This window comes from Arvicanthis niloticus, chromosome 2, assembly GCF_011762505.2.
Source record: "Arvicanthis niloticus isolate mArvNil1 chromosome 2, mArvNil1.pat.X, whole genome shotgun sequence".
NCBI lineage: Eukaryota > Metazoa > Chordata > Mammalia > Rodentia > Muridae > Arvicanthis > Arvicanthis niloticus.
Genome location: NC_047659.1, coordinates 89,938,580 through 90,055,679, shown reverse-complemented (window position 1 = coordinate 90,055,679; position 117,100 = coordinate 89,938,580). Strand labels below are relative to the sequence as shown.

General features: G+C 50.5%; 5 protein-coding genes across 17 annotated transcripts; 3 read left to right on the top strand and 2 right to left on the bottom strand.

Moving 5' to 3' along the window:
• The first annotated feature begins 8,126 nt into the window (after positions 1-8,126).
• On the top strand, positions 8,127-16,889 carry Ccdc9b (coiled-coil domain containing 9B). 2 transcript variants are annotated; one of them, XM_034495561.2, is made up of 11 exons: positions 8,127-8,288; positions 9,044-9,157; positions 9,452-9,559; positions 10,217-10,372; positions 10,449-10,577; positions 11,208-11,407; positions 11,655-11,710; positions 12,271-12,324; positions 12,411-12,504; positions 13,048-13,087; positions 13,171-16,889. In XM_034495561.2, exons 1-11 carry the CDS (start codon positions 8,277-8,279, stop codon positions 13,711-13,713), a joined length of 1,506 nt encoding a protein of 501 aa, XP_034351452.1. In that variant the 5' UTR covers positions 8,127-8,276; the 3' UTR covers positions 13,714-16,889. The 2 variants fall into 2 exon arrangements, with proteins under 2 accessions (XP_034351452.1, XP_076785604.1); XM_076929489.1 differs by lacking the exon at positions 8,127-8,288 and having other exon boundaries at positions 9,383-9,559.
• Positions 16,890-21,628: 4,739 nt separating this feature from the next.
• On the bottom strand, positions 21,629-24,774 carry Inafm2 (InaF motif containing 2). The gene has a single exon (XM_034496319.2). The coding sequence runs from the start codon at positions 24,417-24,419 to the stop codon at positions 23,961-23,963; it is 459 nt and encodes a 152-aa protein (XP_034352210.1). The 5' UTR covers positions 24,420-24,774; the 3' UTR covers positions 21,629-23,960.
• Positions 24,775-41,132: 16,358 nt separating this feature from the next.
• Plcb2 (phospholipase C beta 2) lies at positions 41,133-62,214 on the top strand. Of its 7 annotated transcripts, none has more exons than XM_076929484.1 (32): positions 41,135-41,512; positions 44,703-44,780; positions 45,375-45,443; positions 46,048-46,188; positions 46,322-46,401; positions 46,508-46,561; positions 46,664-46,739; positions 49,992-50,092; positions 50,248-50,414; positions 50,506-50,652; positions 50,814-50,971; positions 51,181-51,263; positions 51,524-51,608; positions 52,272-52,434; positions 52,501-52,616; positions 52,715-52,811; positions 54,211-54,295; positions 54,408-54,532; positions 55,083-55,237; positions 55,787-55,951; positions 56,463-56,562; positions 57,227-57,331; positions 57,480-57,574; positions 57,684-57,774; positions 57,986-58,030; positions 58,155-58,365; positions 58,443-58,608; positions 58,706-58,782; positions 58,868-58,963; positions 59,430-59,487; positions 60,048-60,134; positions 60,474-62,214. In XM_076929484.1, the coding sequence occupies exons 1-32, from the start codon at positions 41,429-41,431 to the stop codon at positions 60,675-60,677; spliced, it is 3,564 nt and encodes a 1,187-aa protein (XP_076785599.1). In that variant the 5' UTR covers positions 41,135-41,428; the 3' UTR covers positions 60,678-62,214. The 7 variants fall into 7 exon arrangements, 6 of the variants coding, with proteins under 6 accessions (XP_076785600.1, XP_076785602.1, XP_076785603.1 ...); XM_034495226.2 differs by having other exon boundaries at positions 41,136-41,512; positions 57,699-57,774; XM_076929485.1 differs by lacking the exons at positions 58,155-58,365; positions 58,443-58,608; positions 58,706-58,782; ... (2 more) ...; positions 60,048-60,134; positions 60,474-62,214 and having other exon boundaries at positions 41,133-41,512; positions 57,930-58,030.
• Positions 62,215-64,964: 2,750 nt separating this feature from the next.
• On the top strand, positions 64,965-70,711 carry Ankrd63 (ankyrin repeat domain 63). Its single transcript, XM_034495228.2, has one exon. It carries the CDS (start codon positions 66,326-66,328, stop codon positions 67,496-67,498), a length of 1,173 nt encoding a protein of 390 aa, XP_034351119.1. The 5' UTR covers positions 64,965-66,325; the 3' UTR covers positions 67,499-70,711.
• A 2,002-nt stretch (positions 70,712-72,713) lies between these two features.
• Pak6 (p21 (RAC1) activated kinase 6) lies at positions 72,714-106,067 on the bottom strand. 6 transcript variants are annotated; one of them, XR_013108756.1, is made up of 12 exons: positions 105,934-106,067; positions 105,068-105,151; positions 91,699-91,803; positions 80,424-80,632; positions 78,964-79,620; positions 75,843-76,340; positions 75,572-75,705; positions 75,149-75,275; positions 74,928-75,053; positions 74,219-74,353; positions 73,368-73,485; positions 73,058-73,198 (listed from the first exon to the last, which is right to left on the bottom strand). XR_013108756.1 is itself a non-coding variant. In XM_076929483.1 (11 exons), exons 4-11 carry the CDS (start codon positions 80,625-80,627, stop codon positions 73,031-73,033), a joined length of 2,049 nt encoding a protein of 682 aa, XP_076785598.1. In that variant the 5' UTR covers positions 80,628-80,632; positions 91,699-91,803; positions 105,068-105,151; positions 105,645-105,831; the 3' UTR covers positions 72,714-73,030. The 6 variants fall into 6 exon arrangements, 4 of the variants coding, with proteins under 4 accessions (XP_076785598.1, XP_034352469.1, XP_034352470.1 ...); XM_076929483.1 differs by lacking the exons at positions 73,368-73,485; positions 105,934-106,067 and adding an exon at positions 105,645-105,831 and having other exon boundaries at positions 72,714-73,198; XM_034496578.2 differs by lacking the exon at positions 73,368-73,485 and having other exon boundaries at positions 72,888-73,198.
• Between the last annotated feature and the right edge of the window lie 11,033 nt (positions 106,068-117,100).

Here is a 117,100-nt window from a genome sequence, read left to right as displayed (position 1 = left end):
TGGGCAGTGGAGAAAGAGGGAAGGAGAATAAGCAGTGGGGTTAGGTGTCATGGCTTCATGAAGCATACACATACCAAAACAACTTGCACAATTCAAATATGATATTCGTGGTTTATGGCGTGTCAATTTGACCTCAGTTAGATTCAAATATGATATTCATGGTTTATGGCATGTCAATTTGACCTCAGTTAGAATTGTAAAATAAAAGGCACCATGGCCACCATCAGAAAACAGGAAGAAAGCTTTGAGGAACAGGATGAGTCTTCCTTATCTCAGCGCTGCCAACCAAGAACAGCTCTAGGTGGTGTTGTTAATATACATACATACATACATCACTATGGGCATTTTGCCTGCATTTGTGTCTGTGCACCACATAAATGCCTGGTACCGCTGGAGGCCAGAAGAGGGCATCAGATTTTCTGGAACTGAAGTCACAGCTGATTATCAGCTGCCATATGGGTGCTGGGAATTGAACCCTGGTCATTTGGAAGAGCAGCCAGTGCTCTTAACTGCTAAGCCATCTCTCCAGACCTACAAGCTAGGAGGTATTACCCTCTCTTCTCTCTCTCTCTCTCTCTTTTTTAAATTTTGTCTAGATGTATTTATATTGCTCTATGTTTATAAATATTTTGCCTGTATGCATATAGGTATCTCACACACATGCCTTTTGGACCCTCTGGAACTGGGGTTACTCATGGTTGTGAGTCACCATAGGGGTGCTAGGAATGGAACCTGGGTTCTCTGCAAAAACACATCTCCTAATCACTAAGCCATCTCTCCAGATCCATTCTCATTTCTTTCAGAGGTAGGGCTTTGGTTTTTGAGATAGGGTCGCAACTCTCCCAGGCTGGTCTCAAATTTAGAGCAGCAGATAAACTCGATCCTTCTGTCCCCATCTCCTAAGCACTGGAATTGCAGGTGCACAGCACCACACCCAGCCAGTTTTGAGTTTGTTTTGTGCACGTGGGCATGAGTGCATATGTGTGTGCATGTGTGTGTTTTGAGACTTAGTCTTTCATAGCTGAGACTGACACTGGATTTCTGACCCCTGCCTCTATCCCCAGAGTGTTGGAGTTATAAGCATGCACTACCACATGAAGTTTTATCTCCCGTTCTTTGAGAGACTTATAAAGGAACATGGTTCAGAGATATTAAGAGATTGCCAGTGTGCAGTGGTCCTATTCAGGGCCCATACAGAGCCTGGGCTTTTCTTAGGTTGAATCATCTTCCTTTCAGAAAAGCACTTCCTTAAAGGGGGCGGGGGGAGCAGAGAGATAGCTCAGCGGTTAAAAGCACTGGCTGCTTTTTCAAAGGTCCTTAGTTCAATTCCTAGCAACTAACTACATGGTAGCTTACAACCATCTGTAATAAGATATGATGCTCTCTTCTGGCATGCAGGTGTACATGTAGGTAGAGCACTCATATACACAAAATAAATAAATGACTCTCTAAAAAATTTTAAAAATGTTTTGTGCATGTGGGCATGAGTGCATATGTGAGTACATATGTGTGTTTTGAGACTTAGTCTCTTATAGCTGAGACTGACATTAGATTTCTGATGGAGAGATGGCTCAGCTCAGTGGTTAAAAGTGGTTAAGAGCACTGCCTGTTCCTCCAAAGGTCCTGAGTTCAATTCCCAACAACCACATGGTGGCTCAGAACCATCTATAATGAGGATCGAATGCCCTCTTCTGGTGTGTCTGAAGACAGCTACAGTGTAATCACATTCATAAAAAAAAAATCTTTAAAAAACAAAACCAAACAAACAAACCCCTGCAGCCTACTTTGGAAACTCCTTTGGAAGTCTGCACAGAGGACTTTGGTTTATAAGTAGGAGGGAGCTAACGACTCTGCTCTGTTTACATTCATTGCCATTCTGAGGAGAGTGAGCCAGGGCAGAGGCAGCAGACAGGTAGAGCCCCAGAGGAGGTCTGCAAAGTGTGGTACCTGCAGAGCTCTCACGTTGTATCCATGCCGGGCAGATAGTACTTCCTATGCCCACCACCACCTGTGTTACCAGCCCTCCCCTTTCAGAAATCTTCCTGTTATCTTTAAGGGGGACTGACACTACACCTACCTCACTAGCAGCCTTGGCCAGGAGACTGAGGAAAGAGCTCTGTGTCCTCACAGACCCTCCTGGAAGGGAGGTGGGAACAGTGCTCTGGGCTGCAGATTGGAGGCCTCAGTTCTTTCTTTCTCTGGAGCCAAGCTCTGAGGCCCTGGCCCAGGGCAGGGAAGGCCAAAGTAGAGGTGCTGAGGGCTTTCGAAGAAGGCTAGAACTTTGCCTTGATGGGATAGACAGAGAAGATAAGACATTATCTTCTTATGGGTAGTCTGACCAGAGACCTTTGGGGGACAAGGAGGCTGGCAGAGCAGTGATGGGCACACTAGGGCCAATCCACAGCAGAGTTTCTGACTGTGGCCACAGTCCTAAGATGTTTAAGGCCAGCAGAGCTTCAGCCAAATATGCACCCCCTCCACCTTCAGCCCTGTGCCTCACAGAGAATAAATGGTCTCAAAATGCTTGGTTTAATGACAGAGGGCACCTTCCTGCCAGTGATCCCTGGGATGTGAGGAAGATATTTTTGTGGTGAGAAGCAGGGATTAGAACCGGGATCATCAGGAGAAGGAAGAGATGTAAGGGGATCTCAGAGGGCAGTGGGGGCCACACATGGGCTCTTTGGTTGATGAGGGCACACAATAGTCTCCCAATGCAGAATACCTGACAAAGATAGCCCACCCTAGACATGGGTTGGAGAAAGTGCTATAGGGCTATTAGTGCCATGGAGGAGGGAAAAGGCCTCGCCCACAGAGACATTTAAGCAGGTTGCTAACCTTGATCTTCCCAGAGATGCCAATAGCACCAGACCAGGCTCCTTCACAGATTTCAGAACTTGAGGAGATCATATGATGTCACAGGCATGAGACTCAGCAACCATAAGCTGTGGGTGCAATGTGTTACTGTACATCGCTGGCCTGTTTGACTTTCTAACCCATCATGCCTTGCTTCACAGTGGGCATCTGGCTGCTGGACACATCACCACATTTGGCTTTTGCATGATTGTACCTGGCTAGCTCCCACCCACACTTCAGCCTGCTCATGGGCTTCTGTCCTTGCCACCCTTCAAAACTGTGCCAAGCACCTCTATTTTGACTGGGTGTGGCCTCACCCACACCCCAGCCTGAGGTGGCAAGCCTCATGGTAGTTAGAGCCTCTGTAGTTTCTGCCCCTTGGCCTCTGCCCCTTTCTCCAGGCCTACATGAGGAATGCACTAGGGAGACACAGGCTAGCTCTTTCTGCTTCCATGAGGACTCCTGGCCCAAGACTTGGAAACTGTCCTGGCTCTGTGTCCATGGTGGTTCTTGGTTCCCTGAAGATTTCCCCTGCTCTCTCTTTCCCCAGATCCCCCAGGGCCTTGGCAGGCCCAGGCACCAGTCTCTGGTGTCTGGACACTGCCTTGAAATGCTCATCCCAGTTCCCTCAACTGACCTACCGGAGACTTTCTGGCTTCTACTTCCTATCCTGTCGCAGGGTCTCACCAGCCTTGCCTTGGAATCTTCAATGAAGCTCCTTGACTCCATCACTGCCGGAGGCTGCCCTCTAGTGACCTCCCAAGGCTGGCTGCTACCTTCCTAACCTGACATCCTCTTGCGAGCTACCTACCATTCATACTTAATCCCAGCACTAGAGAGTCAGAGGCAGGTGGGGTGGATTTCTGAGTTCCAGGGCAGCCTGGTCTACAGAGGGAGTTACAGAAAAGCCAGGGTTACACAGAGAAACCCTGTCTCAACACACACACACACACACACACACACACACACACGGGGGGGGGGGTGCGGGGAGGGGTTCACCATTGTTTCTCTGCCTCTTCCCATACAGGTCTTGCTTATGTGGTTAGGTGAAGCCTACAGTCAATGTTCTGCCAATGGTGTGTGATAGGCAGGCCCTGATGGAGGTGACATTCAGCCTCTATCAAAGGTGGCATTTGATAGGGGATGGAATGCAGGGTTCTGGGAGAACTCTGAGTCTCTGTCTCCACCATGAAGAACAGAGGCCCAATCCAAGGAGCCTTGGGGGCAGGGGGTCAGTCACACCTGGGTTCACCTCCCACTGCTAGGACTGGGGCTGTAGAACATACAGAGTGGGTATGTCTTCATAATGGGCCTTGTAGCCTGGGAAGTTGGGGACAGAGTGAGGTCACTGGCTGTAACACCCAGTCTGAGGACAGGCAGATCACCTGCTCCCTCCAGAAGCCACCCTGCTGTGGCATGCATGCTTTTGGTAAGGTGGGGCCTAGACTTTAGAACCTGCTCAGGACTGGTCCCTCCAGCTCGACTTCAGGTATTTTGAGGTTTCCATTCCAGGCCTAGGAATCAGGACACTTCATGAGACAGGAATGTCCACAGTAGGAGCGGGTGGTGTTGGGGTCAAGCAGAAAAGAATGTGTTTTGAGCTGCCTTCTTCCATCTGGAGAGTATCCACCCTAGTAGCTGGGCCTTCTCCAGCCTAACTTTTTCTATCTTCTTGAACATTTCCCCACCAGTGATGTCTAAGGGGTCAGCTCCAACAAAGAACCATCCTTGAGCACTGGGGTGGGAGCTGAGAACAGCCTGCTGGGATCTGCAGGCAGGTAAAGGACAGGATCTGTTTCCAGTAGCACCCAGTGCTGAGGTGGAGAGAAGGATATGGTCGGGGGGCCTGGAAAGGGAGCAGACACAGGGGATTGTCTGGAGTGGGTGGCAGACAGGAAAAAAGGTCCAGAAAAGATGCTAAAGGGGCACCTCAGGACATCCCTAGTACAAATGGCCCCTATACACTAGATGATTGCAATGTGCTCAGACCCCCAGACCTGACGCAGGCAGGCAGCCTTAGGCACTCCTTAAACAGAGGAGATGACTACCGCGAAGTTACCTGAGGCAAAAAGAAAACTGCTTGAACCTTACTCTGGCTACACACTGTTCCAAATATGGATGTTGCTAGGTGTTTGAACGTTATCATCATATGACTCACTGAGGAATGGCCACCTGGTTTTATAGAGTAAAGAGATAAGGGCCACTGCCTGTAAGGAGGAAGGACACTGGAACCCACCATCCCATCTGCCTCTGCACTACAGAGCCTGAGGAGTAAGACAAGGGCCAAACACTACACTCTGCCAACCAGCCTTCCACAGCAGCAGTGGGAACAGCTGGGACGTCCACAGTGACGGAAGTGGGAAGAGGGTCTGAGCAGTGCCACCTCTATGGACTTCCTCCTGGGCAGATCCCCCTGTTTCTCCCCACAGAGAAGCTTGGACCTACAGCTATCCTGTTCTTGAAGTTGGCTCCAACTGTATTTGTCCAGCTGCCACCAATAAAGTACATCTCATGTAGGCCCTAAAGGTGTGGTGGCCACCTGAGTTGGCAGGTGACTTGGGAAGGTGGGGGAGACACCTGGGAAGAGCAGTGATCCAAGCCCAGGCTAGGTCATCCTGCCCAACCCTAGTAGGAGAAAGAGAGAGCACAGAGAGAAGTCTCAATCAAACTCATTTTGGTGGAGCAGCTGTAATAAGAGGCCCTGGGACAGCAAGGCCACCACCCTGGCTTTTGTATTATCTGCAGCACAAACAGGTGAGGCAGCCCAAGTAAGAGACAATGCCTGTCTGGGCTCAGCAATAAAACAAAGCTTTTACCTCCGTGTAGTCTGACTGTTCTGATGGAGTGGGAAGGTGGGATTGAGCTAGCTGATAGGGAGGGTGACCCCACCCCCACTTCAATCAATAGCCAAGCTTTTGGAATGCTTCTGCCCCCTAGTGGTGACTCAGAGTAAAAGACCCCTGGTTTGGGAATATCTGACTGGAAAGTCTCATCTCCACTCCCCACCCCCACCCTCCACCCCCACGCCCCACCCTCCACCTCTGGATCCTTCGATATTCACCTGCGTTCTTCAGCTTGTGTGCATCTGAGTGGCCAGAAAGTCAGTCACAGCCTGTGCACAGGAACCCACAATGACATGGTGTAGTGCTGGCTCATCCTGCAGGCTGAGGCTCTATGGCCAGGCACGAGGTGTGTGTGTGGTGGGGAGCACTGGGCCAGGCCCTTGGGGGAAGCTCAGGGCACTTAGCATACCAACCTCTGCTCTCAGACAGCCTCTGCCCAGCGGGAAAGCAGACAGATAAATGGCGTTTTTCTGTGGAGAAAGTGGTAAAAGAATGTGGGGGCTGCTCAAGGGTGTGAGAAGCCGTGAGCAACACTCGGGGTTCAATCTTGACTGTGGGGTTGTTCCGGGTACATGGTCCTTCAGCCTGGTGGCTGGAAATTTTTTGCTTCTACATTCAGGTTATCTTCCTGTAGCTCTTCCAGATGGATGGGTCATCCTCTCTGCAGGGTGGCCAGATTTCTGCCTGTGCCTCCTGACCCCTCTGCTCTGACCCTGGCTGGGAATGGACAAAAACCTTGCCTCATCTCTGAGTTTGTCTACATCCCTCCTCCCTAAACCTGATCAAGGATAAAAATTATAAAGAGGGGGACAGCATTATGTCTCTCTCCTCTAGGACTGGGATCCTCTAGGACCTCCTAGCTGAAGGAAGCATGGCAGGGGTGGGTACAGTGGGAAGCTGGGGGCTTCTGGAGCTTTGTGGAATAGGGCTGACCTCAGCAGTATTTGTAAAGCAGGGTGCAGAGAAAGTGGAGGAAGTGTGTGCTTGTGTGTGCGTGTGCATATGTGTATGTGTGTATCTGTGTGTGCATGTGCACGTGTGCATGTGGGTGTGCATGTGTGTGTGTGTTCATGTGTGTATGTGCGTGCGTGTGTGCATGTGCGTGTGCATGTGTGTGTATGTGTGTATGTGCACGTGTGTATGTGTGTGCATGTGCATGTGTGTGTTCATGTGTGTGCGTGTGTGTGTATGTGTGTGTGAATGTGTACATGTGCGTGTGCATGTGTGTGTGTGTGTTCATGTGTGTGCATGTGTGTGTATGTGTGTGTGAATGTGTACATGTGCGTGTGCATGTGTGTGTGTGTGTATGTGCATGTGTGTATGTGTGTGTGTGTGTGTGTGTAGACAAAAGCGGGGAGGGAGACAGAGATCTAGGAGCTTGGATGCGTCACTGTTGCTGGGAAAGTAGACAAGAGTCTGAGTCAGTGGGAACATCCGGCAGGAAGGGAGGAGGGTACACAGTGGCATTTGCAAGCAGGATGGGAACTCTGGAGCTGCAGAGACGGGGTGTGGGGCCAGGGGCGGAGGCCTGGACAGCAGAGGGGCTGAGGAGAGTAGCTAGAGAACGGGGTGGGGGAGATCATGGCGAGGGAAAACATCTGAGGCCTGGTCAGTCAGGGACATAAGGAATGCCGGAGTTTGTGACGCTCGTGTCAAGGCCTGGAACTCAGGACCACATAAGAACTGAAGCTGACCTGGACACCCCTGAGCAGAGACTGGCCTCCGCTGTGTGAAGAACTAGGGAAGGGGTCTGTGTCCTTTCTTGGGATCAGAGAGTCTGCAAAGGTTATCCTGGGAGTGCAAGGCATGAAAGGACCCTGTGAGAGGATCCCAGGGGAAGAAGGCCATTGTTGACTGTTCCCAGTGGAAATGTTAAGGACCCCAGAGAAAGGCTCCTTTCAGCATGGTAGGGAGCTGGAAACCCAGAGAGTTAGGCCTCCAGGAGTAGCTATGATCGGAGTACAGAGAAAACCACATTCCAATTCAGGGACCAAATGATGGAGCATTTTAGGTCTGTGGTAGCGTGCAATGGCCCTGGGGAGGAGGTTTCTCACTCTTATCTAATGACTTAACCACGCTGACTGGACAGCCAGCAGGACAGCAGAGAAACGCTTGAGGGAGGGCTGTTTGTGGGTAGAACCTACATCTCTTGCCTTTTTCTACTAGTGGGAGGGATGAAGACCTGTGCACGCTGGTCAGCTATCCCATTTGCCTGCCAACACAGACAAGGGGTCTTACTGGAGCTCAGGACCACAGGTGAAAGTGGGCCCTGCGTGCCTAGATCTCCTGGGGGGGGGACACTGAGGCAGGGCAGGGAGAGGTGTTAGACTAGACCAGCCGGCTGCTGGTGCCCTGGTCCTCGCCCTCTGAGAGTGGAAGGGTGGGGGTGGCGGCTAGGCGTTCCTGGCTGGGAGCCCAGAGCACTCTTTTGTAATCACAACATGATCTCTTGTGCTGAGCAGCAAAGCTGAAGCCGGCAGGGAGAGGCCCGACAGGCCTGGCTCCTCCGGTGGCTCCAGCTTCCCTCCAGCTCTGGCTCCCGGGAGCTGTTTTGGAATTCTCTCAGCGCCTGGTATTTCCATGCATTTGGCTGTGAGTGGCACCTCCTCTTTGGCAGGGGGCTTCTAGAGGATGGGAGGGAGCTAAAGAGCTAAGCAGCCATATTCTGGGGACAGCTGGTGGCAGCTGGGCCTGGGAGGAAGAGAGCCATGGTGAGGCAGGTGGTGGGCTGGGCAAGGCACTGAGCAAAACACAGACCCCACAGCCAGACACAGAAGAACCTCAGATCTTATGCAGAGGCATGGCTTGCCCAGAGTAGCTCCCAGCTGGGGCTGTTTTGGACCTGCTGTTCTCCTGTCAGCCAGCAAGCAGCTCAGCTCTGGAGGGCTCACTGGGCCCATAGGAGTTGCTCTCTCCTTCAGACTGGGCACAGGCTTAGGGAGTGGGGTCCAGTGCCTGGGAGGCCAGAACCAAGCTAAAGCCTGCCTCTGTGTGTGCGGTTCTAGATTTGGGAGGCAAATAGTCTCCCCTCGACCTCCTGAATCCCCTGGCAGCTTCCCAGTCATGGCAGGTTCGGCTGCCAGAGCCATTTTTAACTCTCATTCCAGGCTGTGCTCACAGCAGAACCCCCTGGGGAGCCAGGGGGAGGGGCAGCCTGCTGCTGGGAGCAGAGGCCCTGGGTATGAAGCCCTGACCTGAGCCCCTCAAGAGGCAGACTGGCAGTCAGGCCTCACTGGCATGGGGCTTGGCCCTCTGTAGACCATCTTCCTGAGGAACTTCCTTCACCCTGTGTGCTGTAGCTTGGGCCTATAACCTGTTCCTTGTATTGGGTCCCCTGACTTCTACAGGGACCTCACAAAGCTGAGTCCATGATGCACAGGCACGAGGATAAAGATGCTGAGCTGGACCGTAGGATAGTTGCCCTGCGCAAGAAGAACCAGGCCTTACTACGAAGGTACCAGGTGAGTGTGTTGTACTGGCTGAGAGAGCTCCTGTGGCTGCTGTCCCTGGCCACCTTCAAAAGGCTGTTTACACAGTGGGTTCTCTTGGAGGGCTCTAGACCATGTCCCCAGGCTCTGGCCTAGGGTTTGGGTGGATAGTCTCTCACAGAGGCTCCGTCAGAGTCTTGGGCACTGGTGATGTGGTGCCTCTGCCCCCTGGTGTCCCGTTGGTGTTTCTCTGTGTAGGCCTGTCAGCATCTGTGTGTCTGTGATCCTGGGGGTCCATGGCCTTGCTGACCTCAGGCCCTCCCACAGGAGATAGAGGAAGATCGCCGGCAGGCGGAGCAGGGAGGCATGGCTGTGACCACTCCAGGGTTCCTCCAATCCGACAGCCTCACAGTCACCATCAGCCAGGTTCCTGGTGTAAGTCTCACCTTGGAGACAGGCAGGGTTGGGGCCTGGTTCATGCCTAGGGTGTTACAACTACCTCATTTTCTTCTAATTGCCTTTCTGGGTGCCTCTGAGTGACAGGCTTCCTCAACAACCAAGCTATTGCCATCTTCTCCAAAGGGCCACAAAGAAAAGGCTAAACAGAAACCTTTGTACAGACTTTCCCAGTCCTACAGCTCTGCACATATGCCATATGTGTCGAGTACAGCCTTCTTCTTACCCCAGACACCGAGGCCGAAACCCTGCAGAGAAGTCTGGGCTGAAATAAAACAAACAAACAAACAAAAACCAACAACAAAAAAACCCCAGTGTCTTAGAGATAAGGCCATATTGTCTGCATATTCTGGATTTTTTGACTCAGAGATGACAAGCCCGTATGGCATCTTAGGCTCCTCTGTTGGCTCTGAGCTCTGAATAACTAATACCATTGGCATGTAGACTCCAAGCTTTGCCATGGGCATTCCAGGGAGTCCTAGGGCTAGAACCCAAACCTAGGGAACCCCTCCACCTCCACCCCTAGCACCCAGCACCCAGCACCCAGCACCCAGCACCCAGCACCCAGCACCCAGCACCCAGGTTCTGCTCAGGGTTACTCATGAGGTCTGAGGACACAGGTGTCTTGATCTGCAGGAGAAGAGGGTGGTCAGCAGAAACTGGGCCAGGGCGCCCCTTTCACCTGGAGTGACTGCCACACTGACAGATGATGAAGATGCTGTAGACTCACGGGGAACTTTCAGCATGGGGGACCGGGTGGATCTCGCTGTCACCATGGAAAACAAAGCCAAGGTGAGCAGGTGAGGCTTCCAGACCTCAGGTCTCCTTCCCTTAGCTCAGTCATGATGCTTATCTATACCCTCTCCAGGCCAAACGGATAGTAAGTGAGAAACCCACAACCCAACCAAGGAGCCCACAGGCAAAGGGGACATCTGGAGGAGGCCGGGGCCGGAGTTCTCCCTTGCAGATGACTTTCAGCTCAGATTCAGCAGGGAAGGTACATCTTCAAGAAGGGTAGGGATACAATCTCCATTTGGAGTAGGCAGAGAAACTAAGTCAAATATGCCTCTTACCTGGGCAAACCTGGCCTAGGCACCACCTGTGAGAATTCTTACCTTCTTCCCCTTCTCTGGCCAATATCCACTTTGGGTGCACCTTGCAGTGAGAAATGATTAAGGCAGATATATTATCCAGCCATAATATGACCCATGACTCACCCCTATGGTGTCAGAGGGATGTGTAGGTGACTGGCTATGTGCCAGCTGTGACCTCTAGGTGGCAGCAGCCCCTTGTAATTGTTCTTGGTTTTGCTTACCACCTATGGGTGCCCCTTCTGTCTTTGGCTGGTCTATCCACACCAGGAACTCTAAGAGATGCCTCCTTTCACAGATAGGGACAGAATACACAGAGAGGTTAAATTACCTGTCTCAAAGTGAACCTGTTGGCAGTGAACAAGTGGATGCGTGCAAACTGTCCGTAGCAAGCACAGCATGCTGGGGAGGAGACAGACCTAATCATGTACTGGGAAGTGGAGACCTTGCGAGAGGAAGGGGCTCACGACTCTAGAACTCCGCTCAAATCTTCTCCCTACTTCTCCCCCACAATACTGAGTATCTTCCCTTTGCAGGGTGTTCTGGAGCCCCGGAGTCCAGGTGTGGTCCCAGGCCCACCTCCCCAACAGCTCTTGGGGGTGCCCCCAGAGGCCAGCTGGGACTACTCGAAGTGGAAACAGGAGAGAGAGCAGATTGACCTGGCCCGCCTTGCCCGGCACAGAAACCCACAGGGTGACTGGAGCCGCCCATGGGACCTGGACAAAGCCAAGCCCATGTGGGTGGCATGGCTGAGCAGCTTGCTGTGGTTGTGGGACTGGGGTAGGGCTAACTATGGGTGCCTCAAGGGAAAAGACTTGCCTGGGGCCCTGGTCCCACTGTTCTGTGTGCTCTTTCTTTCTTGGAACCACCAACTCTGTGCTACCCTGAGCTCTGGGGTTAGGGGAGACAATGTCTGGGTGGAGCCTGATGCAGCCTCTGCGACATTGCCACCAGTGACTAAAAGCCCTCCTCTGTCTACACAGGCCACAGAACTGCAACAAGCCTAGGGACAAGGACCTGGCCATGGGCAGCAGAAAGGGTGAGCAGATACCCACCTCATGTTCTTGTGCTTTGTTTTTTGAGAGTCTTAGCTCAGGTTGGCCCAGAACTCATGATAGCCCTGTCTCATCTAGGATCCCACTATCCTCTCTATTCATCAGAGATGAAAAGGAACATGGAGAGAGACTGTCCTTCTTTCCCCTCCCACACTACTTGACCTCTCTTGTGTTTTCTGAGCTACAGCTCAGGCTGGATTCAATGGGAGCCAAACTAGGACTTTCCTGATGCTGCTCCTCGCGGGGTAAAAGCCCTGTTGACCCTCCCTAGCTTGCTGTGGGAGGAGTCCTGTGAATTTCTGGTGATTTCCTTCTTCATACACAGAGCCTAGGGGCCAACGAGCTGGCCAGGTCATTTAGTTGGGTGTTGTAAACACAGACTAGGACTCCAGGCCACTTTTCTGTGAAGGTGGCTCGGGCTTCGGGAAGGTAGAACTCCTAAGGGAACGAATGGCCATCGGAAGCTTCCTGGTACTAGAAAGCTCTGGTTTCTGTTTTAGATCCTTTGGCACCTCCCATCCCCATTTGCGTTGTTTCCCTTTAGGTCCTAGGACCCACCAGAAGCCTCGGCACCCACCGTCATCCCTGGGTGGAAAATGTGAGTTGGGGGTGGGAAAGGAGCAGTATCGCTTCAGCTGGTGACGGCAGTTGTTACAGCCTTCTGTCCTCCACAATGCCTTGCAGGTCGGGGTGGACAATCTGGAAGACCCTCGGTGACACCTACCACCATAAGCAGCAAAGCCCAGGGGACGGAGAGACTAACTGGCAGGGCCCGAAGGTAACAGGTGACGGGGGACGGGGAGGCACGAAGAAATCAAGGCAGGTTTGTAGCTGTCCTAATTTCCTGGACTGGCCCAGGTCCCTCTGCTCCATCCCCAGGGCCCCTGATTCCTGGTTGCTTATTGCCTGCCACAGGTTAATGAGATACCAAGAAAGGCCACCAGCAGACGTGGTAGCAGTTAGAGCCTGGTGCCCAGAGGCTGTGGTAATTACAACAGCTCACTTCCCCTGGGATGGGAGGTGTGCCTTTCCCAGGCAGAGCATGCAGGAACATGCCTGGAGTCCCCACGGATCTCAGGGTGCAGCAGGCTTGGTCATAAACAGCAGCTGGGGACCTGGGATGGATGCTTATTGGAAATGGCTGGGCTTGAGAAGTAAGGTCCGGCTGGGAAGGGAGCATCCAGGAGCCTCCCTGGCTCCACTTTGAAACCACTGGGCTTTAGCTTCTCTCTGGGGCACACAGGCCACTAACTATGAAGTGGGTTACTTGAAGCAAGGTGGAGCCTGGAACAGGACCTGCTGTTTGCTTGTGTTTCTACAGGTATGACGTGAAAGAAGATGAGAAGCTGCAGAGCCAGGAGGTGGGTACTTAGGCATAGGCTAGGACAGGCTGGGGACAGAAGCTCCAAATTTACTAGCCACCTGGGCTATTCTTTTGCTTCAGGGAAACCAGAGCAACCCGAAGACTCCCAGTGCTGAGGAAGAGTGCGTACAGACTCGGAATGAAAGGGGGCCAGACAGACAAGAGACCATCCCTGCAACCAGTCCAATTCCAGCCTCCTCAGAGGGGCTAAAAGGAGAGTCAGGAACCTCTACAGCCAGTTTGTCCCCAGACTCCCCACAACATTCTGACTCGGCTCCCCTTGACCTCTCTGTGGGAGGAAGTAGCAGCCCCAATCCTGGAAAATGTACAAGTATACTCAGACCAAAGGCTGGGGCCCAGGAAAGTCCAGTGTCATGGCCAAATGGTTCTGAGCAGCAGACCCTGGGGTGCAATGACCACCAGCCTGGGCTGGAAGTCCACAGTGGCACTGAGTCACAGAGAGAAGCAGAGACCCCAGAGCTCAAAGTGAACAGGGCTGGTAAGGCTGGGGCACAGCAGAACCTGACACCAAGAAGCAGGCCCCCCAGAGGAACTGACACAAGGGCAAGGGGCACAAGTAAAAGAAGCAGGGCCGGTGGTCCTGGCCCTGCAGGAAGATGCTGAGTGAACCTCATGGGAGTTGGGGAGCTAGGCTGTGGAGGGGAGAACTCAGTCAAGAGTCTTCTGTGTGGTAGGAGTTACGGCTGTTAGTGGGAGTCTTGTACCTTCCCGGTTGAGCAATGTGGAAAAATTCCACAGGGACATCATGTGAGGGCCTCTTATGCATACCTCTCTCCACAGTGGGTTTGTACATGTAGGCAAGGTCCCTGGTGTATTTGCCAGGCTGGGATCTCTTGTTCAAGGCTGGTATCCCTGGCCTGGGCTTACTGTTACCTAGGCCATAAGCCTTTCCCACCAAGCAAGATTTGGAAAGACCCCAATACATGGGTCTCCTGGCTCCTTGTAGTTCGCCATTGCCAGGTCTCCCTCCCCAGTCACAAGCCTTCAGGCTCCTCAACTCAAGGCACTCTCAAAATTGGTATGGCCAGCCTAGCTCCTTTCTGATAACCATGCCTTTCATCCAGGTGACTCACAGTCCCTGTCTTCTAAGATGGCCAAACTGGGATTTCAACAGTTGCCTGAGGCCCAGAGAAAGTGATCTGGAGCTCAGGGCTAACAGAAACACACCCAGGAGTGAAAAAATAAAACCCAAGGCTTCTTGGGGGAAAGGGAGGCATGGGTGGGGTGGGGGAGGCTCTCTAACTGGGCTAGGATCCCAGCCAGGGAGAATGAGAGCTCACTTGCAGGTGCTGAACCTCCCTCCTCATATCCACATCAGACACCACGGGTGCCCTGAATAGACCTTGCAGCCCAGGGCCACTTCCTGCCCTCTCTTCCTTCTCCACTTCCCCTCACCAAGGCCATGCAAAAGCAAGCACACAGTCAGATAGAGGAAGATCAACCTCAGCTAAGTGCAACATCAGGATGTGTCTTTCTAACTCCATCCAGGCCCCTCCCACGAGGCCCACGTCTGGTGAATTATCCAGACTCTGCACAAGCTGTGGCTTCCTTTCAATACAACAAACATTTCCTGAGCATCCTCTCCCAGTAATTCAGCCAGTGGGCGAGGGTGACTCTGCCAGCAGGAGGGAGGGAAGAAACTCAGTCATCCGACAGCTCAAGGCTGAATGGCAAGTGCTGTTCTCATCTGTAGAAGCCTGGCAGCCCTGGGTAGGATGAGGGTAGGAGCCTGAAGAGACCCACCCTACCTCTGCTCCCCTTTTCTGATATGGCATGTGCCCTTTGCTCCTGAGCCCTTATCTTGGTGGCGCCATACAGCCCCCTTTCTCCCCTCCTCTCTAGGGGTAAGTGGGTCTTCCATAATCCTCTGAAGCTCTAGGGAAAGTCCTGCCATCTTATCTTTACACGCGAGGTCTGCAACTTGGGTTCCTGCCTTATTCTTCCTTCCTGCCTCTTGGTTCCATCTCTATTCCCTCTACTTAGGCAGGGGTGAATCTTCAGCAGGTCAGGCTGTTTAGAGAACTCTTCTCACGCTTTTGTGTGACGTGTGGTGCAGGTTGGACTCAGTGGGTCTGGGGAAAGTCTGAACATTTGCATTTCTAACCTGTCCCAGGTGAGGGAAACATGGCTGTTCCTTTTCCGCCTGAAGAACCCTTTGCAGAGTCAGGTTCTGGACTGTGTGAAGGGTTCAGGTTAGAGCAGACTCTAGATCTAAAGCAAGTTGTCCGCTCTGCAAGAACTGGGAGAGTGCTATCCCTGCCAAGTGGAAGAGGGTTCCTGGCTTCAGAGGCGCCTGCAGAAGATTGTTCGGGCAGTGGGTAGTGGAGTCTACTATGTAGTGCATCAAAAGGAAGCTGACTGAGAGGTGACAGGATGATGGGGCTGGGAGAGTCAGTGCAGTGGCTCAGAAGAAGTTCAGAAAGGAAAAAAAAATTCTGTACATACAAGATATGCCTGGGCCAGAGTGAAGAATCCAAATTTGCGTTTTCATTTTGCCTTTTGGTCTCAAGTATATTTTGACTTTGGAGTGTGACACAGGCCCTGGAGCTTATGACTCCTAAAGATGGGGCTAGAACAGAGCAGGTTCGGGCAGAGAGAACTCTTGAATCCAGATGTTGCAAAGAAATGGTTGTGATTAAGAAACTGAATTCTTGGCTGGGGGCGTAGGTTGGTAGAGCCCATTCTCAGTATACATGAACTTATAGGTTCAATGTCCAGAACATCCCAAGACAGACAGACAGACAGTGAGTGAGTCTGTCAGACAGACAGACAGACAGAGGAGATGAGGAGAAAGGAATCGAGGAGAAAAGGAGGGAGTGGGAAGAGGAAGGGAGACAGAAAAGAGAAAACTCACAATTCACCTCCCACTGGATGCTGCCAACTGTGCAATGTGATCCATCAAACAACACAGGGCAAGGCACATGTGACCACAGGTTGAGGATGTAAACATCTGGCAGGGTTCTGGTTCAGTCTTTAAAAATGAACTTAAATAGGAGAAGGAGCTGGTAAGGAGGACTGAGAGGATATGAGAGGACTGAGAGGGTTCTGAGGGAAGCTGTCCTGGGGATTGGTGAGAGCAGAAGCCAACATGGGACATCTTCAATACAGAAGCCTGCAACAACAGCAAGCTTTTCCTGAGAAAGGGGAGCTCTTCTCCAGGATAAGACACAGGGGACACCTCTCAGCTCTCTGACCAGGTTGTACCATACTGCTCTGTCAGAGTCAACTATGGAGCAGAAGAAACCCATGTCAGCCATTCCTCTTGAGGCTTCAAAGGGCCAGCCATGACTCTTCCTGGTTGCTTTGTTGAAAGGTCTGACCCAGAGTTTTTCCTTAGAAAACGCTCTTCCCTGCAACAAGCAGACATGACTAATCTTTAAAAGCAGGAGTCTTCATTAAACACAACTCTGGGAAACCAGATGCAGGGCTGGAAGGAACCAAGCAAGAAGGGTGCCCAGGAGGACCTGGCAGGGAGAGGACACCTGGAGATGAGGGTAGCGGAGAAATGGAGAGCATCCTGTCAGAAAGGTACACATTTAGATCCCAGGCACCAGGTAGAACAAAGCACACGTTGGCGTCTGAGACAATAAATACGAACTCTGCACCTCCCATCCACCTTGTTCAATGTTAACCTCTAAAGGCCTCAGTCTGCAGAATGGGGCTTGCTGCTCTGACCTTGGAGGGTTTCTGAGAACACTAGATACCTACACACAGTAGACACTCTGGGAACAGCAGCCTGGTGCTCTGAAAACATGTTGAATAAATGAAGTGGGCGTTGATATGAGGTCTTTAGCTGCTTGGTTTCTTTCTTTTATTTTAACTTTTCTTTTTATTGGGGATCAGCTCTCAGGGAAATGAGGGATGATGGCTCAAGCCATTCTGACAGCCCTTTGGGACAGACAGCTTCTTTTATTAACCCTGGACGTAGGGTGTCTAGTGGGGTGCCCTTGCTTTTATATGGAGTATTCTCTATCTTGTCTGGCTCTGTCATAGCCCTCTGAACCCCACAGCTGACTTTAGCTAGAAAGGCTTCTCTTTTCTTCTGTTTAAATACAAACAATCTCACAAATTCAGTGCCCAGTTTTTGTTTCATTGCCTTCCTCCAGAAGCCACCCCCACCCCCAGAGAGCTTCCTCTGTGTCTCCTGGAATTAGGTTCTGCCAAATGAGCAAATGACTGATTTCCTTATGGCCAGCCTCAGCTATTTAAAACAAGGTACACGTTTGGAAGGTCTTACCACTAGTTAACTTCAGACTTGATTCTGCTGTCAGGGACAAGAAGAGATGTCACTGGGCCTCAAAAACACCAAGAAATGGCAAAATTTTCCATATGACTGTCTTTTCTGAGGTTGAGGGCCAGTGAAGGTTGCTGAGAGGATAGAGATAAGCAACACTGCCCAGTGTCATTTATCAGTGGCCACAGACCCCACCAGCATCTCCTTCTAAGTCAGAGGCCTTTTCTAGGCTACTGAGTTAGGATAGATTGGGTGACTGTGGCTGCCTCACAGAGGCAAAATTTAGGGCTGAGAAAGGCATAGAGGAGAGAGCCAACAGAAAGCCCAGGCTGTGGCTGCTTTCTCTCAAGTCGGCTGCGCCTACGTCAGGGTTCTCATTAAGCAGCCACTTGACGCCAGGGAGGTGAAATAACACAGACCTGGCACCAGAAAGAACAAATGTGGCACCCGCTGCTCCTTTTAAGGACTGGCTGGAGAAGCAGCAGGCCCCAGGGCAGGAGGTGAGGCAAACACAGGAGCACCTTTGAGGCAGAGGGAGGAGCCTCTTAAGCCTACCTCCATCTTAACAAGCTCTCCAGGGTGAACTGTCAAAAATAATGGACAGTGCAGGCTTTTTCCTTTCCTTACAAACTCTGGAGACAGTGCTTTCTCTCCTCTGAACAGGGCAGCGGGCTCCGCTGAAGCAAAGGGGCCAAAAGTCACTGTGATAACCAGCTAACACCACAGAAAGAGTCCCCAAACTACAGAAATCAGGGAAAGGGGGGGCCAGTGGCTCTCCAGCTTCAGTGTGTATCAAAAATCACCTGGAAAGCTGTCTTTTGTTTTTTTGAGATGGTGTCTCTCTGTGCTAGAACTCACTCTGCAGACCAGGCTGACTGCAAACTTAAGAGATCTGCCTGCCTCTGTCTGGATTAAAGGAGCATGCCACCACCACACATCTGGAAAGCTGATTTTAAAGTGAAGGCCTGCTTCCACTTCCTGAGCCGGCTGCCCGGCTGGTCTGGGATGTGGCCCACAGAGTCACAGTTCTCCCAATTTCCCAGGTGATGCTGGTGCTGGTGCTGGTGCTGGTGCTGGTGCTGATGCTGGTGCTGATGCTGATGCTGTCAGGCTGGGAGTTAGTGTCTTGTTTACTGGCTTTCCCTTCACATTTCTTTCCATGCATCATTTCCCCCCAAAAGGATGTGTATTCCCTTGAGAATATATTACCTCATGTGTATGCACAGTCCTTTTATTCCCAAGGTAAAGCCTTTTCGCATCCATTACTTCCGTTCGCTCTCATGCCATTTGGTGGGCAGAACAGGAGGCCAAGCCTTTACCAATGCTACCAATGAGTTGTTTCTTACCTTCCTGCTCAGGGTCCCTTCTGAGAACATCCTGCCTCCACACCTAGGTCCTGGTCATGCATGAGCCGACTACAGCTCAGAGATGGGATCCTGTAACTTTTAAAAATATATAATTTTTTTTATGTGTGTGTCTGTGCACCACGTTTATAACTGGTGCCTGTGGAGGCCACAGGAGAGGGGGGACTCCTTGGTTGTTAGCCACCATGTGGGTGCTGGGTATTGAACTTGGATCTTCTGGAAGAGCAGCAAGTGCTCGTAACTGCTGAACCATCTCTGCAGCCCTGCTTCTGTGATTTGACACTGCCCAGCAGGCACCTAAGGGGACATGCAGCCTCTAGGATACAAGTAGGAGAAGCTTATAACGGCTACAAGCACGTAGAGAGAAGAGATATTTAAAAAGAAACCACTTCTGATTAACACAATTGCTTTTTTTTTTTTTTGACAAGTTTGTTTTGAGAGTTTTGAAGTCCACTTGGCTCAATGAATACCAAGTTAATGGTAATGGTTTGTGGAAAATATTCCTGAGGATATTAAATGGAATCTTGCTGTCGGTATAACTGAGGCTGTAATTAGGAAAATGGGGCTGTTTAGGATGGAGCCATGGGCACAGTGTGTGGTGATTTCCTGGTCCCCTTCCTGTAGCTTAACCAAGGCTTCAGAACTGTAAGACCACGTGGTTAGCAAAGGAGCTCATGACTGACCAGGTGACTCACGTGTGAGGGGGAGCGCTGCAGGCCTGGTTTGTTGTGACTGTGGACATCTTAACAGAGTCAGCGTGTGTGGCAGAGACAGGATTTGTTTGTTTATTTTTTGATGAACCATTGGAAGGAACAAAAACTCGTAACACAGGCTCTTTGCAGTAGAAAACCACAGGCTATGTTTGTGAGGGAAACAGATGTGACCAAAAGACTGTCAACAGTGCAGCTATTTTTGTAGACCCACATTAGTGCTGGGGCAGACAGGACAATGAATGGGTTGAAAAACCTATGCTGTACCCATGGATGACAGCCACGGACTTCTGGTTCCCAGATAAAACTGGAGGGCCAAACCCAGGCCTGTCAACACGGAAGGAAGAAATGGTTCAGCCGGGTCAGTGTGGCTATCGCTTCAATGAGATTGTGGGCTGTGTTCCATGCAGGCTCTGAGTGTGCCGTGACAGGGACACCATGATGACATGCTGATTTCTTCCAGCACGTTGACCACCCAGGTGATCAGCAGACTCTGAGGGCCCAGTGCTTTGTGCCAGGCACTAAGTTGGCACTGGTCATGAGAAGTGAGCAAAGCTACTGCACCCCTCTCCTCCCCAGAGGAGGCCAATTAAACAGGACAGCTGTGGCCCTTTTGTTACTGAATTGCAATTCCAGAAATACCTCCATTTTCTGCAGACAGGAAAGGGAGGGCAGTCATTACCCTTTTAAATAGCTGCAGTGGCCCTAAAGCCACCAACCTTTCAGTCTCCTTAGAGCAGCAAGTAGGAACAAGTCCATGTTCTGCCTTTAACACTTCAGACCAGGATATAAATACTTGACTACAGAACACACCAGCGTAGAATTCCCCAGTGAACACTGAAAAACAAGGTAGACGCAAAAGCTGCTCAAACCGAGGTACCATACTGTGTAGAAATATACAGCTGTCGATGGGGAAATAAAGCTTCAGAGAAACACTTCTTGTACCTGATCATCCATGGAGGACAGAGGAAGATACAAGCTATCCAAGGGGCTTCCTGACACTGTACCTTCAAAACTTCCTTCTTCTTTCCCTTTGGATTCAGGCTGCTAGAGAATGACCAGTGCTCTTAGTATAAGCAAACACAAAGGGGTTGTCCCAGTGCAGAGCAGGGAGAGGGAGAGATAACCAACCCCCTTGTACAGACCTTCTAGGCTGAAAAACACGGACAGTTTTGCTCCTTCCCAACATTTGCAAAGAAAGCTGTTCCGACGCCTGTTCCCATCCCATCAGGCCCGTTCTAATCAGCCAGCAGGCTCTCCGTGTACCTACTGCTGTCTTTGGCCAGTGTGGGAAGCTGTGTGCAGCTGTAGAAGCCACATGTCCCCATCTGTAGAAAGAGGGGCTGTGTCCAAAAGCCAACAAACTCACTCTCCTGCTCTGCTGCTGTACCAAGCCCTCTCACAGAAAGCCTTTGTGTAGGCTGAAGAGGGAAATAAAGGAAGGCGGGACTTTTCCCTTGCCTCCCTGCAGACTACAGGGTGAAGTAAAAGCACTGCGGCTACCCACTAACTGCTCTGGAGAAGTGCAGGCCACAGGGGGCTCCACCAACACTGGCTTCTTGTTCGGGATTTGTGCTGGGCTCCATTGTCTAGTAATGAGCTGAGCTCAGTTTCCTACCATGTATTTTTGCAGCACAACGAATCCCTTATATTTATGCTTTTCACCCACAGATCTTTTTTGTTTGCTTTAAGGGTAGGAAAAAACCCTTACCTTTGAAGCAACCTACACCTCTCAGAAGCTTGGCTCCAGGGGTGATAGGTTCTGACCTGGCAGTGCAGCCCCATGGCTTTGTCTTTCCCAGTGTCAGTACTCCCTGAGTAAGCAAGAGGCCAACAGTTTAAGGTGAGAGTGTGATGCCAGCAGGCAGCTGTCTTCACCTCAGACAGCTAAATGTTTTTGACTAAAATTTAATATTCACACATACTAGTTCTTTAGCTAATTGTCCACTTAATAAGGGTCCTGTAGAGTGGAACTTTTTTTGGCAAAAGCTGACGTTATTTTTCAACCAGCGGCTGACTTTCAACCAGCACCTGCCTGACTGAGCCGGATCCTGCCGCCCCTCTGTAATCTGTTCAGCAGCAGGCCCTGAGAACAGTAAGGCAATTGCCTTTTCCTCCCAAAACTATTCATCACACCAGCCTCCGCACCTGAGACCACCTCTACTCCTCCTTCACCGAGTCAGTAAGAGAAATGATCGACTTACACCAGCTTAGGCAGAGTTCTTAGAATGTATTTTTGTTCACCTGAAAAATAAAACTTTTAAAAAATATACAGGACTTTTAAAGTACAGGTATATCTTGAATGGCTGAATTATAAATAATGTCTCTGGTCATGTTCACAGCTAGGGCTGGAGAAAATGTCCCAATTCCAGTGAAGGCTTATAGAGTCAGGAGACCAGCTGGACCACAAGTGGTCTTGCTGAACTCTTTGATCCAAAGTGGATTTAAACAGTCCATAAAGCAGGGTCAGGAGGGGAAGAGGAATGGACTCCCAGACACTCTCCCACGAGTCCAGAGGATTCTTGGAATAAGAGATCAATTTACAAATTATTAAAATATAGGACTAAAAATTCACACCATAAATATAAATGACAGGCTATTATTGAAGATACAAAGTGGCATTTTAGGTTTCTTCCCCCCAGTCTCTCATCAAAAATTTAAAAAGTCCCCATGGGCCTCCTAATGACTTAAGTCCTCATCAGCTGTGAAGAAATCTCAGAGCCCAGACACCTTGGGGTGTTAGCAGCCTGCTGGGAGGCTGCCAGCTTAGTTGCTATTTTCTTGCCCAGGACAGGACATGGCTTAAATCAAGACTGTTGTCCTGTAAACCTGAATCAGAGCTAACTACAAGGTAGGCCAGAAAAGTGGATAGAGAGTTTCAGGACTAAGGTGGGCAAAGTTGCTGTTTTGTTTCTTTTTAAAATAGCTAATTTCCCAAAAAGGAAACACTAAAAGGTTTGATCTCTGTCATTACCCAACTCAATTGCCTAAAAGCAAGTGGCAGGAGGAAATGGAATCCAAACTGAAGAATAATTTGATGCCCCGAGCGTGTGCGCGAGCTCGCTCTCTCTCGATCTCTGTCTGTCTGTCTGTCTGTCTCTCTCCCTCCCTCTGTCTGTCTCTCTCTCTCTCTCTCTCTCTCTCTCTCTCTCTCTCTCTGTGTGTGTGTGTGTGTGTGTGTGTGTGTGTGTGTCCACCTCTAGAAAATCGTTGGCTGCATTTAAGTGGACGCTTATAGGGAATGAGAAAGAGAAGCTGCCAATTCACTCTTCCCATGGCTAGTCTCTTCACTGGCTATCTAAGCACACTCCTGAACTTGAATTCTACCTTCTGCTCTTACTCTATAAAGCAACTCAGAAGCACATCAAAGCTCTGGTTTTGCAACTGATTTGGTCCTAACGGCAATCTGCTGTGTTAGGCTCAGAAAATAGGAAATGCAAAAATGAGTAAGACGAGATCTAGAAGGGCAAGAAATTAAATAAGACAAGATCTGGAACCGATAAGATAGTTGAGGAGCCGGAAAAGGAATGAGAGAAAACACTTGCCAATCACTGTACTTAAAAAGGCTTGCTCTTCCTAAAGGAATTCTGTGAGGGAAGGGACTGATCTAAACACAGCAGCCTTACTCCTTCTCTCCATCGCCCCTGGCGTGGATCCAGAGACTCAGGCTACAACAGGAAGCCACTTTGGTGGGAGCACTAGGATGGGAACCGGAGGGGGATCAGCACATTCCCCACCCTCCCTAAACGGTTTCTATTGCTAAGGTTTTTCCACTGTCATGTTAGCGGTCTAAGAATGATTATACTCTTGTGTAAGAACGTCAGAAACTTATCTTCCTGAAACAGGAAGGGAACAGGTGAAAGAGTGGGTGATGGAAAAGAAAAAAGGCTGTGTTTGTGCCCTTCTGGCTAAGTGCAGTTTGAAGGCCAGCAAATAGCCCTTGCTGGACCCCACCATTCAGTAGCTACCCAGGCTGTGGGGAGATACATAGAATTCTATGTGATTATAGCATCTAGTGCATATGTCAACAACTATATACAGGGATCTATAAATTAAACGCATGTCTGGCCACTGCAACTAGGTTGACGTACCTGAGCTCCGCTACTTTTGGTGCTCTCTTCTTTGGGAGAGCCTCAGCTTATTAAAAAAGAGCCCCTACACAACTCCCTACCTTCCCCTGAGTCTTGGGGAGGGGGCACCCGAGTCACCCCCTGCGTTTAGGAAACACCAGAGCTAGCAGCACAGAAGGGCTGGGTGCTACGCTCTCCTCACCCTCCCCCCAGTTCCCCTTATGGCTCAGGGCCCTGGCGCAGCACGGTGCTGGGAAGATCAAACCCCGAGTCCCGGCGAATCGTGGTCCCTTGGCTGAAGATCCGGTTGTGCATTACCGGCTCCCGGGGCAAGCTGGCGGTTGCTGAGGTGTGTGGGGGCGTACGCTCGCGTAGGGGTCACTCCGGCGGGCTCCGGACCCGGTCCTGCTGCAAAGTCCTGCTTGGGGGATTGGGGGACGATGATTCCCGACCGTCCCCAACACGGAGAGATTCAACGACTCCGGGGCTCTTCGGCCGCTTCCTCTTCGTCCTCGTCCGGCCCCTGCGGCCGCTCGAGCGGCCCGGCCAGGGGGCTGTCTGCAGCGGGCTCCGGGGGCGCCGGCCTCGCCGCCTGCAGCGGGGGCGCGTCGCGTGGCGCCTCGCGGCGGGACGACCTGGTGGTGTTGGGCCCCGCCGCCGACACCGAAGTCCCAGACGGGCCGGTGGTGTTGGAGCCGCTGGGGGGCGGGCCGACGGCTCCCCCCGAGGTCCCGGCGCCCACCGGCTGCCAGATGAGACTGTAGTAGACGGCCAGTACGATGGCGGCCAGCGACACGGAGAGCACGTAGGCGAACACCGTGGCTAGCCGGACCCACTTCTTGTTGGTCTTGGCCGCCATCTTCGCCTTCTTGTCCCCGGTGTAGGTGGCCGGCTTACCCCGCTCGGCCGGGGCCGCGTCGCGCTCCTTCATGGGGGGGCCCCGGCCTTTGCCCCGGTGCTCCACGGCCCCGGCTGGAGGGGGCCTGGCGGCCTGAGAGGACTGGGCAGGGGGCGTCTCGGCGCCCTGGCTTCCCGGCGGCCCCGCGCTCCGCCGCTGCTTCTCACGCTGCCCGCCCGCAGCCCGCCACCGCGTCGCTGCCGCCGCCGGGGCCTGGGCCCGTCACCGCCGCCAGCGCCGCCGCCGCCGCCGGCCCGCCAGCTGCTTCCCGGCCGCCGCCACAGCCACAGCCGCCCGACTCTGCGTCCCCATCCGCTGCCGCCGCCTGCCCGGCCGCCGGCTGCCTGGTCTCCAGTGGCCGCGCGGACCGCGCGCTCCGGCTCTAGCCCGGCTCCCCCGCGGGGCGCGCCGGTGCAGGGGGCGGGGCCTCGCGCTGCCGGGGGGGCTGCCCCTTAAAAGGGCGATAAAGGGGCCCGGAAGTGCCGCGCTGGGAGGCGGCTGCGGCGGGGCTTCGTGGGCCCCGTGGGGGACGCCCAGTTAAGAGAGAGTTAAGGGAGGCTGGGCCTTAAAGGGGCGACAGGCTCTTCTTTAAAGGGGGAACGGCACTTTGCCGGAGGGAGTGCGGAACCAGGAGGTGGCAGGGAGGGGCAGGCTCCTCGGAAAGCTGTCAACTCGGGCGTCTCCTCACGTGGCCCCAGGCTAGGAGGTGGTATGTGGGAGAACTTACCAGGCCCACCTACACCAGGTCTCTGAAGTGGGGCTAACGCTAAGCTCGTGCTCTCCGCGTAGCTCTCGCGCAGGGAGGGGGTAGTGTCCCAGACCCCTTCACCCCAAAAAGCCTGGTTCGAGTCTGGAAACCTGGCGCCTGCGCACCGAAACCGTGGCCTGTCGCCCTTCTTCTCTTGGGCTGTACTCTGAGACCACTCGAATCTTGCCTGATTGGGTCCTTTTAGGACCCCCGAGTCAGGCTAGCGTGAGCCTCAGGGACAGAGCCAAAGGCTGAGTTTGTTTCCTAGACTCGCCTGCCACCTTAATCTCAAATCCCACAACAGGTCTCAGGTCTTACTTTATGGTCTTTTGACTCTCAGTGCTGGCCTTGAATTGTACCCAAGGGGCTGCACTGAACTGGTGGAAGACATCTCCCAACGTTTTTGTTCTTTAATCCTCTTCAGCCCCAGGAGCTAGAGAATTGTCTTTTCCCATAGAGGCTTGGTCTTACCAGGTTTCAGACTTTGTTTGCTCTTAGGGCCCTTCGTTGCCGGCAACCCTCCACACGCAGGGACTCTTTTCTTTGCATACTTCACCCTCTTCTCCTTTGCTTCTTTTCTCCCTATTTCCTCTTGTAATTCACTGTAATTTCTAGGTCCCTCCTGCTCCTCCTTCCTTCGTTCCCCAAACCGTCTTTGTGAGCAGCCTGGATGCCTCAGTGGATTAGAGAATTGACTGTATTGCCCTGTGTGGGAGAGGACTGTGGTCCTGATGTAGTTGGGGTGGCTGTGGCCTCTGCGAGGGCCTGGCTGGATTCTAACCCCGTGGGCAGGACTCCCTCCGCCCTTTCCACTTCCCCCTTTCCAGGAGCCTTTGACTTTGACTTTCCTTATCCAGCCCTTCCCCAAACTTTCTATCCCTAAGCACAGAAGCAGCTACCAGAAGTGTACTAGTGGGGTGCTGGAACCACAATTTCTAATCCGGTCCTGATTGGAGGCTCAGGTGGGACTGTGCCTCTAGCAATGGCCCACCCAATGCTATTTCAAGGAAAACCGTGCCTTTTTAATTTCTGAGAAATTACAAGGATATTGGGAGTTTAGTGTTTATTGGCTTCTGTGGATTGATAGGCGGTGTGTGTGTGTCTCCTCTCCCCCCCCGCCCCCCCCCCACACACACTAGGGCAGCCAGAGCAGGTCTTGAAAGTGGCCTGTAGCATTAAAGCCCAAGAATCGCCGTCAACTGTTGTTTTCTCTTTACTCAGTTGTTCTCTGACCTTCCTGGTGGTGTTGCTCACAGCACCATCCCAAGTTGAATTTCGATTTAAGATCTCATATAAGATCTTAAATCTTTGTTAGGCCCCTTTGTCTCCCTTTCTAGAATGCACTCCATATTGCCTCTTCCTATTTCTGCTGCAAATTACACTTCCTTTTTCTTTCTTGCTTCCCAGCAGAGTCGGGAAAACAATGTGTCACTCCTTTTTTATTCTAAACAATGATGTACTTGAAGTCCTTATTCAATTCCTCTCCTTATTCTTCCCCAAATGAAACAGTGCCAGATTCTTTAACCTGTCGTCAATAAGCACTATTTATTATCTGGATTTACATAGTGTCTTTTACCCCTGGAACTCAAAATGCTTTCAGATATAATTGAGCCTGATCTCCCTGGTGCCTGAGCCATTAAGAAACCATTAGCGTATTCCTGTTGCCGGCAACTAAATGGCCCCCTAGTGGCCTGAAAGTGAATATGCTTTTCTAAGTGCCTCTCCCCCACCAAGGTTAGGCTGGAACTCAAGAATCAAGGCAAGTTTGGGGACAGAATGGACCCAAAAGGCCATCTTTGGTGAATATCCTCAACCACCCTGGAGCCTCTTGTATAACATTCCCGTGGTGCGCTGTGCGGCATCAGCTAAATGACTGTCTCTGCTGAGAGGCCTCATTGTCTGCTCCCTGAAGAAGCCCTTTCGACCTCTAGAAAAGTTCAAAGCAATCAAAGCAGCAGCACAACCTACAGTCTTAGTATGTGCCAGGCACTATGTCTAGAGTCATAATTATTTGCAATATATCTATCTCCATTTTGTAGAAGAAACTGTTTCAAAGGGGTTAAGGTGCTTACCCCAGATCACTTGACTAGAATTCAATTAGCACCCAAGTCTTACTGACTTCAGGACTTAGATGCTTGATTCATGTTCTACTCTGCTTGGAAGCACAGCCAAACCTCGTCTCTCTAGTGGATTTTGTGGAGCACCAGCCATGTCTCCATGGGATGGAGATATTCTGCCAGGAGTATTGGCTACGATGGCTCCCTGCTGCTACTGTTCCTGGGAATTGTCCCCAGGCAGGAAAGGGAGTTGCCTCTTTCTCCTCAACTACCAGACCTTTAAGTAGAATGAAACAGCAATGAAATCCAGCCAGAGATCTGCAGGGTCTTTCTGGGAAAGAGGGAAGACCTTTTGCACCCTGCAGGAGTTGCAGAAGTAGACACCATGTACTGACAGGAGCCAGAGACAGATGTATAGTATAGGTTAGTGAGGTGTGGGAAAGGCTGAACATGACATTGAGTGAGGGGGTTGTTATGGAACCGCTAGCCTGTGAAGCAGGATTTAATACCCTGACAAAGACCTTGGGAGACTGGAGAAACACCACAGTAAAATGGAAGGCCAGAACTGCCATGAAAAAAAGGTTTAAAAAAAAGCCTGAGGGTTGGGGTGCTACTGTGGATATTCTATGTGTGGTCAGGAGCCTATTTCAGTCTGGCCAGAAGTCTCATACAATACTTAGGTATCAAAGCAGTGAAGGAAGGATACCCATATTGTATCATGAAGCTTCTCCGTGTGAGCTGTCCTCTAGAGGCCAGCAAGAGGCCCTTCTATAACTAGCTCTGTGAAATAACAGAAGACAGTTGTTGAGGTAGCTAACATGGTAAGCATCCAGTGGGGGCGGTGCGGTGCAGGGCGGGTCCTGTCCAGTAGATCTATGGATCAGGTTGATACTGTAGTAGCCCTGGGGCAAGCTAGTTGGGTAGCTCACAATGGCACATTGTGCTTCAACTGAGCCAGAGGTTCTCAAGCACTTTATCTCGGGTTTCCAGAGCTAGCCTTGGTAGCACATGCATGTCGTTCTCACTACCTGAGAAGTTGAGGTAGAGAAACCACTTCAGGTTGGGAGTTCAAGACCAATCTTGGCAACATGTGACAGACAATTAAAAAAACTGAGGTCAACAAAAAAAAAGTTTTGTTGGGCTAGAGAGATGACTCCGTGATTGAGAGCATGAACTGGCTGCTCCTCCAGAGGACCAGAGTTCAATTCCCAGCACCCACATCATGGCTCACAACTGTCTGTAACTCTTAAGATTTGATACTCTCACAAAGACATACATGAAGGCGAAACACCAATGCACAAAAATAAACCCTTTGTTTGTGTGGGTTATAGTTATTAGTACATTAGAAATGAGGCAGGGATTTATAAACTATTAATTTGTTTGGACATTACAATTCTATTGCATGTGAACAAAGAACATGTTTTCATAAAAATCAATATATTTTTTTAAAAAAAACGGGTTTTTAAAAAAGTAACTTGGTTACTTTTAAAGTAAGTTAGACTTACTAAGATGCCAGGGTGGGGTACAGGTAGTCCTGGCTTTCCTGAAACTCACTATGTAGATGAGGCCAGCTTTCAACTCACAGGGCTGCCTGTCTCTGCTTCCCCAGTGTTGTGATTAAAGGCGTGTGTCACTATGCCTGGCCAGTTTCACATTTTTACAACTCCCTTGAACATTGCTTTATAGAAGACAGCTGGAGACTTACTTTTGCTGGCACTGTGTTTCTTCGGTCAAAATATATAAAGAAAATCTGGCATCGTGTAGATATGTGGTTGGAAAATAGAGGAGTATTTTAGTAGTCTTTCAGATCGCTGTGGCTATTTTTTGTACTACACCAAATCTCAACAAGTGCTAAGTGGAAGTTGCAATGCAGACTATAGAACGTTATTACTATCTGGGTGGGGGTGGCAGCCGCACAGGCCTTTAATCTTAGCTCTGAGGAGGCAGAGGCAGGTGGCTCTCAGAGTTCAAGACCGGTTAGGTCTTTAGAGTGAGTTCCAGGACAGCCAGAACTACAAAGAAAAACCCTGTCTCAAAACAACAACAACAACAACAACAACAACAAAACAAAAACAAAACAAAAAACACAACAACAACAAAAACCCAAGCCAAACCAACTAACCAAACAAACAAAACAGCCATACCTCATTATTACTTTATCAATGGACTTTTGGTACTTAATTGATTAAAGTCACTGTCTACCTTGCTCTTGGGAAGGCATTTTTATCCATGCATGATTTTGTAATATCCTGTTTTAGTTATTAGAAAAATATTGACTTACTGGCATGCATATTTCCAAATTTTGATACATTTAATGATGCAATATAATATTAATTTTTTTGGTAATCCAGAAATGGTTCAAACCCTTGGAAATCAGTCAAGCTCATAATATAGTACATACAGGTTATTCCAAATTCTATTTTTACTTGAAAGTTCAGACTTTTATCATTGGCAACAGATGTCAGTTTTCCTCAAAGTGACAGGGACACTTGGTTCATACTTGAGAAAACATCTGCCAAGTCTTCAAGTCTGCATGGCGACAGCTCTGTGTCAGCTGTTCTTCAAGTGACAACAGTGTTCCATAGCAAAGGTGGCCAGTTCAGGTCATAACCCAGTCACTCAAGTGTTTTCCCCAAAGGGACGCTTATACTTCTGTGTGCAGTAGAGTGCCTACAGCCTGTCACTGAACATATTAGAAGGAGCTGTGTGTAAGTGTCGTGATTTAGTATAGTGTAACAAGTTATTGCTTGTGAAGGATGTTCTTAACTGAACCTGGATTTTGCTCCCCTTTCTTCCTTTTCCTCTCTTAAATGCATAGTTCATGTGTTGCTTTCTTCTCAGTATTATGTTTGTACCATTGGTGCAAACGTCAGACTCGTTTAAAAGGCAGAATACACATCTTAGTATTGTGAAAATAATTTTGACTCTGTGAAATCTCTGAAAAGGTCTAAGAACTTAATATAAGATTGGAAACTTTGAAACTTCTAAAGGAAAATACTTCAAGATGTAGGCCTAGACATAGGTCTTCTGAATGGGCTTCCAGGGGCTCAGATAACCAGTCAGAACTGACGTCTTGGATTCATTCCATCAATGAAAGGGCTTCTTTATAGCAAAAGAAATAAATGCCAGTGTGATGGGACAGGGTGTGTGTGTGTGTGTGTGTGTGTGTGTGTGTGGTAACCCCTCATGTGCATGCAAGGGTTACCAGCTATTCATCTGACAGGGGACTAATATTCAGAATATATAAAGAATTCAGAGGTTGAAGTCATGGCTTAGTGCTTTCGCAGAGGATCCAGTTTCAGTTCTTAGTACCCACATGACCCCTCACAGCTACCTGCCCCAGGGCATCTGAGGGTATGCCTGTGGTGCAGAGACACACATGTAGACAAAACACTCATACATATTAAATAAATAAGATTAAAAAAATTTCAAAGATTAAACACCAAGGTAACAAATAATCCAACCAATAAATGAGTGAATGAACTGAGTTCACAGTTCTCAAAAGCAAAAAATATAAATAGCCAATAAATACATGAAAAGGGGTGGGGTGGGGGCTGGAGAGATGGCCCAGTGGCTAAGAACCCTTGTTGCTCTTGCAGAAGACCCGAGTTTCATCCCCAATACTTATATGAAGTTACAACTGTAACTTCAGTTCCAGGGGATCTGGCATCCTCTTCTAGTCTCTGTGGACATTAGGCACATACATAGCACACACATATACAGTCAGCCAAACAGTCATATACATAAAATAAAAATAAATCTTTAAAGGTAAATAAATGATTTAAAAATTATTAAAATATATTAAAAAAAAACACAGGAAAAGGTGTTTATCCTTATCCATCAGGCAAAAGCAAGTCAAATAACAGTCCCAGTTACCCTAGTTAGGATAACTGTCATCAAGAAAGCAAGCTAATAACAAGCTGGGTGTGGTAGTGCACACCTCTAGTCCCAGAACTCAGGAAGCAGAGACAGGTGAGTGTCAGGACAGCCAGGGCTACACAGTTAGACCCTGTCTTAAAAAACAAAAAAGAAGGAGGAGGAGGAGGAAGGAAAGATGGGAGACAGGGGTGGGGGTTGGGGGAGGAAGTTATGGACCTAACTGATATTATAACCCAAACCTAAAGACAAATGCCACATTTTCTTTTACACAAGGAATTGTATTAGGGTTCTCTAAAGGAATAGAACAGATAGAACAGATTGTCTTAAAGGACATGGTCCAGGGAGTCCAGCAATGGCTGCCTCACATTGTAGAGGCTGAGAATCTAGTAGTTGTTCAATCTACAGGCTAGAATCCTTGCAGTCCTGATCTGGCTCTGAAGGGCTAAAGGAGATCTGGAGAGCTGCTAGTATTCAGTCTATGTTGAAATCCTGGAGATGCTGGTTCTAAAAATAGGTGAAGGAATGGCACAGCAGCAAGATAGATGGATTTGCCAGCAAGAGTGAGGGCAAGCAGGCAAAAAAAAACAAAGCTTCCTTTTCCACGGTCTTTTATGTGAGTTGCTATTAGAAAGTGTGGCCCAGATTTAGAGTAGGTCTTCCTGCTCCAAATGATCTGATTTAGAACATCTCTGCACCACAGTGTCCAGCATCTTGGTTTTAGTTAATACCAGATGTAGTCAAGTTAACAACCAAAATTATCCATCCCAGGGATCTAGATTTTTAAAAAAGAAATGAAAGAAGAAGAGGAGGAAGGGGACGACAGGAGAGGAGAGGCAGAGCGAGAAAGGCAAATGGAGGCTAAATGCGATCAGAGTATACTATCTACATGTGTGGACATGTCCTAAACCCCATCTTTTGGGTCAGGATATACTAACAGGGCTATGGAGACAGCCCAGCAGGTAAAGCTGCTTCATGCCCTGAGAAAATCCCTGGAAGGAGAGGAGAGAACCTACCCCAACAAGTTACTGAATGATAGCTGCTCCAATAAAAAGCTACGTATTTTGTCCAGTTTCTAAACCTGATTCTATTTTTACATCTGTTACATCAAACTACTGTGGTAGTTTGAATAAGAATGGCTCCCATGGGCTCATATATTTGAACACCTGGTCACCAGGGAGTGACTCTACTTGAGAAGGATTAGGAAGTGTGGCTTTATTGGAATAGGTTGGAGGAAGGTTTGAGGATGGGCTTTGGGGCTTTAAAAGTCCAAGCCAGGCCCAGTGTCTCTCTCTTCCTGCTGCCTGCGGATCTAAGGCAGAACTCTTAGCTACTTCTCCAGCACCATGTCTGCCTGCCTGCCTGCCACTATAAAAGTAACTTTTATTTTCCTGAAGTAATTGCCATCTCCAAGGTTTACTACTTCCATCTGCTAACCTAGGCCTAGTCCTAGAAGCTTCTAGCCTCCATACAATCTTATTTAGGCCTAGACTGTTTTCACTCTCTGAGACTTATTGCAGAATAAACTCACCCTTTCTAGTTCTTTCTGAACTCTGACTGACTGGTTCAGCTCAGCTGTTCTGGCTCCTCTCCACACTGGCTGATTCAATGTGGCTCTTTTGGTATCTCCTGAACTGCTCTGCTTGGCCTCATACTAACTTTGGCAGTATGTTCTAATCTTCTGGCTCCTTCTCATTCTCTGGCTTGTTCTGTCTTCACCTGTCTCTGTAAAACATTCCTGGTAAAACCACCTCCTCTCTCTCTCCTTCCTTTCTCTGCACCACTCTCTTAAGTAGCTTCCCTTTCCTCTCTCTTCTCATGAGAGTTGGGCATATCCTATTCTGTCAAATCTTCCTCTGATTCATCAGTTTGTCTGCCACTCAATTAGACCTCACTTTCAAACACGAGTGCTTCCTTCTACACACTAACTTTGCCTTCATTTTTGGGGATTAAATGTGTATATTAAGGGTGCGTCTTATTCCAGCCAAAGGGATTAAAGGTGCATGCTAAGAATGGGCCACACCACAACTAGCAACAGTTTTATTTCCTTCTTCAGTAAATAATACAATCCCAGGGGTCACCATGTGATTAAATATCCTGTACATGCCACCATGCTCCCATCAGGATAACAATGGACTAGACCACTGAAACTGTAAGCTGGCCCCAATTAAATGTTTTCCTTTGGAAGAGTTGTTATGGTCATGGTCTTCACAGCAACAGAACAGTGACTGACATGTTGGCTTAGAGGTCATGTTTCCAAGAGGAGGGCTCTCCCAAAGCACTCTGGCAATGCAGTCATAATTTCCCTACTTCTTCAGAGGTACCTATTACTGTTTGAGTACTGAGTACTTGAATACTGGGGCAAGCAGGAAAGCTAAATGCTAGACATAATGTCCAAGTTGACGCTGATACCTGACTGGAGATTACATTATCATCATGACCATCCAGTACAGAGGTCTAACGTGAGTATCTGTTCAGGCGCAGGAGCTGCAGCAAAAGAAGAGGAAGCAGAAGAAAGGCTAGGGATTGGGGAGGTATCTGTCTATGGGAACAGGTATGAAATGGAAAAGTCTGCATATTACGTGTTAATGTCCACCGAAAGGAATCCACCACAAAAGAGATATTCAGCAACCAAATAGATAGAATGACCTGCATGTCTGGCAGTCACATGAATGGCCATGGTGGCCTAGATGGAGGCTATGTACAGGCATGTAAGCAATGGTAGGGGTGGCCCACCAGAATGGACTCCCATACAGCCAAACAGACCTCTCTGTTACTTCCCAAACCAAACGACCATATGGTAACAAGTTGATTGTTGCACCTGTTTTTGCTCTAGAAGCGTTGGTGTTTCACTTGACTCAAACTGGCATGTATTCTGGATATGGGGTTGGCGTTCCAGCTGGAAGACCACTCTCTGGGATGCTTAGAAAGTATTGACTTGCTGACAAAGGCTCTCACAGAACAGTGCACTTTATAGCAAAAGTAGGTGTGTGATCACAGAGTCTTCTGGCTTCTTGTACAACCCCATCTGAGGCTACAGATTGAACAGAGCTGAGACAAGAATGGACTAGCCTCTCTGGAGTGCAGTTAAAGTGCTAAAAAGATGGGCCTCTGGGATCCAGAGGATGTGTACACCCTAATTAATATCTATTCTATGCTACCATGACCTAACATTTGGAATATAAAATCTTAGGAACCCATAAGAATGACCCCCATTAATCTAGCATTCCCTGTGTTCCTACAGTAATAAGTAGGAACTCCAGTGTTCAGAACTTGGCTTCAGACTGGGGAAGAGTTCCCCAAAGGAACAGAATAACACTCCTCTAACATGTGCTGCTGTCTAGCTGCAGTCCTTGTGGAAATACGCCAGCAAGAACAGGAGTCACTTACTGGCAGGTGCAACTGACCCTCATTCTTTGGAAGATACAACCGCCACTGTGTGGGATTGTTGTTGTTTTGTTTGTTTTATTTTGGTTTGGTTTTTAGAGACAGGGTTTCTCTTTGTAGCTCTGGCTGCCCTGAGCTCACTCTGTAGATCATGCTGGCCTCTAATTCACAGAGACCAAAGGCATGTGCACCACGGCCAGCGGACTGCCATTATGTAACAGAATAAGGAAACTATATTTGGCATTCAGGGGGTCCACTGTGGTGCCTCTTGGTACTCCCTTGCCTAATTTTGATAGAAAACAGGGATATTTAGAAGCATGGTTGAAAAGAAAACCCATCTAGACCAGCAGCAGTCACACAGAGGTAAAGAAACTAGAAAATTGGCAATAGAGAAGAGAGATGGGAAATAAATACCTGTTGTAACACTGAGATTGACCGTGGTAGTGGGACCCTTAGCTCATCCATTTAAATGTTGTAAGATTCCCAGAGAAAACTGCCAACATTGTGAAGGAGTTAGTCCTGGTAGAATGCTCTTACTCTGAGAAGAAGGACACTGCAGGTGAACCCTAGATCTTGTCTTTAGGGCCACGTTCCCAGGAGTGTTGGCTGCTAGGGGCTCATGACTGAGTTTCCCCCAGAGACTTCCTTCAGCTGCCAAACAGAACTTCCTTGCCCAGCTTCAAGACCCATCTCAAAGGTACAGACCTCTTTATTTAGTAAAGGCTAGCTTCGCAGGGACATCTAACTTCGCAGAGCCCCCTGTCTTAGTTACTATTCTATTGCTGTGAAGAGACACTATGGCCAAGGCAACTCTTATAACGGAAATCATTTAACTGGCGACTTGCTTACAGTTTCAGAGGTTTAGTCTATTATCATCATAGTGGGAGCATGGCAGCACACATGGTCTTGGAGCAGTAGCTGAGAGTTTTACTACATGATCCACAGATTGGCAGGAAGAGATGGGGAGGGTGAGAGGAAACTTGGCCTTTTGAAACCTCAAAATCCAACTCCAGGGACATACTCCTCCAACAAGGACACACCTACTCCAACAAGGGCATACCTGCAGATCCTTCCAAACAGTTCATCAACTGAGGACCAAGATGCAAATACGTAGACCCACGAGGGCAATCTCATTAAAACCACCACTCTCCATGGAGGCATTCTGGGTTGTGGCCATATCATTCACAATTTCTTTTGCTGTTTTGTCCTGACTTGTTCCCACTTTAGAAGTGTTTTCTCTGAAAGGACACCTCCCCCCATGCACTCTCAGCTCCAAGGTCATCTCTATTTCTGGCATCTGGGACCCAGAGAATAAGAGCCACCCTTATGCAGGTAGAACTTCTAGACACCTGTGCTTTCTCTCCTGATCCAACAACATGTTGCATGCCTCCTACATCCTGGCTGATATCTACCAAATGTTCTCCAGTTCATGCATTTCCTGCAATAAAGCAACTTAAATAGAAACACAAGTACTTCAGATGTGGCCTACTGATGCAGAGGAGAGTGGGGCAGAATCTTCCTTGGTTCTAGGGCACTGGCTGCTCATGGTACCAAGGACGGACGATCTGCAGATGTCCGAGCTCCCCAACTGCTTTGTCCTCTCCTAACTCTCATTCTGGACCCTGATTCCGAGGGTCTGGGTGCAGCCGGAACATGTCGTGTTGGCAGGTGGTTCTGATGGAATTGCAAGACAGAGAACTGCTAGGCTCACAGGCAGCTTCAATCCAGCAACTCAAGAGTGTCCGCTTTTATTGGCAGCTCTGTCTTTTGACTCAGATGGAGCTGGCTGTCAGCAAAATCCCTGTTTTATTCACACATGCTTCTGCTAAGCCGACACTTCCCCCACCCTGTCCCTGTACAGCCGGTGTCTTGGAGCCAAGCCTGGATCCTTCAATGAAGCCCTTTCATCTTACCTTGTGGGTTTGGGCTATTGCTCCAACAGAGTAGGTTGTGTTTGGTCCTAATTCTCCCCAAATATTCCTGTAATGACTAGCTTCCTGCTAGTCACAGAACCAAAGGGCTGTGCTTTTGTTTGGGTCCTAATTAAAAAAATAATAGTAAAGGTTGGGGGTGGACCAAATTAGGAGTAAAGATAGAAGCAATCGATTACACCTAGGACATTTCATATGTGTGATGCACAGTGCTTCAGAGACAGACATCAACTAATTTATTCTTGTCATCCATATGAAAACTGACCCCCTTTTACAGATGTATAAACAGAGGCAGAAAAGCTAAGTGATCACATGTAAACAATGCATGCTGAGTCAAGTGTTATGTTTTTCTGTCATCTGCAGCTCTCACCCCTAAGGTGACCATCTCTCAGAGACACAGGTTGGCCCTCCTGATGGGAGTGGGATTTTTAGACCTAGAGGAACTGGGACCTGATTAGGTTCATGGATCACCCAGTTGTCTGTCCTTTTGCTGGGAGCCTACAGCAAACTTTCGGGACTTGGAACTATCACCTAGGTTTCTTAAGCATGGGCCAGGTAAGTTTGATCCAAAATGACACTTCAAAAGGAAACATACAGCCAGGAGTGGTGACACACACCTTTATCCTAGCACGGAGGAGTCAGAAGCAGGTGGATCTCTGTGAGTTCAGGGCCAGCCTGACCTACACAGTGAGTTTCAGGATGGTGAATGCTACAACAGTCACACAGAGATAGATACCTTGTCCCAAAACCAAAACCACATCCGAGATTGCCCTTTCTGACCTTTCCCACAGTGACATTCCAAGTGGCTCTCCTGCAGTCCAGGGGGCTGGGTGGGAAGACCAAACAAACATCTCACTCCTAGAATTCTAGAGAACTTTTATTTATTCATTTATTTGGTTTTGAGGCAGAATCTTGTTATGTAGCCAAGGCTGCATTCACACTCGTGATCTTTCGGCTTCAGCCTCTTGAGTGTTAGGACTACACATATGCGCCATTATTCCTGGCTACAGAGAACTCCATTTTTTTAATTTAATTTTTTTATTTTAATATTTGAGTGAGAGCCTCACTCTGTGGCTCAAGCTGGCCACCAACGTGTGGCAATCTCCCTGCCTGGGCCTTCTGAATTCTGGGATTATAGGCATGAACCATCCCAGTTTCAGAGGATACTTGAAGCTTCTTGGTTGCCTTAGAACCTTGACCCCTGTTCCATCTTTGTCTCTGCCTCCACTCACACTCAGTCTCCAGCACTGCAGTGGGCAGCTAATGGAATTTCAGTGATGCACAGCTGGACAGTGATTGCCCTGGGTCCTCATCCGTGTATCTGTCTTGTCAGCTGTGGGGGCTGAGCTGAGACACACACGGGAGGCTGTGGTTTGTTAATAATTTGAGCCCCAGTACTGGTAACTATGAGCTCAGGCAGCTTGGAGACAGCAGATTTCAAGACCACAGTTGAAGCGTCTATAATTTGGTTTGCTCTGGGAAGGTGGGTCCAAGCACATGATTCTTACAAACAGCTGGTGTGTGTGTGTGTGTGTGTGTGTGTGTGTGTGTGTGTGTGTAGAGCAAGTCAGTGAAGGCACATGTGGAAAGAACAGCATGTGTACAATTATCCTTTGGTATACATGGGGCATTGGCTTCTGGGTCCTTGTATCCACCAGAATCCAAAGATACCCCTTATATAAGATGGCGCAGTGTTTGCATATTGCTTACCACACCTTCCACAGTCTGTAAGCCATATTGAGAGCCCTCACGCCTGATATGTAAATGCCATGTAAATACTTATTAGCCTGTATTATATAGAAAAATACCGACAAGGAAAACATGTCTGCATATTCTATACATTTGCCATTTTTAGCATTAAAAAAAAAATCTGTGGTTGGTTGACTCCACAGATGCAGAACCCATGGGTTCAGAGGCTGGCTAACTCACTGAGAAGGAGTAAGAAAGGGATAGTGGCACATGTTTGTGATTCCAGCACTGGCGAAGCTGAAGCAGGAGGGGGCGTCCTAGGTCAGGCTGTGAGCATGGGAAGTTGGGACCTAACCTTGGGAGGCAGCTGTTGAACAGAAGCCCTTTCCCTGAAGCTCCCACATATCAAACTCATATCACAATGGCGTATCCACCAGCATCCTCCTAGAGTGGTTGCTTCTCTTGAGTCCACCCCTTTCTCCAGCTCAGGGACATCCCTATGAGGTAGGAGTCTTCCCGCTACATAGGTGAGAAAGATGAGGTGCTTAAGAAGGTATCACCAAACAGACCTACTTGGTCATTGGCTGGGTTCGCAGAGCAGTGTGTGGGAAACGGGCTTCAGAGGATGCAACAACTGATGCCTCTCTATCTCAAGAGCAAGGTGGCTGTTGTCCCTCCCCTTCCCTCCCCCCTGCCCCCACATACAGTGCGCCTCCCTGTTGCTGAATCCTCTGCATTAAGTAGGGTAATTATCTACCTGGACGGTAATTCTGCCACCTGAAGATATGGGTCTAGCTTCTATCCACAGCTGAACTTCTCTGGTGAGCAGAATGGAAGTCTCCCCATGAGTCCAGTGCCACAAGTGAGCAGGGAAGCTGAGGAGACTGGGACCTCCTCCCCGCTGCACCCCTGCAGAGACAGCTGCTGAGTATAAGCTCCCTCCCTGTCTGCAGCCCACAGCTCCCCGCCTCCTCCCCCCACCCCCTCCAAGTGACACAGATCTACCAGCGACTTCCTGGAGTGGCTGATTCCTGAGTCGGCCTCTTTCCCCAGCAGGCTCAGCTTTCCAGTGAGCCCAGCAGGGGGCATCCTTGCCCTTCCACTGTCCACCCTGGGGGCTAGATTGGCCTACTGCCAGAGAAGCCTTCCAATCAGCAATGCCCAAGAGTCAGCCCAAGGCCAACTTCCCAAATGTATTCCTGAGACTTCCCTCCCTTCAGCCACCACCACTCTACTATTATTTACGTTGGTTTTTCTTCCTTGGTCAACTTAATATTTTTAAATCTTGAACTCCAGCGTTCTGGCAATCTTCCAGCTTGTTCCCCCAAAGAGCTGTGACTACAGACATGTGTCACCATACTGGGGCAATGTATAGGTATTTTTAAAAGAGGAAACCCCTCTTCAGTAAAGGTCTTTCAAATAGCTTGCCACTCTTCTGGCTGGCATCCAGAGTTAGCAAGAGAGTACCACCAATGATGGGATGCCATCAATAGGTAGGGATATATAAAGCTTTTCTTCTGTGGGCTTAGGGCCAGAGATTGAGGGAGCAAAGAGTCCAGAAATCTTTGAAGGGGGAACAGAGACAGACCTCCTCCCTTCTAGGCTTTCTTCCAGACCTATGGCTGCAGGCAAGACAGGAAGGAGGAACTTGGATAAGGGGACCAGATCCGTTGCAGGTGACAGGTGTAGGGCTTTGGGAAGGGGCAGGGATTTCCCTTGCAAAATTCATTCAAACAGACAGGGAACCTGATCCCTTGGAGACAGCCAGCTATGCAGGGGCTCCCAGGAGGCTCCCAGGAAGATCCAAGACTGGAGGGAGGGGGTGAAGAGAGACACCGAGGGAGAGCTTGAAACACCTGTCACCCGTAGGAGTTTGGGAGCTGTTTCCAGGTGGTTCACTCATATCTTGCTCTGGTTCTGCCCCTCTGGTCTTAGAATTGCTTTTCTGGGGACAATTTCTAAGCTAGCTTCCTTTGAGAAGTTCACTACTTTTGGGGGTGGGGGGGGGATCAGGCTGTCTTGCAGACTAATCTTGAACTGCTGATTCCCATCCCTCCACCTTCCAGTGCCACAGCCCCACAGTTTTACCTTTTGACTCTCACCAATGCTAACTAACCTGTTCATCTAAACCCGTTCTCTCCTGCCAGCCCCCAGTCTCATGCTTTGGCTCCTAGCTGCAGAGGTAGTTCCACTGCTAGGGGATGGGAGTTCACAGTTGGCAGGGGTGGCACAGAGACCCCTGGTGTGGTGAGACCTATTGCAGAAAGCCAGGGCCTCGGATGGGGAAGGAAATCATGGGTTAAGCTTCTAGCCTCCTCTCCAGCGGAGCTAAGCCATTTGATAAGAGTGCATTAGGTAAGAGGAAATGACTGGGGCCCGGGCTGGGATAGATATGGACGTTGTAATAATCACAACCCGCCGAACGGGGCTAGAGTGGGCTAGACCCTGAACAGGGACTAGAACAGGGCCCCCTCTGCCTCTCAGAACCCCTCTCCTCCAGGATCTGTGTGTGAGGCAACACTGTGCATGAGGCTGGCGGTAAACGGCCTCTCCATGGAGGTTGTGTGAGGCAGCAGCTGCGCAGTGGAGTTTTTTGGTTCTTCACTAAAAGGTTCAAAGACCCAGAGAAGTGTCACGGGTGAGAGGCATACTTCCTCACCTGGCTCTCATTTTCATGGGGAGGAGGCATTGAGAAAGAGGAGCCGGGTGCTCGTGTAACTTTGCTTATTCAAAACACCCAGTGCCAGCCGGACCTGGCCCATCCCTACTCCCACCTCCAGAGTGATCCCACCCTCTTAGGACAGAACCCCTGCTCTGTGGAGGACCCTTTTCCTGGAGAGCTATTTGTGTTCTCACCTCATCCCAAGGCTCAGTAATGGCATCTCCCACTGTCCTCTATATCACTTTGGTCCAGCCGCTGGGGTAAATCTGAGCAAAGACTACCTTGTAACAGGGGTCCGGCCCCAGTACTTCTAGACCTCATAGCCCGCCCCTCAGTTCACAGCAGCCCAGAGAAGGAAGCCCAGAGCAGGAAGTGCTGAGGCAGGGGGTGGGGAGGGACTCTCAGGAGGGGAGCCCAGCCCCGAGGGCAGAAACAGCTATTGCAGCCCCCGACTTCAGGTGGAGGAGGAGGCTGATTTACAAGGCAGATCGACTGAGCCCCTGACTGAAGCTCTGAATCCAGCTACTGCCACCCTGTAGGCTATAAGAGCACCACCCCGACTTCCGGACCAGTACTGGGCGGGTGACATGTGAGCCCAGCCTAGCTTCCCCTCCAGTTCACTCTCCTTCCTTTTCTCCTCCTGTCCACTGGAGAGGTTTGCCCAATCTCTACAAAGAAGGTCACTTGACATCATGTCTTTGCTCAACCCTGTCCTGTTGCCCCCTAACGTGAAGGCATATCTGAGTCAAGGGGAGCGCTTCATCAAGTGGGACGACGTGAGTAGGGCTGGGGCCCCGGGGGACGGGTCAGTGCAGACGCTGGGCTGCTTGAGAGCTTTGCAGAACTGAAGGGTTGGTTTATGTCTTCCCAGCACCCAGGCGCCTATATGGCTTGACCAGGCAACTGTCACAACAGTCTAGATAAACAAGTCTGGGGTGAGGGTGTGTGCTCCTGGCTGCTGGAGGGAAGCCTCTGTGTTTGGGAATGAGGGGGTGGGCTGTGGGTGTTTGTGTGTGTGGGGGGGGGGTGGGTGGGTGGGGTCAGTATCGGAAAAACTAATCTCTTTGGATGTGATTTGCCCTTTTCAAGTCCCCAAAGATGATAAAGGTTTGTTTCTAGTAACTTCAGTGTTAGTAGGGGAATGCATGCCTCTCTCTCCTCCCCGCTCAGCTGAGAGATCAGTAAAAGAGGTCAGTCAGGTCTCCTTCCCAGCACAGACACCCCAAGTTTGCTCTGGCAGGAGGCTCATAACCAGCTGCACCACCCCAGTCCACAGAACAAGATGTGTCCTGTCTCAGGGAAGCCATTTCTCTCTCAAGCTACTACTGTGGGAAGAGCTACAAAAGGGCCATGGACCCAGTTGAAAACTGGAAGCTCAAGGATTGGGGTCTGAGAAGGAATTTACTGCTTCCCCCATGGTGGCTCAGCTCAGCCTTCTACCTGCCAATCTCTCTGCAGGAGAGGGAAGACCATTTGCACCCCAGCCCAGAGTCTGTTCCTTTCTAAGTAGTCTCTGGTTCTCTGGGCCCTGAAAACATAGCCACTAACCATAGAATCTTTGGGTCTAAAAAGAATAAAATGAGGACTGTCCTTCAGGGACCGATGATAGGCCTCCTTAAGAGAGCTCTAGCCTGGCCTAGGGAAAGCCTGAGGTTTCCAACAGTGCATGACATCACCTACAATTATTACCTCAGCTCCTAGATTGGCTTGTCTAGTTTCTCTATGCAATGAGAAGAAGGGTCTGAGGGTAGACCCTTTGGGGCTAAGCTTGGTTAAGGCATCTGGTTGTCAAAACTGTGGGCATGGGGGCACAGCGTGAAATGCTTTCTGTTCCTCTAGAAGTGTTTTGGTTGCTGAGGTATGGTGGTGGCATGGTGGTGACATAGTGGTGATATGGCGTGTCAAAGAGCCTATGGAAGGAGAAAAATGACTCACAATGAAAAGTGAAGTGACTCTCTCAGTTCCTCTGGGGAGTGTGCATAACCTGAGGGGGCAGTGGGGTCATCAGGGGTAAGGCTATGTAACTCTTTCTCTAACCTGTGTGTCTAGTTGATCAATTCCATTCCCCAACCCAGAGTGCTGTGTGGTCCCTGGACTCTGGCTTGCATGAGCAAGAATGTCCCAAGCCTGGTCACAGGGCACATGACCTGCCTGCCAGGCTCTGTCTTTGAGTTGCTTTGGGCAGAGTTAGTAGATGATAGGGATATAGCACGCTATATTGACAACCATAGTGTAAAGGATGTAACCAAATCTGACTCCGTTTAGTCTCCAACAGCCCCATTCAGAACATTCTTAGAGGGGAAAAGTTTTCTAGCTATAGAAAGAAACTCAGCGAGCTCTCAGACACCACCTTCACCCTCAGGCAATGGTCCAGTGGTCCCCCCAAACCCAGTCCTGTTCCAGGAATAAATTTGAAGTGAAGCTCTGTCCTTGCTTCGGCTTGCATTTTGCCCTTCTCCTTCCAGGACCAGGTGGGGGCACCTGCAGTCTCCCTGGAAACAGGGGATCCTCAGCTCTTTCTCTTCCAGGGCCTTCTATGTGGGCACAAGCAAGGATGAGAGTTCTTTCTTGAATACATGGCTGTTGACAGCAGACTTGGAGTTTCTAGGCCTGACAGAACTTAAAGCTTATTCTTTCTCTGGTGATCTTTTTGATGATTTGAGGGAGACCCTCCTCCATGTATTGGGGCTCGCTTGCTTGAAAAATCTCCCAATACCTTTATTCAGGGGATCACTCACAGTTGGGCTTTCAGCTCCTTATTACTGATTTTTCTCCCCCAGCTTTGGGCCCTTTTGCCTGTCCCTCACGAATGAGTCTGCTTTGGGTCCAGCAAGTACTCACATTCTGCTGTCCAAACAACTGTGATCAGAGGCAGTCCACCTGGCACCTTCTGGGTTTCCCAGGCTAGAGACCTGTCTACGCTATCTCACACTAAACAGTCTTAAGGTCAGGGAGCTGACACTGACCCTCCCTTGGGAGAATGGATTCAGAGCTCACTATACAGCGTTTTTCCAAAATCAGCTTTTTTTTTTTTTTTAACAAAATCTTCCCCCACACTCTAACCCTCTAACGTGGGAAACTTTCTTGTTCCATTCCCTTGGTAGATCCCATATTTGGTCTTGTGTGTCAGCAGCAATAGTCATGCATTGTTGGAAACTTCAGTTGTAATATCTTGTTTATATATGCAAAGGCTATTAAGATAGAAGACCGCCTAAGTACTATGTGAGTGGAATAGGAATTTAGGCCAGTTTGCTCATTCACTTATGTACTCATTCAGAAAACTCCAAGGCTAACCACTAAGCACCAAGTTCATGGTCTAGCTGGTTCACAGCCCTTGGGGTTCTTTAATTCATAGGAGTTTCCCAGATGTATTTCTATATCTGTGAACCAGTTCCTGACCACGGACCCCACTTACTACTAACAGCACACTTCAGAAAACCCTTCCCTGAAGGGGTGAAGTGTAGGCTGGTCCTTTGAGACAGTTCAGGCTGAGGAGGTTTGAATACTTTGCTTTGGAGATGTGGAGGAACCTGGTGTCTCTTTGGGTCATTTGGACAGGAAGGGCAGCCAGTGCTCATGGTTGAACGGAAGGAATCTGAGGATCAGGGCTGACTGCTAGATTTGTACAGGGCCTTGGCTGTGCAGACCAGAGCTTGGGGCCTCAGCTCCCATTGTGCCAAGCTTTCCAGATGGTAAGGAATCTTGGAGAGATATTCTATCCTTTGGTGGAGCCATGACCCCTGAGAACATGGAGAGGTAGAGGCATTGCTTGGGGTTCAGAAAGTGCACCTCTCATCTGGTAACCCCACCTCTTTTCTTCAAGGCTTCCCCATTGTTAGCTCAGAGAACAAAGGGAATGCCTTTTTAATTTCTAGGAAGGGGATAGACTCTATCTGAATCTTTAGCCTGGGCCAGGAAGGTTGGCTTGAGATCTTAAAGCAGATAGCTGACCCTTTCTTTCCCCAGGAAACTTCAATAGCCTCTCCTGTTATCCTCCGTGTGGATCCCAAGGGCTATTACTTATACTGGACATATCAAAGTAAGGTAAGACACTAGCCAACATGGCCCTCAGCTCCAACCGATCCAATGAACTCTGCTAGACTCCTGTATAGGATGGAGACATGGATGCAAGAGATGCAGGAAGTGTAGCTCCTGGGGCTCTCCTATGGGCAGGGGAGGGAAGGTGTGGTCAGTCACCTCATTCCATGACTGCCCAGGGCCCACCTAGTCCTGAATTAGCACCCCTTGGAGAGAGAGACGGAAAAACAAGTTGCTGAGCTACTGATAGGGCCAGGTCATTTCAGAGCTCAGGGCTCAGAGGATAGGCATGGCCACTCAGAAACAGAAGAAGGCATGGGGGTGGGGGTGGTAGACTCCAGGGGGAAAAAAAAAACAGGCTGCAGGTTGCAGCTCTTATTCCAGGGAAGGGATGAAGAGTACTTCTCCCTAAGTAGAGAGAAGCTGGTGAGCAGAACGTGAAGGGAGGGATCCAGGAAGCCTGGAGCAGTCTTGGCATCTAGAGAAGGCAGCAGCTAGGATGTTAAGGAATGTGGAAAGCTCTCTCCCCTCTGAGCCATTATTCTCCACGTGACCTTCTTGTCCCCACTCTCCTTTGCTCCCACTGGGAACTGCTGCCAGGAGATGGAGTTTCTGGATATCACAAGCATCCGAGACACTCGCTTTGGGAAGTTTGCCAAGATACCCAAGGTAAGTGGACCCAGAAGCAGCCACTAGTTGCAGAGGGCAAGGAGTGAGTCTCTACTGGAGGTGGGGAGCCTGTCTGTGAGAGCAGATGAGTGGGTCCTGGGCCGCTAGGCAGCGAGGATGCCAGCTTAGGCCAAGGAAGGCTGAGAGGCGGCTGCTGCTCAACTTGCCTGGACTCTGAGCCTGGGAATTCCTGCCCCTAAGTATGCCAGACTGTCTGGAAAGTGTCTTCTACCCCTTGCTCCCACTCCTTGGTGATGCTTTGCCTACATTTGCCTAAAGCTTGTGAGAAGATTGAAGGCACTGAGAGTTGGAAGCAGGATTCCCTGAGTTAGGAGCTAAGAGTCTATCTTCAAACAAAATTCCCAGGATTCTCAGGTCCCTCTGCCTTAGCCAAGCTCTTCCCATGGGCCTCTCCTTTCCATGGCAGTTGCTGCAGCCAGGACCAGGGAGATGCTGAGGCCTGTGGTTCCACGGTCCCTAGGTCCCATGGCCATTCTGCCTCAGTGGCCTGCAGCTCAAGTGGCCAATGAGGAGATACAGGAAAAGACACATTGGGCAGGACTAAGAGCATACCTCTGGCTTACTGTGTCACTGTTTCCTACAGAGCCAGAAACTCCGGGAGGTCTTCAACATGGACTTTCCAGACAACCACTTCCTGCTGAAAACACTCACAGTGGTATCCGGTCCTGACATGGTGGACCTCACCTTCCACAACTTTGTCTCTTACAAGGAGAATGTAGGCAAGGTGCATTGGCAACACCTGGATAGACTGTTGACCCTTGGGAGAGCCTGACCTTCCTGAGAGTCATAGGCCTGAGCTAAAGGGCTCAGGTGCACACATGGCCAGGAGCTTGACTTCTGGGCTCTGTGTTCTGTAGGATTGGGCTGAGGACGTACTGGCTCTGGCCAAACACCCAATGACAGCCAATGCTCCCCGAAGCACATTCCTAGACAAAATGTAAGTGCCTATTTTCCCGTTGTCCCTGGCCTCCCCCTTCCCTGCCTGAGCTCAAAGGGTTGGCTTCCAAACCCCTAGACTGATGGGCTACTGTCCACCCCTCCAGCCTGGTGAAGCTTAAAATGCAGCTCAACCCTGAAGGGAAAATTCCTGTGAAGAAGTGAGTCTCCTGAACTTGCCCCTAGCTGCCACCCAGCTCCCCAAGCCCTTCCTCCCTAGGCATGACCCCTCTGCTGCCTGGTACCTTTCTCTGTTCCCTCAGTTTTTTCCAGATGTTTCCTGCCGATCGCAAACGCGTAGAAGCTGCCCTCAGTGCCTGTCACCTTGCAAAAGGCAAGGTGAGTAGTTCTCCAGCCCCAGTCAACTCTGCTAAACCCCACCAGAGCAAACATGGTGGGGGGAAAGAGATGGCAGAGATGGCATCGCTATCCCACCAATAGCTCCCAAAGCCAATTAAGCAGAAGCTCTGGTTACGGACACTAGGTCTAAAGGTGGAACCAGGGCGAGGGAGTGTGCAGTGCAGGAGGCAGTGTGTTAGGGAGGACAGCAGCAGACATGGCAAGCCTTCCTATCCTAGCCTTGGGCATAGAAAGGACTCCGATGTTTTCATTGTGGGGGATCAGGATAGGGATATCAGGGACAGGAGGCAGGCCACAGGGTCTGACAGCTCCAGGAAAGGACTAATTCTGCAGGGTGTTGAGGAGAGGGGCAGAGCCAAGAGTGGAAGCTGCCAGGGCACAGACTTCGGCTCAATTCGGAAACACATTTTCCACTTCTTTTTAATTAAGCAATTAATTTTTAATTACAAATCAGAAGCAGGGTCACCCCATGAGATGTCTTCCTGTGATTTACCAAAAAAAGAGCTCTCTAGGTAGATACAAACCAGAGCCAAGGTCCAAGCCTGGTTTGGGGGTGGTGTTGGATCTCAGACCTTTTTCCACCTTGGCCAGTGGCCTTGTGTAATTACAAGCCTCACCCCATGAAGCATTTCTCCTGGTAAGAATTTAGGACACCAGAAATGAGTGGAACTAAATCTCCAAGCAGCTATCCTTATAAACCACACAAAGGATGCTCCCTCCTAGGCCCAGCTTTTGTAGCACTGGTGATCCCAAGTGTAGCCAGGTCCACTGGATCCAAGCATGAGGCAGGGAGAAGGTGGACTGGGCTCCTGAGGTGGTCCTTACAGTTCATACTGCCTGCCTGCCTGCCTGCTTCTAGTAACACCTGCCCACTTTCTCTCCTGAGCTCATCCCTAGCTGGGTCCTTGTCTGCTTCCCCTGTGTCCCAGTAAAAGCCACTGACCAACTTCGGAGGCAGAGCTGGGCTGGGGAAGATCTAGCCATGATCTGCTCAGACCTTCAGCCTCCAAGACTCATGTTGATCTTCCAGTGTGTCCTGAATGGCATTGAACATTTTGTTTTCTGGAGGAACAAAATGAAAAGCACAGGCTCCCTGTATACTGTCTGTCTGATTTCTTTTTCTGTTTCTGTAGAATTACGTACTCTGGACTCATACAGTCCATGGTCTTTTATGTTGAGCTTTAGTCACTCAACATTGTATTTTCCAGATTCATCCATATGGTAGCATCAGTACTTCATATATATACATGTATATGTACATATACACACATATATGTGTATATATACACACACACATATATATATGAAGTATATAATATACATCAGTTATATTATTTATAATATATAATGTATATATTATATATATATATATAGCAGTTATCATATTCCATGTTGATAGATACTTGGTTTCTCTCCCCTTTTTGACTATAATGCTTGTACAAGCATTTTGTCATGGTTTTGCTGTCAGTCTTCTTGGCTATAAATCCAGGTGAAATTGTTTGTATGACTATATGGTGATTCAATGTTCTCCATTTTGAGGAGCTGGCAAACTGTTTTCTCAAGTGACTGCCACATTTTACTCTCCTGCCAGCATGCACGAGGGTTCCCGTGTTCCTATGGCCCATGCACATTGCTACAGTCTGTCCATTCTTTATGCTGTCCTAGTGGGAATGAGATGGCATCTCATCTTGATTTTAATTTGTATTTGCTTAATAACTAATGATGGTGATATCTTTCATGTCCTTATTGATCATTTCTATATCTTCTTTACAGAGACACCATTTCTAATTCATTGTCTTTCATTTCTTCTTTTGTGTGTGTTTGTGCATGTGTGTTTGTGGTGTGTGTATGTGTTTGCATGAGTTTGTACATGTGTGGAGGCTGGAGGTTGATGTCAGAAGTCTTTCCTCAATTACTCTCCATTTTATTTTTGAAGGTTTATTTATTTTTTAATTATGTGCTTGTGTGTGTGCGCGCTTGTGTGTGTGTGTGTGTGTGTGTGTGTGTGTGTGTGTAGATATGTACACGTGACTACAAGTGTCCTCAGGGGCCAGAGGCATCAGATCCCCTACAGCTAGAATTGTAGGCGTTTGTGAGCTGTCTGTTGTGGGTGCTGGGAATCGAACTCAGATCCTCTGCAAGATTGCAGTTGGCTTGCTCTTAACCACTGAGCTATCTCTCCAGCTACCATCTCAGTGTTGGACTTTCACTAACCCTGGAGCTCATGTGTGTCGAGGATGGTTGGCAATGAACTTCAGGGATCTTCTTGTCTCTGTCCATTCCCAGCGCTGGGGCTACAGACACACACCACTGAGACCAGCATTTATGTGGGTGCTGGAGACCTGATCTCAGGTCCTCACACTTGCATAGCAGGTACCTGAACAACCAAGCCATCTCCCCAACCTTTGGGCTATCTTTTTGTTGTTGAATTAACACTTAGTGGGTAATTGATTTGAAAATATTTTATCTTATTTTGTGGACTGTCTATCCTCTCCCTCTCTCCCTTCCTCTTTCCCTCCCCTCCTTGACTCCTTAGCTCAGGTTAGCCTTCAGCTTCTTCATGGTGTCCTTATAAACATACATTTTGTTGTTGTTGTTATTGGTGGTTGGTTGATTGGTTGGTTGGTTGGTTGGTTAATTTTGCAAGACAAAATTTCTCTGTGTGACCTTGGCTATCCTGGAACGCCCTTTGTAGACCAGGCTGGCCTCGAATTCGCAGAGATCCTCCTGCCTCTGCCTCTCAAGAGCCGGGGTTCGTGCACATCAGGCAAATGCTCCTGTTGCGCCATCGTATTCCTCCCTCCAGTTCCGTCAGCCTTTAGCTCTCACAATCCGGGGCTCTACTGTGAGGTGCATGGTTGTCTAAATTCAAACTGATTCTTTAGAAAGTTTGTCCTTCACTTAAGGAAAAAAGAATAACAGCCCAGGATGCTGGCAGACAAGCAGCACCCCTTGCTTATGACATTCTGTCCTCTTCATTCTGCTCATGCTTGGTTCCAATCTCGTTCCAATCCCGGAATCAGCCACTATCCAAAAATCATCATCAGAGCAAGCCAGCACGGCGGTCAGGCATCAAGCTCCTTGAGATGTATGTGCCCAACATGTCTGCCACCTGTCAGCCTTGAGTAACTCCTCTCTGATCAGGTCCCCCTTCCCCAGAGCCAGTAGGTCGTGGCGAGTCTTAGCTCTGAGCAGATGAGATGACTGATAACAAGGTGATGGTTCTTCCAGAATGATGCTATCAATCCCGAGGACTTCCCAGAATCTGTGTACAAGAGCTTCCTCATGAACCTCTGTCCTCGGCCAGAAATCGATGAGATCTTCACTTCTTAGTGAGTTCCGTGGGCTAGGCATGGAGGGCTGGTAAGGGAGTGATTTCTTCCTTCCACCTGTCCTTTTGGGAATCACAGGGTTGTACAAGAGAAGAGGGTAGTCCAAGCCTCCAGGTCCAAAGGACATACACTGTGCCCTTCTCTCTGGCCTGCAGCCATGCTAAAGCTAAACCCTACATGACCAAAGAGCACCTGACCAAATTCATCAATCAGAAGCAGCGAGACCCTCGACTCAACTCCTTGCTGTTTCCACTGGCCCGGCCTGAGCAGGTGCAGGTGCTCATCGACAAGTACGAGCCCAGTGGCATCAATGTGCAGAGGGGTGAGGACCAAGGAAACCAATCTCCTGTAGTCCTGCCCTACCCTGGGGCCTGAGTTGCAACCATGACTGCTTGCTGCCCACTGTCTTGCAGGCCAGCTGTCGCCAGAGGGCATGGTCTGGTTTCTCTGTGGACCAGAGAACAGTGTGCTGGCCCATGATACCCTGCTGACCCACCAAGACATGACACAGCCACTGAATCATTACTTCATCAACTCCTCACACAACACCTATCTGACAGGTGGGTCCTGGAACCCTCATGTCGAGCTGCCCCTGAGCTCCGGATGCTCCACAGATGCTTCTCAACTACTGCTTGTCCTGCTGACAGGACAGACTATGAGGTAGTGAGGGGCCTGGCCTGACTGTGAGTGACATCCCTGTCCCTTCTCTCCATTGGTTCAGCTGGCCAGTTTTCAGGCCTTTCCTCGGCTGAGATGTACCGCCAGGTGCTGCTTTCGGGCTGCCGTTGTGTAGAGTTAGACTGTTGGAAAGGAAAGCCCCCCGACGAAGAGCCTATTATCACCCATGGCTTCACCATGACCACAGATATCTTGTTCAAGGTGGGTCTTGGGGTGTGGAAGCTGATGACAGTGGCCATCAGAAAGGGCCTGAGGCGTTTTCTGAGTTTGGGAAGTGAAGCTGAAGGGGAGACGCATGTGGAATACCTCAAGCTGTTGGGAGGCTTCCGTGGCTGTCCAGTTTTATGTGTATGCTGAGGCTAAGTCGTGGGGAGAAGCTGCCCTCTTTACAGAGTCCCTTTCTCCTCTAGGAAGCAATCGAAGCCATTGCAGAAAGTGCCTTTAAGACCTCCCCGTATCCTGTCATCCTGTCATTTGAAAACCATGTGGACTCGTGCGTGTCCTGGCCTATTCAGCCTCATTCTCTCCCTCTGCCCCAGCCTCTTGCCTAAACCCCCCTCACTCCCGACACACATATACTGTCCCTGTCTTTAGACATTCATTTGGTCTCCTTAGGACCTCAGGTTCTCCTTCCTCTGTTCCTACCTGCCCCACTTCCTGGGCCCCTGATCTGGGTCATCAGGGCACAGCAGATGGGCAAGAGGTTGCTGCTAAGCAACCAACCCCTACCTGTACTTTGTTCCCTGCTAACAGACCCCGCCAACAGGCCAAGATGGCTGAGTACTGCAGGACCATGTTTGGAGAGACCTTGCTCACAGATCCCCTGGAAAATTTTCCTGTGAGTGCACGGTCTTGTAGGGCATCGGGAACCAGGTCAGCGGGGAAGAGATACGTGAGTTTATTTGATAGATTGTGAGTCTGGGGTCCTGTCATCTACCATGTGTCAGAGAGTATGCTAGAATTAGGGATCTACCCATGAAAGAATGTTAGGCATGGTGGCACTTACATTTGAGAGGCTGTGGCAAGAAGATCTCAAGTTACATGCTAACCTGGGCTGCATACTGACACCCTATCTAAAACAAACAACAAACAACCAAAACAAACAACAACCCCAAATGCCACAAGTGCTGTCCCAGGCTTCTGACCCTCTTCATGGGAGACAGACAACTGTCCAGGCCAATTACAACCAGTGGTTGCTATGAGAGACAGCGCTCAGGAGTGAGACGATCAAGGAAGGCTTTCTGGAAGGGTATGATGGGTAAGGTGAAATCTGGAAGATGACAGAGATTCAGTGACCATGTGAAAAAAGAGGTTCCAATCAGAAGGAATGGATGAAAGAGTCATTCCTGCCAAGGAATAGATGATTTCAGTCAAATGTGAATTCAAGACACAAGGGGCAGCGGTTGGAGGCGAGGCAACAACATAGGTCCACACCATGGGGACACAACACAGAGACACACCACAGGGAAGGCAATCAGACCCACTTCTTTCCTCTCTACAGCTGAAACCTGGCATCCCTCTGCCCAGCCCTGAGGACCTTCGGGGCAAGATCCTCATTAAGAATAAGAAGAACCAGTTTTCTGGGCCAGCCTCCTCCAGCAAGAAGCCTGGTGGGGTGGCCGAGGGCAGCTTCCCGTCTAGTGTCCCTATAGAAGAGGACACAGGTGAGTGAGTAATGGGAGTAGGTGGAGTTTGGAAAGAGCCAGGGCTCACAAAGCTGTGTTTGGCAGGGTGGACTGCTGAGGACCGGACTGAGGTGGAGGAGGAGGTGGTGGCAGAAGAGGAGGAAGAAGAGGAGTCAGGAAGCCTGGATGAAGAAGAAATTAAGAAGATGCAGTCAGATGAGGTATGTGGGGATATTTTGCTGTGGTACCCTCTGGGTGGGCACAGGCTACCATGTGGGCTCTGTATGATTCCATTCTCCACTCTCCCCTTGTCCTCTAGGGCACAGCAGGCTTGGAGGTGACAGCTTATGAGGAAATGTCCAGCCTTGTCAATTACATCCAGCCCACTAAGTTTATCTCCTTCGAGTTCTCTGCACGTATGTACGTTAGCATAGGGTGGTCCGGGAGAGAAGGCAGGCTGGGTTCAGGAACAATCTGTCCTTGTTCAAGAGTGTCCTCATGAATGGGATGAAAGGAAGGGACCTGCTCCCTCTTGGACTAAGGGCCTTGTCTATAAATACCCAGCTTAGGAGTCAGGCAAAGGGCTTACTTAAGTGGCAGTGGCTCCCAGCATTGGACTGAAGAACTTGGCAGCGAACGGAATGTTCTGGTGTGTGTCAGTGACAGGCAGGTTGGTATGACAAGCCACCTCAGCCAGGCCTGTCTGGAGCTTCTGCAGTTTCCTAAGGTTTTGCATCGCCTAGGCCTGAACTCTATCAAGTGCTGCCCCAAGTCTAGGAGCCCCAGCCCTGGAGGAAGAGTTCCTGGGAGAGCACACCTTTAATCCTAGCATTCAGAGCCAGAAGCAGGCTGACCTCCGTGAATTAGAGGCCATCCTGGTCTACATAGCAAGTTCCAGAATAGCCAGAACTCTAGATAGAGAGACCCTATCTGAAAGAGGGGAGGGGGAGGGAAGAGAATTCCCATGAGGGGGTGGAAGGCAGAGCAGTCTCCAGAGGCTCACTTACCCCATCAGATCCTTCCTTTTTTGTGTGTCGCCATGACGCCATGAGCCATGACGTTTGCCTTGATCTTTTCAAGATGCCTTTGAGTGCATTTCCCACCCTCTGTGCACCTCCCCAACGTGAGCACCTTTCTGAACATTCTTGTGCAGGTGGAGCTCTCCAACACTGACTCCCCATATCTGAATTCCCAACCTGCTCTGCTACCTAGGCACACCCAGGATACGTTTGGAGGGTATGGGGTACTAACCTTATTATGCAGTTCCCTCTGCACTTGCCAATTGCTTGCACATTTCACTCCCTGTAAACATCACTGTCTGGGTATCCTTAAGGTTTCACCAGCCACTGTCCCCTGGCTAGGTCCTTGCAGGAAGGGCTGGGGTCCTGCCAATGGCCTTGGCCAGCACCTATATTTAGGTACAGCTATAACAAACAATATGTGAGCTTTGTGTGTCCCAGGGGCATATACATAGTCTCTTCCAACTACATGCCCCAGCTGTTCTCTCACCAGGTGTGTGTACCACATGTTCCTGATACCCTGGACTCGGCCTCATATGTCCGCCACACCCTACATGCCTATTCATGGCATATGGCCCTCACCCTTTCCCACCATGAAGCAGGTTCCCTCCCTGCATGTCCACCATGAAGTCTCTTTACCCCAGCATGTTCCTCTCAAATCTGGCTGCTAGACCTTCAGACCTCAACAGAATCCTGGGTTGGAAGCAGCTCTCTATAGAGGAAAGTGCCCCAAAAGGAAGGCAGGGCTGAGAGAGGGGGCCTGATGTGGACTCCCCTCCCTTTCTCCCTTGCACAGAGAAGAACAGAAGTTACGTTGTCTCTTCCTTCACGGAGCTCAAGGCCTATGAGCTGCTCTCCAAGGCCTCCATGCAGTTTGTGGAGTATCCTTGAGGCTTTGCCAGACACAAGGTCCCTGGTGGGGTGGGGCTTGGGGGAGGGTCTGGGGCCCTGCCGGTACAAGCGGCCTTGGCTAGCTCCTATACTCAGCAACAGCTATAATAAACGCCAGATGAGCCGTGTGTACCCGAAGGGCACACGCATGGACTCTTCCAACTACATGCCTCAGATGTTCTGGAATGCTGGATGTCAGATGGTTGCACTCAATTTCCAGACAATGGGTAAGGGCACTTCCAAAATCAGAGACCCCTCCTCTTGGCCCTGCACTCCTAGACCACTCCCCCAGAACTCTGGGCTGTGCCTATCCTATCTTTACTCCTCCCTGGATAACAAGCTTTGATGCCTACTGGGTGTGATGTTTGTGTAGGCTCTGGGAGCACTGGTATTGGGAGCACTTTGGGAGGGGGCTCATTCCCTCATGCCTGTTGTTCATGCATCGGAGCATACGTACGACACAAAGGCTGGCATGGGTTCTGGCTACTCTCGTTGGATGTCTCATCTGTGCCAGCTATCCCGAATCCGCTGCGAATTTGCAGCCTGGTCGTACCATTGCTCCTTGCTGACTCTAGGTTGAAGACCCTTCCTAAAGGCTAGGTTCTCCCAAGGGACAGGGACAGGACATGTGCAACTCTCACTCTACCCAACCTCACCCATTCCCAAGACAAATATATATATATATATATATATATATATATATATATATATATATTGCAAAGAGACTGAGACTAGATCCAGGTTACAGCATCCTCACCACATCCTCTTGTCCCCCAGACCTGCCCATGCAGCAGAACATGGCACTGTTTGAGTTCAATGGGCAGAGTGGCTACCTCCTAAAGCACGAGTTCATGCGCAGGCTGGACAAGCAGTTCAACCCCTTCTCCGTGGACCGCATTGACGTGGTGGTAGCCACCACCCTCTCCATTACGGCAAGGCCCAGGGTGGACAAGTGGCTGGGAGGGCTGGGCTCTTGAAAGGAAGGCCAAGAAACCCACCCCTCTACCTCAACCCCCTTTCCTAATATCCTGAAGACTTCAGCCCCAGCCAGTTCCTGCAGCAGCAAGTTGCCTTGGAAACTGCCTCCTCCTCAGCACTGGAGTCTGCCTCTTGGTCCCCATGGAAACCAAGGGGAAGGGCTGAGACTCTAGTGGGGGAGGGGAGAGGGAGTGTGGGCCGTGCTGGGCAGCAGGAGCCCAGGCTTCAGACCAGGGGGTAAATGTTTGTTGTTTGTTGCTCCTTTTTTGTCTGGATGAAGCGTGGGTGGCCTGCCTCTCCTGAGTCCTGGAAGTACTCAGGTCCTTAGAGCTTGCCTGTAAATCTTGAGTCACACCGCTGCTATTTGATGGCCAATGCTGAAGGGGGAACTTCACAATACCTACAGCAGATACTTAGCCTTATGGGGACAGAAGCCCCACAGGCTTAGGAATCAACGGGAGTGAGATATCTAATGCTGGCCTCCCCTGGTTTCTCACCCTTAGGTCATCTCTGGGCAGTTCCTGTCAGAGCGCAGTGTGCGCACCTATGTGGAGGTAGAGCTGTTCGGCCTCCCAGGGGACCCTAAGAGGCGCTATCGTACCAAGCTGTCACCTACTGCTAACTCCATCAATCCTGTCTGGAAAGAGGAACCCTTCATCTTTGAGAAGGTACTAGGGATGGGGCCGACGCTGGTACCTGTCCCCAGTTCTTGGCCTGTCCCTGTATGCCTTACTGTATTCAGAAGTCCCAAACTCAAGTTCACAAGGTGTGTGTATGTGTGTGTGTGTGTCTCAGTGTGTGTGTGTGCGTGAGTGTGAGTGAGTGTACATATGCTTATACATATTAGGATTAGCGATAGAAACATGAACTCTCAGCCCAGAAGCTAGGGAATGATTGTATCCTTGGACACTGGTTGGCAAAGCTGCCAGGGGCTATTTGCATGGGCTCACTGTCCTGAGCTATACATCAAGTCCATTTTCCCATGTGAGTCTGGCTCAAACTGGAAGATGCCTGTATGTACCATAGGGCATTGTTCCTGCCTATCCTTACCAAATCTAGCAGTGCCTGCCATGGTCTCATCCTGGCACTGAGTGAGACTTCTGGAGTCAAGGGGAAAGGCTGCTTGGCTCCCCTGACCCCTGTCTGTTCCTCAGACTCTGTTGTCCTAAACTACTGTAGATCTTGGTACCTGAGCTGGCCTCTCTCAGAATAGCTGTGATGGAAGAAGGCAGCAAATTTCTTGGACACCGCATCATCCCCATCAATGCCTTACATTCTGGTAAGGAACTGAGGGTCTTAACTACTTGCAAAGAGTCTGAGACAAGACCAGCATCCTGTCTGGGGCGGGAGTGGCATTCAGGGAGGGTCTCTAAGGCCTCAGCATCCTCCCTCATGTTATCAGCTTATCTGGGACAGGAATAGACTTTCTCCAGAAACCTGACTGGTGGGAACTCTGCCCACCTAACAGAATGCCCATGATCTTCTGGAGTCACTGTTACAGATTCCTGGGCAGCTGGCATCTCTGGGCACTTAGAATGTGTGAGATGGCTCAGCGGGTAGAGACACTTGCCACTAAGCCCAATTATCCGAGTTTGACCCTAGACACCACATGGTGCAAGAGAGAGAACCAGTTCCCACAAGCTGTCCTCTGACCTCCGCATGTGCATGCGTGCACACGCAGAGCAGATAAATTAAAATGTATTTTAAAAAAAGGTGTGAAGAGCTTATAACGCATCCTCATAATAAACACACACAATAAACACACACAGCAGAAAGCTGAAGAGTTAACTTAGTGATAACCTAGCCTGCCCAAAGCCACACAGTAGTTAGACTTATAACCCTGGTCTTTCACTCTAAAACCAGAAGTCCTAAGTGCTTGTTTGTACTGTGGTACTGAGCAGGGGTGGGATCTGGCTTGCTCTCCACCTCACCATGTTCCACAGGATACCACCATCTGTGCCTGCGTAGTGAGAGCAACATGCCTCTCACCATGCCTGCTCTCTTTGTCTTCCTGGAGATGAAGGACTACGTACCTGACACATGGGCAGGTAGGAGACCTATGCCTGGCCCCAAGCTGTCCACTCCCTCTCCGTTCATTAAGCTGGTATCTGAAATGGAACATGAAAGGGTGGTAGGCGATCTTTCTAGGCCTTAAACTCCATCCACACCGCACTGGTCATATCCTGTGCTTCCCAGACCTTACTGTGGCCCTTGCAAACCCCATCAAGTACTTCAATGCCCATGATAAGAAGTCCGTGAAGTTCAAGGAAGTGACCGGAAGTCTGCCTGAGGTCTGTGTTGCCTGCCACTGCCAGAACCCTCCATGAGCTGTGGAATGAGTGGGGAGGGGCAGAGTCCCCTTACTCAGGGAAAATCCTGTTAGAGCCACCTTTCTAACAGGCCACCCTCACACAGAAGCTCTTCTCCTCCGGGATTCCTGTTGCCAGCCATTCCAATGGGGCTCCAGTCTCAGCAGGCAATGGATCAACAGGTAGGTAGTTCTGGGTCCACCTGCCTAGTGGATAGCTCTGCACCTCTCCCACCAAAAGACTAACACTTTTATCCGGGGGGGATGGAAAATCTGAATCTGAAGCCTCAACACCTCGAAAGGGGGAGTTGCAGAGGGCTTAAACTACAACCCCGCAGGAACCAAACTGAGGTGCCTATAAGGCACCTGACAGTCCAGCTCTGTGCTTTTACAGCACCTGGGACCAAGGCCAAGGAAGAAGCCACGAAAGAAGTGGCAGGTAAGGCCTGCTGAGCCATGTGATCATGGGGGCAGGATCAGAAAGGAGGGCCTGGGACTTTCCGGGGCCTGCAAGACTGGGAGGATGCTCTGGACGGCATGGCACCTGAGCCCTGCCTCTGCAGAGCCACAGACCGCCAGCTTGGAAGAGCTGTGGGAGCTGAAGGGCGTGGTGAAGCTGCAGCGGAGACATGAGAAGGAGCTCCGAGAGCTCGAGCGGCGTGGAGCCCGGCGCTGGGAGGAGCTGCTGCAGCGTGGCGCCGCACAGCTGGCGGAGCTCCAGGCCTCAGCAGCAGGCTGCAAGCTCCGCCCGGGCAAGGGCTCCCGCAAGAAGAGGTAAGGGCATCAGTGGTACCATGCCCTCCTCAAGAGTAGTGCCTGGTTCAGGGCCTGTACCCTTGTGGTTTCCGCAGGACCCTGCCTTGTGAGGAGACTGTCGTCTTAGCGCCTAGCGAGCTCTCCGAGGGAGCGGACCCGCGCGTGCAGGAGCTGAAGGACAGGCTGGAGCAGGAGCTGCAGCAGCAAGGCGAAGAGCAGTACCGCTCTGTCCTCAAACGCAAGGAGCAGCACGTGACCGAGGTGTGGGACAACAGTGGCTGCAGCAGGCAACCCTACCTCTTCTACACAGCCAAGGGCTTCTCACTAAGCTAAGCTTGTCTTTCTTCCTCCTTCTCAGCAAATCGCCAAGATGATGGAGCTGGCCAGAGAGAAACAAGCTGCTGAACTCAAGACCTTCAAGGAGACCTCGGAAACGTAAAGTCACCCCTCTTGTCTGCCTGCCCCTACCTCCCGCCAAAGGCCATGGTCCACAGAATATCTCCTCCTTGTCTGTCCACAGTGACACCAAAGAGATGAAGAAAAAACTGGAGGCCAAGAGGCTGGAACGGATCCAAGCCATGACCAAAGTCACCACAGACAAGATGGCTCAGGAGAGGTAAACCCTGAAGGGGAGGCCCCCGTGAGCAGACAGAACTCCAGCTGGAAGAGGGTCACCCTACAAGGGCTTCTAACTTGATTCCAATAGATCTGCCTCTGTCTTAACCCTTCACAAGTTGGTTCCTTTGCTGTATCTCTCAGAGTCTCCCTTGATCAAACCCCAGATGCTAACACTGCTTAAGGAGAGAGGAGCAATGGAAGGAAAACCATGCACAAAGAGAGGGAGATGGAGCCTAGGGGTAGCAGCCCATCCCCAGTGGATGTCTGCACTCTCCACTGTGCCCACCCTGGATGCCTTTATGTCTGAGTGTTTTAATGAGGACGTGAACCCAGGGTTCCCGGTAACCCTTCTCCATCTTCCATGTTGGTCTCTCTGCTCCTTCCTGCTTTAGTGATGGAATTCTTATTTGTAGGAATAATAATTTATTGATTCGTCCCTTTATAAACTCTAATTCTATCAACAGGCTCAAGAGAGAAATTAACAACTCCCACATCCAGGAAGTGGTCCAGGCTGTCAAGCAGGTATGTAGGGCTGTGTCCTTCACGATCATTCTCTCCATAGGTATGTGTGGGATGTGAGTGTCTGATAGCAGGCTGTCCAGAAGTGTCCATGCAGCTAGGGATGGGAGGAAGTATCCCAAGGTTCTGGCCTGTGGGTGGAGCCAGCCAGCCTGAAGGGAACTGTCTGGGAAACATGAGTTAGCAGGTTGTAGAAGGATGGGATTGGATGGGCTGGGAGAGGAAGGCTTCCTGGGGCACCATGGAATGGAAAGAGGAAGGGGAAACACTGCTGAGAATGGACCGAAAGCTCCTTCCCTGGGCATTGCTGACCACAGTAACAGACCTACTGTGGCCTGACCTTGTGTCAGGCACTATGACAAGTGCTTCCTGTGGATCAGACATGTGATCCTTCACAATCCCGAGCCAAGTGCGATTATCTCATTTTACACATTGCAAAAGCTGCCCAGAGGTTAAAGAATTTGTCCCAAGTCTCACTGCTGGTTAGCTGAGATTCGAGCTGGAGTCCAGCCTTTATGTGGCTTGCCTATCTACCTGATTCTCTATCTCTTACCTGCACCTAGATGACAGAGACCCTGGAGCGTCACCAGGAGAAGCTGGAAGAGAGGCAGACAGCCTGCCTGGAGCAGATCCAGGCGATGGAAAAGCAGGTGAGAAGATCTTTGTCCTGGTCCCAATGGAGCTAAATGGGTGGAAAGGGGCCCAACCTGAGGGACACCACACAAGAGGTCAGGGAAGGGGTCCATCACACCTCACCAGTGGGTCACAGACAGGTTCTCATGGTGTCCCAAGGCCCTTTCAAATGAGACATCTCTACAGATTTCTTTGCTTGGTGTTTCTCCTGGAAGGTTCTGATGAGCCTTCACTCTCTCTGTCTCTTACCCCAGTCTCTTGGAAGTCCTGAGTAGAATGGGCATCTTAGTATTCTGTAGTCCAGGGTGGGCAGGGTCCCCTCCTAAGCCTGGTAATGGTCCCTGCTGTCCCTACAGTTCCAGGAGAAGGCTCTGGCAGAGTATGAGGCCAAGATGAAGGGCCTGGAGGCTGAAGTAAAGGAGTCAGTGCGGGCCTACTTCAATGTCTGCTTCCCCACTGAAGCAGAATACAAGCCTGAGAGGCCCTGTGCAGCCTCCGAGGAGTCGTGTCCACAGGAACCACTTGTGAACAAGGCAGACATTCAGGAGAGCCGCCTCTGATGTCGAGCATCTCACTCTGACATTTTAGCAAGGATATCCACACCCTTATCTGAAACATGGTCCCATTTCCATGGACCTTAATAGGACCTTAATACTCTAGGGCTGTGGGAGCCTGGGGCTGCCTTGGCTGCTGCAGCTCCCCTTCTCAGCCAAATAAGGCAGGAATAAGAGACTATCAGGGCAGGAGTCCCCATGGAACCTGAATCTTTTCTAAGCTGGCGTCTTCTGTCTGTCCCACCTGTAGTTCCATGAACTCATTGAAGGCAAAGGAATATCGACCAAGAGAAAGGAAATTGGATCCTGGCTTCCCCTCTGCCCTTCCTAACTTACAAGCAGGGGCTTATAAGTTAGGACACTTGGAGCTCAGTTCTCATTCCTGGATGCTTGGCTTTGTACCCTGGAGCCTTCACTCTTATGGATATGGCTCCAGCAGGATCAAGGCCTCCTCCCTTGATGCTTGCCTTGGTGCAGTACCTTACACAGGCTTCTAGGCTGCATCTCCGGCCTGCCTTGAATACAGAGCATTGTTAACTCCTTAAAGCTCTCAAAGCTCTCTGGGAATGGCTACTTCCAGAATGGCAGCAAAGGCCCCTGCCCTCACCTCCTGCTTATGGGGATAGATGGCTGCATGGGAAAGCTTTCTTAGCTGCCCCTCGATTGTTCAAGTATTGGGGGCTTGGGGGCTATGCCTGCTGGCAAAGGGAGACTAGCTTCTCAGGTGCTCTCTCTCCAACTCTGAAACTGGTTCACCCTCTTTTCTGGATCTGGGTCTGGCACTTCCTCGCAGGTATGGAACCAATATTAGGTTGGGGCTTGAGTTCTTTATTATTTTCTTTACTGAATTTATAAGGTTTATTTATTTTTCTCCTTCCTACCAAACCCAGAATCTCCCACCTTAGACTGGCCTCTGTTCTCCAATTAGGAAAAGACAGAGGGAAGTGGAAGGCCTCTAAAGTGAATGGGTACCTTGGTGGCTGCAGGAAGGGCAAAGGCCCTTCTGGGGCCCTGTCAAGTGGCCCTGCCTCTGGCTTCTCTGTCTGCTGGCCCTGATGGCAGAACCCTTAGAAGATGAAGTTACTCTCTCTTCTCTACACCCCCACATATGTGCCCTTCCCTTGTTTCCCCTGACCAGGGCTGGAGCAGAAGATCCCAGTACAAAAGTGCACTCACCCTCTTGGTAAACCCAAACCTTTGAGTTGTCTGAGTTTCTTTAGGAACACCTAGAGTGAGTACACACACAGGGGCCTGCCCCTGCTGTGGTTGATTCCAATAAACTTTCTGGAGGCATAGCTTATGGGCCACACCTCCAGCTCTGTCTTAAATCCCAAATGGGCTGGCAGGGTGGGGTGATGCTGGGAAGAGGTTGTTTTCTTATCAGAGAGTTAAAACAGATGCCATTAACTGTGAACACCTGTGCCTTTGGAAAATGAACAGGGACACCCTCCACCATCCCTCTCAGGGCCTAACCTCAGGGGTCTCTACCTGTTCTAGCCACAGAGTAAAATAAAGCTAAGGCCTGTTCATTCATACAACTAAAGCCTAGCTTTTGACAGCCAGCCTCCCAGTCATAGCTACACTGGATACCATCAGGGTGGGACATCCACACTCCGGGGCAATGCCCTGACCTCAACCCATTCCCAGAAACCCTATTTTGCCTTTCCCTCCTACCTCCTGGGGATGCAACTCTGTGGACATGAGGATCCAGACTGAGGGGAACTCACTGAACCAGGTACATGGGCCTCAGTCAGAGTCAGCAGGGCCCACTGGGCAATAACCACAGTCAATACTCATGAACCCACAGGAACTGCCTTCAGTTCTCCTTTTGCCAGACCAGGATGCAGCTGAGTAAATGGGAAAGGGTTGCAATCCTGCCTTTGGAAGGGGCCTCTGAATGGTTTCTCAGGCAGTCTGGATAGCCACTTGCTTGCTTTCAGTCTGATGCCCAAAAAGGGCTGGTTCTAGACCCTGGAGACAGGTTAATCTGTGGCCACCGGGGGAAGTACATAGGAAGAGTTGATGCCCTCCCTTGGGCACAGGGCACTGGACAGGCAAACGACACCTGGGTTCCATCCCTGTTGTGCCATAGGGCCAGGTTCCCTCTTCACTCATGATTTCCATTAGCATTTGGCATGGAGAAGGGTCCTCACTGCTTAGGAGTCCCATGGTTGACTCAGTACCAGATCCTCTGCTGACTCACCCCACCCCTCCCAGCTCCCTGCAGCTCCAAGGCACGTGCCACTAGGCTCAACCCTGAGGAGCTAGCAAGTGCAATGTGACAGGGTGAGGGGGCTGGTGACACTTGAAGAGGAAAGGAGGGGGTGGGGAGGGGCAGTTACAGACAGACAGACTTGCAAACTAAGGCACCTCTGGGAGGAAGCCCTTTTGCCAGCCTGGGGACTGCAGGAGCAGAAGCTGGGCAGGTGGGAGGGGAGGAGAGTGAAGTGCCTGCCTGCCCCCTGCCTGCATAGCTCCTTCTCCTGTCAGCCTTCAGCTCCCTAAGCGACAGCTTCTAATTCCGGCTGTTGGAGCCTCTGTGCTCCACGGTGAAGTCTCAGCTTTTTTTCTCCCCCCACCCCCCCAGCTTTGCTGTTTCTTTTCTGTTCAGAACACAGTGAGCCCAGGGAAGGAAGAAAGAGCAAAGGCTCTAGGTTCTGAGCCCTGGGAATCACTGCCCATCTGGGAAATCAGCAGAGACTGAGTGAGGCTCTGAAGACTTGACCAATTTTTCCACTACTCCCTCCCCCACCACACAAATACATTGTTTTCTTCCACCTTAGGCAATAGGGGCACAGGCAAAGCTGAGCTGCTTCAGGGAGGCTCTTGGGAGGAGGGGCTTAGCCAACAGCCTCTTCTGGGGGGGGGGGGGGGGTTGGTGCTTTTCTTCTTGGAGGTAAACAGCCTAAATTTCCTTTTGATCCTGAAGGCAGACGGAAGGAAAGGAAGCATTTTCTCTCATGATGCAGACAGGGAAAACTGAGTCCTAAAGGGATAAAAGCCGTTCTTCTGCCGAAGAAGGGAGAACATCCCTGTTCCCTTCCTGGGAGTCGAGAGTGTCACCTGGTCATTGATAAGATGAACTTTGAAGACCCTCTAAATGATGCTTCTCCAACACTGGCTCACTGATCCTGTGTGGTGCAGGCTGAGTTTCTGTCTCTGCTTCCTCTTACAGACAGGAATGTGCAGCCCTGGGGTGACACTGCCAGTATATGACACAGGCTGAGACCTGGCTCTCCTGCCAAGAATTGTGTGGGGGCTCACTTCACCGACTGTGCACTTAGTAATATGTCTCACAGGACAAAGGGGAGTGTGAGTCCCTGTTGTAGGGTCTAGCCTGAATCCTCTCCTAAGCCATCCTGGAGTCTAAGTGCTCCAGAAGGCAGGGATACTTCAGGACTTCCCTGCTGCTCCCCCCCACCCCCCAGCAAGAGCACTCCTCACAGAATCCTCAGGAGTGTCCTGCAAAGCAACTTGCTCTTTCCAGACTGAACACCCCTCAATTCTTCACGGAGCTTCCCTTCTCTAACAACATAGGACCCCTGAACACAACCCTCAACATGGTGTCTGTTGGATGCCTTTGTCCCTGTAACCCTGTGTGGATCATCTTCCTTGTTTCTTAGCCAGTGTCACTCATCCTTAAAGGACCATCTCTGCTGCTGCCTTCAGAAGACCTCAGTTCCCTCTTCTTCCCATCATCTGCTCTCCCTTCCACTAATTGTCTGAGTTTTATAGTTAGCAGCTGTTTTCAGTCCTGGGTTTGTCTTCCTGAGTGAGAAGACAAATCTCGTTCATTCAGAATTCAGTTTGTGCATCTGCGTTTCCCGTTGCTGGAAACACAACCATAGGGTCTCATGCAGCACAGGCTGGCCTCAACCTCACTATGCAGCTGAGGATGATCCTGGAACTTCTGACCCTCCTGCCTCCATCTCTCAAGGGCTGGGGGTGCTAGTGTGCAGCACCACCCCTGGTTTCATCCTGGGAATCAAACCAATGGTTTTGTGTATATTAGACAAATGCTCTACCAGCTGAGAAAAGTCCCTAGCCCTTCACTTACTCTACAGATAAACTCCATTCCAACTATTCTCAAGCCCTTTAGACCTGAGAGCTTGTGGGGCAGTCATTGTAAGACTCAGCGGAGGCCTTCAGTATCACCACTTCCTAGCGCCCATGAGCTGATTGTCCAAAGGAAGAGGGCGTCCAGTGAGTTTTCCACACATCTGATGGGGGGGGGGGAGGGAGAAAAATGGATCTCAGGTGCTCTCCTCTCTTTAGGGGTTAGGGCTAGAGCTCTGTGGCCTAGAGATGGTTTTGTGCTCAAGAGCTCTGTCGGGGAATTCTTGCTTGTGTCTTTTGTCCTTTCCTAGACCCTAGCTCTAGCTTGTCCTTGAGGGGATAGGAGGTAGTGCCTGGAGGGTCCTAATGCCTGCACACTCTCAGGTCCTAAGGCACCTGCCCTGGGTCACAGCGGCCAGCGTCTAGTCGACTTGCTTCACAAAGACCAACCGTGGAGCTGGCATGCGGGTGTGCTGTCAGGCTTGGAGACGTCTGAGATTAGAGAATGCACCCCCGCCCTGCTCTGAGTGAGCGTGTGCGGGAGGCACAATTGTGTGTGGCTGTGATTCGCTGCACTTTAGATGGCAGTCATCTGCCAGACTGAGCGTCCTCAGTCCGGAGCACAAATGCCTCATACCCCAATTTATTCCTCCTCTGTCTCTCGCCTGCCTCAAGCTCGTGCATTGTCCAGTTTTGTCCTGATGAGGTCCCAGTCCCTTTAACCTAGAACCGATGGCAGGGGCTCCCGCCAGTTTCTAAGCAGCCCAGGCTACCGATTCCCGCGGAGGCGGGGGGCGGAGAAAGAAGACTGAGACTTTAGGATTGGCCCCGCCGGGTGCATGTGGCCCCGGGCGAGCAGCCTCCGCCCCCGCCCGGCAACCGCCGCCGCATTCCCAGGGGAGCGCGGAGGAGGAGCCGCTCCCCAACTTCGTGGCCCACGAAAGGGTGGGGGGTCAGGGGCGGTCTCCCTCTCCCTGTCCGTTTGCCCTGAAGGTGCAGCCTGCTTCCAGAGCAGCCATTGCCATGGAGACCCCCGAAGCTATAAAGCCAGGTATCTAGGCGTCGAGCATCTCACGAGCCGCTGAGCCCCCCAAGTAAAAAAGCAAGCGTCCCGGCCCCCGCAGGAGAGGAGGAGGCGGGGAGAGGCTCTGGGAGCTGGAGGAGCGGTGCTCCCCGCCGAGACAGGAGGCAGGCACGCCAGGCGGGAGCCACCCGCTCAGCAGGGGAGCAGGGGCTGCCCCGGGTGCCAGTGAGTGGCGCTGCTCCAAGCCACGAGGGACCAAGGGGCGTCGGATACGGGGAAGAGGGCCAAAGAGTTGAGGAGTCCGAGCTTGAGCGGGAGTCGGGAGCAGCAAGCAGCCCACACATCTAGGCGGGAGGGCCCAGGGAGGAAAAGCAAGACGCCCCGGGAGCGGCGAGGCAGCCGAGCGGCAGGGAGACCTGAGCGGGAACTGCAGGACACTCGGCTGCAGCCACCTACGCGCCGCGAGGAAAGAGCGGTACCGGTGTCTGGGCCGGGGCCGTAGCCCCGTGGGGTGAGGGAACAGGGGCGCCCCCGCGCGGAGCTGTCGGACTTCCCGGGCCCGGCCGCCGGAGCCATGCTCAAGCCCAAGGACCTGTGCCCACGAGCGGGTACGCGCACCTTCCTTGAGGCCATGCAGGCGGGCAAAGTGCACTTGGCCCGTTTCGTGCTGGACGCGCTGGACCGCAGCATCATCGACTGCCGCGCAGAGCAGGGCCGGACGCCGCTCATGGTGGCCGTGGGGCTGCCGGACCCCGCGATGCGTTCGCGCTTCGTGCGCTTGCTGCTGGAGCAGGGTGCGGCCGTGAACCTGCGGGACGAGCGCGGCCGCACTGCACTGAGCCTGGCCTGCGAGCGAGGCCACTTAGACGCCGTGCAGCTGCTGGTGCAGTTCAGCGGCGATCCGGAGGCGACGGACTCGGCGGGCAACAGCCCGGTGATGTGGGCGGCGGCGTGCGGCCACGGGGCGGTGCTGGAGTTCTTGGTGCGCTCTTTCCGCCGCCTGGGCTTACGCCTTGACCGCACCAACCGTGCGGGCCTCACCGCGCTGCAGTTGGCTGCCTCCCGCGGCCACGGGACCTGTGTGCAAGCCCTCACCGGGCCTTGGGGTCGGGCAGCCGCTGCGGCAGCGGCCCGGGGCTCCAATTCCGACAGTCCCCCTGGCCACCCTGCCCCGGAGCCCAGCCCAGAGCGTCGACGACCCAGTCCCCGTCGTCTACCGCGCCCTCTTTTGGCACGGTTTGCCCGAGCTGCGGGCGGCCACGGTCACGGTCACGGCCATGGCCACGGCCACGGAGGGGAGCTTGCCTCTGCTGGCAAGGGCTCGGGTCGTCACAAGGCACAAGGCAACGAGAGGCCAGAATTGGGCCGGAGCATGAGCCTCGCTCTGGGTACCATGACGGAGGAGGAGACAGCACGCCTTAGAGCAGGAGCTCTGATGGCCCGACCAAACTCACCGCAGTCTTCGGGGAGTGGGCGATGGCGTTCACATGAGGTGCTGGAGGGAGCGCCACTGGCCTTAAAGCAAGCCCCGGTTGGCCTTAGTCCTCATCCCGAGGGTGGCCCCGGCTCTGGCCGCCTGGGTTTGCGCCGACGTTCCACAGCCCCAGACATCCCCAGCCTCGTCGGGGAGGCTTCAGGGCCCGAGAGTGGCCCAGAATTGGAGAACAACGCTCTGCCTTTCTCAGTGCCTGGGCCAAAGCCTTGGCAGGCGGGCACAGAGGCTGTGGTACTACAGGCTCAGCGGTAAGGAGCACGAAGGTCGAGTCCCTGTAAAGTCCACTCTGTCTCTAGTTACTGAGATGTCTCCCTTTCCTCCAAGTCCTTCTTTTCTCTGCAATTTGCTGCCCCCCCCCGCCCCACTGCTAAAGGGGGACCTCCTGTAGTCCTTCACCAGATGTAAGAAAGCGATCCCATCTTGTGTGCTCATCGGTATTTCCTACGTAAATCTCCCACCTTCCTCCAACTTGACTTCCTTGTCCTGGGGGGTTGGGGGGAAGGAGGTGTGAACGGCTGCTTCTGTAGGCTTCAGCTTTCTAGCCAGAAAGGTGGATGGCTCAGGCCCAACCTCAGCCCTGAGGTTCAGCTGCCTAGACTCAGCATCCCCTGCCTGTTTCTAACTTTTCCCATCACGTCGGCAGCCAGGAAACAGTAGCGCTGGCTTTGGAGAACAAGCGCCCAGATGGCTGTGCCCGCTGATGCTGACCATAATAGTTTGACAAACTACCAAAGTCTCTCTTCCCTGTAAGTGTTGGAGAAAGGGGAGAAATGAGGTGGCCCCATTAGCTTTTTGGATAAGAGGGCTGAGTATGAAGGAATCCAGTGGTTAAGGTTTTCTGAGGCATAAACTCCTCCTTCAAGGCCACAAGAATATTTGGGATTTAAGACCCTACCTTTAGGTATTTACTAGCCTTCCCTTCTGGGAAATAAACTTCCTTTGACTCTATTTCATTCAGACCCAGGATTCAACTTCATTGATATTGTAGGGTCACTGCTACCCCAAGCCCCTACTAACACTTGGCTTCTGGGCCAGCTTGACCCCCAAATGACTGCATTTGAATTTCATCTTTGAGGTTCAATGCTTCTCTCATCCTGGCCCAGCCTTACTTATATTTCCACTTAGTCCCAGAGGCCTGAAATGGAAAGGACATAGCACCCCACCTCCTCCTTCCTCCCAGCTCTTCCATTCCTCACGTGGGCGCTTCAGGAGGGTAGAACAGTTAGGAAGGATTTGCTTAATTGTATTTCTCCCAACCCTCAAAAGAACTCGTGTTTTGAGCCTTTGTGTATGAAGCAGAAAGCAGCAGGTCTGATCCGAGGCTTAAGAACCTGACAACGTCTCTTTAAATAGCACCTCCGCGAGAGGGATAATTGACTGGAGTGTTCGCAACGTTAAACGGCGGCAGGCGCGGGAGTCAGAGCCCACACGAACCGCAGGTCCGGGTCTAAATTACATCAAACTCCCGAGAGAGCATAGGAGGGGGCTGCTAAACGTCTCCTGCTTCTTGCTGGGCTGTTAATGGAGGGTAGGGCACGCGATGGATGCTAGATCGAGATCAAGGACCCCTGCCTGGGCCCCACCGCGTGGGATGCAGGCCCAGCCCAGCTTTCAGCTTTTATTACTGGGCAGATTAGTGAGTCAGAGGCAACTGTGGAGAAGTAGTTAGGCCCCCTCCCCGCGGAATCTTTTGTCCTCTCCCTCTCCGCCCCTGCCCTCCAACACTGTACGCTTCGAGAGGGGGCGAAGAAAAGAGTTTGACAGGTTGCATGCTCTACGACCCTGGTGTCAGTGCTAGCTCCTGGTGGAAGAGCTGTACTAGCAGAGTTGGGTAAAAAAACCAAACAACTCCTGCTTCAAGGCAGTGAAAGTTTTCTGGCCGTGATAGTACCTCGGGTTTCTGTTTGTGAACCCCGAAGAGTGAGCATGTCGCCCCTCACTTGCCTGCGATAAAGTCTTTTAAGACGTTGATCTTTGTGGAAGATCGTCTTAGTGGAAAGATTTCTCACCAGCAACTCCGAGGGAACTGCCCAGAGAGAACGCTGGTATTCAGAAACTGGGTCTACGGTCACAGGGTAGGAAGTCGGAAATTACTTTTTGCAGGGGCCAGAGAGTTCCGCAGTTCCTGTCCTCCCTCGCAGGCGTCCGAGGCCACACACCAGCCCACAATTGGGACCGTGATCCTTGCTGCCCCCTGGTGGCACCTCTGCACTCTCCTCGCTGCGCCCTGGGAGCGCAGACTTAGCTTTCATCGGGAGATTATCGACGTGTAACTTTTGCCTCTGTGTACTTTATACCCATGAAGCGTGTTCCTCTCGTAAAATACTAAATCCGGATACTTGAAGTCGCTTCACTTCAATGAAGTGAGGAACAGTGAACAAGGAAAGTCAGCACTGGGTGTAGTAAGAAGTGCTCAGAAGCCCACCAAGGACCCCTTTACCAAAAACCCCAAGTTATTTTGAAAGCTAAGGCTATTGTTGGAAAATCTCAGCTGGAGCGGCCAACCCTTATGGCTTCTGAGCCTTGACCTGACCATGTGTGTTGTCTTATGACAGTTGCTATCCATTCTGGGGTGATCTCTCTGCCACCCCACACTACCCAGACGCACACAGACACTCCCAGCCTCTGCACCACACACCTGCACATACAAACTGCCTTTTTTTCACCCTGGGGGGCAGATGAACAGTATACCACAGTGTCTGAAAAGTCAGAGAAGGTCAGGGCTGGGACACTCCAAGTGAATAATGCTTTTCCTCTGACCCTTCCCTGCTCACAGTCCTTCAGCTATGTCTACCTGTAGTGGCATTTTTAATGGTGTAAGGATGCAACTATATTTGGCTTACACGTCGTGTCAGAGGTGCTGTCAACCATCCAGTGTCACTGAGGTGTACCCTGTGGGAGCGTCACCTTGGTGAGTCTCTGTTGGGGAAACGACTGCTCCTGTCTGTGGTCTGTGGAGTTGCTGGAAGATGGGTGGTTCAAAGTGCTGTTTCTGATACACTGTAGATCTTTTCCATCTGAACTGAGCTGTGAGCTTTATTGTCTGTCCTTAGCTTTAGCTAAGCCTTGGCAGGCTCTGTACAGAACTCCAGCACACTTCACTCCCTCTGGACTTCCTGTTAGTTCTAGGTACACCGAGGCTGCTGTCCTCCCTTGTCCCCTCCCACAGTAGAAAAGACTTTGCTGCATATTCTGCTTTTCCCATTATTGTCATCATTGTGAAGAGTCGCCCCAGCCACTGACGCTTTAGTACTGGTTGGTGTGGAAGGGTGTGAAAGGCATCGGCACATGCGTTTGGAGGATGTGCTGAGAAAGACTAGCAGGGGTAGGAGCAGTAATAAACCCAGTGTTGTTCCTTTGGAAAACTGGCCTCTCTTTGCCTTCCTGCTCACTGCTGTCTCTCGGCTTCCTTTGAAAAGATGGAAGCGTGCACTTTGGAGGCACTTCCTGCCTTCATCAGCCTTGGCCATGGCCATTCTACAGCTAAAGAGTCATAGGATAGGGGCTGCTTCTCTGAGAACTGATGCTGGGGCTGGGCGGGGCGGGGCGGGGCGGGGCGGGGCGGGGCGGGGCCGGGGCCGGGGCGGGGCTGGGTATGGCTCTTGCTCCAAGTTAAGTGGTTTCAATGAGCATTGTGTTGGGTATAGAGCTCAGAAAAGGAAGATTGAAATCACTGTCAAAGAGAAAGTTAAAAGGTAACTTTCCCACTCCCAACCCCAGGGCTAGAACCCAAATTTTTGGCCACTTCCCTGCTCTTTTGAAATTTCAGAGTCCTTCCGTTTTAACAAATGAGCAGGGGCTGCTTTCTCTCAGGTAGAAATTTCAGGAAACTTTCTGTGGGCAGCCTGAAGACCAGGAGAAGGGAGACATCAACATTGAAAGAGGTCAGCCTCTGTGGCCACAGGTTGCCAGAGCCCTCCCACACACCTCCACCCCATGGCTCCTCAGGGCTCAGCCCTGACCAGAGTCTTCTTTCCTCTTTGCTTCCATCCCTAGGGCCTCCCACTTCCTGTCCCCTCCTTCCTTAGCCCTCACTCTAGGTGTCCAAGCCAAAGGAATAACCACGGAGGAGCCCACGAGGCACCCACTCCAAGGGCATCCAGCTCCAAGAAAGCCTGGCTGGCTTCAATCCCAGAGAATGAAAAACCCAAAGGTTCGAACATTTAGTTTAATTTAAAACAGGCACAAGTGCAAACAAGTCACAAAAATTTCTAGGGAAGGATGCTTTTGTTTTTGTTTTAAAACTCTGACCCTTAAAAAAAGACCTTGCATTTTTTTTTTCTTTTTTTGCCCTAATGCAGGTCATCAGGGAGCAGAGGAGTCTAAAAATATTATCTGGATAGGGTCCAGACACTGGAGTTCTTCCTTGGCGTTCCCTGTCTCACAACAGCCAGGAAGGTGGGAAGGAAGGGAGGACAAGGAGGCAGGTTAGTATCTGCAGGGCAGCCGGGGCAGCAGGCTCACACGAGGAGGTGCCCATCCCTTGGCATGAGGGATCTCCTCCCAGGAGGTGGTTCACCTTTCTGTCCCAGCCCAGGGTTCTGAAGAGGAGGGGTCCCTGATCTGGCTACTGAGAAGTTGCTGACAGGTAAAATAAAGTTTACTCCCTTACTATTCCTGCCTCAGTGTGGGAGAAGCTCAGAAACTTCGAGGGCCCCCAGCATGTGTTAGACTTGACATACACACACCCCATCACTGGGGTAATAACATGACACTTGAGAGGCAGAAAGCCAGGTCCAAGAAGCCGGTTCCTTCAGAGTGGAGCTTGGCAGAAAAGAGGTGGGCAGCTCTTCTGAGGCTCTCTGTGGGTAACTGGAAGGACCTGGGCCATTGGGGGAAGTTTACAAACACACACAGAGAGAGAGAGAGAGAGAGAGAGAGAGAGAGAGAGAGAGAGAGAGAGAGAGAGAGACACAGAGAGAGAGAGAGACAGAGAGATAGAAATGGAGGGAGAGAGAAACAGGGAGGGAGGGAAGGAGAGAGAGAAACAGAGAAAGAGAAACAGGGAGAGAAATGGAGGGAGAGAGAGGGAGAGAGAAACAGGGAGGGAGGGAAGGAGAGAGAGAGAGAGAGAGAGAGAGAGAGAGAGAGAGAGAGAGAATGAATATGTTCCCTATGTCCTGGAAAATGGAACCACATTTACTGCCAACCTCACTCTCTCTCAGAAGATTCCCCCTTGCTGCTCCCATGGCCTACACACAGGCGATTCACAGTTCTGTAGAGGCTTTCTAGGGAGAGGCAGTGCCAGGGAACAGACAGGAAACAGGTGCAAGTGGGGCTTCCAGAAGTCAGACCACAGGAGGAAGAAGAATTCAGGCAGTGAAATCCTTCCCCATGGCCCTCTGGGACTCCAGGGTTTGAAGCTTTAGCTGAGAATAGCAAGTGTCCATGTGAAGATGGAGCATGCACCCTCTTGGTGGCCCCGGGTCACTGTGGACACTGCCTTTAAAAATCTGCAGCAGCCTGTCAGCTTTGCTGGCTCGTGGCCAGGAGCACCACTCTCCATGTTTCTTAGAAACATCCCTGTGCAAATAACAAAGGGCCAAACCTGCAGAAGGGGTCACTATCATCCCAAAGGCAACTGGGACTCTGGGGAGTGAGACTGAGGGGGGCAGGTCCGGCCTGGCCCAGCGGGCAAAAGGGCAAGAGGGAAGGGGCGGAGCTTCACATTCAATCTTTGGAGAGAACACTGAGAGGACAAGGCAGGTTGGCCCTGCCAATGGAATGGCTGCCCAGTGTCCTTTGCCTGTGGGCACAGGTGGCAGGTGCACCCTGGGTGGGGGCTCAGCAGGTGGAGGTCTGCTTGCGGTAGAGCTGTATCAGAGGCACCAGACACTCAGGCAGCCCCGTCTGCAGCAGAAAGGGGTGATCCAGGAGTTCCTGGGCCGTGGCTCTCTCTTGGGGTTCCCGTACCAGCATCCGTTCCAGGAAGTCTCGCAGCACTGGAGAGACCTGTGGAACAGAGCGGTGAGGAGAAGCCATGGCTCACAGTCACCTCTCTGCGGCCTGACTGCTGGGGCCCCACTAACTCACACCTAATCTTCTCTGCTTTCTCACTTCCTGGTTCCTCCCAGGCTCACTGATTGTTGGATTATGAGGCAGGAGAAGGAGGCCAGTTCACCTGTTATGAGAGCAATGAATGGGACGAGGATGTCTGGAAGTCTGGGTGGCTGGGTTCCGTACACGACCCATTCCCCCTGCCTGCTTCTCGGGGCTCTTGGCATTCAGGCTCTGCAGCTCTGTGAAAGGGGCATGGAACTGGGATCAGCGATCCAGTTCCTGATCCACCAGGCTGCCTGGAGATGCTACAGAAGGCTGCCTCCCTGGGACAGTTAACTAACGGTTGCTCTTTGAGACCTGCTCATCGTAGGCTTCGAAGGGCAGTCTCCACGGACCAATCTGTCTTAGAACTTGTTAGAAATTGCGCTTCAATCCTCTGGGACATTTTTAGTTTTGGCCACTAGGTGGCAGTACCATTTAACTGTCCGGTGCCAACCTGGCAGCAGGGGGATGGATTTGGCAGGAGAGAGTCATTATAGTAAGTATATATACTGGCTCTAAGGCACAAACAGTGGCTCAGCTATGGTCAGGATGTGCCACACAGGAGGACAAGTCTATTTGTGAGATGTCACTGTGTTGGTACGGGGCCCCAGACAAGTAGGATTGAAGGGTTTGTACTTTGTACCCCTCCTTGGGAGACAGCTAGAGCTCCTTATAAAGTATACGTGGGTTCCTGTCAAGAGCCTGCTGAGGAGTGGCTTTCCTGCTGCAGCTGCAGGTGGAAATTTGTTGGTGTGAACCTGGGAGTTAGTACATACATGTGACTTTGCATCCAGTTCAGGTTTTATGTGGAAAAAGACTGAAAGCATATATATACCCTTCTGATTCCATGGTGCCACATCCCCGTCCTCCTGTGTCAGGAGTAATGGGCTAGAAGGTATGAGGTTGGGGAGTAGTTAACACAGTACTGACCTTGTAAGAGTTTTTTAGCTTGGGTGGGGGGCTGTCCCGGAGTCTCTTCATGGCTTGTACTGGGGAGTCGCTGAAGTAAGGGGGTTCTCCATCCACCATCTCAATCACCATGATGCCCAGAGACCAGATATCCACCTGCAGGAGAATAGCCCTGACTCTACTGCTGGGGTCTGGCTCTTGGTGGCAGTGTGTTGGATGATCTTGTCTCTTTTCCAGTGTCTTAGTGAGGCTGCCTCTCCCCCACCCCCAACCCTCGGTCAGATGCTCTATACTCAGCCCTTTTTTGTATGAGTGACCAGTGACCATAGAGACCACCCCTCATGGAGAACACTGGCCATAAGCAACTGTTCCCTTGAGCTAAAGAGAGAAGTGTGTGGAAGGGCCTGCTCCATAGTGAAGTCCAGGTGAGAGTAATTCCATCAAAAAGGGGAGGTAGGTCTGAGTATAGTGGTGCAGGCCTTTAATCCCAGCATTTAGAAGGCAGGGGCAGGCATATTTCTGTGAGTTTAAGGCCAGTCTGATCTACATAGAGTCCCAGGAAATCCAGGACATAGAGAGATCCTGTCTCAAAAAGGAGGCAGGGGACAGGTACTGATTAAGTGGGGACCTCAGAACTGGGGTAATTAGTGGTGGAAATACTTAACATGGGCAAGACAGAGGAGCTACATGGTCCTAAGCCTGGAAGGCTGGGTGTGGAGGGGATAGTTACCTCAGTAGCGTACAAGGATCTGGAGATCACTTCAGGAGCCATCCAGTATGGAGTTCCTACAAGGGACTTTCTCTTGGGGACATCTTTGCTGATCTGAGCACAGAACCCAAAGTCTGAGAGCTTCACCTGGAGTTGAAAAGGAAGTAGGTAGAGACCAGGAAAAGAAGTGGCGCCAGAGAGGATGGGGCAGGCAGCTGAGCCATGGATAAGGGAGGACCTACCCTGCCATCAAGGGTCAGCAGGATGGAATCACTCTTGATGTCCCGGTGGATGACGCCCTGGGCGTGCAGGTAAGCCAGGGCCTGGAGCACGGCTTCACACACAGTGGCAATCTGCTCCTCATTCAGTCTGGACAGGGAAGACAAGTCACCACGGGAGATCCATGTGGTCAGGGTGGCTGGGCTGGGTAGAGAGGAGTCCCTGGCAAAGGGACCCACAACTCCCAGACAGGTAGCATACTCAGCAGGCTGTAACCCTGGAGTTCACTCTTCCTTGCCCATTTTTCTAAGATCATGGAGTGTCAGGTACCCCCCAAATAGGCAGGAGTCTAAGATGATTAGTCCTATTGGCCAGAGGCAACTGATCTCCATGTCAAAGCAGTGGTGGGGTGGTCTCCCCTCAGCCCAGCCCTTTCAACTGCCCACCTGACTTGGGAGATGATGTCTGTGAGGGCCCCGCCCTGCAGGAACTCCATCAACACCCACAGCTCCTCTCCTACCAGGTAACTCTTGTACATCTCCACCACATTGAGGTGCTGGTAGTCACGCATGATCACCACCTAAGGGCAGAGAGAGGCCTGAGTACCCGGCACAGCATCCTGCGGTCAGACCACCGTCCCCCCACCCCCTGCCATGTCAGTCCCAGGCTGAGCCTCATTGAACAGTTTTACTGCCCTGCTGGCATCCAGGTCCCCACCTCATTAAAGAGCAGCTCCCTGCGTTGCTGCTTTCTGAGGTCCATCATCTTGACTGCTACCTGGCGACCTGAGTGCTTCTCCCGGGCCAGACACACAATGCCCGTGGAGCCCTCCCCAATCTTCACATAGCTGTCCAGCAGCAGCCGAGGGTCACCCTGGTCCACCACCATCCTGAGCGCAGCCTTGAACTGTTCATGTGTCACAATGCCTGTGTCTTCACCACCCAGGGCGCCCTTGGCCACTGTGGGGTCCTGGGGCAGGTATAGATTGCTGGTGCTGATCTGAGCATGCCGGGTGCGGGGGGAGCCTGCTGGAGAAGACCGGCCTGGAAGAGGACCGGTGGCTGGGGCTGTGCGGAGGGACTTCTGGGGGCTGCTGGTATCCGAGGTGGTCAGAGGACTGAAGGTCCCCATGGGCTGATCTGATGGCAAGGACTGGGCCTTGGCTACCAGGTTTGAAGAGGAATCTTTTCGTGGTGGTCGGAAAGCAGAATTGAGCTGTGAAGACAAGGAAAGAGATAATATTGGGTGTGCCAGGGAATGTTTGAGACAAACTTCCTGAGGTGGGGTTGGCTGCTGTGGCCTGAAGCCTAGCAGGGTCACCCAGGACTTCAGATTAAACTGAGGAAGCAAGCAATGAAGCAGAACCTGACCAGGGCAGCAGATGTGTCCCCTAAACCCCAAGCTCCCAGGTGACAGGCTCAGGAGCATCTCTTTACACCTACTGTACTGCTCCAGGGAAGACAAAGACAGTAAGTCCCCTGGGTGTCCTCCAGCTGAGTATTTCTTCCTGGGCAACTGACAAGCAGACCTCAGGGAGACAGATTTCTCCGAGAAGCTAGGTCAGAGGCTTCTGGTGTGAGCGGAGGAGGCCCTGGGTAGGGGACACTGGGTAGCTGTGACTGCCTCCCAGAACCAAGACAAGAAAGAAGCCATGACTGCCCTGTGGCAGCGCTCTTGTGAGGCTGTGTATTTAGGAGGTTGGGCTCTTGGCTAAAGAACCCTTGGAGAAGGAAGTGGGGAGCTAGCCTTAGCAGGGGGTGAGGCAGAGGAAAGACAGTCCATCCCTGAAAGCTGGTGAAGCTCCTCTCCTGTCTGAACCTTCCTGCCAGCACTGTAGCAAAAGGGGACCACCCCTCACTATCCTTCAGGAATCAGGTACATGAAAAGGGACCTTCTAGGGGCTACACAGAAGGCTGCCTAGGGTTCCCCTAATCTACCCCAGAGGCAGATGTCTGCACTCACTAGGTTTTGCATACAGCACTGAACTCACTCAAGGCAATCTCCTGGAGCTACCACTTTAGGATTGCTCAGGTGCCCCAAATCTTGGTTCTGCCAAAGGCTTGCCAGCTCTATGATCCCATTCCCAGGCTTTGGGGACTCACTCCAAGCACGACCAGGGCCTTGCTGGGAGTCTGCGGGTATACAGGGACGCTTAAAGGAGATTCAGCCATGCCTTGAAGAGCCCCAGCTAGAGAGCATTTATCTGGAAAGTCTGCTTTGGAAGAAACTACTCCCCTGAATTTGGAACCATGATGTCTCTGGGCCCATAACAACTGTCAACTGCGACCACTGTGGGAGTGCCCTGGTGTACAAAATGGCCCATGAGGGTTCTCATCCAGTGTCATCCATGGGGATGGACAGTGGTGACTGGCAGTTCAAACAAATGTCAGGGCCCCGGCTTGGGTTAGCACCTCCCTTTAGACCCCTGCAGCTCACCCAAGCAGACACAGGGATCAAGTGACCCTCATCTCCCTAGTGCTACGCTTTGTCCTATCACACCTTAGCTTATTGGGATGTCTCCCAAGTCACAGCCTTCCAGAGACCCCTAACCTCACAGATATGTGAGGGACAGGAATGTATAAAGGCAAAAGGCCTCCTCAGCGGCTCAGCTGGACGTGACCTGGAGCATTAGTAGGCTCAGGTCATTCCCCAGCTCAGGCTAGACCACAGTCATACCACCATCACCACAGCAAAGGATCCAGCTTGTTCTCAATGCCCTCCCTGTTTGAAGAGAGGCCCCAGCACTGTCAGCAGCTGTTTCTTAGGCTTAGCTTAAAACCCTCAGACTCATCCTGTCATTCAGGGGCTAGATGGTAACTATCCACCATGATTGCAAAGCTTTGTAGACTAGATCCAGGAGCCTGGAAGGCCTGAGACGGGATGACAACTCTCAGAGAGGACCTTCCCTGCTCACTCCTGTGATTCACTGGAGACCCTAGTGTTAGGTCACTCTGAGTAGGTCATCACCTGCCAAATGGGAAAAGGTGATCCTGTCACTGCAGATAGGATGGGCAGGCAGGCAATGAGGGAAACCTGCCTGCCAAGAAATGCCACCAAGAATCCCTCCCCTCTTTGTCTACCATCCTGCTAAGAAGCCCTCTTTATCCTGCTACTCCAAGTTCTGGTACAAAGTTCTATTAATTCTCACACACACTCTCTGGAAAGTTGTACCCCTCCAGGGACATTAAAGAATTAAGCACATACTACTACAGAAATGAGAACTGAGGCCTGATTCTTCTTTGACCCTTTGGTCGTCTTATGACACATTGCAGAAGAAATAACTACGGAGAGAAAAGGAAAAAGAGGAAGAGGAGGTGGTCACTGTAGGTATCAAGCAATACCCAGAATCCCCTGCAGGTCTCAGGGCAGCAGGGGCTTCAGAACTGTGCCCAAAGAGGGAGGCAGAGAGGCCCTGCCCTCTCCAGGTAAGGGCACACATCCCTACTTGGGCCTTGAGGTTCTGTCCTGAGATTTTGGTTATAGATGCTTTTAAAGGAGGGTCTGCCTCTCAGTGTGGACTGCCAGGCTTCAGAGAACAGCAATGTCAGCCACAGTGGTCTCTTCTCTCTACCTGAACTGACTTGTCTTACAGCCTGTGATTCACACATGCTAAGCCTTTGGAAGACATGGATTCAAATGGTGAATTCAGGCTATAGCCATTAGCCAAGGCCACTCTGGTCGGCCATTTTGATTTCTCACATTCCTATCTTTATCCAGTGAGTGGGGAGTGCCCCACTAGGCTTGGCATCTCTAATAATTATTGACCTATGGATGTCTGCTAGGTGTACTTCCTTGTCCTCTTTAGAGTAACCCCAGGAGGAAGCCCCAGGTCATATACCTTGTTCTGTGGCAGAGGGACCGGCTTGCTGCTGCTTGCAGAGCCTGTGGCAGGAGTGGGCACGAACATGCTTCGGAAGAGCCGGTGCTTGAGGCTGCTTTCCTGGTTCTTAGGGCTAGGACTACCTTCTCCACCTGGCCTGCCAATAGCTGAGCCCACCAGGCAGGATTGTGGCCTGGCCTCTTCGGAGCTATGCTTGGCAACCTTCACCCCACGCCTCCCTGTGGCCATAGGGGGTGAGGTACCAGGTGGGGAACTCTGCAGGCAGGCACCCAGCTGCTGCAGGCAGCGCTGTGACGCACCCTGGAACTCAGCAGGGCCCAACGACTGTGCCTTGGCAGCCATCCCATTAGGCAGGGCCTGTGGGCTCTGTGGTTCCGGCCATGGCATCTGCCTGTGACCTGCTGGTGTGCCCCCATTGCAGCTGAGGTAGAGGCCATGGGGATCAGTGCGCTCAGACTGAGGACTTTGGAGGTACATATCTGGGTCAGCAGCCCACTGATCATCTCCTAGCAGCCCCAGGGACTGTGCCCGCCGCCGGCTGGTGGGGCTGCGTCCACGCAGGGTATTGGAGCTGATAACCGACAACTTCTGAATGTCGTTGAGCAGCCCCGAGATGTAGCCCTCCATGGGCACAGAGCTGCCCCGTACCACCGTCTATGGAGGAAGACAAAAGAGTATGGAGAAACAGCCCCTTAATGGCAGGCAGTGCCTCAGAGCCTCCCAGGGGCCCCTGGGGAGTACTGCTACCCCCACACCTCTGCTAAGCTATTATTATCATCCATTTATCAGGGTTTAGATATTCGCCTGTGCTCACAATGGGTCAGACCCATGCTGTGCCATCTATAAGGATGCGGGGAGAAAACCCTGGTCAGCAGGGCAAGTGGGTAGACAGCCACAGAGTTAGGGTCCAACATGAAAAGTGGCCAGCTGTACCTAGGGAGCTGGTGAACTCAGGAGAGGCACTTCAGGCTCTAGATCTTCCGGTGGTCCTCCGAGAGACCTCCCCCACCCCCATACACTATGACAAGTCTCCTGACCTCAACTCCCAACCAACTCTTAAATCTCCTCATGTGACCCCTGGTCTGTGACAGCTGCAACTCCTCTGGGGCTACCGGTCTAAAAGATGAGACATTCTTAAGATTGTTATTAATTAAAATTCAAATTAATTAATTTTGGTAGTTTGGGGAGTATTTTCTCAAGACAGGGCCTCACCCTGTAGCCAAGACTAGCCCACCAACTCCTAGCAATATGACTGCCTCAGCCTGTCAGGCACTGGGCTTATAATTGAGAACCCTCACACCCGGCTTAAAATTCTCTCCAGATAGGAAGGCTGATTAGCAGAGAACTGAAGACAGGAGACTTGCTTCTGATATGCAAGTGGCCCTTCCTGGTGTTTCACAGACAGCTTCCTGTGGAGTGAGAGAGACTGAACTTGGCTATAAGTCTGTCCCCCTTACCTTCATGGGCTGCAACTGCACCCGTGTGATTCGAGAAGGATCCACCACAGGCTTGGGCCGCCTCAGAGTATCCAGGATGTTTTGCCATTGTGGGGGCAGGCCCACGAACTTGCCTTCCTTGGGGTCAAAGGAGGTATGGACACGGTGCTGGAAGTTCTGTGGGGCTGATATCTCAGGACGTTTCTTCTTCTTCTTACGGAACATAGTGCCTGCAAGAGAAGGATTAGCTGAGCTGGTCCCAGAGACCCACGGGTGGCTCAGTGGGCACTGGGTATCAGGCTCAGGCCTGTGTGTCCCTCTTATCATAACTAACTACTCTGTCCCTGGGACTTCTCTCACTCTCTTTTGGACTTCCTCCGGAAAATGGCTGGCTCCCAGCAGAGCAGTTGTAGAAACAACAAAGGTGCCATAATAAATACATAAATAAATAAATAAATAAATAAATAAATAAACAAACAAACAAACAGACAACATAGACTACAGGTAAGGAAAAGAGGTGTCCACCTTATTGCTTGTGACAAGCTGCCCGCCAAGGAGTGCTTTTATAAAACTTAAAGCCCATTGAAAGTATCAATCCACACTGAAGAATTACAAAATGGAAGGAAGACCAGCAGACTTGTTTTTTTTGAAGCTGGTATGATCTTGTCTCTTCAGCCAAATAAGAATTCAAGCAAAGGAAAGTCTGAACAAATCTCACTTAAGAACATACACTTGAGCTGGGCATGGTGTTATATGGCTGTTATCCCAGCTCTTTGGAAGTTGTGGCAGGGGGATTGCTATGAGTTTGAGGCTAGCTTGAACTACATTACAAGACCATGTTTAAAATTGTGACACCCCTCCCCCCACAAATGACCATAGATGTGAAAGGCCTAAATGAAACTAGCAAACTGAATCAAATGATTTGTCAAAAATTTCATCCCAGTCAACTCTTGTTTATTGCTGACTGACTAACAAAAAACCTGTTAAAGCAACGCACATTAGCAAACCGCCAAACAGACAATTTGCAGCCCTGATGCTCAGGCTGAGTGGGTATCATGCAACTTGGCAACACTAAAGGGTCTTCCTCTTGAACATGTGCTTTGCCTTAACTCTGAAAAGGACTGAGCCAAAAGGTCAGCTTTGGGTAGGGCCAGGGCAGCTACCTTACAGGTCAAGTTCTCCACAAAAAGGCAGAGAGCCCCACTTAGCCACATTCTGTAGATTTTAATCTTATCCTAGGATACTTCACAAAATGTCTCTTGTGGTCAAGCCTGCACCTGTCACCTTGTTGATCTGGAGTTAGCACGAGGCTTTACTGAACTCCATCAATGGGAACGGTGTAGTCTTGGAAAGGGTACTGTAACTAAATCTGAGAGCGGGGAATGGTAACTTGGAGGGTAGAGGGGCTTCCAAAGGCTTGTCCTGGTTACTGTTAGGGAGAACCAGGCTTGAGTAAGCATACTGCTAAACTACACTTGAGTGCCTTTGAACATTTCAGAAATGGAATGAATCAATGTGTCTGACTCTGAATAGGGTGTTACTGTATTTCCCAGAGGGTTATCCCTCTGCCTCTGTCTCTGGAGTAACTGGGACTCCAAATGCACTGCTTTATAGGGTTTACACTCTTTCTCCTTGTGAAGGTTTGGATTACTCTTCCAGTTAAAGAGTTGCCATGGAGGGCCATTGCCATCTCCAACTGCTCTCGTTCCAGAGAATTTTCCCCATCCCTTTGGCAGGTTCTGGAGAGGATGCAGGCAATAGTTCCACCAAAAAAAGGTGGAAGGATCACCACTTCCTCACCAGGAACTTGCCATATGTAAGGCAGTGGAGTCCATGGCACCCCGCTTAGAAGATCAGCAGAGTCTAACATTCCCTAAGGGCAGAGCAGTGGTTCCAGAACCCCTGTGGACTGAAGACTTTACACTGAAGTGCATCACTGAGCTGTAGAGAGGCTCTACCCTAAATAGGAGTGACTTGGAACAGTTACCCAAGCAACTTGAGCCTCTGTGCTCCTTACCTATCTGTCTAGTGGTGTTTGTGGAAGACAGTTCACAAGTTTAGGGAGGGCAAGCAACGGATTCCCAACGGATGCTGGCCATCTCTCGAGTTGTGTTCTCTCTTGCCTTGTGCCTACGCTTGGGGTCTTCAGACACTGACACTTGGTTAGGTTTGGGTCTGGGAGTGATGCCAAAGTTCTCTCCTCTCTCATTTACTTCTCAAGGGGTCGTGACTAAAACTCTAGGTTCCAGGACCCAGACATTATACTTCACATCTCCACTATGCAGCCTCTTTGTACTGCTTAGGCCTCTGCCTCCTGCTTCAGTCAGCAGGGCCAATCTCCACATCCTCTCAGACAGACCCTCTCCCTGGATTGTTAGCAGACACTATGGGCTAGTTTTATGTCAACCTGACATAAGCTAGAGTTATCTGAAAGGAGGAAGCTCATTGAGAAAGTGCTTCCTCTATAAGATATGGCTGTACGGTATTTTCTTAATGGTTGACAGTACCATTCCTGGGCTGGTGGTCCTGGGTTCTATAAGAGAGCAAGCTGAGTTTGCAATGAGGAGTAAGTCAGTAAGTGGCACTCTTCCATTGCCTCTGCATCAGCTTCTGCCCTGGCTTCCCTCAGTGATAGACTGTTAGCTGGAACTGAATTAACCCTTTCTTCCCCAGCTTGCTTTTGGTTACATTGTTTCACCACAGCAATAGAAACCTTAAGACACAGATCCACTTGCTTTCTCTGTAGCTGGGAAATCTTCTAGAGGTGCAAATACATCCAGATCCACAAAGGAACTTCCTGAGGCCTTCCTCCAAGAGCCCTGATTTCTTCAACTCCTCCATGTGCACCAGGAGATGAGCTCTTTGCTCTTGCACAGGGATTCCCAGGGAGGGACGGCATCAGCATCAAGAGATCAGTGACTCCGATACCTTCCTTCCAGAGTTCACCCTAACAGCCACCCCTTCACAAGATCTCCCCAGAGGCAGCAGAGAGATCTGAGGAGAAAGACCACCAGCCAAGGGATTACAGAGGTTAGAGGCTAACAGAAGTAGTCAATGGAGCTTTGGGTAGGAGGAGATGAGATCGAGATTTGAAAAACTGGCCAACTATTTAAACAATGGGAAATCTGTGATTTAAAGGACGGCCACTCAGACTCATCCAAAACACCGTCAGGCCAGCTGTACTTGGAACAGCATACTTGTGAAAGTGGAAAATTTAGAAGAACCTGCAACAACCAAATTAATTTAGAAAGTTCTCAATTCAAGGTCAACATAAGTAAAAGTTAATTGAATTTCAATATAAAATGAAATAAAGCTGTGCATAGTAGCTCACACCTGTAATACCAGACAGGAGGATCAGGAATTCAAGGCCAGCATGCATTGAGACCAGCCTGGGCTAAAGAGCTGTCTTAGAGAGGGAGGAGGAGGAGGAAGAAGAAGAGGAGGAGGAAGAAGAGGAGGAAGAAGAGGAGGAGGAGGAGGAAGAGGAGGAGAAAGAGGAGGAGGAGGAGGAAGAAGAAGAGGAGGAAGAGGAAGGAGAAGAGGAGGAAGAGGAAGAGGAAGAAGAAGAGGAGGAAGAGGAAGGAGAAGAGGAGGAGGAGGAGGAAGAGGAAGAGGACTGGAGAGATGGCTCAGTGGTTAAGAGTAATTACTGCTCTTACAGAAGACCTGGGTTTGGTTCCCAGCATCCACATGGCAGCTCACAGCTGCCTGGAACTACAGTTCCAGTAGATCTGACACCCTCTTCTGACCTCTGCAGGCTGATATACAAAGCACACATATATACATGCAAAATAAAATAAAGATAAACCTTAAAAGAGAGAAATGAAATTACATTATTTATCGTCTAACATTAAAAATAGCAAACACCTCAGAATAAATTTCTTCATATTGAAAGCCATAAAACAGTATTAGCAATATTAAAGAATGTTCGTCTGCTGAGGAGTTCACACTGTGAAGATGTCAGTTACTCCCAAGTCAACCTACAGACTTATTTCAGGCTCAGCATATTTCTTGTGGCAGAAACTGACACACTGATTCTAAAATGTGCAGGGAAACAGAGAACCAGGAATAGCTGCAGCAATCTGAGAGAACAAAGTTGGAGGACTATACTAAATATACATCGAGGTTTACCATAAAGCTAGCGTAATTAATATGCTGTAGAAACAGCACAAGGGCTGACAAACAGAGCAACGGGACAGAAGCAAGAATCCAGAAATAGACCCACTCAGATGAGGTCATTTGGTTTATGGCAAAGGTGACATTGCAATATGGTAGGAATAGATGATCTTTTCTGTAGCTGAATGTAGCTGAAGCAATTAGATATCCATGGGTGTGGGGGGGGGGGGGGAGGAGGAGAATGAACCCAGAGAAATGAGCTCTTAGCATACCCTCAAATTAACTAAAGACAAATCAAAACCCATGTGTGAAAGGGAAAATCATAACGCTGGTGGCAGGTGTGTGTGTGTGTGTGTGTGTGTGTGTGTGTGTGTGTGTATACACAGTATGGCTGCCCCTTCTCATTCCCCCAATATGTGATGACTATATTGGGCCCAAGTCGGATGGTTTCTTCTGGAATTGCTGACATGCTGGGTTCCACACTTGTTTGTGTTCATGGATCCCAGAGGCAAATTAAAACACCAAGAGTTTCTTAGTCTGAACAGGAATAGGGAATCATTACTTAAAGTTTCACCTCTTCCATTTGTCAGTGCAGTAGGAAGGAAATACATGACAAGAATCGCTAAGTCTAACTGGTGGGGCAACGGGGATTTCCTCCCATGCCACCTACCTATTCTTCTAAGGAAAGCAGCCTGTTTTTTAGATAGGGTTTATACAACATTTGTAGCTTTTCTCTGCATACTTTGTCTTTGTGTCTTTTACCTTTCTTCACTGATTTTTTTTTATTTCTTTATTTTATATAAATAATGAGTACACTGTCACTGTTCTCAGACACACCAGAAGAGGACCTTGGATCCCATTGCAGATGGTTGTGAGCCACCATGTGGTTGCTGGGAATTGAACTCAGGACCTCTGGAAGAGCAGTCAGTGCTCTTAACCACTGAGCCATCTCTCCAGCTCCCCTTCTCCACTCTTGTTCTACTTTTTCAACTCCCTCATATTAGATAAGAGAGGAAAAAGAGGATAGAGAGGGAGATCCCTGAATAAAGTCAGGGGTCAGAAAGGGGGTGATGTAATCGATAGATTACTTCCTGCTGATCAGGGGCATGGAATTCCTTGGGGCAAGTTTGATCTTTGCTGTCAGGATATCTAATTTCTTCTTGTTGTAGTTTCTTCTTTGTACACAACTACTTAACAAATCACAACCACTAACAATCAGCAAAAGCCCCCCAACACCCCACTTATTGGCCCTAGCATTTATATACCCTTGAGAAGTTCCCAGAATTCCAAATGCTACATAATCACAGAAACTATCTGCCACCGGCAAGATCACACCCCTGCTAGAGCACAAGGCAAATCACAGTCAGCTGCTGTGGACAGTCTGAAGCAGCCCCATAACCCACACCTGGCATTAAAACAAAAACATATTCTTATAATATTTCTGTGTTTTTTAAATAAACCAAAATTCCAAAATTGTCATTACAGATGTAGCCCTTCTATTGATCCTTCTGCTTCATACTCCCAAGTGCTGGAATTACACCCAGATAGCAATTTTCTGAATCTATTTTGTAACAGTTTGTTTTATTTTTACATATGTGCATGTGTCTGTACCTGTGTGTAGGTATGTGCATGTGAGTGCAGGTGTCCACAGAGGCCAGAAGTGGGTGTAGGACCCTTTGGAAGTGGAGTTACAGGCAGCTGTGTGTCACTGGACTGACCTGGGTGCCAGGAACCAAATTGCAGGAACAGTACATGCTCTTAACCACTGAGCCATCTCTCCAGGCCTCAAAATATTTTTAAATAGAAGAGTGATCCATGACAGCCAGTGTTGCCCAGGCTGCATGAGTGAGACTTAGGCAATCCATAGCCTCTGCCGAGGACAGCTGCTTGGTCAGAGGTCTTCAACTTGGCATCTAGGGCCTCTATCCCACATATTTCCGAGAGCCCTGAGAGCGCAGTTGCTGCATTTGCCACCATGCTGGGGTGTTCAATCAAATCAGGCTATGCCAGTCTTCAAATGTCACCACTCTATTCATCCAACGAGGAGCTAGCTAGCACCAAAGACGAGCAGGGCAGGAGTTTCCTCCCAAACCATACTTTCCCTTCTGCCTAGCCTGAGAGAGAGAGAGCGTGGCCTCAGACCTGATGTAGAAGTAGGCAGACACAAAGTGGCTGGCCTCTCCCCTTCTGTCAGACACCAGCTCTAACCCAGAAGAGGGAGGCTGGCTGAGGATCAGACTTCAGGCTAGGCATGCACTATGATGTTTGAGGCATGCTTTCAATATTACCTTCCAGCTCTCTGACCCATAACTGGATCTGAGCAGGGTGCCCATTGCTAGGAGGGCTGACTCCAGCCAATTCCAGTTAGAAAAGGAGGCTCCTTTGGCAGGGAGCCTAGCAGAAAGAATGTAGCAGTTCCTGGCAGGAGGTTTCTGGGTGAAGTGCTGCCATATGCAGTAAACCCAATAGTGCTGGTGTGACCGTTCGGGAAGCCACAGGCCTGGGACCACGGAAAGAGGCATTGGAGTCCAAGAAGATGTGAAGACTCAGAAGAATCAGAAAAGGTCAGAGATGTTGAGTATCTGTCAGGCCTTTTCTGAGGGCTAGCAGCTCTGTAAGGGAGTAATCAGCTTTCATCATCTAGATGACGCGGCTCAGGAGAGCAGAGCCTGCCCCAGATCACAGAAGCAGGAAATGACTGTGTATGTGTGAGGTGGGGTGGGGACTAAACCCAGATCAGATGAGCCCTGCTGTAGGCCTATGCCCACCCATGCATGCATGGTGAGCAGTGCCGTATCTACACCTACCTCTGCATGGTGAGCAGCGCTGTATCTACACCCACCTATCCACAGTGAGCAGTGCCGTCCCTATGCCCACCCATGCAGTGAGCAATGCTGTCCCTATGCCCACCTATGCAGTGAGCAATGCTGTCCCTATGCCCACCCATGCAGTGAGCAATGCTCTGCTAACGATCTTGGAATTCTTCACCAGCACGCAACAGGGTCTAGCTAATGGCCCAATGAAAACAATGGAAGTCTAAAGTGGGAGGGACAGGGCCTTCTCCCTCCACATGACCTGGGGCTTGTCTGAGCCCAGGTAAGCAGGGCTACCCTGACTTGTACGCTCTCCCTTACCTTATATGGAACCAGAACGTTTTGTACTCTGTAAGGGGTGGGCAAAATGTTTTCTAAAGGTTTCACTAGGGACCCTGATTACTGGGAACTGGCATATTAAAAACAAAGCCCCTGGGGGTGGCAACCATAGACTTGGCTCACAGGGGAGTGGGCAGAGTTCCACATTTGATGCCATCATTCCACAGGGACAAAGAAAAAACAGTTCAAGCATCCACTTGGAGGATGAGAGGGTAGCTCTCAAACTGCTGCTCCCAGAGGAAACAAGACAACACAGCCAGCTCCTCACAGATCCAGGACAGAGCTATAGAGGAAAGAAACCTAACAGCAGAGACCTTGGGATTACGTCTGTTGTAACTGCTATTTGCAATCACTTTGGGGTCCTATCTTGGATCAATACCAGTTGTTCTAACCTAACAGCCCTGCTTTTACCAGGAGTGAGTGTCCAGTGTGGTCACCCACCTTACCCTGCCACACCTGGCTTTGGATGACTTTAGGTTTCTGCACTTTGAATACCTTTCAAAAAAAGCCACTAAAGGGATTCAGGGAAGGGACCACAGGCTGAGAACAAGTGTGAGAGGAGCAGGATGTGAAGCTCCTGGGAAGGGCACTGAGCAGGTTAGATTAAGTTACTTATACAAGTGAGGTCTAGGGTACTGGAAGGATGCTGGGAATCACAGAACAGTGAAGGACACCCAGCTCAGGTGCCCGTGACATAGTGGGGAGTAACGGCCCAGTTTCCTCACAAGGCTTCAGGCCATGCTTCTTGGAGCTCTTGTCTAGGGCCCTAAGGCTTGGCAGGAATCTTGGAATCTGTGGCCTTGACCTAATCTTTAGGTCTCAGCCTTTGTATCCATTGCTGATGGGAGAAGAAATTCTTTCCCTTTGGCCAGCTTCTTCAGGCAGAGAAAGAAAAGAGCAGCCTGTTCTTACTAACGGAGATGTTAGAGTGATTTTTAACAAGAATCTCTCAGGCTTGAAGGGCCAGGCTCTAGGCTGAGCACCTTGAATTCAAGATCTGTATCCACTGGTCTGAGAGAGCCCTCTTTACTTTCTATCACGGAGATAAAGAATGAGGTGGCCACACAAACTAAATTACTTGCCCAAAGAGAGCAGCAAGGAAAAAATGGGTCCTTAGACCTGAGGCAAATTTGGCTACAGTCAATCGTCAGGACCCCACCCCATCCAAGTGGTGTTTCTCAAGATTTCTTGAGGAAGGGCCTACTTCAAAAAGCAGACTGCAAGACAGAGACAACCTTCCTGGATTCTATTTCTGTTCTACTTAGAAATGTACCCCTTGTAGCCCCCCCCTCCCCCGCTCCGTGTGAGCTTCCTTGAAACTCACCTTGGGTCCAGCATCCCACCCCCCTAGGAGGAATGGTGGCCCTCCTCAGCCCCCACGTTGGAAATTTCTAGGAACAGAAGATGGTTTCAATTGTCTTGTTGGCCTCGAAGATTTTCCTTAGTCCTTACTTTCTGAAGTTTACCTACATATCAAATTATATCATTTACCTTTGGGGAAGGTAAGCTTGCTTCTTCCAAATAGATGCTGGTTATCCTGCCCCAGAGGAAGAGATGCCCACTGACCTACCCTTCTTCCTCTACCCAGATTTCTATCCCCATGGCATTCCCAAGAGGAGTCCAGCTGGGCTCTGCTTAAGTATGTTCAGCAACTGGGAGCTCCTGTCCCTGCCCAGGCCTGTCTGGTCCCCTTATTTCTCAGCCTCCACTAGGGTCCAGGCCTGCCCTTCGTTTTTCTATACATGCCCTGAGAGTCAGAAAAGGTGGCACCCAGCTTCCTATTCTGATTTCCCAAACCACACTAGGAGGACATTTCACCTGCGTTTTGCTCAGTTGCTACCTTCACAACGAGACCTAAGACTTAAGCTATGACTCTCTGCTGGCTTTGTAGAGCTCCATAGGGCCATGGTGCTAAACTATAGAAAGTCCCAGAAAGCTGAGCAGGACACAGAGGTTCTGTTACCCACCTGTGTGACCCAGGGAGAAGAAGTGGGTCTAAACCTTCCTACCATTCCCACACTACAGGCCTGCAGAGAATCCCAGGGGAGAGATAATGGGCTGTTGTTTAAAAGAATACAATGATGAAGCTCATTCCGTAGCTACGGTCAACACTCCTGCTGAATGAGAGGTTGAAGAGCAGGCTAGTCAGCTCCCGACAGTCAGTATTGACTTGGGCCTTGTCTGGGCCTCGTTCCAGACGGTTCTGACAGTGCTGTGGTCCAGCGGCTGCTCACACTAGCCCAGCTCTCTGACCTCTGTGTGCTATGCCCAGAGTGTCAGTCTTGTCCCATCCTGCTTCTGGTGCAAGATTCAAGACAGCACTGGGCTGTCCTGGGCATGAGGCTCTAAGTTGGGCACTGCCTCTAAGGAGAATGAAGAATGACATTTCTTCAGGGTGCTACAGACCAGGGTCCTTCTTACTGTCAGCTTTCAGTGAATTTCGAGTAGAAGCCCTGGTCCTCAGTACCCTTCCAGAAGAACTTCAGCAGAAGCCCCAACCACAAGACGGTTTTGCATGTTTATAGCCCTTAGCTTTCCACATCTGTTTTGTTGACGTCCTTGTTTTATGTTCAGAACCACTGTGAGGTAGGTGGAACCTGCTTTGCCAGGGTCTCTCTACATAGACTACACTGTCCTAGAGCTCACTATGTGGACTAGGCTGGTCTTGAACTCACAGAGCTCTTCCTGCCTCTGCTCCCCAATTATAATGCCATCCTGGGTGCTTTCAAGTCTTTTATCTATGGTCTGTGCGGCCATTCTAGGCTCCATGTTACAGATGGAGAAACTGAGGTTCTGAGAAAAGCTGCTCTCCTTGATTATACGTGGAGAGGTGGGATGCAAAGTTTCTCTGACTCCAAGCTCCTCCACCAGGAGGAGTACCAGAGGCGTCAAACAGCCTGCTCTGTCACTCAGCTACCTACGAGCATAGGTGGACACAGAAGCCACAAGCCAAAGACTCCTGATGTCCCCAAAGTACCCAAAGTAACAATACGCTCAGGTCAGGCCATAAACATGTGAGAACGCATGCGAATACATACCGATTGCTGGCCTGTCTGTGAAGCCGGATCTCCTAGATATAGTCCCTTCCCCCGTGCTAGAGATGGTGAGTTAGGGCCCCCTATTATTTACCTTCCTTAGATTCTCTCTCTGCCTTGGTTTTATGTCTATCATTTGGCTCTAATGCCCTCCAAATTATCTTGCTGAGTGGACCACATTGTTCTCAAAAGTCCCCAGCTCAAGGTAGCTTTAAATCCTTCTAGCTGAAGGCTGGTGAGGTACCTTCTTGGGCTGTCGAACATTAGCCATTCCAGTTTCACATGGACTCGACATTTGGCACTGAACCCCTCTTTACAGACATGAAAACGTTTAGGAGGAAAATCAACTGCCTAAATAATCCACAGCAAAGTGGGGGTCTGAGCCCACCACCATTTGGTTCCAAGTATGTTCCCAGCCCACAGTTCAATATATGGTGGTGCAAAATAAGCTGATCTGGACCAGGGACCGCTCCCCACCTTACACAGAAAAAAAGCCAAAGAACTTAAAAAGCACCAGAACATGGCAAAAATACAGAGAATGTAGCTCACATCCCCGGAACTCTTGTGCCTTAGCCCCTGGTGTTCCCGGTAGCAGAATGAGCTGGAGCCTGTTACCAGGGCTTCCTGCACTGATTAGCACAAACTTGGGTTCGCTACCGCCTTTCTTGTCTGGAAGCCTCTTGCATGCATTCTGTGAGCCTGAACTGTGGGACACTGCGTTGCTCAGCGGGTGATCAAACCTGATGTTGACATCAGAGGCTGGGCCCAAGACTGGGCGGGCCATTTGACTCCCTGCTGGCCTACCATGTGCTGGAAGAGGTGGCAAATGACTTATCTGACACATGCTATGGATTGAGAAATGGCACCTCCACAGGCTACTGCTACTGTCTAACAGTACCTGGAGGAATCCAGCTCAGGAGAGCACCCTGCCCTCCCACCGTCCCTCCCGACCTATCCCCTAGGAAGGTCTGGAGCAGGAGGCCCCTCACTCACCTACTGTGGCCTTCTCTCCTCTCCTTTCTCCCTTCTGTGGTCAGCTCTCTAGAGCATGGAGGTGAGGGAAGATCCCAGGACCTTACAGGGCCAGTCTCTGCCGACCTAGGAAGAAACACACTCTGATCAATGTAATTAAGTGTCCCCGCGGATTCTGCGACTGGCTGGAGTCCAGGACGTTGGGAACCGCACCCCTCCCTTCTAGCCACAGAGCGAACTCGGGTGCCTGCTGAGCCGCAGAGAGTGGGGCTGGAGAGGTGGGGGAGGGGGCGCAGCGCCGCTTCGGAGGTCGCCCTTGTCCCTGCGCGCTCGGTCCCGTGCGGCGCTCACGCCGAGGTGGGTCGCTGAGCCCGCGTGCCGGAGCTCAAAGGCCCCTAGGAGCTGCGGCGAGCCATCCCCGAACTTCGGACACTGAGAACCCGGGGCAGGGGCCGTGCGTGCGCGGCCAGTCTGTCCCCTAAGGAGTCGTAATCCCTGCTCGGGTCCCGGGGATTCCCGGTCCGCCGCGTGGCCCCAGGCACCCACCTGCCAAGCGGGAAGCCGCGGAGAGCCCCGAGAGGCCGCGGGAGCCGGGCCCGCCCTCCGCGGGAGGGACCTCGGCGCGGGCACGGCAAGGAGGGGCGGCAGCACGTCGGTGCGACGCCCGCTTCACCTGGCGCGGAGTTGGACTGCAGGGTGTGGCTTCAGGTGGGACGCCGACAGCGCGGGAGCTCCGGAGAGATCGCCAGGGGCGCTCCGGGCTCGACCTAAGGGGCGGCTGCATGCCCACCGCCCTCCCTCCAGTAGCTCGGCCCCAGCCCCGCCGACCACCGCCTGCCAACCGCGACCTCCCCGCGGCGGCAGGCCAAGACCCGGATTATCTACTAAGCGGCTGTTGTGCAATCAGCTCGTTAAATTGCTCGCAAATGCCTGTTTTGGAGCCCCGAGTCCACTCTCCAAGATGTGCCCACTCGCACGTCTCTCAGGGCCCGATCCGGAGCCCCGAAATCCCGCATCTTGGCTTGCTTGCCAGTCTGGACAAGTTCCCCAGCTCTGCGACTGTCCTGGGGTGGCCTCTTTGTGCAGGCAGGAGAGAAGGATATAAAGGGATTCCAATTTCTTTGCCATCCTGGCTTAGTCCTGAGAACTTTATGTGGCTTTAAGATAACAGGAAAGGGACTTTGGGGGAGAGATCGGTTCCAGCAGCTTGGCACTCGGAAACAGAATTCTAGGTCCCTGCAAGAGCCCTCTACCTGGCTTGGGGGAGCAGTGGCCACCTGCCACCTATCTGTCTCCTCCCCAAACAAGGAATGGAAATGTCCTTCCCTTGAGCTCTCGGAGAGAACTATACTTGCTGAGTGCTAAGGGGATTCTGGTTTAGGAATATGTGACATTTGGCACCCAAGGGGCTATGTGACTGCTGGTGTCACTGACAGGAATATGGACACAGGACAGTACAGGACTGCTTCTTTTGCCACCATTGCTGGTATCTTAAACTTTGTTTTTTAAGTGACATCATGCTTGCCGCCTATTTTTTTTTTTTTTTTTTTTTTTTTTTTTTGCTCACAAATTCTTTAGCCCTATGTGTTTATTTCTGATTAAGTCATCTGCGTTGTGGGCTGTGTAACTTACCTAGAGTTTATGACAGGGTTCCCACTAACCAGCATGAAGGTGATCCATGGGAACTTGCCAGACCCACAAAGGCCTATGCCCTGTCTGGTTGCCCCTCAGACCTCCATGCCCTCTGCTGTACTGGAGAAGGCATGGCACCAGGCTTACGTGCAGTGAAAGGTTAATATAGAAGCTTCCGCAGCTGATCACAGGTTTTGGTCACCCGCCCAACACATACATGCACATTTTGTGACTCTTTGCTCTCTCCTTTACCTCTGTGTCTTTGCTAAGTGGGTTCTTTTTCCTTTGTACATGATAAGCAAAACCCTGACTTCTGTGGCCAGCCAGGAAGCTGCCCAAGTCCCTTGCAATGATACAAATGGCTTCCCCTCAGATCTCTGGGGCCTAGGTACTTGTCTGGTGTTGGCTGTAGGAAGAAGGTTGTGCTGTGTGGAAGGAAGGATTGGTTGGTGTGTGTTTGAAATGAACTACAAACCAAAGCTGGGAAGAAATGCAGCATTGAATCTAGAACCAACACCCCAAATTGCTTTTTCCTGATTCACAAGTGTACATGTGAACTACTTACTATCTTTTAATAAAATACCTTTATACGCTAAAACCATGGCTCTAAGCATGAATTTTGAATTGTTGAACTACAATAAGATATGAGTATTAGAATATTATCAGAAATTTGGTCTGAATCAAGGATTACATTTCCCAGAGTAGATATCAGCCAAGTCTCATCCTTTCCTTACAGGGAATGGTTTAGAAAACTCTGGGTTCCCCCTCTACCCTTGGAAGCTGAACTGAGAACTGGGGCCTCAAGAAAGGCAGGGGCTCCCAAGCAAGATGGACCTGGTAATGACTCCTCTGTTGGTGAAGTTAACCAAATCTGCTGTCGGTAAGATTTGCTAGAGAAAAGTTCCCATGCTCGGTACAGAACTACACTGGGGGACCCAGGCGTGCGGTCCAACACACACCAAACCGTTTCTACACTTCCCACTTTACACAAGTTCAGCTTCACTAGGTTGGGTGATGCCCAGCAGGTTGTGGTGACTGGGATCTGCAGGGTAGATTAAGGAACTGATTCCCCCGTGTCTCTTTTTCCCTCCTCTCTGTGCTCCTCTGATCCATGCCCAGCTCAACCATGCTTCAGAGGACTACAGTGTGGAAAGTCCTAGCAACGGATGAAAGAGTGTTGCCTCCAGTGTGCATGCAGCTCACTCCGGGCCTCTCTCCCCCATGGTGGTGTCAAGGATATGGGACAACAGGCACACACTCCCCTGAGGAGACATGACATGGTCTCTGACATGGGTCTGTTGCTGAGGGAGTGCAGGGGCCATGTCCACACATCAGGCAGGAGCTTTGGAGAAAGCACAGGTAACACCAGGAGAAAGGGCTCTTGGACTATCTGCCAGTCAGCCAGCCAGAGCAGTCTTCAAGTGCCTCAGGGTGGCAGATGGGGTGGGGTGAGCACTTCCCAGTTCTCTGACAGCCAGTGGCTGTCGGGCCTGTTGTAACATCTGACAGGCACAGCTAGGGCTGTGAGCCCAGGTTAGGGCCAAAGAGGGAAGATATGGATCAACTTGTGGTTTAGAAATACAAACACATTATCCTTCCCGGCACCTTTCTGCTCAGGACTTGAAACGCTTCCTAGGAACCAGGAGCTTGCTAACAAGCTCCCTGCGAGTTTCCTATCTCTGGATACCTCAGCTCCCTAAGAGTAGTAATCAGACCTGCCAATTACTGAATGCTTCCTGTGGGCGGAGCCCTGACTGTAGCTCTTAGCATACACTGTCTTATTTGGTCTGCATGATAACCCTGTGTGGAAATGCCATACTATTATTCTTACTTTACAGGTGATGAAACTGAGGTACACTGTGGCTAAGAAAGGACTCATAATTCCTGCGTAAAGCAAATATGTAGGTCGTCCCCCCCCCCCCCCACTTACCTATTCGTAGTTTGTGATCTAACCAGTGTAAAAAGTTATTAAGAGGCAGGGTCTTAAAAGTGTTTAGCACCTAAAGGCCCTGTAACTACCCTAGTGGTTAACCCCAGCCAACATTTGGGAGGCAGATGTATCTCTGTGAGTTTGAGGCCAGCCTGGTCTTAGCAAGTTCTAAGACAGCCAGGGCTACAAAGAGAAACCCTGTCTCCAAAAACAAACAAACAAACAAACAAAAAACACTACCAAAGTAACTCCTGGCTAGCAGGGAAACATTCTAAAGAGAAATACCTGTGCCCCTCCCTTCCAGCTATCAGTCTGTGAGGTAGTGGACCACAAGGAATTATGATTTTCTGCTTGAATTCCTTTCTAAGGGAAAGGATAAGCGGAAGCCCTGGTGCCAGCCAGAACTTGCCTCCCAGGGAGGGACTTCGTACAGATCTGACAAGCCGTCCACCCACCTAGCAGGATGTTGCTGAGACAGAGATGGGCTCTAAAGTGCAGAACCACACACTGACAACAAGGACTGGTTTGTTATACACTCTTACTGCTCTCTATTTAAAGCCAAACCTGTCATACTCCTGAAGATGGACTTAGTGGGGGTGGGGGTGGGGGTGGGGGTCATTGGATCCCCCTTCCGATCCTCTTCCCAGTGTGGCTATATTGCATAAATCTTTTTTTCCCCTTCACTCCCAATTCCCACTACTCCTTTATTTAACTGGTCCTATATCAGTGAGGTGGCTGAGCCTAGCTTGTTGGGGCTGCCAGAGCACAGGCTTCTACCCTAAAAGACTCAGAACATATCATGAGTGAGATTAGTGCCCTACACAAGAGCCCCCGGAGTAGGCCCATCTCTGGTCACCTGATGTTGTTATGAAAAGACAACCACTTATAAACCAGGAAATGGGTCTTCACTGAACATCAAATCTTCCAGCACCTTAACCTGGGACTTCTGAGTTCTCAGAATCAGGAGAAACGGTTCTTCACTGAACATCAAATCTTCCAGCACCTTAACCTGGGACTTCTGAGTTCTCAGAATCAGGAGAAACGGTGTGGTATATAAGGCATGTGGTCAGTGGGATTCTGTATAGCAGCCAGTGGTCTAAGCCGGTTACTGAGTGAAGAAGCTGCATGTTTATGACACAGGTATAGATGCTCAGAAGTTCCTGAGGCTAAGGACAGTCTAAACAAGTGGCAGTGGGAAGAGGCCACCTTATACCACTACTCAGGAAGGGTGAGTCCCGTACAGTGGCTATCTCCAGCCAGAATCTGAAGAGGGCAGGAGAGCCTTCATATGTGCAAGGCAAAGGTGGTCACCAAACTACTGCTAGGAACCAAGCACTGGGTCTCACCAGTCAGGAGTCAACATCATGCCTGAAGACCCTGATTCACACTCTCTGTCCATCACAGACCCAAATGGACTTGGTGAGTCCCACTCTCAGAGACTACTGGGGAGGCAGGCACTGACACACTGCACACTGTAGGGAGGAGGAGGGGTCCTGTGGAAACTGGGCTCTAGGAGGGGCAGCAGACCTGCTCCTGGAACTCCTAGCCCTCTCTTCTAGGATATTCTACATCTATCTCCTTCTGCTCTGGGATTGGTTCTAGCTATTGCCTTTTCCATGACAGCCCATCCATGAGTTTACTGATGGAACAAGAGCACAGTGCTTGGCTCTAAGGGTCTGGCGGTGTGAGTTGGGAGAGCTAACTTTGTCAGACATTTGGGTCCTCCTGCAGGAGGAGGCAGACAGAGTCTAGCTTTAGAAACCACTGATTCCTGCAGGACTGTAGCCATGACCTCAGCTTTGGTTTCCTGATGTGGATAGTGGGGGAAACTTTGCTCCCTTCTTTTGGGAGGATGAAGTGATGGGGTCTAAGCATTGGGATTCAGGCGTCCTTAGGGCCAGTACCTCCAAATAGTGAACACACCTGATGAAAGAGCAAGAAGACCACACACACACACACACACACACACACACACACACACACACACACACACACACATATATATATATATATATATATATATATATATATATATATACACACACACATGCACGCACGCACGCACACACGCACGCGCACACACACACACAGTGTATTCACACATCTTCCATAAAGATCAGTCAAGCCCATTGTGGTATGTCATAGGGCAGAATCCCAGGATTCTTCCAGAAGATAAACTGCCTGCTACTCAACCAATTCAACAGGTCTATCTACTCTATAGCCTAGAAAAGAACCCAGCCCTCCTAACATCCAGTTATTGTTCGGAGAAGTCCAAGGGTGCCCACCTGATGGGACCATCCATCCATTTGCTGAGGGGACAAGAACTCAGACATACTGGCCTCACCCATAACAGTCTCTCAGTCTCTCTCAGTCTCTCTCTCTCTCTCTCTCTCTCTCTCTCTCTCTCTCTCTCTCTCTCTCTTTCTGTCTCTCTGTCTCTCTGTCTCTGTATCCCTCTCTCTTTCTCTTTCTCTCTCTTTCTCTCTGATTACTTTTTCTCAAATTCTGACCTTTTCTAGACTGTTCTCCAAACAAAAACTGGCAGTGGGAGTTCACTTCAACTATCCAGACCTTCCCAAGGGACCTGTACCCTGAGATAAGCCATTCAGTAAGATTGGCCTCTCTGCAGACCATGGCACCCTTCCTGGGTACATGGACTATGAGCTAAGCCATCCTGGGAAGGCCTAGGGAACAAAGCTATCTCGACAGTGGGGACACTTGCTTTAGAGACATGATGAATTCATTTAATATCTTCTTGCTACAGTTTCTTTGCAGGCTCTACTATTAATGGCCTCCAAAGTTCCATCCAAATGCCTTTTGCTGGTGCTTCAGCTCACTAGCTCCCACTGCTACTGGCTGAACTAACCGCTGGAAGGCCCCTTGAACAGAACCCCTTCATTATCCTTTCTTTCTCTTGGACCTGCAGTTGCTACCTCAGGTCTGAGGCTGAGGGAGGGCCATGGCTGTAGCCCTTGGGTCTGGCTTTCAGGGAGCCACAGATGGTGATAGTGTGGGAGTCACGGAGGAGACTCCACTGTACCTGGACAGATGAGGACCGAAGTTTCTGAGGGTGCATGATGTTGCCCTCCCCAAGTACCATCCCAATTCTTTGAATAGGAAACTATACTTAGGTGTAGTTGCATGAAAGTCATAGGGTCTGGGCTGTGTGACCACTGGGAACTCTGACCACTAGGTTGATATCTGGATGCATGGCTTGTTTAACTGCTACTTGGCTGGTCTGTGCTTGACTGACTGACTGACTGTTCTCCCTGGGTATTTCCTTTTCTGGCTCTTTGGTACATACTGGGCAAAGCTCCTGTTTGCTTACTGGAACATTCCTGTGAATACTGACAGGGTGGGTCCTGATCATACCATTGCCACACCCATACCTGCACCCCAGCTTAGCTGGTGGATGGTGGGGAGGTGTCCCCCATATTGCCCTTAAATGCTTTGTAGAGTCCTGAATATTTAATTTTCCTGCTCCATCTGCTGTGAATCTGGCTCTATCCTTCCCATGGGCTAACACTTCTACCTCAGCCCTCCTTTCTGAATATTGGGCACACCTTCTTCTTCCAGAAAGTTCTACCCTAAAATCTTCTTGCCTGCCCCAGACCTGCTGCCATGGGGACCATGCTCCTCCTCCTGAGAACTGACCACTGATGGTGATGATTGCCACTTACATTCCTTCTTCTGGGCTAAAAAGATGGCTCAATGGGCACAGTCCATACTGTGCAAGCGTGAGAACCTGAATTCAAACCCTGTCCCCTGCCAAAACCCACATAAAAGGCCAGCTATGGCCCAGCACAGTGTATCCTTAGCTCCTGGGGCAAGCAGAAGACAGATAGACCCCCAGGACTTACTGGCCAGGTAGTCTAGCTGACATAATGAGTTCCAGGTTCAGTGAGATACCCTATCTCGAAGCGGGATGCTGGAGAGATGACTCAACACTTGAGTTCTTTTGGCACTTCCAGAGGACACAAAGTTCAGTTCCCAGCACTCATGTCAGGTGGCTCACGACTGCTTGTAAGTACAGCTCCAGAGGATCCACCACCTCTTCCGGCCTGGGCCTGTACACACATGTTGGTGTCCACAGACACACACATAGGAAACTAAATCAATCTCTCTCTCTCTCTCTCTCTGTCTCTGTCTCTCTCTGTCTCTGTCTCTCTCTGTCTCTGTCTCTCTGTCTCTGTGTCTCTCTCTCTGTCTCTCTTTCTCTCTGTCTCTCTCTCTGTCTCTGTGTCTCTGTCTCTCTGTCTCTCTCTCTGTCTCTCTCTCTCTGTCTCTCTCTCTCTCTGTGTGTGTCTCAAAAAAAGTAAGATAGAGAAGTAATTGAGGAAGACAACAATGTCAGTCTTTGGCTTCCTCATGGGTCAGTTGAGCACATCAGCATGTAATACATGACAGATGGACAGACAGACAGACAGACACACACACACACACACACACACACACACACACGAGAATATATACTAGTGAAGAGATCCCCCTCCCCACATGCCTCCTTTCCCCTCTGCCCAGATTCTCTCATTCCCAGATATGCTTTTCATTGCCCCCTTCTTAGCCTGTGATACGTCCTGGGACACAACAGAACTTGAGTCAGTCCACTTTCAAATTGGTTAGGTCTGTTTATTGGCCAGTGGCCTAGTGTAGTGCCCAGGAATGATATCTGTCCTTGAGGAATACTTGGTTAGTAAACACAGGCCAGACTGAGGCCCTGTGCTGAGCAGAATGCAGGGTGAGCCAGCCAGCCCAGGCCCCTGCAAGAACAACATGCACAGAGGAGGCACAGGGACCTGTCAACCGTCCCACTGTCAGGCCAAACCACCTTTCTCAAAATCATCAAGCTACCAGCTGTACCTGCCTGCTGCTGGTCAAGAGAGGCAGGGCTTCTAGTTAGCAGGGTGGCCTCAGGACCCCCCTTCTCTCTCGGCTGGTTTTCCTCTATACATCAATGAGAGTTGGATTAAATATTGTCAGAGAACCCCTCCTTTGTCTTGAAGGTGCTGCAGTGTCTAAGAGGGCCAGCTCATTTACAGGTTGCCTTTCCTCTCCTGGGCAATCTGTACTGTGGCCGAATGGTCCCCTAGCTCCTTCTACCTCAGTACCTTCTTGAACAATTCCACATGATGCTTCATTTGAAGCTGAAAGAAATAAAATGAAGCTGGAGGTGTTCCAGGCCAGGAAACCAAACTACAGAACCAGTCCTCCCAGTTTTAACTCTGCTGATGCCTGAGCTTCTGGGAGTCCCAGGATGCCGTGTAGGCAGCCTTGAGCAAGGTGACTGGTTTGTTGCTATTTGCCCTGGGGGGAGAGTAGGCTGGGCTCCTGCTGCACTGAGATCAGAGGCCAGAACAACACACAGCTGACTTGAGGTTTCTGCATATACTTTTTTGTGCACTCAGGGAAGCCTTTTCCAAGCTCTGGGTAGCCTGAAGTGAGAAGGAAGGACTCAGCCATGGTGCTCCCTCCTTAGCCAGAGGATTAGGGCCCTAGGACACAGACACAAACGCTGACCCAAGCAGAGCATCCTCAGGACAGTGCTGTCTGAATCATGAGCAGAATCAGTGCCCCAGAGAAGTCCTGATTGCCCAAAAATGGTCATCAGTATCCCTCTGTAAATACTTGGGTCTCTGAACTGCAATAATGCTATGATAAGCTTCTATAGACATTACTGACCAGTATGAGTGTTTTCTTGTTGAGGTTGAGGTCCTGTGGTCTCTTGTCCAGAGAGGAAATTTCTCCCAGCTCAACAAAAGAACTTGTCGTGTTCTGGGTTTGCCTTTGTTTCTAGGTGAAATCAGAATGGGTGGTGGTGGTGGTGGCAGTGGCGGTGGTGGCAGTGGCGGTGGCGGTGGTGGCGGCAGTGGTGATGATGGTGGTGGAGGTGGTGGAGAAGGGGGATGAGGATGAGGGGCTGGAGGTGGTATGATGGTGGTGTGGTCATAGAGGGTAGTGATGATGGTGGTGGTGGTAGTGGAGGTGGTGGAGAGGGGGTTGGGATGGAAGTGGCATGGAGGTGGTCTGGTGATAGAAGGGGGTGGTGGTTAACTTTTCCAAATGACTAGGACAGATAACATTTGGTAGGAGTTTTAAAACTTTCTGGGATTGAGCATCCCTGGTCTTTCATCAGTGGTCCTCTCCGCATGCAGCCTTCCTAGTTTTGTGTTTCAGATGGGCATAGTGAGAACATAGCTCTTCGGGAGCTGCAGCCTCCACTGGGAGAAAAGATGTCAGGTCCAGAGAAGAGGGGTACCAAGCAACCACTTACCCTCCCCACCCCTTGCATGGGCACAGCCCACTCCAAATCCTTCGGACGCTGAACTCTGAACCTCAGAAGGCACTGTTTTCAGTAGCCTGGGGATCTTTAAAGAACCCGAGCACACAGTTTGCTCTGTAGGGCAATGGATCTGGCATCGCTGTTCTAGCTTTCTTGGGCCTGGACCTGTCAGCATTATGATACCTTTGCTTCTCTCAGGGGAGGGTCTTCCACACTCACCCAGCAAGCCTTTGCTGTGTCCCTAAATAAGATGGGCCCCTTCTCTCCAGCCCCTTGCTCCTCTGATGGTTTCAGCAGTTTCTAAAGCATCCTAGCTAACCCCTTCAACAGCCCCAGCTCACAGGTGCTAAATTATCTTTGTGGGTTGGTAGAGGAAACTAAGGTGGAGAGGCATGAAAGAACTCATCCAAGTCACCAGGAGCATCAGTGCATGCCTGACACACACTATGGACTCTGCACAGTGACACACCCCAGGTCTGGGACTCATCCCTGAGCACTCTGCCTGGACCTAGAGATAGGAGTTGCTTCCACATAGTTTTCTCTCATAACACAGGGCTTTTGTGGGGGTGGGGTACATTTTTATGAAGTTCTAATTTAGGCCTGGCTCAAATTCATAAATTATTTGGACTGGATGAATCATGGGTGACAATTTCAGAGACGAGATGGACCGTCAAAGGCATAAGAAGCCATCCAATTATAACCTGGCTCTGTGGCTCCGCCATGACCCCAAGCTCAGCTTCTCTCTTCATCCCTCTATTCTGTACAAACTTCCCCAGGCCCAGAGTTCTCTTTCTCTCTTTCCTGCTCTCTCTTCCTGCGTTTGATACTCAGTAACCAGGGAATGATGAGCTGCGAGCCAGTGAGAGGTGGGGACAAGTACTGTCTGGATCTCACAGCCTACCAGGTACCACGGTCTACTGGCAATTTACCACCCCCCCAATGCAACAGGGTTGAAAGATATTTGGGTTGCCAGGGTACCACCCTTATGAGTGAATTGTTGTCTTTACACAGTATAGATCAGAGTGGGTACAGCCCTTTGTCTTTCTGCCTTCTGCCATGTGACATCTCAGTCAGCACAGAGGCTTTTGCTCACCGTGTGTCCTTTGACCTTGGACTTCCTGGCTTCTGAAACTGAGATACACATAAAGCTCCTTTGTGTGTAAATTACTCAGCAGCACATTATTGCAGGATATTTGATCGCATTGATCATAAACTAGAAAAAAAAAAAAAACGTGTTGTGTTAAGGCTCAGCCCTAGCACACACCCTTAACACCAGATCTAAATAAGTCAACCCTAGGTCAACAGGCAGGCCTTGACCAGCTGACGGGGAACCAGCTGACAGGGATGAGCATAAGTAAACAGAAAGGAGGGTCTTTGAGTCAAAAGGTATTTAAGACAGCATGGAGAAGAAGAAGGAGCTTTCCCCTCTGGGATGTGGGTAGAGTAGGAAGGTTAGCTGGGTGCTGCTTCTCTGGCCAGCAAGCTTTCACTACAGTGTCTGGCTCCCCAGTCTTCGTTTGGTAAACCGAACAGCTGGGATTTTGTGTTTAAAAACAACACAGAAACAATGCATGTACTATGTTGTAGTAGCACATACAGACAAGCCTCCTTCTTCTCATTGGTCCCATTCTTTACTTATTCCTTTCTGGACCCAGAGTCTAAGTTATCATGAAGGTAGAGTGTGTGTGTGTGTGGGGGGCCTTGGGGTTGACAGTTTCCCAGGTTATGCATATAGCTCATATACAGAGGAGGGCCAACCTTGGCTAAGAGGTTTCCATTTTGTGCCCTGCTTTGCTAGCTAGCCCACTTCTACCAGGAGACTCACAGAAATGAGCTCTTTTTTCAAGCTGCCTGCCTGCCACGTCTGGGTACAAAATGCCTGATGGTAAGGTTTGCAGGGCCAAGCACTGCCCAGGTCTGACCCCCTGCTCTACTGCTGGGTGCTCCCACTGACATCTGGATGGCAGCCACTAGGAAAGGCTTTGTTTTCAGCCACAGGTCTCCCAGAAACCCCTCCTGCCTTCTGCGAGGGAGATATACTGCACTGGGGGAACCTCTGGGCCACTCGGGCCATCTAGTATCTTGGCCTATTTCTTGACTGGCTCTGCCAGTCCTCTGTGCCCAGGATCTCCCACAGAGACAGATATGTCAGAAAGCAGCCCAAAGGCTTTACTGAACCCTCCTAAGACCCCAGCAGACCTTCCATCTCCCGGTGGCCTGGCTTCTACCCTAGGCTTCCTCCTGGCCAAGCCAGCTGCCTTCCTAAGGGACTACTGTTTGCTTGCATATTCCCTAGCATCTGCCATTCTGCTCATTTCTGTTCAGTTCTGCAGACCTGGAGGCTCCCAAGGTTAAGAGTCACCTTCTGGGAGGAAACAAGAAGCCCTTCCACAGCTGGGTAGTTTTCCTCATCCTGGAATCAGGTATAGAAGATACTATAGTCTCCTCCTGACTGTGGTACTTTGTGTTCTCTCTCCCAGGACAGGAACAGTGTTGGTCATCCTGAGGAAAACTGCATGGAGCAGGCTGGAACCCCACTGGCCTGCACCTTCCCTGTGCCTGACAAATCTCAAATGCACTCAGTGTATGTGGGTGGAGGAGGGATCATCAGAAAGGTTATGAAGTTCCTATAGGCCCTGCAGGGGCTTAGAGTTTCTACCCAAGTAAAATACTTCTAGAAGGGTTTATTCTTGGAGCCAAGTCCCTTGGTGCCCTTGACATTCAAGTTCCCAGGCTTATCACCAGAAAAAAAAAAAGTGGGTAGAAATGCTTACAGAGGGGTACCCCTCTTGACCCAAAGTTCAATCCCTGATCTTAACTAGGTGAGCTCCTAAGCCCACCCCAGGAACTCAGTTTTTATCATAACCAACTTAGGGAAAGATACCTCGCCTTCCCCCAAAGAAATGCAAAATTCTCTGACCTTGGCACTCTACACCAGTGGCTGCACGGCATTAGCCTGGCTCCCTGGAGCATGGACTTGAGTTCCTGGGCCTAATGAAGCCCACAAGCCCAGAACCCTGAGCAGAAGCGGAGAGCCCAAGCAAAACTAAGGGTAAGCACTAGCTTGCCCCCTTTCCCGGGCAGGCCCCTGGCCCTGGCTTCATGCTGACTTTCAGAGTCAGAGTCTGCCAGGTTAAGTTCAGGTTAAGTTCAGGGCACCAGTGGAGAACATGAACCCAGTAGGCAGAGGACGCACCATAAATATTTGTGGAATGACTACATGAGGGGCAGGTGAGAAGGGCTTCTTGGAAGGAGTCCTGGTGGCCCTGGCTTGGTCTGGCAGGAGCAGGAAGCAAACACAGGGACTGTAGAAACAAGCCCAGAGCCAGAAACTGGTTTCCACCAAGCTGTTTCAAAATCTACCTGAAGAGGGAGGGGGTGGCCACCAGTCAGGCAGCCTCAGGGGTCTTTAGTCCAAGAGTGCACAGCTTTTTTGTGAACACGGAGTTAGCTTCTTTGACCTAGGTGAGGAGTGACTACAATATATGGACATCTTGTCCCCAGCTCAAGAATCCAGAGTCTGCTGCCACAGTGGAGACCTCCCTTACCTTGGCACTCCTTCTGGGCAGCTGGGCCTCACCCTCTCCCACTGCAGGTTGGTGCTTGTCTGGAGCACAGAAGCTTGCTGCTACCTTTAGGCACAAAAGAAAAAAAAAAAAAAAAAAGAAAGAAAGAAAGAAAGAAAAAGAAAAACCCCAGTGATTTTCTCTTTCAGCCGCTTCTCTCCAGAAGGTCCCTGACTGGTGTCATCTTGTCTCTGTGGGTACAACCTCCCTGCCTGCAGCAGCTTACTCACTGGTGTGCCTAAAAGCCTGCCAGTTGTGTGTGTGTCGGGGGGGAACAGGGGGTTCACACCTCTCTGCCTGACACACATGGGGCATACCTGAAAAGGGGTTTCCGGGGTGGCCCCCAGCTGAGCCCCAGCCTGCTCATTGAATGTGTCTATGAGCTCAGCAGGGCCCGAGTAGGAGCTGAACAGCTCTTCCTGGGAGAGGGATAAGATCCTTGGTAGGAAGGTGTTCCCTGGGCATTCAGGGCTGTCAGGAAGACAAGCAGTGAACCGGCAGTCCCATGCCTATGAGTTTAGTTCTTAACACTTAGCCAGGCCTCAGGACCACTTCCTACCTTGGCATCTGGCCATGTCTCTGTCCTGTGGACCCAGCAAGGGCTTGGGCCTGCCTGAGCAGGCAGCTGTTCTTCATTCTGCTCAGGCCATGTATTTGGTGTCCCTTCTCCCCAGCATGCATTCAAGACTAGGCTGGCCCAGCATCAGTTAGAATCAACCGCTGTCAGGTCCCCATCCCAGCTCTCTGCTGACCAGCGGCTGTCCTCAGATCTGGCTGGGCGCATACACATTGTGACACACCCTCACCCTCTCACACACGTGGGTCACACCCAGTACAGAGCCACCTACCTGCACAGGCCTGCCTATGCCGATCCAGTCTTGCTCTCCAAAGACCAATGACCCTAGAAGCCACACGTTTTACAGAAAGATCCCCTTGAGAGGTGAGCTCAAAGGCAGCCTAGAAGGACTCCAGTCGGTGTGGACCAGACTCCCCTTCTCTCCCAGAACCTTCAGAGGACACACGGGCAGCCGGAACACCATGTCTGCTATTGTATTCTGCCAGCTGAGGTCTCTCCATGGGCATCTCTGGCTCCCTCCGCGCCTTCCATGTCCTTAGGGGGTAGTGGCAGCTTCCCGGCGAGTTCCATCTTCCTCCAAGCCAAAGTAGGGCGGGGAGAGTTAGAAGGGGCGGGCCTCAGGGACACCTCCAAGTTTTCAGCTCCCCAAATAATCAGATGCAAAGGGGGAAGGAAGAAAAGCCACGGTGGGTGGGTGACTCAGTGGCGGTGGGCCGGCTTAGTCACCTGGATGGCTGCTTGCTGCTCCCGGCATGTCAGGAATCGAGCAGTGCCCTCCCCCCACCTGCTGTGGTCCGCCGCTGCTGTCAGGAAGAGCTGGCGTGGAGCCCCCGGTGTGTCCAGGCTGTGGAGCAAGCGACAGCCGCTCCCGCCTTCCTCTGGCCAATCGATCAGGGCCTGGCAGCCCCGGCCGCAGCGCACCCCTCCTCCACTGTGCACCCCAGCTCACTTTGGGATTTCTCCATTAGATCCTCAGGCAGCGACCTGCTCCTGTAGGGCTCGAGCAGCTCCAACGTTGCCTGGCAATTTTGATATCGTCGGGGGTTGCCATGGGGAGGAGGGTGATGTCATTCACACACACACACACACACACACACACACACACACACACACGCACGCACGCACACACACACCACTGAATTTACAAATCAGCTGGGGCTGGAGCTATTTATAAAAAAAAAAAAAAACACGTTTCTCACTGCTTTCCTTTGCTGAGGGGGAGGGAGAGGAAGGACTGAGGGGTGGGATTTAGGGGAGCCTACTGTAGTTCACCTCATCGTTGGTCCCCAGAAGCCAGACCTTGGCTCACAGCCAAGCCTAACCCCCTTCTCATCCCCACCCTAGGTTTGCAGCTGTGGGTCTCAGCCCTGGTAGGCGTGGCCACAGCTGGGCTGCACGCCCTTACTGGTTCTCATCTGGTTCTGTCCTAAAGGGCAAAAAGGGTGAGGATGAAGGGTGGGGTACCATCTTTCTGTTCTCCTCTGCCCCAGCATCCTCCTTCCCATGACTAGAAACAGTTGCATCTGCTGGAAAGGAGACTTGGGCTCTTAGGATGCCCACCAGCCGCTTCCCTGAAGAGCGCTTGGTGAGCTTGGCCCCCCTCCCTTCCTGTCTTGAGCCTCCTGCCTCCTTCACTGGTCACTTTTTCTCATGTCCATCTGGGAAGTGCCCAGATTCCCATCTTGGCCAATTGTTTGTCTTTTCGCTGTTCCCAGGCACCATTCCGTTGAAATGCCCCACCTCTGTGACCTCCACTAAAATCTGCTGAAGGCTGACCTCAAACCTATGTAGCAGCTGCCCCATTGTGGACAGTCCAGCCCACACTGCCCAGCACTTGTTCCTAGACCCACAAGTATTAACAGGAGAAAGCCAAAAGGGTTTTTTTTTTTTTTTAATTCTAACTACCCAAGGTGGCACTAAAGTGTTCACATTATTTTTAAATATTCATTCTGAAAATTTGGCTAACACCCTGAGCTCTGAATTTACATCTCAGTCTTGATCAAGACATCAAGTCATCTGAGTCTTGAGTTCACATCTCAGCTCTATCGCTCACTAATTGAGTGACTCTGGCAGGCTGTTTAACCAGCTGAACCTCAGTATCATCATCTATAAAATGTAAACAATTTCCCAGGATTATGGGAATTCAGTGAACAAAGCTTCCCAGTCAGGGACTGCTCATCTGAGAGCTCAAAACACATCTGCATTCTTCTCCGTTGGCCTAGGTCATCTCTCGCTCATTCTTACCTACCTAGTCACCAAGTTCATTTTCTAAACCAGGATTCCCAGTCACTGCCTGTGCAAAGGTCTTAGGCTGCAGACCTTCAGTGTCACACATCATTTGTCACTTCAGTGTCACACATCATGAACATCAAAATCAAAATACAAACATCACTCAGGAGCCAACAGGAAACATTTTCCCTTGAACTAGGTAGGCAGTTTTGGAGAACTCTATTTCCTTTTTGTCCTTCAATGTAACATCGTGAGGAAATAGTTATAAACAATCCATGTAGACTGTAAAAGCAGACAGAAGCAAGTTAGGTCAGAAGCAAATCTATGGTAGATCATACTTGCAATTCTAGCACTGGGGGAAACTAAGGCAGGAGGGTAACTGTTAGTTTGAGGCTAGCCTAGTCTATGTAAAGCATTCTAGGCCAGCCAGGACTACAAAGAATCTTATATCTCTCTCTTGTCTCCTCATATATATTAATATTGTTTATGATAAAAAAAGATGGAAGCCATAAAAAGGTTCACACATAGGGGATTGACTAATATAGGATGGTCCTTTCTCCTGCAACCAAATACCTAGATCCTGACGAAGGATGGAGTTAGGCCAGCAAGATGGCTCAGTGGATGAAAGTGCTAACCACATAAACCTGACAACCTGAGTTAGAACACTGGATCCCATGGTGGGGGGAGAGATGTTGTCCTCTTTCCCCCCACATGTGTGCCCTGACATACATGCACACGCACACATGCACACACATGTAATAATAAAATAAGAATTAAAATTTGTATCTGTTTCTCTGTGAGGGCAGAATGGCGAGGACAACAGAGGGAGATGACACCACGTGCTACGAGACAATAGAAATCATATCATGTTCATTGCAAAGCACGAGCTCTTTCTATACCTGTTTTTAACTCTGCTGTTACCTTGAGAGGGGGGCTAGTGAATCTTCTACTTTATCTTTTAAATTTGAACTTTTGCATTATATGAAACTTTCACTGAGCATATTTTCCTACTTAAAAAAAAAAAAAACCCGTTAAAAATAAGCAAGACGGGGTGGAGAGATATCTCAATGGTTAAGAGAGCCAGCTGCTCTTCAGAGGACCCAGGTTTGATTCCCACCTTGTACCACTTGGCAGCTTGAACCACCTGAAGCCCTAATTTTAGGGGATCTGGTGCCCTCTTCGGCCTCTGTGGGCAACACACACACACACACACACACACACACACACACACGGTGCACAAACATGCGGGCAAACATTCATACACATAAAATAAAACCACAAAAAGCAAGGGTTTAAAAACTGAAATACAGAATGCCAAGCTAACATGGGAGCCCACAATCTGTAAAGAACACGTACATCTGAACGTCCTCCACATTCCATTTTAAGGCAATGTGGGCATATGAAAAGTCCTTTTTCTTCTTTTAAATGTCCAGAAGTATTTTAGAAGGAAGAGCAAGATTGAAGGAGTTAAGGAGGGAGGTTGCTTATTATACTAAATTTGAAGGAATAATTGATTGGAATAACAATTACACCCACTCTCTTTAGGAAATGTGACGTTTCTAAGTTCTTGTCGGTTTATAAGAAGTAACAGAAATTACTGAAGAAACTGTCAGCAGCCCCAGTCCAAGCAACTCTGCCTTCTGCTTACAATCCCAGCCACCACAGATAACAACGGGTGCAGGAAGGGAGCAACACAAGCCCCTCCTCCTCCCCTCCAAATCAGCCACGTTCTCCAAATACCAAGCCCGGGAGTGGAGGACAGAACAGAGAAATCAGGGCAGCCTTGGGGCCTCTAAGCATCAGCACTGACCACAGTCTTCACAGATGCTCACACCTGGACAAAAGGTGCTCTGAAACACCTACTGCAGCCCTGCACTGGGACCAAGAGGATTCTGATTGGCTGGCTCAGGTCATGTGCCCACTCCTGACAAAGGGGAGGGAGATTCTGGAGACAGTGTTCTGTTAAGATACAATGTGTGGGCTGGAAATTTAGAGTGATACCATTAAAGGAAAGAGAGCTGTGTGTGTCCCAGGGTACCTCCTTCCCAACCGAAGTACCCTCAACAACAAATACATCAGCCTGGGGTCGTCACATGACATTTCCACCACCTGTTCTAATGAAGGTCAATTCCTGAGTCTGAGAGTCAGCAGTTGCTGACTCTTGGATTCCTCATATTCTGAAAACTGATGGCCGGCACAGACTGAGACCCAGTCCTCTGAGTGATGCGTGGGTGAGAGATCTAGTAGTGAGATAGCTGTAAGCGTGTGTGCGCGTGTGTGTGCTCGCAGCACACATGCGCATTTGTACAGGTGTAAACACACACACACACACACACACACACACACACACACACACACACACACACGCCATATAAAGGGAGGATCTGACAGCCATAGGAAGAATTCCTGAAAAGGCTTGGCTGCCTGTTGCAAGTGAGAGTACTCAGCTATCTAAAGTCCTGGCCAGTGGCACATCCTATGCCCTCCTTATCTTTCTGGAATCATCTCTCTCATTCCGGTAGCCCGTGAGCTCTCTAGGACAGGATATGGCGGCCGCTTGTGTCATTTAGTTGAATGAATGAGTGAACAACTAAAGAGGCTATGTGCTCTAGCCACTCTTAGAACACAGGATTCAGAGCTTAGATGGATTCCAGGAAGCCCCACCCCTTCTCCTAAAGATGCCAATCACCAACGCAGCTCTGGGAGATAAGGTGACTCAGCAAAAACACAGAGGAAATTCGAGGCAGTCAGGACCAGAACTTAACTTTCCCCGCCCACGTGTTTGGGTGTTCCCCTTACTGCTGACCAGACCCACTCTAGAGGCAGCCCTGAGAGAGATGTTCCAGTAACTCTGTTGAGACAGTAGCAGTCTTGTCTTGGGGACACGTTGGCTCCCAGGGATCTCGCAGTGTGAGGCAGCCAAGCCAGTGTCCTCACAACTTTAAAATAAAGTCTTTCACTTTGCTGTCTTCTGTTTTTGTGAATGAACACATACTTACAAACTCAATAGTAACAGACCTTCCTCCTTCTGGGAGTCAGCTAGGTGGGAATAACAACTTATACTTAACTTGTCTCTCTTTAAACTGTCATTTGTGAGTGCATTTGGAAAAGCCATCTCAACAACAAAATCTGAAGTTTTCATAGACCAACAATTCCAAAATTGTTCTAAGTAGTAAAAATGTTTAGACACGAACTTTGGAGTTCCAGTGTGTCCAAAAATGCCCCCTTTATGGCCCCAAATGTCTAGATCTTTTGGTGTTTCCTCAGACTCTCCACCCACCTTTACAGCCTCTTTGCTGACTGAGCCCGGCTTGTCTCCACCTGCCTACACTGTCAGTGCCTGGAAGGGAAGAACAGGCTGTCTGTCACGCCCACCCCACCCCAGCCCAACCCAGTGCAAGCTCAAGAGGAACAGCTTGACAGCTTGGATGCATGAGCAGGTGTGGTCACTGGAGGCCCATGTGTCCAGCCCCTCAGAGCTGGCCTACCCTAGCCTTTAGGGGACCAGAGAGAGAGGTCACAGGCATCCAAGATTACTTTATCTACTCTAGGGTGTTGGCCACAAAGGGGAGAATCATTACATCTATTCAAGATGTTCCTAGAGGGAAGAAGACTCCAGGGTCCTATCCTGCAGATGCTCTAAGTCTCTTGTGTGTGCCCTCCTGGCTCCGATCCCCCTTTCCTGTCAGATGAAGAAGTCAGAAAAGCCTGGTCTGATGGCAAGCCTGCTACTGTTCTACACTTAGATGTGGGTGCCAGTGGCATCAGCTTATGGAATGTCTGCCAGAGTACCAGGAGAAGGGACCACCAGTGACCTCTGGTACAGGCTGCCATGGGTCATGCTCCTTCAGCCTTAACCTGAGGTGAGGTTGCTTCTCTTCCTGGAAGTAAAGAGGAGGAAGAGGAGTCTTCCAGTACCCAGGACTGGGCTGCATTCCTGGCTTCCAATGGGCAGGGGCAAGTGAGGAGGAACCTTGAGGGACCTGAAGGAAGGTGGAGATGACTCCCTGAGAAGCTGCCACACCCACAACCCCATTTCAGGGAGCTGGGGAATGAGAGGGCAGGGTTATAAACACAGACCCAGAGCGAGCAGCAGGAACAGCCTTTTATAAGATTTTCCCTTCCTGTCCACTTTTGGTCACAATGCTATGGGGGCATGAGTGAGGGATCATGAGTCAGAATGTCACAAGGTCAGGAGTGACCCTAGGAAGAGACTCTCCTCCAGGGGAGGTTTTGCTTGGAACAGAAATTTCCAAGTAGAAGACTCCCTATTTAGGAGATGGAATCATTTTTCCCAGGATGAGGTGTGTGGAGATGTGAAGACCCACAGCTTCATGAGAGGGAGGCCCCGCAGAGAAAAGCCCTCACTGTGAGGCTTCTAACAGTCAGGCACCGTAAGTGGGGGTTTTCTTGACCTTATTTCTGTGCTGACTCCTGGGTGTAATTACACAGAGGAACCTGCAGCTCGGTGTCTGAAGAACTTGTCCCAAGTCAGGAGGGACTGCTGAATGCAGGACCTGGGGTCAAGCTCTAGCTTTTAGAGGCATTCAGAGCAGAGGCTTATGGGGGAGCTTTGCACTCTTTCCTTAGATGACACAGTGCAGGATTGTGTCATTTGTAAGGAACCGCCTGCCTCTGTGGCTGGAGGTTTCATATCTGTGGGACAGGAAAGCCAGGAAGTTAGACCTCGGGTGGGAGTGGCTCTCAGTCTTTGAGTTGTTCCACGCTGGCAGTGGGCCCGGCAGCAGCTTAGCTTATTGACAGCTAAGTGTTTCATCCCGTACAGAGGAGCCTGCATAGGAAGCAGTGGCCACGGGAGGGGCTCCCCACTGCTGTCAGAGCAGAGAGAAGAGAATATAACCAAAACTGGCTGGCGTTGCAGTAGGAAAAGGATGAAAAAGGAAAGCCTTTTGTCGGGAGTGGGCACCCATCCAGATCCCGGCCAGGTGGCCTTAGAAGTGAGTGAGGCTGGTCCAGGGAGAGGCGGGGCTAACCCCTAGAGGTTAAGGGCATCGTGGAGAGCCTCAGAAGCCAGCCAGGGGAGAGTTACAAACCCAGTGCCAAGTACAGACCAGCTGGAAGCCAGGGAGACACAGGTACTGATGTTCAGTGACACCAACACACACACACACACACACACACACACACACACACACACCCCCGCCGCCAGCCTAGGGGTTGATGGGTCTTTGTGCTCCAGCACCATTCACAGAGCACCATTCACAGAGCCTTCTTAAAGCCTCCCAGCTTCTGGGAGAGCAAGGGCGGCAGGGGGCATGTGGAGGGTGGCTCCTGCAACTCCACAAGAGCTGTAGCTGAAGGGAATTTTCTCTCCACACATACTGTAGGTTACTCACTGTGCTCAGCCCTTATTAAACAAGAGCTCTTCTAAACCTCACAACACCTCAATGAAGTAATCAACAGACGCCTACTGAGTGTCCGCTAACCGCTGGAGATAACTCAGCCAGCAAGTCCCCATCTGCATGGAATTTGCAGCCTGGGCAAAAACTATTATCCCATTTCAGAGATGGGGAAGCTAGGGCTTCCCAAGACTAACTCCCTCGCTCAGGTAGTGACAGAGCACAGCTGAAAAACCATGCTTCCCTCTTCCTGCCTTTTCTGTGTCATGTAGCAGACACCTTTGGTTGCTTTTCTAAACTAGCTCACCTCCCTTCTTTATGGTGAAGTCCACTTACCTGAATGTACACCTTGTATTCATGTGCCCAGGGAGAAAAGTCCCTTCCCAGCCCTGGGGATGAATGTGGATTAGAGCTAAACTTTCTTTAGTAACTTCCTTTTCTCCCCTTAGGCAGGTATTGGCTTAGGCCCCAAATATGTAACATTCTGGCCAAGAGAGTCACGGGAGGTTGGGTTTCTGCCAGGGTTGTTTTGTTTTTGTCAACTTCAAATTGCCCAAACTATGGTAGCCAATTGCTCTCATAAGGGGACCAGCCTGAGGCAAAAGTCAACATTTAATTTCAGGACAGGAGGGTGGCAAAAAGACACCTTAATCCCACTCACCTGCTGAGTTCCATCCAGGTTTTTTGTTTGTTTGTTTGTTTTTTTGTTGTTGTTGTTTTTTTTGTTTGTTTGTTTGTTTTTATTTCGAGACAGGGTTTCTCTGTGTAGCCCTGGCTGTCCTGGAACTCACTTTGTAGACCAGGCTGGCCTCGAACTCAGAAATCCACCTGCCTCTGCCTCCCAAGTGCTGGGATTAAAGGCATGCGCCACCACCGCCCGGCACCCATCCAGGTTTTGTGATATGAAGTAGCCTGGCCTTTCTGGTCCCCATACCCCACCCGGTTATAGACTACTTAAAAGGCAGCTCCAACTGGCGTCCAGCTCCAGGACGCCCTGTGCACTAGTCTTTTTCTCTGAGTGTCCTAACACAGACTGGGTTCTGAGTATCCTAACACAGACTGGGTTCTGAGTGTCCTAACACAGACTGGGTTCTGAGTGTCCTAACACAGACTGGGTTCTGAGTGTCCTAACACAGACTGGGTTCTGAGTGTCCTAACACAGACTGGGTTCTGAGTGTCCTAACACAGAATATGGTTCTGAGTGTCCAAACACAGACTGGGTTCTGAGTGTCCAAACACAGACTGGGTTCTGAGTGTCCTAACACAGACTATGGTTCTGAGTGTCCTAACACAGACCATGGTTCTGAGTGTCCTAACACAGACTGGGTTCTAAGTGTCCTAACACAGACTGGGTTCTGAGTGTCCTAACACAGACTATGGTTCTGAGTGTCCTAACACAGACTGGGTTCTGAGTGTCCTAACACAGACTGGGTTCTGAGTGTCCTAACACAGAATATGGTTCTGAGTGTCCAAACACAGACTGGGTTCTGAGTGTCCTAACACAGACTGGGTTCTGAGTGTCCTAACACAGACTGGGTTCTGAGTGTCCTAACACAGACTATGGTTCTGAGTGTCCTAACACAGACTGGGTTCTGAGTGTCCTAACACAGACCATGGTTCTGAGTATCCTAACACAGACTGGGTTCTGAGTGTCCTAACACAGACTGGGTTCTGAGTGTCCTAACACAGACTATGGTTCTGAGTGTCCTAACACAGACTGGGTTCTGAGTGTCCAAACACAGACTGGGTTCTGAGTGTCCTAACACAGACCATGGTTCTGAGTGTCCTAATACAGACTGGGTTCTGAGTGTCCTAACACAGACTGGGTTCTGAGTGTCCTAACACAGACCATGGTTCTGAGTGTCCTAATACAGACTGGGTTCTGAGTGTCCTAACACAGACTATGGTTCTGAGTGTCCTAACACAGACTGGGTTCTGAGTGTCCAAACACAGACTGGGTTCTGAGTGTCCTAACACAGACCATGGTTCTGAGTGTCCTAATACAGACTGGGTTCTGAGTGTCCTAACACAGACTGGGTTCTGAGCGTCCTAACACAGACTGGGTTCTATACCTTTGGCTCTTGCTTGTGGCTTTCCTTGAGCTGTCTTTCTAAAACGTCTCCCTACCCCCATGCCCCAGCTGGAGAGATGGCCCAGCAGTTAAGGGCACTTGCTGGCCCCACGGGTCTCAGTTTGATTCCCAGCACCCCACATGGAGACTCATAACCGGCTGTGACTCTAGTTCCAGTGGATCCAATACCCTTTCTTGATCTCTGCGGGAGCATGCCCACTGTGAACATACACCTACAGCTCATCTACACAGACGGAAATACCCTAAAAGTTTTTTCCTTATGATTATGTGTGCATGATGTGGGCTGAGGCGCACACATGCCTAGGCTGTACGGAGTCTATGAGGTCAGAGGACAGCTCTGTGGAGCCGGTTCCCTCTGACCACTTATACCTTAGGGATTGAACTTGGCTGCCAGGCAGGCTTTCCCCATGAGCCATCTCGCTGGCCCAAGCTGACTCTTTCTGACTGGTTTCTTTCTCTCACAGACTTCCTTGGCCACTCTGTTGTTGTATCCTGTTAATTCTAAGTTATAAACTCCTTCCAGGGAGTAAGCAGGTTTTTCATTTCTTCAAATCCTATCATAAACGAAGGGCCATGGTAGGGCTTAATGAATATTTATTGGCTAATCTTTTTTTCCCCACATTCCAATATATCATTTGCTGCCCCGGAGGAGGTCCGTGAACTGGTTTCAACAAGCAGTAAACTAGGAGTCAGTGGCTGCAGCTGGAGCCTGGAGGAGCTCGCATCTGAGGTATCTCACTTGCTCGTGGCTTGGATTCAACAATGGGGCAGCTCCAGCCGTGCTTTGCTCTGGGCTGGATGCCCAGTAGGCAGATGAATCTATGGCTTGCTGTGAGCTCAAGCAAAGTCCTGTTCATCTCTCTCCTGCTCACTCTCACAGCCCTGGAGGTAGGAAGCAGGGGCCCTGGGGGACAGCAATGACAGACTGGCCTGCTCTGACGCACAGCTATCAGCAGCAGGGCTACTTTTCCAGTTCCTGAATCAAGCTTCCAGAACTTCCTGTTGCCCTCCCCCTACCCCCAACTTTTTCCTAAGAAGCAACCGATGGCCTGGAATTGGTTGACCCAGAAAGGAATTATAGCACAGCACAAAACTGAAAGCTTTCCAGAAGCCCAGGTCCAAGCAGGGTGAGACCTTATGTGACCCTACTCCTTAACATCAGATGGGTCCCCTCCCAGGGAAGGGGAGAAGAAGGAGCAGCAGGCTCTGCCTGGTACATGGGGTTAGAGAGGGTCTGAGGAAAACATTCCTGCACTCTGCACCAGGGGCAGAGGCCCCACTTGCAAACCAGTGACCTTTTGGATCCAAACAGACTTATGAACCAGAACAAAGGAGCAAATCCATCTCCCTAATCATCTTGTATTTGTTTCTTTTGATATTCCTCCCAGTCTCTAGATTTCAGAACACTTTCTTGACCTGCCTTTATTATAGCCCAAGTTTAAGTACACTGTATCTTTAACTATTTCAATTTTTATTTTTAATGATGGTTCTTAAATGATTTGACTTCTCTGTTTGCCACCAGAGGAAGAGGGAAAGAAAAGATACAGAGGGTATGGAGGGAGAGGAAGTAGACGTGCTCTTTGGGGCAACACCTATCTATGTTGTCTGGAAATCAGCAGTTCAGTTCACAAGTTAGCAGGTAGCAGCAGCTCGATCCACTTGCAAACACCTCACAGATACACCAGCAGTCCAGGTCTGTAGAGTTGGGAGAGCAAACACAAATCAGCAGTGGTGGCACTACCTAGCAGAGACAGACA

What these genes read in the sequence shown, in the direction of transcription:
- Pak6 (XM_034496578.2), bottom strand. Translation starts at nt 80,627, where the DNA reads ATGTTCCGTAAGAAGAAGAAGAAACGTCCTGAGATATCAGCCCCACAG. An exon ending in GACATCATCTCCCAAGTCAG is followed by an intron (nt 75,276 to 75,571) that starts GTGGGCAGTTGA and finishes TTCCCTGTCCAG; the next exon opens with ACTGAATGAGGAGCAGATTG. An exon ending in AGCTAAAAAACTCTTACAAG is followed by an intron (nt 73,199 to 74,218) that starts GTCAGTACTGTG and finishes TCTGTTCCACAG; the next exon opens with GTCTCTCCAGTGCTGCGAGA.
- Plcb2 (XM_076929484.1), top strand. Translation starts at nt 41,429, where the DNA reads ATGTCTTTGCTCAACCCTGTCCTGTTGCCCCCTAACGTGAAGGCATAT. An exon ending in AGTTTGCCAAGATACCCAAG is followed by an intron (nt 45,444 to 46,047) that starts GTAAGTGGACCC and finishes TGTTTCCTACAG; the next exon opens with AGCCAGAAACTCCGGGAGGT. An exon ending in CCCTATAGAAGAGGACACAG is followed by an intron (nt 52,435 to 52,500) that starts GTGAGTGAGTAA and finishes TGTGTTTGGCAG; the next exon opens with GGTGGACTGCTGAGGACCGG.
- Inafm2 (XM_034496319.2), bottom strand. Translation starts at nt 24,419, where the DNA reads ATGAAGGAGCGCGACGCGGCCCCGGCCGAGCGGGGTAAGCCGGCCACC.
- Ankrd63 (XM_034495228.2), top strand. Translation starts at nt 66,326, where the DNA reads ATGCTCAAGCCCAAGGACCTGTGCCCACGAGCGGGTACGCGCACCTTC.
- Ccdc9b (XM_034495561.2), top strand. An exon ending in CTGGACAAAGCCAAGCCCAT is followed by an intron (nt 11,408 to 11,654) that starts GTGGGTGGCATG and finishes CTGTCTACACAG; the next exon opens with GCCACAGAACTGCAACAAGC. An exon ending in CTAACTGGCAGGGCCCGAAG is followed by an intron (nt 12,505 to 13,047) that starts GTAACAGGTGAC and finishes GTGTTTCTACAG; the next exon opens with GTATGACGTGAAAGAAGATG.